At 44.2% G+C, this 144,179-nt stretch overlaps 5 protein-coding genes across 6 annotated transcripts; 2 read left to right on the top strand and 3 right to left on the bottom strand.

Annotated features, from left to right (window-relative positions):
* Window positions 1-45,546: 45,546 nt before the first annotated feature.
* Window positions 45,547-54,521, bottom strand: LOC308154117 (protein sel-1 homolog 3; the record flags this gene model as incomplete). Its single annotated transcript, XM_080527294.1, has 22 exons — window positions 45,547-45,639; window positions 45,875-45,977; window positions 46,090-46,217; window positions 46,429-46,538; window positions 46,641-46,728; window positions 46,857-46,947; window positions 47,726-47,809; window positions 47,965-48,092; window positions 48,330-48,503; window positions 48,633-48,695; window positions 49,746-49,886; window positions 50,191-50,310; window positions 50,662-50,841; window positions 51,028-51,206; window positions 51,951-52,086; window positions 52,180-52,312; window positions 52,392-52,453; window positions 52,761-52,876; window positions 53,117-53,238; window positions 53,586-53,712; window positions 53,861-54,341; window positions 54,468-54,521. 22 exons carry the CDS (start codon window positions 54,519-54,521, stop codon window positions 45,547-45,549), a joined length of 2,913 nt encoding a protein of 970 aa, XP_080383420.1.
* Window positions 54,522-58,148: 3,627 nt separating this feature from the next.
* stim1a (stromal interaction molecule 1a) lies at window positions 58,149-96,034 on the bottom strand. Of its 2 annotated transcripts, none has more exons than XM_080525396.1 (13): window positions 95,918-96,034; window positions 94,391-94,523; window positions 87,228-87,358; window positions 83,759-83,873; window positions 80,515-80,626; window positions 80,169-80,284; window positions 73,523-73,700; window positions 67,785-67,962; window positions 62,868-63,035; window positions 62,578-62,678; window positions 62,100-62,332; window positions 59,471-59,534; window positions 58,149-58,700 (listed from the first exon to the last, which is right to left on the bottom strand). In XM_080525396.1, exons 2-13 carry the CDS (start codon window positions 94,509-94,511, stop codon window positions 58,172-58,174), a joined length of 2,046 nt encoding a protein of 681 aa, XP_080381522.1. In that variant the 5' UTR covers window positions 94,512-94,523; window positions 95,918-96,034; the 3' UTR covers window positions 58,149-58,171. The 2 variants fall into 2 exon arrangements, with proteins under 2 accessions (XP_080381522.1, XP_080381523.1); XM_080525397.1 differs by lacking the exon at window positions 95,918-96,034 and adding an exon at window positions 95,255-95,397.
* A 2,432-nt stretch (window positions 96,035-98,466) lies between these two features.
* On the top strand, window positions 98,467-99,042 carry LOC308153665 (rho-related GTP-binding protein RhoG-like; the record flags this gene model as incomplete). Its single annotated transcript, XM_080526860.1, has 1 exon — window positions 98,467-99,042. The coding sequence occupies one exon, from the start codon at window positions 98,467-98,469 to the stop codon at window positions 99,040-99,042; it is 576 nt and encodes a 191-aa protein (XP_080382986.1).
* A 2,192-nt stretch (window positions 99,043-101,234) lies between these two features.
* On the bottom strand, window positions 101,235-104,739 carry LOC308153675 (post-GPI attachment to proteins factor 2-like; the record flags this gene model as incomplete). Its single annotated transcript, XM_080526871.1, has 5 exons — window positions 101,235-101,365; window positions 101,606-101,714; window positions 103,552-103,658; window positions 104,177-104,426; window positions 104,575-104,739. 5 exons carry the CDS (start codon window positions 104,737-104,739, stop codon window positions 101,235-101,237), a joined length of 762 nt encoding a protein of 253 aa, XP_080382997.1.
* Window positions 104,740-108,132: 3,393 nt separating this feature from the next.
* Window positions 108,133-110,750, top strand: chrna10a (cholinergic receptor, nicotinic, alpha 10a; the record flags this gene model as incomplete). The annotated part of the gene is made up of 4 exons (XM_080527293.1): window positions 108,133-108,327; window positions 108,469-108,623; window positions 109,316-109,848; window positions 110,056-110,750. 4 exons carry the CDS (start codon window positions 108,133-108,135, stop codon window positions 110,748-110,750), a joined length of 1,578 nt encoding a protein of 525 aa, XP_080383419.1.
* Window positions 110,751-144,179: the final 33,429 nt, after the last annotated feature.

The following is a 144,179-nucleotide window of genomic DNA, read 5'->3' as shown; positions in this document are numbered from 1 at the left end:
CTTTGGTACGGCCTGGGATAGAACCCCTAACCCTCCGATCTCAGGCATGTAAACGTTTATATGTGGAAGGTTAACACACCTCTAAATGCTGTTTACATTCACCTTTTATGGTGAATAGCATTTACTTTTGACAAAACATTTCCTGATTTTATCTGGTTTCCAGTGGCTTACCCAGATTATTTGCTACCATTACATCCCTGGTGTTCAGGGAGTATGGGCTGATGGATTCTTGCCATGTTTTAACAGCAGTGTCAGGCCCTCAGTCAGCTCAGTTATGGGCCCTCTTGTGGGCTAGGAACTCTTTCTCTCTCCGATTTATGACAAGAGCAGATCTCGTAACCAGCTCCTCCGACCGGCAGGGATCTCACAGCACAGACCCAACTTTGCGATCTTTCTTGGGACAGCAGTTTTCAGTTTGTATTCACGATGTTGGTTTGTGGCTACATCCTTGTACCAGGACATAGATTTGATTTCCTCAGTGTGCTGGGCCTGTGTCATGCTGTACTCCTGGAGATGGCAAAGCCTTGTGGGAGATGTCCATCTTGCGATTAGACAAGATTGTAGTTGACTTCAGATATAGGACAGAAAAACGGAAGAAAAAAACAGAAAAAGAACACAACCAAAACCTCTTAATTACAAACAATGCTCAAAGAACATCTGTCAGTTGATCAAAAATTATACTAGCTATCATTGGCAAAATGGAGACACTTGTTGTTTTCAATGCATCTTTTGCTGAACAGGCAAGAATTTATGTTCATGTTGGTTTAACATGACACATGGTAAGCCCCAAGTGTTGCTCCAGATTAATTTCTATTTTGTCCAAAAATAAATGCCTGTGTTGCATAGCACCTTACAGACACCTTCTCTGTAATTACTATGAGGATGGATCACATTTATGTGCCTCATTTGTCTCCTGCAAGAGCTTCTCATCAACAAATAGTGGTTCATACAACATTTGTGTGTGTGTGTGTGTGTGTGTGTGTGTGTGTGTGTGTGTGTGTGTGGTGTGAGAGAGAGAGAGAGAAAGAGAGAGAGAGAGAGAATTTTGAGGATGATGCTCCTCCTGGCCTGTTGTCCCTTGAAGCTTTGACATCCACCACCGATTGCACGCATGCACACACACACACACACACACACACTACTGTCTACCATGGAGCACTGAGGTTCATCACTAACTAGCCCTTACTCACCATTGTACTTTGTATTCTCGGGTTGGATGGTCGGCCTTGTCTGCCCGCAGACTCAACCACTGGCAGATCCGTACTGAACCGGGAAAAAGGGCTTTCAGGTATGCTGCCTAGAATCGGCTGCAAAACTACCTGAACCTTTGGGACCTGGTTTCTCTGGCTGCTTTTAAAATGCTCTTCAGTGACATGGATTCAAGCACATCCGGCTGCAAATGTTTTGAATGATGATGGTTCTGTAATTTGTCCTCGTATTTATTTTAAACTGCTTCATGTTTCGTTTTATCTATGTAACCCTGTAGTGTAGTAGTTGTCCAGGACGCTCTTGTAAAATCGTTTTTTAATCTCAATTAGCTTTTTATTCCTGGTTAACACTAGAACAGCCGTGCCTTTTTTACCTACTAAAAGAGCCTCTTTACAATGCTAATCTGATGCTAATCTAATTTACACAAAGACCACTAGTTGGCCGCTAGTAAATTAGCCTGCTTCCCACAGAAAAAACAGAAAAATAGCTTTATATTAGCTTATCCTGATGTGATTTAGAAAATGTAAGGATACTGGGTGGTAGAACACACATATCTAGGAAAGGTCATGAAAGGAGGGTCCTGAAATTTGATTGAGTGCAAAGATATAACTTTCTTTTTTACTCACTTGACTTTTTTTACTCCCCCTCATGGGTGATTAAGTGTTAAAAAAAAGGTTAAATACATCTTTAAAATAAAATACACACACACCTTTTCACCTCAGTCAAAGGCAGAAGAATATCAATCTCTCCGATACTAAGCAAATTTAGGGGTGTCATCTAGGAGTGACGATGATCGGCGAGCGACACTGGGTTTCCAATAACCTACCCCCTCATGTGTTTGAACCTGCTGGCCCCTGTGTGACATGCGGAGGCGAGTGAGGCTGCTCCAGCATGATGCATGAGTGGTTAGGTGTCATTCCTCACAGCGTTGGGACAGCTACATGCATGTTGCTGTTGGGTTTCCTGAAGCTATGGCAGCGGAAGGATGTCACAATATTGACTCTCCCTCCCTCAACCCCTCCATCTCGTTTTGGCCTCCATCAAGTTTTGCCAAGCATGTCATGTTTCCACCAAACAGAGATAGTACTGTATACTGTAGAGTCAGCCACACAAATACAGAGGGTTGTGGGTGTCTCATAAAATGAGGAGACGAACTGTGATGAAGATGGAATCAGAACCCAACAGCTATAGCTACAGAACACACGGCCTGCTCACAGTGGTCTTTACATCGGAATTTAGATGTGACACTCCCCAATTTCTCAATTTTCTTGGCGTGGACCGCCAGGAAAGGAGAGCAGGAGAAGCTCTCAAGGCTTACAAACTGCTGCCGCGCAAACGGCTCCATAATCAATAGCTTCCCGAGCCACTTGTTAAAAATGCTATTTCCATCTCGGCATCGCTGAGAGGGTCCCTTCACGGCAGAGAGTCACAGATCATTCTCTCCACGCGACCGGCTGCATGACGAATAGAGGGCCACTGTCACAGAGCCATATTGATTAGGAGTGAAAATGTGATCATTTTGTATTAACTCGGCCCTCTGAGCCCTGTTCTGTCAGGTCTGCACGATGAAATTAATGCTCTCATATCACGCTGAAGAAAAAGATGGGCCCTCGCTCATTTCTGCTGCCGGCCCCCCTCACCCCCACCCCACCCAGATGTGGAGGTATATGCCAATCACAGGAACGTAATGGCTTTCAGAAGAGAACATGATCCTGGGAATTAGATTAAAGTCATTATTTAACAACGATCTTTCCCCCCCTCCTTTTAGGATATTTATTATTGCCGCTGACACCACTTTAATGAAGGCCCCGGAACTTGGCATTTCAAATATCAATTTCTGGCAATTAGAGTTGTCATTATTAAAAAGAGAAAGAATGTGAGTGGGGAGGGGCTACATTAGTGTCCAATTGAAATCGTGTGCTTTCATGAAACGTCTGAATCATTGTAATGGTGAACCCATCAGGCGAGGGGAGAAACATCAAAATGGACATCCTGAAAGGCCACTGAAAGCTTAAAAGCTTGAAAAGCTTTCAAGCTTTTGTACATGAGCCTTCGCAAAAACATGCCCTCGCTATAGCACACAGGCATGCCAACACACACACACACACAAAGTAAGTGCACACACTCTAGCACAGACACAAAAAATAGAATTACTCACACACACAGACACAAACAGACTCGATGAGAAGCATATTTGTGTCACTTGTTTTTTGTTTCAGTTCAGCATTTTCCCCAAACAGCAGTTCAGTGTAAATTACATTGAGATAAAGTAGCCAAATACTTTTGGGAATACTGCGGCGTCAGCATGACGGCAAGATAAAAGGAGAAGCAGAGTGGTAATTTTGCAGCATGACCATCCCCCTCCACAGGGCCGTGTGGGGTGGATAATTATAGCCTACAGACAGAAGCACAAACCTGGGCCACTCAGCGCTTATTGAGGCCTCCTTTTCCACAAGAGGCAAACATAATGAATACTGCCCTGTGGGAAAATAACCTATGGTGTTATATTAAGAAGCAGGGTTTTTCTTTTCCTCTTGTAGATTCAATAAATCTGCGACAATCCCGCAGCACTCTCACAGTCAAATTGCCTGCCTCAGCCAGCCAATACCCCCTTGAAGGCATTTGGTCCCTGTCTCAGGCTCAGTGGCCCAGAATGGAGAGGACAGTAGCAGTGATATTACACTCACAGTCTCACGCCCGAAAGGTGTTATCTGGACTCATAAACCACTTCCATTCAAACTTCAATAAATAATACATGAAAAAAAGACGGGGACAATATCCTCTGTTTGTATCTAAATAGATTCCATTTATGAGAAATGTAATATATTTCTCACACATGGCACTGATGGTGGAATTGGGGTCATCTACGAAATAAGAAAGGAGCTGCGATTTTTTTCGATAACTTTTGACATTAGCCACCTATAGCTTACTAAAGGAGTGGCACATTTGCTCATTGAATTAGTAGCTGTTGTGGAATAGCCCTGTAGAAACAACTTGAAACAAAGAAACCGAAATCAATAGATCCTAGTTGGCAAGGCTTGGAAAAGAAAAAGAGAGTTTTTATTTTTTTTATTTTTTTTTATACAATTATATTTCTCTTTCCACCTGTGAAGGCTTGGTGATATTGCATTTGAGGGTGTATGTCTGTGTATGTGTATGTGTATGTGTATGTGTGTGTGTGTGTGTGTGTGTGTGTGTGTGTGTGTGTGTGTGTGTGTGTGTGTGTGTGTGTGTGTGTGTGTGCATGTTTGTGGGTGGGTGCGTTGGTGCCAGTTCTGACAACAGTCAGGTATATCAACAGCCATAATCCCTCTCGTACTGCTGGGTAGCTCCAGCAGCCGTCAGGGCAACAATACGCTCCATACAAATGGACTAGATTTACCCAGAGTTCCTGGCAGTGACAAACACATGTCACAGAACACCTACGCTGTCAATTTCCCTGAGACAGACAGGTGGGAATTGCTCTCCGATCTGCAGTAAATCAGGTGTAGAGAGCGAATTACATTGAGACAAGCCTACAGGGAAGACACCGCTGCTTTCGGTATTGTCAAGCTCATTGGTGACAGTCATCTTATAATTAAATACCCAGAAGCATGGCCATTGTGATTTCACTCCTCACATGTTTTAATCGATTCCATCCTTCAATTTCACCGAAAAGCACCTACTGTGGTGTAACACAGCCCTGAAGCTCAATACAGAGAGCCCAGCTCTGTCTATGGGCAGTTCAGAAGTAGAGGAGAGATAAATTCAACTTGAGGTTCTTCGACTTGTCCCTGTGGTGTTGGAGAACCGATTAAAGAACCTTATTTGGTTAAGTGTACAGTAGAACCCTTTCCCGCAGAGAAACTAAAAAAAAAAAATTCTCTGTGGCATAAAAAAGGGCTGTTCAAAGGGTTCTCCACCAGGGACAAGACTGTGTGGTTCAGGTAGGTCCTGGCTGGCAGTACAGAAGCACTGAGATCTAAGACCTGTGGGCCTTTGCTGGGGCCTGGGGGTAGGGGTGAGGGTGTTAGGATACGACAGAAGGTGACAGTGCTGACTAGTTGAAGTGCCAGAGCAGGCTTGCTAAACAGCAATGTGGCATACCTCACTACCAACCGCAGCCAGTCCCTCAAAAACAAATAAAAACATTAACTATGCTCACCATTATCAGAGTCTTGGCTTCTAGTGGAAGAGGAATCTCTACAATGATAATGACACTATTAACAACTCTGCCAGGATCTCGTAAGCCATCGCAAGCTGGGCGACTGAGCTCTGGCCAAGAGTGGGTGGATGTTTTCTTTTCTGTTTTTTTTCCCCTGATTTTTTTTTTTTGCCTCCTGGTTTGGCTCTGCTGGCGTTTCACGGAGGAAAGGCTAATTAAACAATCATTGTACAGCAGGCCCATGGAGCCTCGATCCCCCTGTCCTATTGACTTTGTCACGGCGCTCATCCTCTTTCCACTAGAATACCATCGTCTGAAGCCAGGCTGGGAGAAGGGCCTATTTTGTCACCCGCTGTTTGTCCTCGCATCTCTCTCTCTCTTTGTGGTAAAGAGGAGAGAGACGACATCAAGGCAGCAAGCGAGTGCAGAGAGAGACCGAACTGGAGTTTGTTTGCCATTTAGACTTCAGAGGTCCACCACATGCTGAGCATAAATGGGTGTGTTTCTTATTGTGAACATCACCTCCAAGACAGGAAGTTAGAGACAGGAAGTTAGCCCAAATGCAAGATGGATTTAATATAATATATGCCATTTAGCTGATGCTTTTATCCAAAGCAAGTGCATATATTTTTTCAGTATATATGGTCCCAGTGGGAATCAAATCCACACCCTTAGCGTTGCTAACACCATGTTCTACCAACTGTGCCACAGAGAACTAGGTGTTCATTTCGAACCTGTTAAAAACAACCATGAGGGATTTGCTGAATTGTGTACTTGAGCTTGATACAAATGCACAGAATCATATCCCATATATTCATAACAGAATAAAAATCAAAGATTTGAATAGACTCTTAGAAAAAAAAGGTTATACCTAGAACCACAAAGCATTCTTTGGCATGTTCTTGTAGATCAGAGAACCCTTTTTGTGTAGAACTCTTGGTGGCATGTCCTGTAGTGTTTCCTGTAGTGTTTCTAAATATAAATCTCTTCATGTCTTGTTTCCCCTCATGCCCATTCCTACTGAGGCCATGCATGGCTTTATCCTCCAACAGTAGGACCACAGTATAACCACACACTGGTTCATGTCACTCTAGTTCCCCCTGGAACCGTATTGGTGACCGTACTGCGACCGACCACACCCCAGTTTGTTGCTGCTGCTGTGATATGGAGCACATTGAGAGACCACACCCTGTCTTTTTCCTCTCCCCGCTTAGCAGTGGTAGCGTGCGCATGTGCCAGGGCTGGGCGTCGGTAGAGGTCGGGGGGGGTTGGTGGGACAGGGGAGCGCACTCAGTCGCACCACTCAGGATGGATGTTTTCCATCATGCAGCTCAATCAGCCGCCCAATGATTCATTTCACAGACACTTGGGTAATTATAGGAGTCTGCTCCTCACCTCCGGGATGAGACTGTATGTGAAAAAGAGAGGAGGGAGGGGAGAGAGGTAGGGAGAGAAGAGAGTAGAGAGTGTGAACTGATTGAGTGACTGAAGAAGAGAGTGATGGAAGGAAAGCAGAGAGAGGAAAGTAAGAAGAGAGAAGATGGATTAAGCGATGTTGTGGAATGCATAAATGTACCTGCTATCCACTGCCTTGTTAGGAGAAAAGCAGAACCATCGGCGACTCAGAAAGAAAGTGAAGCGATAGTTGGTGTGACCTCACTGTAACACAGTTTACAGTTTTGTGACAAAATAAACAAAAGAAAGAAAATGAGCCACAGAGAAACCCTGAGGGATTGAGATTAGGACTTAGAGTATGAAAGGAATTATGAGGGAGAAATGTGCAGGAGAAAAGAAAACAAGAAGGGAGGGAGATGGAGAGAGACAGAGAGATGAGAGAGGCTTTCTGGGAGGCTGAAGTCATGGCAAGTGTACAAGCTCCCCCTGTTGGCGGAACCACCACAAATGACAAGGCCATGTTCCAAGACGGATAAAGTCAACTGTACAGCACCGTAAAGTCAAACGTAAAGCAACGTTACAGGTAAAATCACACTACAGGTAAACGACACAACATAGGTATAGGATCAGGTCCTCGCAATTGGATTGAGCCTAAACTAAATTGAAAAAACTAAATGGTGTAATAGTAGTAGTAGTAGTAATAGACATTTTCTCAAACTCTGTAGTTTTCTCAGTTTGTTCAATGAATCCTAAGTGCGAGTAAACGTAATATCGATTAGGATGACAAAAAAATAATTGCTTTACTATCGCTGCTCTCATTCAGTGAGCAGGGGGGCGACGAATCTAAAGAGCGCCCATTGATTTTGTTGTGTTTTCTGCCATGCTGTTGGAGTATTCATAGTGGAGGCTTGTTAAAGCGTATCAGATCGAGCCGGCTGGCTAATTCAGTTCACTCGACTGTTTAGCCATTGATTGCACTGCCGTGAGAAAGAAACAGAGAGCCGTTATATCTTTCACAGTCTGACCGAGCGGCAGAGAGACTAACACTTACATCACACTCAACAGCTGTACAATGTGACCAGCTAAGCTAATCGAGATCGTAGAGAAACATCTACTGTACCACATGTTACAGAGCAGGTGCAGTGTTCACTGTAAGCCAGAAACATTTGCAGAATAGGAGGCAAAATGGAGGCACATGACGGTTGGGTAGGCAGGAATTTGGGTACATGTGAATCAAGAGGGCTATTAAAACACTTAAGATGAAGTCCAATTAAGCCTCTCTCTCCCACTCCACTCCTCTCTCTCCTTCAACCTCCGTCCCTTCCCCCCCCCTTCCCATCTCTCCCCAGCGCTGTCTCTGGTGTGTCTCTATTTTTCTGGCCCCCGAGTGCTGTGTGCAGAAATGCTACGCTTTGTTAGAGATTCCAAGGCTACGGTGAGCAGGTGCAGGGCCATTGTGACAAGCGCAATTTATCGGCCTGCTACCGAGCAGGAGAACGCATTCAATAATGTGGCTGGAAGATTAATCCATCCCCCCCACCCACTACCCACCCCCCCCCCAGCACACCACCCCCACCCAGGGCCGGGCTCACGGGGCACAGGGATAGTCTGAGAGGTAATTTACGCATGCAGGTAGCCTAACTCAGCAGTTACAGCCTTCAGAGCTGTAAAAAGGGCTGTGTATTAGTAGTTCCAATCCATTTAATTACAGTTTAAACTTTCCAATCTGACACAGACATAAATTCAAAGTGAGGTGGGGGTGGGGGTGCGGGTGGGGGTGGGGGGGGGCACTTTGGCTGGCTTTTAATTTCACCCTGGGATCACAAACAGAGACTGTTGGAGCGAAACAGAGACAAGTCATGTTCTGTACTGCATGCTGGGGATAGGCTCAGTGGCTTTTGGTTTTGTGATCTTCGGTTAGTTCGCACATATTGTTCTTGGCATCGCCCAAACAATGTCGTGCTCCACCAGAAATAACTGCTCATCTGGTTTCCTATGTTGAATCATTGCATGCCACGAACAACACACACAGCCGATAACGAAACCGTGGGAGTAAAATATAATTTACGCGATCGGCATTAAACGTGCCCTTCTTCAAAATCCAACTCAACCTGTTCCCACTCACCACGTTCGCACCCATAAAGTGGATCTTATCATCCCTCAGCATCAGGGATGTAGTGATAGAAGAAAAGCATGCCGGTAATGTACACACACGGACACCAGAGAAAACAACACGCATAATCACAAACGTTAAAATCAATAAATTGTTTGGAAAAGGTAGGTCAACACGATTCATCATGAAAAACGGTGTGGACAGGTATGTAATCTACGTGCTTTTACCATCCACCACATGACTGCTTAGCACAGCAGATCCCTTGCGTGTCCCTCTTCCTCCTTGGTGAGTGGTTCAGTGGTGTGAGGTGTGAGTCGTATGGAGCAGCAGAGTGCTGGGCCGTGGGGAAGGTGGAGAGTATTGACATTGTGAGCAGCCGGAGGAGCAGTTCAGACAGACATGATGTACCATCCTGCATAATCACCCTCCAGACCCATCCATCTACTGTATGGCTCACAGCAACACCTGATGAGACTGTGATGCATCTGGGGGGGAAAGTTTCTCTCTCTGAAATGTCACCCTGAAGCGGAACACTCTCACCGCTACTGCAAGAGCCCAGATGCCCAGCCACACCATACAGAACACACACACACACACACACACACACACACACACGCACACACACAACATTGTTTGACAACAACAGCCCATAGCTTGATAAATCTTAGATGAGAGAAACAACACAGCCTCAAAGCCCCACTCACACCATTCCATTCAGAGGACATTTAAATGTTTGGTTACCCCCACAGTCATATTAATGATCATGAACCAGCACAAACCAATATGTGTATACTGACTCAGTACCTCTGGTAGCTGGGGACTCATTTCTAACAGACACATCTCATCTCCCTAAGGGTTGTGTGTCTATATGGGGAAAGGGGGTGGTCGGCAGAGTGGCATTGTTCCAGAGGCCACCACCATAGATGCAGCCCTCCACCTCGGAGAGAGAGAAGCTGGTCAGGCTCTCAGGGGAGGGGGGGTCACACAGGGGTCACACAGGGATACACAATGCAGGGGTCAAAGGGCACGCCGGAGCTTTTCTTGTGTAATTGTAGCATTTCCCTCAGGGCAGGTCAAGTCACAGCAACATGTTCCATCATAGCTTTGTGTGTTTATTTTGAAAGGGAAACGTGATCTTCAATTGCAGCCATGGCATAAGAATTCACCTAGGTTTTAGTGTCTTAAATCCTTGTTCATGCGGAAAATAACTGGAATAAGGATCACAAAGTACATACATTGGATTCATAACAACCAGCAGGCATCGGAAACCTGAAAATACAAAGTGAAATACAAAATCTGACATTTGGCTGCAAAATGACTAAAACACAATTTAGTCAACAACCAAAAAAAGGCTATTTTGAAACAAAGAATTATATTAAAATCAAATGCCCCTGTCTATGCAACCGTGATCTGTATAACAACATTATCATCTGTTCTCTCCAGTCCATCAGGAAAAACACATTTCAAAGGACACAACCTCCTCGTATTCACTTACGAGACACTGGAAGACACATCTCTGTTTCCTCATTTAAATGGAAATAAAGATCATCATGATTCCTATTAAAGAAGAGGCATTGCGAGTGGGAGTGTGAAGCTACAGGGTGAGAGTTAATGGGGCTTGCTGTGTGGCGGAGAGTGTGGGGTTGAGGGCCGCGTCGTGGTCCATGGAGCGCCTCTCCCCTTTGTCTGTGCTGCTGGGGTGTGTAAGAGTCATGGTCTTTATGGCAGCCCATAATGTTTCATGAGCCTATCTACGGACAGCGATCAGGGAGGGAGAGAGGGACATGTAGGCAGAGCAGAGGAACCATGATGGGTCCACCGGAACGAACGCAAACCACAGAAGTCTTCTCAGAGTCATAATATGTTCTAGTCGCATGTCTCAATGACAACAAGGTTGTGTAAATGAGAAAATGCAACCAGGCATCCTAAATGAACTGCCTAAAGAGTGGTTCAGCGTAAAAGCCGATGTGAAGTTATTTGTGGTTGAGCAGCACCACTCCCTGCTGTGTTGTGGCCTTATTGCGTTTGACAACAACAGCCCATGTTCTGGCTTGCTAAATTTTAGATGACCACTCTGCTCTCACACAGGGAAAGAGAGAAACAACACAGCCTCATAAAGCCCCACAGGACTAGACGCAGACACACACAAACACACAAGCAAGAGGTACAAACAAACAGCCCCACCCTGCCAAGAGGGCAGCTGCTACCCAATGATGTAAGGGAAGTAATCTGACAAACGTCAACTCGAATGTTAAAACCAGATTTTTTTTCGTAAAGGGTGGGTCAATGTGCATGAATCAATTTGGGTGACGAGTTTGGGTAGGTGTTTGGGTAGGGTTAGGTTTAGGTGTTTGGGTAGGTGTTTGGGTAGGGTTAGGGTTAGGTGTTTGGGTAGGGTTAGGGTTAGGTGTTTGGTTAGGTTTAGGTGTTTGGGTAGGTGTTTGGGTAGGGTTAGGGTTGGGTGTTTGGGTAGGTGTTTGGGTAGGGTTAGGGTTAGGTGTTTGGGTAGGGTTAGGGTTAGGTGTTTGGTTAGGTTTAGGTGTTTGGGTAGGTGTTTGGGTAGGGTTAGGGTTAGGTGTTTGGGTAGGGTTAGGGTTAGGTGTTTGGTTAGGTTTAGGTGTTTGGGTAGGTGTTTGGGTAGGGTTAGGGTTGGGTGTTTGGGTAGGTGTTTGGGTAGGGTTAGGGTTAGGTGTTTGGGTAGGGTTAGGGTTAGGTGTTTGGTTAGGTTTAGGTGTTTGGGTAGGTGTTTGGGTAGGGTTAGGTTTAGGTGTTTGGGTAGGTGTTTGGGTAGGTGTTTGGGTAGGTGTTTGGGTAGGGTTAGGGTTAGGTGTTTGGTTAGGTTTAGGTGTTTGGGTAGGTGTTTGGGTAGGGTTAGGGTTGGGTGGGGTTCAGAATGAAATGGAAGAATCAGAGGAGGACGCTCAGAGGAATAATGATTATTTCCTGCATGTTAACGTCCCACTCGTTCTGTCTATAGGACATGGACTCAAAATGTTAATTTGTGCGAGGCGACATGACTGATTTGGGAGGCTTACAGATGTAAACAGCATCTACGCTCCACTCCATCCCTGCTACATTTTTCTTTATATACATACAGTATATCAAAGTTAGTCCATGCAGTTAGTCAATGGTGCATCATATCAGTACTGATTTGCCGAGTTATGTGAACATACTGTTTTGCGGGAATATTTTGTTGTCTCACACAGGTAAACATGACCTGATGATCACACCATAACAGTCATTCCATAACACTCCATTTCCTGTAGGCCTACTTCAAGAATGACTCACAAGGATTTCAAAGAAGGCTTTCTTACTGATAAAGTCCTACACAATGCAATAGTGCCATCTAGTGCAAAACTGGGGTATTGCTCCTCCTCCTCCTTACAGATACTCACACTCTACTGTGGATTCATTATAATAAACCACTTCCATTCATGAAAAAACACTGGAACTGTGGGATGTGAACATTGCCTCCACAGACCGTGCATCCGTCAGATATACAAAAGGGGGACATATACAGGAATACACCATCAGGGATGGGCAGGCGGGGGGGACAGGGGGGGGGATGTCAACATAAAATAGATAAACGACAAAACGCCAGCTCCTAAGAAATGTCAGGACACTGTAGAAAACCAGACAACCTCTTATCTTATGCTGCCACTGAGATACATTGGATATTGCCTCTGAACTGGTCAATAGGACACAGCATAAGAGGGCATTCTGTATACTGTAATGGATTTTTTCATCTTATAAATGTTTTAACATTATATGTATTGTATGTATTCCTGTGGTATTCATTTTCACACAGAATGTGACAGTATGTTTCCATGAGGAGTGTTCCTGTGGGATTGTTGTGAGTCTGACTGTCCTGTTTGTGAACACAGAGCTGTTTGGGCCTTGTGTTCATAAACAGTTCGTTTAGGACTCGCTGTCTGTCCCACGGGAATTTACTCCCTGTTCTCAGACTCGTTATCAATGTTATGACTATGTTAACAATATCAATTGTACTATGTGAGAGTTTTGTGTCAGTCTCTTAAGCTTCCCATTGAGAAGTTGACTGTCCGCTCGAGCTGTAAAGATCATTTTCTTCAATAAATACTATACCTAGATTTAAAGCAAGTTCCTATCTTAAGTCTCATTAATTAATCCACATTCTGTATACACACTAACTAGCTTGTAGCATGTACAGTACGTAGTACCAAGCAGTATGTTTAGACTAACGTGATGAGTAGTCATCTTTTGTTAGGTGCCTCATTGCTGAGCTCTCTGATTGTCCAATCACGACAGGTTTTTGTGGAGTGAGATGTTTTAGCAACGCAATCCCACTAGGGGGCCTCAGTCCAACACTTTCTCCTGTCAAACTCACACAGGTACTGTAAGTTTAATACACAATAATGAGTTTCCTGTCTCTAATGGTCTCATAAAACACAAGCCTACGGTTTGGTATGGGAGGTGAGAAATACTCTGAGTTAGAGAAAAGGAAATACACAAAACCGAAGTACAATAGGTGAGAAAATGGGGAGATTATAAAACAATGGTCAGAGTGTCCAATGTGTCCATTGACAACACCATGACTCTCTCAATGCTGGAGGTAATGTGCTTTGACACCCTCCATTGAGTGAATGTAAAACCACTACACCTAATAGAATCAGCTTGGGACGTCAAACTGCACTTTCCAACACTAGGCTTGAGGAATTACTGTCTTCATTGCCAGGCTGCTCCGTTACTCCCATTTATTCCTGGTAATAAAAAAATCTATCTGCATGGGGGTTGGCAGGCATCCATAGCAACTGATCAGGTGGGCCTGGCTCCTGGCCTAGTTACGGGGGTTAGATGTGTGCATATGACTTGAGGTTCCAGCCTGTGTGTCCATAACTGGAACTCAGAACTCATCAAACCCCAGTCACCTGGTGGAGGTGAACCAGTAAGGGTGTACAAACCAGCACAAAACTGGGAGAGGACTAAACAGTACTGGGAGAAGACTACTTCATCAACCCAGCACCAAACTGGGAGAAGACTACTCCATCAACCCAGTGGAGACTGTGCAGCCAGAGGCTCAGTAATGTCTGGATGTCTCACGAGAATTCATCATCCACTATTGAGTTAATATGACCCATGGATCAAAGAGAGAGAGAGAGAGAGAGAGAGAGAGAGAGAGAGAGAGAGAGAGAGAGAGAGAGAGAGAGAGAGAGAGAGAGAGAGAAGAGAGAGAGAGAGAGAGAAAAACAGAGAAAAAGAGAAAAAATGAGAAAAAAAGAGAGAGGGGGTGGGGTGGTAATTGTGCCATTTGTCGTGATAACTAGGACTGACCACCCCCCCCCTGCCCCCCACATTCACTGAAAGAGAATAAATATATAAGGTTATAAGGTTAGATGTATGGGGTTATATGAAGCCATCTAGGACAAAAGAAAAACCTTTGAGAAATGTCATTCTGACATTAATATCTGGAAAGCACTGCTCTTTACAAATTGACCTGTGCCATCTATTCGATGTCGGCCCCCTGCGTTTTCACTGTGCTTGTTTTGAAATGCCATTGCTCAACAGTTCCACTCTCTAATATCCATCAGCCTTCCATTTATTTCATGGAGAGGCAAAAAAAACAAACTAATGGCCAATCCTGAACAATTTCCATGATGAATTCTTGTAAATCATCAGCAGATGAGTTACTGCAGGGATAGACGGAGGCCAGATCTGGCAGATAACAATACCGAGCAGGGGAGTAACATACATCCACTCACAGAGAAGTTTCCTCTCAGAAGCCTCTCAGAGCCATTAGGGGGTCCCAGTTTCAACCCTCTCCAGGCTAGACATTACCGTGAAGCCCAGTAGCCCACAAATTATTGCTTTTCTTATTCAATGTTATGAACTAAGCTTAACAACAAAGGTTTGTGTTCATAAAGACAGTACAGGTCTATAATGTATGACTCTGGAACAGGTTATTCATCTGACACTCTGTCCACTCATAACCCACAACTACTGTATATAACCACAGTAATATGAAAACAAGTACTGTACTTCTAAAACCCATTTGACAGGCCAACACTCCAGAGCATCACACCTGGGTCCAAACTGTATTTAGTATCTGTGCTTCTCTGAGTTTGACTGGAACAATGGAACCAATGGAATAGTGCCAAACATGCAAAACCTGTACCCCACCTGGCTCCCCAGGCAGGCTCAAGCTAACACTCAAACTATTTGAATGTATTTCAAATACTTTCCAAAGTAGTTCTGCAGAGCAGATCATCATTCTCCTCTGGTCTGGCACACTGAATGAATGAATGAATGAATGAATGAATGAATGGTCTTTATTGTCATTAATACAGTACAGGTACCATACAACGAAATTTAGGAGGGGGGGCTCCCCTGGTGCTTGGAAAAAAGACTAAAAACAAGAGAGCCAAGGGTAAAATAAAAAAGAGAAAAGAGCTGGTTGACATAAATAAAGGCTATGTACACTATCGACTATACTATACAATAAAACACTGTGCTGTACACTATGCTATGCTATAAATATCCTAACTTTTCCTATATATGTACCTTATGTACACATGGGTTGTCATATTGCACATAATATTTGTTGCACATTCATTAAAGTGTCGCAGTTAGCAGGTTTAGAATGTTCACAGTTGTATTACAATATTGCACTTATGTTTACAATCTAGTAGCTGCCATCAATTGTCTAGATTGTCCAGGGCCTAGAACCTCGGTCTTTGCTGTGTTCAGGGCCTGAATGGCCCTAGGGTAGAAGCTGAGCTTCAGTCTGTTTGTCCGTGCGAACATGGTCCTGAACCGCCTGCCTGAGCGCAGCCGAACAAAGTGTTCGTTCCCAGGGTGGGATGGGTCCCTGGAGATCTTGGAGGCCTTCCTGAGGCAGCGTGTGTTGTACAGCTCTTCCAGAGAGGGGAGGGGGGCGCCGATGATCTTCTGGGCCGATCTCACGACTCTCTGTAGCGCTTTCCTCTCTGCGGCTGTGCAGCTGGAGAACCACACGCAAATGCAGTAGGTGAGGATGCTCTCCACAGTGCAGCGGTAGAAGGTCACAAGCAGCTCCTGTCTGAGGTGGTATTTCCTGAGGACTCTCAGGAAGTAGAGCCGCTGTTGTGCCTTCTTGATGGTGGCTGCTGTTTTGGTCCTCCAGGACAGGTCCTCCTGTATGTGCACCCCCAGGAATCGGAGAGTTGAGACTCTCTCCACGCTCCCTCCATCGATGAGCAGGGGCTCAGATATTTTCCTCCTGAAGTCCACGATGATTTCCTGGGTCTTCAGCTGGTTCAGCAGCAGGTTGTTAACCTTGCACAGCTTGCCCAGCTGCTCCACCTCATCCCTGTACGCCGTCTCGTCCCCCCCCGAGATGCAGCCCACCACGGTGGTGTCGTCTGCAAACTTTATGATGGAGTTGCTGGGGTGGACGGGGGTGAAGTCGTGGGTGTAGAGGTTGTAGAGGATGGGGCTCAGCACGCAGCCCTGGGGGGACCCAGTGCTGAGTCTGAGGGTTGTGGAGGTGTGGGAGCCCACCCGCACCCTCTGGGGGCGGTCAGACAGGAAGTCCTTGATCCATGCGCAGATGGAGTGTGATAGTCCCAGGTCTAGTAGTTTGGTCACTAGCCTGTCTGGAAGGATGGTGTTAAAAGCAGAGCTGAAGTCCACAAAGAGCAGTCACGCGTAGCTGTTCCCCCCCTCCAGGTGGGATAGAGTGGAGTGGAGAGTCGTCGCGATGGCATCCTCTGTGGACCTGTGGGCTCTGTAGGCGAACTGGTATGGATCCAGGCTGGGCGGGAGGAATGTGACTATGTGGGCCCGGACCAGTTTCTCGAAGCACTTCATGATGATTGGTGTGAGTGCCACCGGGCGGTAGTCGTTTAGGCAGCTCACCATGCTTTTCTTCGGGACTGGGATGATTGTTGAGGTTTTCAGGCAGGGTGGGATGGTGGCCTGGGACAGGGACTGGTTGAAGATGTTGGTGAAAACCCCGGCCAGCTGGTCGGCGCAGTCCCTCAGCACCCGTCCCAGGACGCCGTCCGGCCCCGAGGCTTTTCTGGGGTCCACCGCCTTCAGCACGCGTCTCACTTCATGCTCTGTGAGGGTGAGGCTGCTGAGAGCTGGAGAGAGTGGTGTTTGTGTTGTGGTTACCTCCGTTTGCCCCTCGTCGAACCGGGCGTAGAAGGAGTTCAGCTCTTCCGCCAGCAGGGGGTCGCCCTCAGCGGCTGAGACTGAGAGCCTGTTGGCTCTGAAGTTTGTCATGTGCTGAACCCCCTGCCACACCCGCCTGGAGTCTTTGCTCAGGAAGCATTCCTCAATCTTCTCTCTGTGGTCTGCCTTGGCCTCCCGGATGCCACGGTTTAGGTTAGCCCTGGTGGTGTTATACAGCAGTTTGTCCTTCACTGAGAAGGCGTTGTTCCTCTCCTTGAGCAGTTGTCGGACCTTCTCAGTCATCCATGGCTTCGGGTTGGGGTAGACCCGGACACGTTTGTCCACGGTGGCTGAGTTGGTGCAGTTCACTATGTGGTTCAGAACCGACGACGTGAACTGTTCCAGGTCCTCATGCTCATATTCCTGCCATGAGGTGTCATTCAGGCAGATCTGCAGTCAGGTTCTGACAGTCTTAGTGGTGATGGGAGCACTTTTCCTCATGGGAGTGTAGGCTGGGATCAGGAGGATGGACACGTGGTCAGACATGCCTAGATGAGCTAGCGGTCTAGCTTTGTAGGCAAGCTTGATGTTGGTGTATACCTTGTCCAGTGAGTTATCTCCTCTTGTTGCACATTTAACATGCTGATAAAACTTGGGTAGTACTACCTTCAGGTCAGCATGATTAAAATCCCCCGCGATGATGTGCACTGCCTGAGGATCTGTGCTCTGTCCACTACTGATGACGTCATGTAGCCGGGCTAATGCTAAGCTAGCTCCGCGCTTGGTGCAATGTAAACAGCTGTTATGTACACTGCGTTGAATTCCCTCGGGAGGTATATGGGTCGGCATTTAACAGTCAAGTATTCCAGGTCTGGGGAGCAGTGGCTACTCACAGTTTTTGTGTTTAAGCACCAGCTGTCCTTCGTAGATATAACCAGGCCGCCCCCGCGCGATTTCTCGCTAAGCTTCGTCCTGTCCGCTCGGTGTAGCGAGCGGCCTTGAAGCGCGACCGCAGAGTCGACAATGGAAGCGCTGAGCCAGGTTTCTGTGAGAATAATCACACAGCTATCCCCCACGGTGTTGTTGGTAGCTACCTGCAGTCTCAGTTCGTCCATCTTGTTAGGGATCTTATGTTAGAGAGGAATATACTCGGCAAAGCTGGCTTGTCCGGGCTCCTCCTCAGCCTCGCTAGCAGGCCTCCCCTGCGGCCCCGGCGTTGCTTGCTATTACTATTTGCACAACAGTTCCCTATAAGTACTGAAATAAAAATGTACATACAAATGTACATAAAAACCCTATAAAGCACCGATGGTAAGAGCGCCCCGAGCCTCGCGTGTGAACGCGCCGCCATCTGATGTTCAATCTGTCAGTATAAGGAAGGGACAACCTCACGCTCTGTCTCTGCAGCAGCTAGTTCACCTTGACAGTAGTGCACCACATCCCGGGCGGTAGACACAGAGGTTTAGAGGAAGTGGAGGAACATAATGAACAGATGGCAGACAGTGATCGTATAGGAGCCCCACTGTCCTCACATCAATAATGACCTCTCACACTCACCGTGCATATCGTAGCATAGAACTAAGTAGCATACAGCAGAACATACTGTAGGAGACTACAACAGAACAAAGAACAAAGCAATACATGTGACTAGACCTCATGAATGAAAAAAAGGACACAGGTGACAATGGGCAAGGTGGATTGAGGGGAAGAAAGATTATTTGCTGACCTCTGGTGGTGGAAACATGTCATAACATGTCAGTTATCATGATGACAGATGAGTGAACACTTACTGTACAGGATGGAGAGCTTACATACGATATCCAGGTATGACATCCTAAAGTCATCTGTCCAAACGCCCTTAGCCTCATACTTCCATTTCTCAAACTTACTTCACTGACTGAGGGTTTGTCTTCATCCCCAAGTCTCATTACCCATGCTCTATTGAACAGAATATCGACAGTAGCCTTCTTTTCAACCTAGGCATCTTACAGTACAATGAAACTGAAAGCTAGTACTGGGCTGGTGCAGTACTGTTGTTGATACGGACCTCCCAACACGTTGCCTGAAATTGGCAAGTTCTGACTGTCATCAGGGACCCAGCTCACTCAGGCGGTGAAAACAGGTTGACAGCTGATGCAGATGTCATGGTGAAATATATAACCAAGCCTGCCTGCCTCTCAAGGTGTCATAAATAAGAGGCAGCTGTTGCTTGAGATACCATAGTGTGTGTGTGTGTGTGTGTGTGTGTGTGTGTGTGTGTGTGTGTGTGTGTGTGTGTGTGTGTGTGTGTGTCATCCAAGGGCTGGGGGAGAGAGCACATCTGCCAGGGCAGCTGTCTGTGGTGCAGAGAGTTGCCTGATAGTGTGGCAGAGAGATAAATCATAGGACCTGCGGAGTGTAGAGACCCACATTTAACACACAACACACAGATAGACATTACAACATCCTTACAATAAACGTATGGGATGGACACTGTAAAGGGTGTATAATAGTGGTAAGAGAGATGGCACTGTGGTACAGTAACACCCCCATGTACTCTAGCTTTGTTTCAAGTCAACGTTTGAATAATATATGACTGCTCCTGGTGTTTCTGGACACCTCTCGGAAATGAGAAAGACGTCAAATTCGTCTTTAAAGTTTTTTTTTTTTTTTTTCAAATTTTCGTTTTTTTAGCTAACATTCAACTCGAAGATGTGAAGTACCCACTCATTATTTTTCCGAACAGTTTTACGTTAATTAAATAAGTGTAATCTATAACACAATGACTTCGTTTCTTGTTGTTTGATGGGGATTCATTATCTTTGATGGGGATTTTCTGTGCTTAGTGATTTCCGGTGTAGCAACTTTCAAATACTCATGTCGTCTTCAATTTGTTTCCGATTTCAATGTATGATGCATCATTTGAAAGCTTACAATCTGTAGTTTAAGCACATGTAAACAACTGAAAAATGATTTCGCCTACAGGTAGCCCTTTTCATTGGGCTGTGTCACATATGGTTGAACCATTTCCCTACTGAGTGATGAGAGGTTGTCTGTAGCCTAAGTTCTACTTCAAAGGGTTCTTGATTGGTAGTCTTAATTAGTTTTATAATTCAATTGCAAATCCATCCCACCCCCTTTCACGAGAACCTGTTCACAGAGGCTGGTCCTCTGAAATCTTTTACTGTATCACACGGAATAGTACGGCTGTTGCTAGGCAGGATACACCAACCCACTGAGGGCATCGGTAAGCAGTCAAAATGGTGTTCTTGTCCCAGTAGATAGAATGAGTAATGTGATTAAATGGAGGGTGAGAAAGAAGCATTTTGAGTCTATAGCACTCGCCTTCTTTGTAGAAAGAGTGAAGCCTTTATCGCTTATCAAATTAATGTATGTTTGAGGGTGTTTTAATCCCTAAAAGCATTGGAATGTACCAAAGTATTCTTGTGGCCAGGGAGATAATGATAGGACTATGGGAGGGTAGCCTCATGGTTTATCCTAACACAGGCGAGCTATACTGTAGATACTGTAATAAAGACACAGGTTGGTGTCACCATCTCTGGCCAGTAAGGGGCGTGACAATCCTTTAACCTTGTTGCCAAAGAGCAGGGGGTTAAATCGGGCTCCACTGGAGCCAAACAAACCTAAGTAACGAAGATGGATCTGCAGTAATACGGTTAGCCCACCAGCTGCCCCTACCCACTGCTGTGGTACGATCCCTCCATCCATACAACGGTCTCATTAGCAAATCAAGCCATCCTTAAATACAAAACAGAGACATAGATACATTCTTTAACATAACATCATGTGTCTTTATCATACAGTGTCTTCAGATAGGACAATGTGTATGCCATGTATGACATCCACAAAGGTCAGAGCAACATTTAAGAGAATCTGGCATGGATGACCATACATCACAGGAGGAACAAGCCCTTTTACATTGAGTGGCTTTAGCCCTCCCGCCTCCAACCTTTCTCAATACAATTTACTGTCCTTGTAAAAGACTAACTTTAGAGGCGCTTCACCAAGGTTTTATGGTCTTGTCTCTGTCGCCCAGACTCAAGACTAGCGTAGCAATGAATCTTAGTCTATAGACGCAGCCAAGCCAAAAAAAAGATGTAAAAATCTCCTCGCTGAAGGTGGTTCAGATTATGTTGGGATCTTTAACACAAATCTGGTAAATACAGTACTGTGTAGAGTTCTTGTTATGTTCCAATGTACACATGCTTTTGTCATCAGAAATAACCAAAACAAGAGAAGTTATACCCTCATTGACAGAATGTATGTATGTATCCCTTTGGTGTCCTATTGTATGATCCTCTGTGTTTAAGGTATGAGTTAGCAATAGCCAGGATGTGTGTGTGTGTGTGTGTGTGTGTCTCACCCTGTCTTGCTCCCTATCCTCACCCGTCCTCCTCCTCCGGCTGGTGTATTCCACCCTGCCATGTGTCACAGTTGAGACCCATTAATCAAAGCTCATTGTATGAGGATGGAATGTTAAAACGCTCCTCCACTCCTCCACATTAACCTTGTAGCAGCTTCAATTCCATCCCAACCCCCCCCCCCCCCCCCCCACCTGCCCCCCTGCCAACCCCACCCCGAAACTTGGCAATTGTTCGTAGCAAGAGTGAGCGTTGGTGTGTGTGTGTGTGTGTGTGTGTGTGTGTGTGTGTGTGTGTGTGTGTGTGTGTGTGTGTGTGTGTGTGTGTCAGTCAGAATGAGTGTTTGTTTCAAAGCCCTCACCAGTTAGTGTGGCAGTTCCGGCCATGCTATAAATAAGATTGGCCACAGGGAAGGGAGAGGGGGGAGTCAGACAGGGAAGGGAGAGGGGGGGGAGTCAGTTGAGGTACTCAGACAGCAGAGGGCACAGTGGCCTTGACTCCCTGGGAGATGCAGATTAAATCTGGACCCAAAATCAGAAACCAGTCCACCTTGCACCTAGGTAGACACACACACCCAATACATTATGCTAAATCACTCAGCCCATGGAACACCTTTGTGTGATGAATGAACAAAGTTTCAGGACTGAAAAGTCCAATTAGATTTCTGAGATGTTATTGTGCCTACATAGGAAAACGATATTCCAATGACGAGTGCCTGAGAATACACACACACACACACACACACACACACACACACACACACACACACACACACACAATTGCTTAAGGGAACAAAATGCACAGAGAAACGGCCATTATCATGGTTTGTGGTGGTTCAAAGAGATGTGTGTCAGTGAAAAGCCAAACCCCACATCCACAAGGCGTCATGGAGGGGTAGTAAAAACCCATCAGTCTTACCTTGACCCTGGGCATCCAGAGGGTGGGCACAGAGGAGGAGGAGGAAGAGGAGGAGGAGCGGGAGGACGGCGAGACGTACCCCAGCTGGAGAAGCTCTACATCCCACACTGCCCTGTCTGGTCCTGGAGGCCATCGCACCATTGGATGCTACAGAGAAAAGGTTGAGCAGCAATTTTAGGTGCATAACCAGGCTGGAACAGTACAGCTTAGGCCGGCTTGCTTCGGCCCATAAGTGTGAACATGGTTCGTGAGCTTGATGGTTTTGCACCATTTGTTGCGCCGCTCGTTTCTGGAAGGTGTGTTGAGGAATCATACAAGCCAATGCAAGGCCATAGGTCACAATACACCTCGTTATATCTAGACATCCATGGAATGACAAAACAGGTAAGCGAGCAGCCCTGCATGACTCATTCACAGAGGAACTACCTGACAGTAACAATATAAGATGATTAGATTCTAACAGCAGAAATGTTCCAGTGGAGGCTGGTGGACAGGCTTCTTGTAACGGATGTAACGGAATGAAGAAGTGTACACATATTAAACACGTGTTTGATACCATTCCTTATTCCGTTCCATCCATCACAATGGACCCATCCTCCCCTTGTCTCCAGCCACCAGCCTACACATACATGCATATACACAGACACATAATGTACAGTAGTCTTTTCATACTACTAAATTGCTCCGACAAATTGAGCAGACAGTCTGTCATGTGAGCAGATATCGAGCTAAGCCTGTTTTAATTCACTGACCTACTAAATATTAGTCTTTGGCAGAAAATCATTCACTTACCACAAAGCTTTTATGAACCAACTATTCATCAAACCTTAACGATACATTTATAACTGCGCGTTCCGGGGTGAAATTTATAGTGTTACCATTGTACTCAATTAAGAATTATTTCTCTGTGATCAGAGGGAATAAAATATCCCATCAGATAGGTTGCGGAACAAGTAAAAGGCTTGGCAGAATTTGCTGCTTAGAAATGAACTGCAGTGTGTGACCGCGAGGGGTTACGAAACAGATCTCAGGCAACATTATTCAACTACCCATACAAAAGATATGTTGGAGCATAAATCAGGTTCATCTCATTAGCAGCTGATCTTTCCCAGGCTGGTGTAACACCCACCAAGCTGCCACTCGTTTCCCTGTTAATGAGAAATAAGATAGTCATCTACCATCTGAGAAACTGTCAAAGGACCGCCCCCCCACAGACACCAAAATCCATTCTCATTTTGAACCATGTCATTGTTGGACGTTGAAGTAGAGAAATTTAACAACCTGACATTTACAAAAAGGAAGGTGCCATATTTCCTCAAGACTTTTTCAAAGGTCTCTGTCCGAGTCCGGCTAGGTGAAAGAGCTTTCTTTCCATTAATCTATTTAAAGACCAGGTTTACAGGTGTGAGATACTGTTCTTCATTTCTATTGTATCCCTGTGAATGAATATGTTCAATGGGGAGCGTGACAGAGAGAGAGAGATTTTACAGGACAGGCCAAGCGCATCCAATTGTGCTGGAAGAGATGAGCTTCATCTAGCTGGAGAATGAGGGGTGGAATAGCTGTACTATCAGTTTACCTCAGAACAGGGCGAGATGAAAATTTACAGAACTTCATGCAAAGACTGCTGAGGTGATAAGTAGTGGATTACTACACCAGCAAGGGCTATACACTATCAGGACTCCAATACTGTAGTGTCTTAGCTTCTATAATATACTGTAGAATAAAGACAGAGAGGTGCTACGTTTGATTTACAGCTTTAGTGGTTAGGACTCGGTATAACAAGAGTGCGACCGGGCGCACACAATGACGTAGGCTCTTAAAGGAGCCTAGAACATAACACTCCTCCCTTCTACAATTTAAGTTGTATCTAGACAAATAACACAATACATTCTGCACATTCTCTTTAACATAACTAGGTTGACCTAACTAGTCCAGGGCCTCTTTACTTGAACATAACTAGTCGAGGGCCTCTTTATTTAGGGCTTTATAAGTCCAGTCTTTCTGGTGGGTTGCGTACTCTCTCTGGATATCGCTTGTAGGCCGCTGGTGGCTCCTGTGGTGGCTGTACCACAGTCTCTGAACCGTCTCTTATCCTTGTCTCATGCCCTGAATCTCCATCGCCTACATCCATATCTTCTTGGATGCCCATCGGCTGTGCTGTGTCTGCCTTCTCTGTAGTTCTGCAGTGTCCCTGCTCCATTGTTGGCTGTACAGGTGTTTTTGTCGGTGCTGTTTGTTCTCCAGTCGAATGCATCTGATCAATGTGCCGTCGCCACACCATGCTTGGTCCCACCTGTACTTCATAGCTTCGGGGGCCTGTCTGTGCTTGCACTATCCCACATGCCCACTTCCCACCCCGCCGATAGTCTCTCACCATGACTTCCTGTCCTGTAGCGATTTGACGCTCCTGTCCGCCATGCAGCATCCTTGCCTGTTTGTTCAAGACTTCATCGCGTCTGTTTGGCTTCATGAGATCTAGGCGTGTGCGCAGAGTGCGCCCAAACATCAAGACCGCTGGGCTTTCACTTGTGGCATGTGGCGTGTTCCGGTATGCTGACAAGAACCGGGCCAGTCTAGTCTGCAGCGTTCCTCCATCCTGTCTGGATGCTCTGAGTCCCGGTTTGAGGGTCTGTACAAACCTCTCTGCTAACCCATTTGTGGCTGGGTGGAATGGAGCTGAGGTTGTGTGTTTGATCCCGTTTACCGCCATGAATTGTGCAAATTCTTCACTGGCAAACGTTTGTGCGTTGTCACTGACTAACTGAAGGGGAAGCCCAAAACGAGCGAATGTTGTTCTCAAACACTCAATGGTCTGGGTTGAAGTCTGAGTTCCCGTGCAAAAAACCTCTGGCCATTTGGAGTGTGCATCAACGATAACCAAGAACATGTGTTTCTCAAAAGGTCCCGCATAATCCACATGTATTCTCTGCCAGGGCTCTGTAGGCCACTCCCATGGATGGACAGGGACTGGTGCTGGCATGTGGCGGTTCTCTAAGCACCCAGTACAGTTCTTTGTCATCGTTTCTAGTTGTTCATCCACTCCGGGCCACCAGAAGTGGCTACGGGCCAGCATTTTCATTTTTACTGTCCCTACGTGGCCTTCATGAATTTGCTGCAAAACCTGGCTCTGGCATTTACTGGGTACAATCACTCTCATGCCCCACAACAAGCATCCCTGGTGTGTAGTTATCTCATCTTTTCTCTGCAGGTATGGTGCAAGGTCCTTGTGGCCTGTGGCAGGCCATCCGGACATGGCATATTGGTACACCTCAGATAAGATTGAGTATCGTCTTGTCTCCCGTTTCACCACTGAGCTGGTCAGCGGCAAGGCTTCCAGCTGTGAGGCATGAAAAACCTCCACTGCGTCCATCCTGGACTCGTCTTCTCCAGTGGCCAAAGGCAGTCTCGATAGTCCATCAGCATTGGTGTGCTGGGTTGTCTGTTTATACTCAATGTCATACCTATGCCCAGATAGGAAGAGTGCATAACGCTGCAGTCTGGCTGCAGTCATTGCTGGAATACCTTTCTGTGGGCTAAATATGGACAATAATGGCTGGTGGTCTGTCACTAGAGTAAAATGTCTGCCATACAGGTATGTGTGGAATTTCTTTACTCCCCAGACAAGTGCCAATGCCTCCTTGTCAATCTGTGAATAGTTCTTCTCTGCACTATTCAATGCCCTTGAAGCAAAGGCCACTGGCCTCTCTGATCCATCCTGTAGAACATGTGACAGCACTGCCCCCTAGACCAAAGGGAGAGGCATCACATGCCAGTTTCACTGGGAGTTCCGGGTCATAGTGTGTCAGTACCAGTTCAGATGTGATGAGCTGTTTTGCTTCTCTGAAGGCCTTCTCACATTGTTCTGTCCACATCCACTTTCTGTTCTTCTCCAGCAGCTGGTTGAGGGGCTGCAGTACTGAGGAGAGGTTGGGAAGAAAGCGCCGATAATAGTTTATCAGCCCTGTGAATGATCTTAGCTGTGTCACATTCTGTGGCTGCGGTGCCCCAACCACAGCGTCTACCTTGTCTTGTGTTTTGTGCAGTCCACTGCTGTCGATTTCATGTCCACAGAAAACGATTCTCTCCTTGAAGAACTCACACTTTTGCGAATTAGCCTGTAGTCCATACTCCTCTAGCCGTCTGAGGACATTCTCCAAGTTGGTCAGATGCTCCTCATCTGTTTGTCCAGTGATGATCATGTCATCCAACAGGCATTGGGTCCCTGGGATACCCTGAAGGATCTGATCCATAGTGCGTTGCCAAATGGCCGGGGCTGATGCAATACCAAATACAAGCCTGTTATATCTATACAAGCCCTTGTGCGTGTTTATGGTCAAGTACGGTCTGGATGTCTCCTCAACAGATAGCTGTAGGTAAGCTTGTTTCAAGTCTATTTTGCTAAAATGTTTCCCCCCAGCCATAGCTGCAAATATGTCATCTATACGGGGCAGGGGATACTGATCTACCTGCAGCTTGGGATTCACAGAGACCTTAAAGTCACCACACAGCCTGACAGAGCCATCTTTCTTTATGATAGGCACCACAGGGGTGGCCCAATCACTTCTGTCAACCTTTGACAGGATACCTGCATCCAGCAAGCGATCTATTTCCGCTCCAACCTTTGGGCGTAGGGAGAACGGTACCTGTCTGGCCTTACAGAACGTGGGCGTTGTGTCTTTAAGAACCAGTTTGGCCTCAAAATCCTTCACGGCCCCCCCCCTGACTATGGAACACTGCCTCGTATTTCTTCAATAAGTGCTCTAGCCTTTTGTGAGTGTCCGTGTTTTTTGTTGTTTCCAGCATCTTCAACTCAGCCCAGTTCATCTTAATCTGAGTCAGCCAGTCCCTGCCAAATAGAGGGGGGCCTGTTCCTTGTACTACATATAGTTGCAATTTCTGGGTTTTCTCCCCATATCGGACCTGCACATCTAACATCCCCTTTGGGCTCAGTTTCTCTCCGGAATATGTCTTGAGTAACACATTTGTCTTTCTCATCTTCACATACCTGAAATGTCGCTTGTATGTTGTTGTGGAGATAATGGACACTGCTGACCCGGTATCCAGTTCCATTTTCAGTGGGATGTTTTCTATCTCTGGCGTCACCCATATGATGTTGGTGCTTTCTGTAGACACTGTGTTTATCTCCATGGTTCCAATGAACTTCTCATCAGAATCACTGTCAATTCTCTCCGTCATTGCGTCCCTTCTCTCGGTCATTGCGTGAACAGATCCCTTTGTTTTGTCTGCTTTGTTGTACTTATCTTTGCATGCTGCTTTTATGTGGCCTCTGCGCCTGCATTTGTGACATATCTCTTCTCTGAATCGACACTCATCAGCTCTGTGACCCTCTCTATTACATCTGTAGCACCTTTCCGCCACACGGGGGCGCTGTCGGGCCTGATTCATTTTGTGAATTTGGGGAACAGTGTCAGTCACGTGGCTTCTGCTGCTCTGCAATTCCAACGTGTCTCTAGCGACTATTTCCATGCTTACGGCAATCTCTATGGCTTTCACGTAAGTTAACTCTGTTTCCGTTAGCAACCGTTTCTGTATGTTGGCACGTCGTAATCCACAGACAAACCGGTCTCTGAGTGAATCATTCAAATTATTTCCAAATGCACAATGTTCAGAGTCTCCTTAACTCTGCTGCATAAGCATTCACACTTTCTCCCTCTTTCTGGTCCCGCTTATGGAACCGAAAACGTTCTGCTATAACAAGCGGTTTGGGAGACAGATGAGTCTGCAATACCCCCACGAGTTCTGTAAACGTTTTACTGGATGGTTTCTCCGGAGCAGTCAAATCACGGAGCAAGCCATAGGTCTTTGGACCAATCAGACTCAACAAAGCAGGCACTTTCTTATTATCTTCTATATCGTTGACAATAAAGTATTGCTCCAGGCGTTCTGTGTAAATTGCCCAACTTTCCTGAGTTTCATCAAACACGTCAATTTGACCGATCCGTGCCATCTTGCCTGCGAGTCTCCGGGCCTCGTTAACTTCGGGCTCTACCGTTTCAGTCGACGCCTCTTCAAACCCTTCACCATCGGAATCAGACATATAGTAGTAGCCTAACTGTCTCGCACACAGTGAGCAAGTATTCTCGTCGCCATTTGTAGTGTCTTAGCTTCTATAATATACTGTAGAATAAAGACAGAGAGGTGCTACGTTTGGTTTACAGCTTTAGTGGTTAGGACTCGGTATAACAAGAGTGCGACCGGGCGCACACAATGACGTAGGCTCTTAAAGGAGCCTAGAACATAACAAATACTATAGTACAGGGGTCGGCAATTAGGTTTGGCCTCGGGCCAAATTTTTTTTGAGCCACTAGATGGCGGGCCCGAACATAATCAAAGGCTGATTTAAGTAATTGATTGTTTAAAAATGTGACACGTTCTAATGCTTTGACTTTTCTTTCGACTGTACACATCGCTAGTCAACTAACACAGCTTGTTTTGTGAACCTGCTAACAATGTAAAGTAGTGTTCTAGTTAACTAGGTAGCTGTCCAATCCATTATGTTGCAGTATTTTGGCTTGACTAGCGAGTTTGTGTTGTGATTCTCAACAACGTTGAAACGTAGTTTCACACTTTTCCATATTTTTGAATAATAAATGTGTGGACTGACGATGTAGCGTAGCCTAACTTATTCTAATAATTATGTAACATAGTTTCATTCTGATAATTATTCCCCCCTCCTCCCAGACAAAGTCACATTATTATTATTGGATTGGTTGTTTGTGTAACGATGGTCAAACAGCCAAACTTCTTTCATTTAATTCGTTTATTTGACCTGCAGAGAAGACATATAGAACACAATTCTTCTCTGGTCTGCTTGTGAATCCATTAAGGTGGCGGCCATGTTCTGACGCACCACCGCAAGTACGGCAACAAGAGAAGCACAAAGAACGTGCAGACCTGCAGTACACCCAAACTCCAAAGGGGGGGCTCCAACAACAACCAGGGCTGCTCAAAGCACGGCGAAACTCATCTACATTCACCACAACTAAACATACATTCCCAACTCTGTTACACCCACCTCCCCTGAATTTCGCCAACCTTGAGCAGCAACTATACATTTAAATACTACTTTTTACTTTTTACACTATTACATAGGGCCGCCAAAGGACAGGACAGCCAACTTGAAAAGTATCCTATAAGGATGAAGTGGAAAGAGAGGTAAACTACCTCTCCAACCAACTACTGGCGGTAGGATGCGTTCTACACCCCACAAGACCCTATTTTCACTGTGTATTACTAGCCTTCAAGAGGCCACAACCTCTTATGAAACAATCAGAATAACGAACAAACCTATATGTCATAGGATGTCAGTGTGCACAGTGTATACATGCACTGAACTGAGCTTCGGCTTATCTAACTGTGGGAAGCCTGGAACACTGACCTGCAAACAGCTCGAATGTTTGACTTAGTGTCTTGAATAATGTCTTGTCCTGACATAGTATAAATCAATCTGTCAACTGGTTTGATAAGGCGACCAAACTTGGACTTGACCTGTGTGACTGTACTAGGATGTTCACACTGTGTGACAGAAGCTAAAGTGTCAGTACGCTGTGTGTCACTAGCATCATCTGTCTGATTTGTGTTACCAGAAACATCAGTACAATCATCAGCGCTAACCACAAATCTAGAATCAGAGTTAATGGACTGATCTACCATTTGCTCCTCAGCCATCTGCTCGGGAACCCTCTGAGGGGCAAACGAGACTGAAGACACTACAGTGTTAGTAGCCTCTGTCCGTGAGTGGTCAGGGAATGGTAACTGGGTGACCCACTCCAGGGTTCTTCCCTTGGGATCCTTGGGCTCTGGAACAGTCAAGGGAACATCCCTCTCCCGAACAGCTCTTCCCCCATACTCCATGTCTTCAACCTCCCCTCCCTCACTCCCAGGACAGGAATCCACTCTCTCCGACTCGAACGCGGTTCCTCTACTCACTTCCCCAGGCAAGGAATCCTGTTCCACTTCCGACACGGACATGTCACTTGGCTCATTTGATGTATGAACAGCAGACAGGGATGAAACTGGGTCAGAGATCACACTCGTATCATACACCGGCAGAAAGTTCACCAACAACAATAGATTACGGTGGACTACCTTCTCTCGTCCAGTGACAGTGTCTTGTATCCTATATGTGTGAGTCTCAGAGTTCCTATCCACCACAGTGTATACAGTAGACTCCCAACGATCAGCCACCTTTCTCTTTCCTCTCTCTCTCTTGTTCGCCAACAGCACACGGTCTCCGACGTCAATGGTGGGCCCTTTTACTCGTCTGTTGTAGAGCTCTGTGTGACGGTGCTGTTCTTTTATGACATGTTCCTGGGCTATGACCATAGCTTCTCTCAGATCCTTCGTGAGAGACATCACATACTTGTCGTAGCTGACCACAGCTGGATCATTCAGGACTGTCCGGAAGAGTATATCGACAGGGAGACGAGGAGTACGCCCAAACATCAGATAGAAAGGTGCATAGCCAGTTGACTCATGCGCTGTGCTATTGTACATGAACGTCAGAGTTTGCAAACGCCTCGGCCAGTTGATTTTTGCCTCTGGTTCAAGCGCTCGGATCATGTTACCGAGAGTTCTATTGAAACGTTCCACACTACCGTTACCCATCGGGTGATACGGGGTTGTGTGCGACTTTCTGACACCGGAGACTCTGAGCAGCTCACTCACTAGTTGACTCTCGAAGCTAGCTCCCTGGTCGCTGTGGATACGTTCTGGGAACCCAAAGACGCAGAAGAACTTGTCCCATAGAACTCTCGCCACCTGTTTGGCTGACTGATCTTTGCAGGGGAATGCCTGGGCCATTCTTGTAAAATGGTCAGTAACAACTAACACATCAACTGACTTGTTCCTTGAGTCCTCCGCTGACCAGAAATCAATGCAAACCAGCTGAAGTGGCCTGGTTGATGTGATACTCTGCAAAGGCGCTCTCGCAGCAGGTTCAACAGTCTTACTGACAATACACCACTGGCAGTTACGGACGTAGTCTCTTACGTCTCTGTCGAGGTTGAGCCAGAAGAACCTCTGTCTGGCCAAGCCAAGACTCCTGAACTGACCTTGATGGCCGGCATGGTCATGAACACCTCTCAGAACTTCAACTTTCTTAGACTCAGGAACCACATACTGGCGGCGTTTTGACTTCACGACTTGATCCCTCGAGACTCTGTAGAGTATCCCATTGCTCACAACAAGTTTCTCCCAGTGCTTCAGGTACCTCATGACTGTGACTGATTCCTTATCTCTCTCTCTCCTGGAGGGTCTCCGATGTCTCTCCACATAGTACAAGACTCGAGAGAGAGTTCTGTCTCTGAGCTGTTCATCCCGGAGTTCCTTCTCACTGTAAGCAGGAAGTGAATCCTGACCACCTGGGACTAACTGAGGCAAATGGTGCAAGACTGCTACAGCACGCGTTCTTGCTCCGACCTCCCACAGATCGTCATATGACTGTAGAACAACAGACACTTCATCCATCTCCATAGACTGAGCGTGGACATGCAGAGGTGATGGGACACTTTGAGCGTAACTCTCTGCCTGGCGTGGAGTGTCACCACTATCATTGGACGACCGGAAGGCGTCCTGTACAGAAGCACTCGACACATCCTGGACTTCGGAGAGGAGATTCTTGTAGGGCTCTTCAAGTAATCTGTGACTGACTCTCTGCTTGACGAAAGGCACACGACTCAAGGCATCAGCGACAACATTCTGTGGGCCTGGCACGTACTTGATGTCGAAGTTATAGCTCGCTAACTTAGCCACCCATCGTTGCTCGCAGCAGTCCAGCTTGGGCTTCGTCATGATATGAGTCAATGGATTATTGTCCGTCCAAACAGTGAAATCATGCCCCTTCAACCAATGGCTAAACTTGTCACAGACACTCCACTTCAAGGCTAGGAATTCCAACCGATGGGCTGGGTAGTTTCTCTGAGACTGAGAGAGGGACTTGCTGGCGAATGCGATTGGCCTCGCTCGGTCTTCACCCTCTTGGATCTGCGACAGGACAGCACCGATGCCATCAAGGGACGCGTCCGTTGACAGCATGAAGGGACGGCTGAAATCAGGGTGAGCCAGGACAGCCGTCTCAACCAGCGCCGTTTTCAGCTTCTGGAAAGCCTGCTCCGTTTCGGGGGTCCAGTCAGTAACCTTCAACTTCCTGCTTTGTGACCTTTGTTTGGACTGTTTCACCTTCCCTTTTCTCTTCTGGCCCGTCAACAGAGAGAAGAGAGGCTTTGCAATAGCGGAGAAGCTAGGCACAAAGTGCTGGTAATAATTGATCATCCCCAAGAAAGATCTGATTCGTTTCTGTGAGGGGGTTACACCGTCCGCTTCCATCAGGTCAGCACTTGTCATCTTTGCGATGCTCTCAACTTTGCTGGGATCAGTCAACACACCGTTGTCATTAATTATGTGGCCGAGGAATTTGACGGATTTCCGGAGAAAAAAACACTTCTTGGGGGCCAATTTCAGGTTATGACCACGCAGTCTACTGAACACCATCTCCAAGCGTTCCAGAGCTGTCCTCTCATCAGGGGCGTACACCAATAAATCATCCAGATAAACCAGTAAGCTCAGATAGTTCTGGTCTCCGAAAATGCTAGTCATCATACGCATGAAGCTCCCAGGACTATTACAGAGGCCCTGCGGGAGGCGATTATACTCATACAAGCCCATAGGTGTTGTAAAGGCAGAGTACTTTCTGTCATCCTCGTGTAGTGGCATGTTATAAAACCCTGAGGTTAGATCCATAGTACTAAACAAGGAGTTACCTCCAAGTGCAGCTAAGCAGTCGGCCTGGTGAGGGAGAGGGTGAGCATCCTTCAGGGTCCTCTTGTTCAGCCAGCGAAAGTCTGTACAGATACGGAGATCTCCGTTCTTTTTCCATACAAGAACCAACGGAGATGCATATTCACTGGTTGACTTCCTGATTATATCTTTCTCCTCCATCTCACTCAGTACTTGGCGCAACTTCTGATACTGACTGGGGGGCACTCGTCTGAATGGGAGCCGGAATGGCCTGTGATCTGAGAGGTGAATGCGATGTATGAAGCCCTTTGCCTCTCCACAATCCAGGTGATGGCGTGAGAAGATGTCCTTGTAGCGTACAACCAGGTCAGCCATCTTGCTTCTACACTGTTCAGACACGTCACAGGAGTGTATGTCGAGCCCACTCAATCCCATGTACTTCAGTTCCTCATCAACAGTGCGGGCCGCATTTTCACTGGACGGGGTTACTTGACAGCAACTGAGTAGTGGGACCTCAGCAGGTCCGGTCTCATCCATGTCCTCGAGCGCAATGCAGGAGAAGACGTCGGCCAATTTAGCATTGCGTCTTACCAAGACGGGCCTGTCGGACGAGTTGATCAGCTTCAATGGAACCCATCCGTCTCCCCACAAAGGAGTAACAACTCTGGCCACCAGAACCCCTCTTGGAGCTGAGCGACACGATGTGGGCTCTGTCATCACAGCGCTACCAGGAGACACAATAGTGGACTTGGGTAGCTTGCCCCACATCAGGTACTCCCGACCAGGCTCAAGACACACGGCTGAGTTGCACCTGACTGTGCCTATCTTGTCAGGTATGACGTCACCTCGCCAACGGTTCAGACCAGCGAGCATCGAGAGAAACTGTTCAGATTCTGGATCGCCAGCAGGACAGGGCGTAGACACAGCCTTCCAGTAGCCATCACATTGCTTATACTGCCGGAGGATATATTTAATAACATTGGTGCCTAGTATCAACTCATCATGCTGGCCTTCAACTACCAGAGTGGGAACCATAATCCTACAGCCATACACCTCCATTTCCACGTTGAAAGCTGACTCAGGCTTGACACGGCGACCACCACAGCCAACAAGCACCACATTTGAACTGAACTGGTTATGCTCTGTAGCAACTCCAACCTCTCTAAGCTTTCCCTCTGCCGTCTTACTCATTGTACAAGCCATAGACCCACTGTCTAGCATAGCATTTAGAGTCACTGTATTACCAACTGTCACAGGTGTGTAGAAAAGGCTGTCACTACCACTAATTGTATGCGTATTCTGATAAACAATATCTTCAGAGTTATCACTTGAGCTTTTGAGAGCTATATACACTGTCTCAGCACTAGATTCGTCCTCACAATGGGAGTTTACTTGGCGACCTATACTTTCTCCCTCTGAATACAGGCCACCTAGTTTCCCTGAGGCTGAGGTGCTCGGGACGACCTGGTGGGACACTCAACTTTTGTGTGACCTGGGGCTAAACAGACAAAGCACAGCCTCTCTGACATGCAGTGTGAGATGGTAGTGTGTCTACTGTCATCACAGACTCGGCAGGCCTTCTCACGGGCGCCACCCTGGTATCTTCCACCACGAGGAGCACTGTCACGCTGCTGCACTTTCCCCATCATCTGCTCCAGCCTCTCCATAATGCGAGCAAGAATCCTGTCTTCAGATTGCTGAGTGTTCTGGGCCACAGCAGTCGCGGAGGAGGGGCACGGAAGCTGGCCTAAAGCATGGTCCTGGGAAGGAATGAGGGTAGAAGGCAGACACTGTGTGTGGTACACTGGACTATGGGCAGGAGCAGGGGGGTACTGGGTGGAACACTGCTCAGACACAGACTGAATCGAAGGCTCTGGATGAGACTGCACAGTGTGGAGGGCGGTGGCATGGCTCTTCAATGGCACAAAACTACCGGTCCTGCCAGAGGCTCTCAGCTCTCTCTGATAATTATCAATCTTCAACTGTATGTCTCGTGAGCTCCACTCCTCAATAGCCTTGCATTCCAGAATACGGGATAGTCCAGAGTCCGGGCAATGCCTGACAAACATCCGTGCTACCTCTTCACCCACGTTCTCCATCCTCCTACCTTGTCTGCGAAGGCCCTCACCAGCTACATCAGCTGCTTTGTTGATCCTCAACCAGTAGTCTACAGGGTTCTCATTGGGTCTGGGTAGAGTGGCATAGAAATCTGACAACGGGAGGCATGATGACACATCACTGAAGTACTTGAGAAGGATATCATAGATGAGATCAGGGTTCTGCTTCACATCAAGTGTCTGATCGCTTCGCAAACCAACCCTCACAACATCCTTTGCCTTACCCATCAGCCTTGCCAGTATCTCCTCAGCCTGTTCATGCATTGGACATTTCTGCTTTCTCAGATAAGCTTTAGACATGTCAATCCAGTCCTGGACTGAACACTTATCAGAACTATCACCTCGGAACATTGGTGGTTCCCTGTCTGATGTTACATTCACAGTAACGCACGGAACCTCCTGTCTAACAACATTAGGATCAGTTACAGGATCTGGAGGCGATGTGCAGTTGAGGTGTGCACTGCTCATACTACTTGAGTGAACTACACCAGCTGAAATTAACTTGGTTACAATGGACTCGCCAATCTGAGCACCTAGCTGACCCATCATGTCTGAAAGGTGATGAAGAGCTTCAGTGTCATTAACACTGGGTGTGGATGTGGGAGGAGCCTCCCCTGTAAACTGTCCGACAGCAGCACAACCTGGGTCCTGACCTGACCCTGTGCCTCTACCACTGTCAGTAAACAACTGGGAACACCCCACCTCCCTACTATTGACAGCACTGTCAATGTCTATGACAGCACTGTCTGCTCTGCTCTGACATGCCCCCCATGCACCCCTCCCCATAGGCAACACTGGACTGGCAAAAATCTCATCATTAAAACCTGGCCTCTGAGCCATAGTGGTACAGACTTGCGTTGTGTAATATTACTGAATGAAAAAAATAATAATAATAATAATGTTTAAAAAAAAATATAAAGTTACAGCAGGACATAAAAACCAAAACAATCAAAGCACTTTTTAAACTGATATAATCACAGACCTCAGACTGAATGACCATTTACTATAATACTCTGACCACACTTGATCTATCACACTAAGACCTGGCATCCACGCAGCATCCACGGAGATCGGCGTTCAGCTGATCTTGAGATCGACGTGTCACGGCACCAGTGTAACGATGGTCAAACAGCCAAACTTCTTTCATTTAATTCGTTTATTTGACCTGCAGAGAAGACATATAGAACACAATTCTTCTCTGGTCTGCTTGTGAATCCATTAAGGTGGCGGCCATGTTCTGACGCACCACCGCAAGTACGGCAACAAGAGAAGCACAAAGAACGTGCAGACCTGCAGTACACCCAAACTCCAAAGGGGGGGCTCCAACAACAACCAGGGCTGCTCAAAGCACGGCGAAACTCATCTACATTCACCACAACTAAACATACATTCCCAACTCTGTTACATTTGCGTGCCGGGTGAAGTTAGCCAAACATTTAACCTGCTAGCAAGTGAAACATAATGTCACTCTTCAAAGGTCTAAAGAGGAAAGTTGACGGTGGAAACAGGGCATTTAAAGAGGAATGGACAGCGAACTATACGTTCATCCTACCTGGTTTCATCAATGCAAAGCCGTTGTGAGAGACATTTTCCGTGCTCACAATGTTCCCTTTCTATACATGCGAGTCGTCCTTTTCGTCAATGAATGCGAAGACGCACGAGAGGAATCGATGGATGCATAAAAACCTTGAGAACTGCCTGTGGATTAAAGTGACGTCAATATCACCAGATATCAAGCAAATACTGACCGATGGGAGATGCTTTTTGTTTGCGCCGATTTTGTTTTCAATGTTTTTCAGAAAATTAAACAGAATTTGCGTTGTTACTGTTCATATGTGTGTTGCAGTCACATATACGTAAACATTACGTTTGAATGGCTTACTGAGCTCGTGTTATTTTGTTCAAACCACACACGGTATGTCGGCTATTTCAGCACCGTGACGCGTTGTCCACCTGCTTATGATTCACTCTGAGGGGTTCAGCGTCAGTGCGCTTCGGTGCACCTTGCTGCCTGATTGTCTGTCCCTGTGTCATTCACTCTCAACATGGATAAAAGTACAATAAGCATTATTCAGGTGGAGTTCGATTCTCTATTCGGACATTATAGGCGCTATATGTGGGACTGTCGGTCCGATATTATTATAAATAAAAAAAATAAAAAAAGTGGATTCTCAAAATAATCTGCTGGGCCAAATATTATTGGTGACGGGCCAGCAATGGCCCACGGGCCGCCTATTGCCGACCCCTGCTATAGTAGATCAACTCTAATGGACCAACTTCAATAAGGTAACTCAAATGTAATGCCCACAGCAAACTTGCTATACAAGCTATCTTGATAGAACTGAACGGATTTGTCTTTTTACATTTGATACAGGGTAAATGTGTGAACCATTGAGCACAAAGCCTAAGGTCATGTCCCTCTCCATGTCGGTGTGACTTCTGCACAACTCTGCCTTGAGAAAGATAAGATGCATTCCTAAAAGTTAGGCATGAAGCTCTGTCCAGTCAGGCAATGTACACCATGTGACGCAGTCGGCTAAGTGCTATCACTCACTCTGACGTTTCACAACAGGCCTCCAAAGTATGGGGAAATCAATAGGCCTACAATTACAACACACCCATTTATTTTAACATCTAGACACTTCTGAGAGAGATTAATTATGTTTGAGATTGTGCAGTTTGTCTATGCAGCGCATACTGTTGACACACCCGACCTTTAATCTGAGTTCGACAGTAGGTGATTCTCTTTGAGTTTGAATTCGTTGTATTGCAAAATTAAAATGTTGCTCGTTAGAAATGCCTGCGACATTTGGTGAACAATTAGAATAATCGTTACATTTGTATAAGAGCCCTCAGTCATGCAACCAGTTATAAGTAGAAACAACGCTACACACAACCTGCCATAGTACTTGTGAATAGTCATAAGCTACAATCAATACAAATAAAACGTTGATTTGATTTGAAAGAGTGAGTACTGTGAATCACTTTTGCTTCTGAATTTTTGTGATTCTGTGAATCACTTTCACTTCTGAATACGGTTACACTGTTAGTGATTCTGTGAATCACTTTTGCTTCTGAATAAGGTTACACTGTTAGTGATTCTATGAATCAGTTTCGCTTCTGAATAAGGTTACACTGTTAGTGATTCTGTGAATCACCTTTGCTTCTGAATACGGTTACACTGTTAGTGATTCTGTGGATCACGTTCGCTTAAGAACAAGGTTACACTGTTCGAAAATCCGACACGGTCATATTCACAGCGTCACCTCCAGGCCTGAGCATGACGACAGAGAAAGTGGTGGGTGGTCAGTGGTTCTGAGCTGGACAGAGGCCCAGGTGAGACAGATTGGAGAGACGTGAGCAGCAGCAGCCAGGTGGCTATATTAAGCTACTTTCTCTCATCTGTTTCCTAAAAAAGGAAATGGCTAAAAGTGGAGCTGTCCAAGGGCTTGAATTCACCCCCCATTACCTCCTGTGGCCGTTGGTTACCCACAGTCGTGCTGTCGGACATGCTGTCAAAATGCAATTAGGCAAGCTCCCTCCTGTGCCACCAAGCAAACAGCAGAATGAGTGACTGTCTGCACAAAGAATAATACACACTCTATTCAAACAATCCAGCAATCTGTCTCATACTGCTATCTTGTGCTGGAGCACAGACTGCAATTATCATACTTATACAGCAGGGGGCCTGAGAAAAAAAAGAGCCTTTAGAGAGCAATATTGTCACGAACCAATTATGACAGCCTCAACGGAGGCCAGGTGATTGAAAAGTGTTTTGTGCTGTGTCTTTAAAAGGATTCCAGATTCCCTCCATGGCTTTAATGCTGTACATAATGGTTCACAATTAAATAAAGTGAGTCATTTCTTCAGCTCCTAATTCAACCAAGATGTTTTACAATAAACATCAATGGGCATTCATAAACTAAATTATATAGCAAGGGCATAGAGAAAACACTGCTTCTCCGCTGTATCTCTCTGTACCAATGTAAATGTACAAATCTATTGTAAGATTGGACAATAAAAGGAAGTCAAAAGTTACTTGACTGAGAAAAAGGCAGGGGTTGAGATATGCAAAACACAAACATATCATAAGGAATTACAACAAGCATATTAACCTGAAACACTAAAAGGTTTTCCAAATGAATCCAAATTCAGTGTGAAGAAGGAAGCACTGGTGTTCCAGGACTGACAGTGTGAGGATCACGGTCAGTCCTGTCGAGTCCTCCAGCACTCCTGCTCATGCACACCTGTCCAGTGGAGGACTGTTGAGACAGGCAGACAGACACACACACACACACACACACACACACACACACACACAGTCTTACCTTTATCTGTGGGCTCGGTCGCACCACAGTACTCTGCCAGGGCTATATATCCCACCAGCTGGAGAGAGCCAGGCTTTTCATTCAGCCTGGCTGGGTTTGGAGTTCCTTCTCACGCTTCTACTGCACACACACACACACAACTGGCAGAGCGCTCTCCCCACGACCCAAGTACAGCCCATATGCAACGGGAGAGGGAGGGAGAAAGACAAGGAGTGAGGGGAAGAGAGAGAGAAGGACAGGGAGGGTGGGAGAGAGAAAGAAAGAGAGATTGCGTTGATAATGCAGATTGTCGTAGGAAGGTTGCATTCCTGGTAATCCAATAGACATGGAGTAAAAGCCTCTGTCATCTCAGCAGCCTTAATTAAACTGATTTAATTCTACACTCCCTCTCTCCCTCCTTCCCTCTCTCCCTCCCTCACTCGGCTTCTTCCTTGTGATTAATTTATTCACATTTGTGCTCCCCAGTTCGTGGTCACAGATAAACCTGTGCCGTGCACTAAATGGAAGTTCAAGATGGCATCCGTAAGTCGCTTATCAACCGATTGGGTGGTCCACCACTTGTTTGGTATGAGGATGAAAGATGGGGCTGGGAAAATCATAAATGTGACCACTGTCAAATTCATAGACAGGGCTCTGGATGCAAGGACTAAGTCCATGAAAATGAAATGATCATTTAAAACCATATTTTAAAGCTTGCATGGTTTGTTTACAAATATATTATTTACTAACAATGAAGTGAAAGTGAAATGAAGTAACCTTGGTTCATGATAAGGAGTGATAGTCGTTAGGGTTATGGTTAGGTCTAAGCTGACTCGTGTCATGAGTCATATTCTTTGAGAATCAATGGGTATAAATAAATTAAACGGCCATTTAACAGATGCACGCATCACAGATTGTGCCTTTGAAGCCAAAATAGCTCTGTTAAAGCATTATATAATGTATTGCTCTCAAAGATGGTTGATACCTTGTCATAATAATGGATGGATACAAAATAGAATGAATAAGACAGACAGACAGACAGACAATAAATCATTCCGAGATTGTCATAATAAACCACTACCACTTACTGAGTAGGCTAGCCTACTTAACAAGGTAGGTAAACATGTCATTGCATTCGGTGAGGCAAAAATAACCTGTTGCTTTTGCTTGTACAATAAATCTATTGCCATGACTTAGCAACATCATTCTACCTAAGCATTCAATTAAACACACAGAACACAAGCAGTGCATTGCTACAAGCACATGTTCTTGTTTTTTCTATTATTGTACATTATCAGTAGATTTATACAGTGAATAAAATGTATACCCGTCAAAGGTTGATGTATTGTCTAATTTGAATTGCAAAGGTATGTCGTGAGTGCACAGCCGGCGTCCCAGCTTCCTCCGAGAGCTCAGGAGGTCCACCAGAGTCCATCAGTGTAATTAATACGCAGCCCTCCGGATGAAACGAACGTACTTCTCCAAATGAGGCAGAAAGAAAATCGTCAGAAGGTCATGGTCAATTGATCAACGTGTCATCTTAAGGGAATACATGTTGCTTCCTGTTTCATCAGCCAGGCTACTTGTTAGGAGGTGTCATAGTAACATGAGGGCATTATAGGTTTTCTCCCACTTTGTGTGTGTGTGTGTGTGTGTGTGTGTCCTTATTCCATATTCATATAATGTTCCACAGCCCCAGTACCTGAGTCTAGACTCTAGAGGAGCTGTGTCAGGACTTTGCAGTAGAGCTTTTGGGACGGAACCAGAGTGAGGTCACCACCATTCTCAACAACTGTGACGTGGATGATGAAGATGAGCTGGACCAGCAAACCTTCAAGGAGGGGATCTCAAGTCTGTCACGCCATGTCAAGCCATCACTTACAATCAGAAACAGGTCAACAGTACATTTGGTGTCTTGTATTGTATGTGGATAACCACAACCACCCTTGTGTCTTGTACTGTATGCACTATTTCTACAAATGAAGTTCCCTCACAGGAAAATAAAGTTAGTGTTAATTGAATTGCATTACCATCCTCTATTGATTTTCCTCACATTCTCCTAAACAAAATTGTCTTCAAACAAACTATACAACACAAACATACTGGAACGATCTTGTTGTGTGAAGTGTAGTTTTCACTCATTTTTTCACCTTTTTTTCCACCTCATGTTTGTGACTCATCCCATCTGCCAGCAAGTGCTGTCCTCCATTTGGTGTGTGAATTTGCATCCCGTGAGCAAAATATCATCCATAACTCCTTCCATATGATCTGGGTGACTGGTAGGTCAATGTTATACTCAGTGCTTAAGTTTCAGGCTTCACATAAGAGTTTAGCCACAAGGGGCAGTTTCCTGGACATGTTAAGCCAAATCCTTGACTCAATTCTACTTTTAAGAAGGTTCAGTGCTTAACCTAGATCTGGGAAACTAGGTTTCTACGTGTCTTTTAGGAATTCTAGAGGATGTCATGATGCCCGTCCCCCCGTCCCCCTCCAGGTTACTTCTGGGGTGAATGCAAGGTGAGGGTAGAGGGTTTGCATCCTGGACATGATGGTGCTCAGCATGTACTGTACATTGCCTCCTTCGCTCAGCATGGCTGATCATACTCAGGAGCCACTTCCTATGTCAGGACCAGAACTTCGCTGAGGAGTGTGCCTACTTCACCCAAACATGTGAGATGTCCTTCAATCTTTGTCAGTCACACATAAACATCTGGTACCAACTCACACCATCCAGTGTTCTCACATGTGGCCCAAGCCAACAAAATATGTGTCATCTGCTATGTCAGGCAGCGGGACAGTTGCCTCTAAAATCTAATTTCTATGAGTAGCCACATGCCTTTACCAGAGTCGATACACCAAAGCACTTTCCAAGTCCTTACCCTGATAATTTAGCAACATATTTATCAACGCGTCTGCTGTAAGTTGCTAAATAAACAGGATAAGGACATGTAAAGTGCATTGGTTATTGACTGGAGTGAAGGTACTGTATATACAGTATGGTTAATCACAGATATCGACTAGATAGAGTGAACTATCCCTACCTGAATAGTATCTTATAGCTACAGTAAGGCTAGCCATTGTGGTGATTGCAGAGCAAGATCAGTGGTGGCAGGATCCACCTGATCTCTGAGGTGCTGTTTGCTGTGACCAGCATGTTGAGTTTCACCCGCCTTGCCTCCATTCTGCCTGAACACGAGTCCCTGGGCACCCTGCAGATCTTAGGCAGGGTGCCCAGGTTAGGCAATGAAACACAGGCTAGCCAAGATGCTTCCAGAAATGCTTAGAAATTATATTTCTTATAGTAGCCTAATGTGCAATTTATGTCAACCGAAGTACAAACCAAAGACACATTGGTATAGTAGGAAAGGCTTCTGATCTACTGTCTCACATTCATAATTTTAACAACACAGTTCATACCAGTGGATCCGGCAGTATTTTCTCTATTGATAGTATAAATTCCTACTGTAAAAACAAGAAGGTAGCCTCTCTGTCCAGACCTGCTGCAGCCAATATGAATAATTTAGTTTTTGATCTTAGTGCAGCCTTTGATACAATCGATCATACCATTTTAATAAACCACCTTAGATATTGTGTAGGGATTACAGACACTGCCTTGAAATAAATGGTTCCTACCTCTCAGGCAGACAGTTCTGTTGGTCTAGGAAAGTTTGTCTCTTTCTCAGCCCAAGTGAAATACAAGGCTCCATTTTAGAACCCTTTATACATGCTTCCACTAGGCCAGATTATCCATAAATACAATATTTCCTTTCACTGTTATGCAGACAACAAAATGATCTGTTCTGACAACAATCGCTCTATTTTGTTCTGTCAAGATGATGCTGAAGTGGAATGGAAGTTTGGTCATTCAAAGCTCTACTTGACTTACTTCAGAGAGGGCTCCACTATTATGTGCCACACTTACAATCCGTTTTAAACATGGCTCTGCTGTAAACAAATAAATACAAAATGCACAATGTAAATAAAGATAATTCATTCATTCGTTCATTCATTAAGCCGACTGGGAAATACACATCCACCGGTTTTGCCATCTGTTGGCTATTTACAACACGATCTGATGCAGAGTGTAAAGCTGCTGTATCTCTCCTTAATCACTGAACAAAAAACACTGGTGGCTCCGAGACACAATAGATTTGCAGAAGGTTGGTTTCACACTACGAAACTTGTTTTGATGTTATTAGAATGTTATTAGATGTTATTAGAATCAAACATTTATATAATAAAGCAAAGTGGCACACAGCAGTGCTGAGCCACTCACACTTAATTGCACTTTCTACGAATCACGTACATTGTAGCCTACTTACTATTTTTCATATATGCAGCATTAGCGCTCATCTTGTTTGTGGTGATGGAGACAAGTAAAACCATAATGGCCTTTGGGGAAACTGGACATTCAAAACTACACTTGTGCACAGTCCATTAAAATGCCTTCTGTTTCAATGAAAAATCCACCAATAAATTGTGTGTGGAGATTGATGAATACAAATTACGTTTACAATCCCAGAACATGCCAACCCTGGGTTAGAGTAACAGTGTGTTCAATGTCATTCACCTTTATATGAGGTCATTTACATGTAGCCTACTATACCACTCTAGAGAATATTAGGGCACCTACTGTATGTAGAACATACTCTAGTATCATCCCTTCTCACTTTCACACACAATGAGTGCAGTCGTGCACCCCTGGACAGACAGAAGTTGAGGTTGAGTGTCAGTGTCATACTGTGAGTGTAGCTTTGAGTTGGTTATATACTATACCTTTTTTATAATGGGCTGTGTAGGAATGGATGGTGAGATTAGAGTGTGTGTGTGTGTGTGTGTGTGTGTGTGTGTGTGTGTGTGTCCAGAGCCCGCGCAAACCCTCCTCCATCAGGTATTAAAACCACTGACTTAACAAGACAACGATCTCTCTTAAATTTCTGGTTTCTGTGATTTACTTTCCATATACACTTGTGCTTACACAGAGTCACACACAGGCCCACGACTATGCACACCCAACCCCCACATACATTGGTGGCAGCATAGTGGAGACCGCGGGAAATATGTTTATTTTGGCTCAGGCGTACGTGAGCGTATGTGTGTGTGTACACAGGTTGCAGCTTGCTATACACCTGCTGTTTGTGCCAGCTCAGGGGTCTCAGCACATGGTCATTACCTGCAGTGCCACTCTCGACCTCACATGAACCCAGTCTGCCATGGGAGGGGGGACCATGTCCAGGGACAACATGCTGTTTCACCCCTCTCTGTTATCATCTGTCCCAAAACAGAGCATCAGGCAATAGAAAAGGTCCACCCGTTTAAAAAATGACATGATACACAGTTGTTTAAAACATTGTACATTTTAATGACTTGCACAATACAATAATAAACTATGGTCATGGGTGTCAGAATGGAGTATTTAACGGAGTGTTTAAAACATGCTGTTACTTATTCCATAAACGGTTGGAATGATCCACGTTCCATTTTTAAAGCAGCTATATTCTCAAGGCACAAGAGACAGTTTGTTGTCATGACATCACTTAATTTAAACACCAGTTGCAGTAGTTGGTCTATATAAAATCTATTACCATTATACCATTCAAGGTAGACATTTAAAACAAATAAATATGTCACTTTAAATCACTTTTTCTTTTAAACATCCAAAAATAATGTTACAGCTATAGGAATACAAGAACATTTTAAAATGTACAGCAGTCTACAGACTGAGCCAAAAGATTGGAAGCCATTTCCACAGAACCATCGCTAATGCCTGCAGGGGCAAAAATGTATACCGTATCTGTCTCGAGAAGAGTGTGGTCTACACTCCCACCCTATAATGTGTATTTGTGTTACTTTAGCATTCACATAGCCAGCTAGTTAAGCTAGCCAGCAAGCTCTGACCATACCATTTCTAAATAAGAGCTTAAACCAAAGAAGTTGCCTATTTACTTCAGGTGTGCATTCAAGTGAATTAATTTCCCTGTATTACCAACGTTTCTATAGCCTTTATGTATACAAGCAACAGTTCACACATCATTGATGACCCTAACTTGACTTTGTCTATTGTGCTGCTGGCCTGATCTGATCCCTGGGCCTAGCGATGAGACAAGCCACGCCCCCTGAACACCCCCAGGATAAGGAAGAGAATGGGTGGAGTCGCGACGGCCACGCCCACGGCACCAGAGAACTGAAGGGGATTGAGAGAGCAGCCCCACATCACCACCCAGGAATGATACACCAAATACTGTACAGTAATCAATCCATCAATTAATATTCCAACCAGGGCATTTAAAGGGGTCTTAGGTCAGGCCAGGTTGTTTTTTCTAAGCACTAGGCAAAGAAAATGCGATTGATGAATTAATGTTGAATGCAACAAACATATTCAAGTACTGTGTCTGTACACATTCAGACATCATACAGACCTTGAGAGCAGCACTGTAGTCCTTCTGGAAAGATTGTACATAGGCGTTGAACAGCGCAAGGCTGCAGGGCAAGTAGGACTCTGTGCTGTCCGAGTCTCTGCACCTGTAAAATATAACAGTACCGTATATGCAATCAGAGTTAATCTCAAAATCTCTCAACAATGTACAGTATGTATAGAAATCCCATGTTTTGTGTTGTGGGGTTGTGTACTCACCTGCGAAACAGTGTAGTCAGCCGTTCAGTGTGATCTGCCGTATAAAGCTCTGGTAGACCCAGTTCAACCAGCACAGGTAATGGTAACCTCTGTTCCTCTTGAACAAGTACGCCAAGACTGTACCATCCCTTTAGGAAAAGAGAGACAAAAAATATACACATGCAAGCACACACGCACGTACGCAAACACACACGCACGCACACGCGCACACACACACACACACACACACACACACACACACACACACACACACACACACACACACACACGCACACACCAGCTATAACATTTCCTTAATGATGTAGCAGGTTTAGGCTGTGTGACTTGTATGAGCCATACCTGTGGGTCATTCCTGAGTGCTGCCTGTTTGTACATCTCTGCTGCTGAAACCACGTCTCTTTGTCTTCGCCCGTCGCCTTCGTAATATAGGTCACCCATTCTGATCAGAGCTGGAGAGGACGGACGGAATAAAACAGTGTTCACCTTACAAAAATACCATCAACGAATCAATGTACAGTATGTACTGATGATGACGAAGACAGTTAGTTCACCATAGGTATTAGGATCTTGACTCTGAGTGGTGAGGTGGTAGTATCTCCTCATACACTGCACTGCAAAAGTATGATTCAGGAAACCTCCCTATTGAAAAACAGTCAGTATGACTTGCAAAACAAAAACAAAAAAAACTGTATAAGCAGTGCTTAATGGCTTAATAATGTGCTGCTGATAATTGAGATTGTCCTCATCACTTCACCAATTCAACTCACATGGTTATATTCACATAGGTATGCCACGTTGAACTGGGCAGCTGCAAACCCTGCCTCAGCCGCCATCAGATAGTATACGAGAGCCAATAACCTGATAAAAGCAAGACAAAATGTCAGAGCAGTTGTTGAAAATCAGTAACACACTCACTCGTCAACTAACACAGCTTGTTTTGTGAGCCTGCTAACAATGTAAAGTAGTCGTGAGCTTAGAATTATAAGGTTCTATCTCCGTTTAGGGTAGTTCAGAGATATTGAGCGTCAACGTTTTTACATTCCATTATGTTTTGTGAGATGGAACCTTTGTATTTTATGAATTACTAACTCAAAAATGTAAACATTTTAAAAATAACACCACACAGGCATTAATAAACACCTAATGGATCAGATTATGTAAAAAACTCAATTTTGACAAAGATTTTTGATAGAACCTTATCATTCTAACGTCACGTAGTGTTATAGTTAGGTAGTACTGGGGATTACTCACCGAATCCATTGCATAGCAATATTTTGACTTGACTAGCGAGTGTGTCATTGATTTTCAACAACATTTATTTAATTTTTTCAGAATAAAAGTGTGATCAATTTGATTGGTTGGTGACTTGTTCCTGGTTTCACCAGCTGCCGTCACAAATAGTCCCATGCAATAACACACATTACACATTAGCATCAGGGGAGGCGGATCGAGGTGGAATGGAGGAATGAGGAATAGTATCATACTCATTCCATTCCATGCATTACAAGGAGCCATCCCCTGATTTGTATTGTCTAGCCTGGTCGCTCTAGCTAGCCAACCCCACAGCACAGACATATCTGGGGTGATCAGGCATCAAAGTATCATCATAGGATGTTCTAACGGAAGCGAAGGTTACCTGTCCCCTTTGAAATACGATTCTAAGGCTTTCCTCAAGACTATTCCTAGGTATCCATTGTGTTCAGCCGCCCACTTAGCCCATCTGTGGTCAAAACAAAGAGAGGTTGGTGAACCGTCACAAACGGATATTGAACACAACACAGAATAATGGCAATATTGTGAATATTGTATTTATACGTTTAAAAGTTATTTAAAAGTACATTACTAAAAGTATTAAAAGTATTTTAAGTGGCTAACAATGTGGCGTCTGAAGGCCTTCTCCTGACGTGGCCAGGGATCCCTGTGGTCCACACAGCAGCCAGCTGAATAGCCCCGTCCATGTTTCCTCTCTGGGCAGAAATCAGGTAGTACTTATAGGCCATGACCTGGGGAAAGAGGAAGCACCACGGGTGTATCACACACACACATTGATTGGATTAAGGTCAGTGTGTATGGTAAGCATCACTGTATCTCATCTTCTGCGATTCTGCATGTGTGCGCGCACACACACACACACACACACACACACACACACACACACACACGCACACACACACAAACGCATGAAACACCCTCGTTAGAGACCACACACAGACTCCATTCAGGGTGGCCCCTTACTGTACCTTGTCTGCAGCTTTCCCAGGGTAGAGGCCTTGAGAGTGCATGACACCCAGATTCATGGCAGCATCTGGGCTCCCTTGGTTGTCAGCCTGTTCCCACAGCTCTACCGCCCGCTCATAGTCCTGCTCAAACTGCTCATAGTACCAGCCAAGGGCATTGATCGCCGGCGCAAAACCCTGTGGGACAGAATGTCATGACTATGCTCCAGGGGCGTTGATGGCGTCACTGTACTACAACTAATGATGCATCAGGTACATATTTTTAAATGTACAGTGGCATGGTGTTTATGTTCACACATGCATTACCTTCTCCGCTGCCTTCTTCAAGAAAGAGACGGCCTTTGGGATGTCTTTCTTGACTCCTTGTCCCTTAAAATAAGTTTGGGGTATTGTCATGTCATTGTCTGGGGTAGTGGTGGCCTAGCGGATAGTGAGTTGGACTGATGATCAAAAGGTCACGAGTAGAGATTGACACTTAGGGCCCTATTATGCACTTCATAAGTCTTAAGCAATAAGACGAGGCGGTAGATCTAAACTTAAGACGTGGAGGCGTGGTCAAGGCCACTTTGCTATTATGCGTGCGGTAGTGGGCGCCTAAAACCCGGCGCTAAGCAAAGAAATTAGTCATGGGTGTGTTTTGGGCGTCTTCTCAATCAACCCAATCAGCGTGCCAGGTGCCATTTCCTTTAAGAACCGGCTGCGTTGAGTCATTAGCGCTATGCTATTATGGAAGTCCTAAGAAGGAGGTCAGCGCGCTTCTCTGCCTCTCCCTTCTGAAATAAAGCATTTATACTGTGACCGTAATTGACGTCTTGCCGTGGAGCCACGTGCGTGTTCATGTGTGCCCACATGCATGCGCAAACCGCGGAGGCGCGCTCGTGTTTCAAAACGTGCATGAAGTCTAAACTTAAGAACTTTTCAAACCACTTCTTAGCGCTAGGAGCAAAGTCAGATCGCATAATAGCAGGGGCGCCTAGTGCACTTCATTAACATATGAACACTCCCACAATGAGTAATATATGCACGGGAGTATTACGTCTTATGTGTGGGCGCCTATCGACACCGGCATAATAGCAGTAGCGCGTATGAAGCGCATAATAAGGGTGGCGGTAGGTCTTAACCTGGCGGTGCGTCTTAATTAAGACTTAAGACGGCAAGTTAAGAACTGCATAATAGGGCCCTTAATGTCATGAGAGGCTCAAGAGACATTCACTATCACAGAATGATTTAGCACTTATACCTCTCTAAATGGGCCGGATCTGGATCGAAGCCGATTTTGAAATACGTTTGCTTGAGCTATTCCACTGTGCCGGACAAACGTAATAAAGCACAGCTAGGAATTTAAAATAATTGTAACTGCTATTTGAACACAGGTCTACAATCGACCCTTTCCTCAAACTCAGTGTTGTGAACTCTGACCTGGAGCAGGACTATAGCATAGTCGTACATAGACACTGGATCCTCCAGTCGGACAGCCCCCCTCTCGTAGTGTCTCACAGCAGTCTGGATGTCTGGAGAAACGCCCTGCTGGCCCCAGAACAGCATCCGGCCTACAGCGTGCTGCAAGAGAGCAGTCAAACTATCACCAAGACTAAACACACACCCACAACAACAACAACAACAAGCCTATATGGCTATATGGCTATATGGCACATTATTACTGCCATATTTTGGCATTCACAACCTTTTTCAAGTTAATGATATATATTTAATTATTATAAGTTTAGAACATTAAAAAGTTGTTGAAGTTGCAAGAAAACAAACTCTGAGATGCTTGATCTTGACATGCTTGATGCTTAATAGTGACATATTGATGCTTGATAGTGACAAGCCAGCGATGGTTGACAGGTGTACTGTACAGTACCTCTGCATCTGCAGCTCCATTGCGAGCCTGGAGTTTTAACCAGTAGAAGAGATCATCCTTCTCATTGGTCTGGAGACTTAGCACCTCTTCGTTGTTCAGGTATACAGACTCCACAAACGTCTACAACACAGAGATAGAAGACAACTCTGAGAAGGGGTTTATAAACTATACTATACTCTACATATGTGATAATTCGCCTTTTAAGAATGGTTGATTTTATAGTAAAAAAACATATTTATTTTGTACAGTATATGTTGTACTGTATTTTGTATTTGTACACAAATAGAGCTAAGAGAGATGACTATCATAAATGTACATACATGTACAGTGGCATCATCATGAAGTAATGAATGAATAAATTATTTAATTAAAGTGTGCAGGGGAGGATAAGAAACCCTGAGAGGCTAGTGAATGAACGTCACCCTAAAAATACAGTAATCAGAAGTCAATGGACTTGAATTGTGCGCTTACCTGCTGGGTGGAGGGGTTATGCTTGTCAATGGACGTCTGCTTGGCTATGTTGGAGTAGTAGGCATAGGCCAGGTCAGGGTCTGGGGCCAAGCCATGATCACCCAGGTGGTGCAGGTGCCCAAGACGCAGCAGCCCCAGTCTACTGTCTTTCTGGGCGGCCACCAGGGACAACAACCAGGCCTAGAGGACATAAGGCATAATACGGTTACAGACTTGCCAAGATATGCTACGAGGACCACAATGGAAATAAGTCTGTGGACTGCCTTGTGTTCTTAACCTCAAGGATTTTAAATGTGGGTATTGTTGATTTCACCTGGTTAAAGCAACTACGTATTTTCTCCTTTTTATTCAATAATTCAGCCTCACCTTGTTGGGCTGCATCTGGACCCCCAGCCCACTGCTGTAGAGTACTGATGCCAGGTGTAGAGCTCTGTTGTCCCCCAGGCAGCCAGCTTGCAGCAGGAGGGGCATCACTCTGGGGACTCCCCCAGGACTGTTAATCCGACCCATTTTACCAAGAGACCGGAGGTACAGGGCTCTGCCAACTGATGCCACACCAACATGTCTGCCACCTATGCAGATATACAAAAAACATAGTTTGTAGTGAAGATATACAAGTATATTTATATTTATAGTTCACTCACAAAGGTCACTTTAAGAGGTTAAACTAGTTGCTGAGCACATAAGTGACACGGTCTGGTGAAACGGGGAACAAGTCGGCAACCAAACAAAATGTTCTGACTTTTATTTTGAAACACAGAAATACATTTCAACGTTGTTGAAAATCCCAACACACACACACACGCTAGTCAAGCCAAAATATTGCAATGCAATGGATTCGGTGCCCACTGCTACCTAGTTAACTATAACACAAATGTACATTGTTAGCAGGCTCATAAAACAAGTTGTTAGTTGACTAGCGAGTGTGTCATTGATCAACAACGCTGAAATGTATTTACATTTTTTAAAATATGAGTCCGAACATTAAATCGGCTGCCGACTTGTTACCCCTTTCACCAGACCGTGTCACATAAGGTTGACCATCTATTACCATTGTTGAAGGCCAATATTTCTGCCAGTCGTACAGCTTGTTTTCTTCGAGGGCAACTTGTTGCTTCCCAGGGTTCACACTGTGGAATTGTAGGCAGGGACTCCTTTAAGATCCACTTATGATATACATCCATACAGCTCTCTGGAAAACAATAATGTCAATTCCCCTCCAGCTGTACTGCAGCACTGCAATAGAGTCAATCCTTTCACACCATCTAGTGGACATTACAAGTTATTACCAGACTCTTCTTTCACTCTGGCCCTCCGTAAATATCCAGTCATTTTGGCTTGAAGCTCCAACTGAAAATCCTGACAGGATTGTAACCATCCAGTCAAATTAAGCATCCTTATATAGTCTGGAAGAAGGACTTCAGACTGTAGAAAACAAAGTGGTTACAGGTGTAATAGGCTGTGTTCATTCATCTGTAAATAGAGTGAGGTATGCATATTGATTGTAATGTATCTTACCGTGCTGATAGAAGGTATTCGGTTGCGATAGTACACCAAAGGCCCATAGTAACCTTCAATTCCCCCCACAAATTCACCACCACCAACCACAAAATATCCATCCGTATCATCCAACTCTACAGAATGTCTGTACCTGTAAAACATCAGTTCCACATTAATAAGTGGTGAGATGCTCTACTTTCATTATGTTTGTAATCCTGTCATGGCCTTACATGTGTTCTGCTGAGTGAACTGTACGTGTTTGCCCATCCAGGCACACCATGGTGACAGCAACCTGAAATGTATTCAAAGACAGTGATTATTACTACTGCACTAACAACAAGATTCCTTTGCAGTCGAGGAATTATATTCTGCATCGAGAATTACTTCACGTGAGACAGACACCTGAAAACTATGTGTTGCAAAATTTGCAAGGTGAGTGTTTCGAGGGGTGGCAGGAGCATTTCACATTTAAAAAACAATGCATCCCTACCTACAATAGCTGAAATATTGTTATGTATTATCAATAATGTCGACAAGAAAGACCTATTCACTTGCAACATGGATTGGCCATATAGTGGAGAGCCTCTGTGGTTACTGACCGTTCTGCCACGTAGCACCAAGTGGATGTGGCACCACTGACCCAACGGCACCTGGAACGGGCTGAGGAAAGCCGAGGACACCCCAAGTTCTCCATGCATCTGGACATGGAGCTGGCCTTGGGAGAGGGAGGGCAACTAAGCATTTGGTCTGACAAGCTGTATCTCATTGTAGACGCTAAGTGTGATCTTCAGGTTGACCCTGCCCTTAACCCTACCATTAACCCTTGCCTAACCACAACGCGACATCAGGGTAGGGCAGTTCCAGAGATCCCAGTTAGCCTTTACACATATCCAATAGATTAGTGAAACAATGTGTCTGAGGTGAAAATAAGAGGAAACATTTGAAGTGACAGTACCTGAATGTGCCATGAGTAATGTGGGAGAGGCATAGGCATTATGGGAATCTATATGGTGGAAGACTCCACACATCCCTTTCTGACAGGGCCGGGTCAGGAATACCCACGTGGAAAACATACACCTGGCAACAAAGAAAAGTGGATCAAATCTAACCCCTCCATTATTTTATTGACTTCTCAGGCTCACATATACACGAATCACACTACAGAGCTGGACTGAGCAGAGCAGGGTTATGTATGGAGCAGAACGAGGAATGGTATTTAATGATATATGATATACAATGGTCAAGCACACATGTTCTGCCTCCATCAGAGTCCACTGAAGCAGAATCAAGCGTACTATGTTGTGCTGGCCTGGTTACACATCCACCATAGTTACTTTAATAGTACTGCAATGGACAATGGGAAAATCATATTTCCGGGTTTGGGTGGGCCCTGTAGTGTGTAAAGCCCCCTACAGATGTCTCACCAGGGGTAGGAGAGGGCATCAAGTCGTAGGTACTCCAGGATCTCACTGCCATAGCCATTCAGCACCTTGGTGATGCCAAAGTTCTCTCCAGTTGAGGCGTACATCAAGGAGAGCAAATGCACCGTCTCTGAATGAGAAATGTCATGGAAATAACTGCAGGGTTTTGTATAAAGTTTGTAACAGACAGGAGTATACGGTAAGACCGGCATACATACCACCTAACTGTAGATCATTTTCAGCTGAAAATGAATCAGTGACATAATGATCCAAGTTACCTTTCTCCACTGGACATTGTGTGGTAGCAGTTCTGTGGGATAGCCAGTGGATGCGTGTTCCCCAGCCAGGGCAGACTTGGTGCTGCTTCAGGGGGCGACTGAGAGGGGGTGTGGGCTGCAGGGTGACCACGTCTTGAGCCAGGGCAGACCTGTGTCTGTGATCAGATCCATCCGCCTCCCTGACCATAACATGCAGTATGCCACTCAGCACCCAGTGAGAGTCAGTCACTGTCCAATCAGGCTGGTATACCAGCCAGTCAGGGAGGCTCAGTATGAGAGTCCTCACCCGGGGGGAGCCCGGGTCACAGCTCCAATGTCTTTGGAAAACAGTGGAGCTCAATCCAGTGTCAAAGGACACTATGCACTCCAGATGCACCAGTGCAGGTTTAACACAAGAGTACATCACTTTCAGGGAGTAGCCAGACACAGGCGCATCTGGAGGGTTCAGAAATGTCACCTTGTTGTCTAAGCCTGAAACCATCTGCTTGATGGGAGAAGAAACGTCAGTAAAAATGTGTGCTCACTGCTCACTGTAGTGATAGTACATATATTGTGTTTTAAATCTAAATCAAAAAGTGTTTGCGTGTGACAGATAATGCCTACGTACCTGTAAACTGAGGTGAAACAGCAAGAGACACGTTTCCAATCTATGTTTGTTCATGGTCCAAGTGGGTTCTTTCATTTGTTTAACTTGTTTAATAAAAATGTACCCATGTCATCCTGATGAAAATAAAAAATGGTTGAAATTAAATAAAGGACAATAATAAAATCGATAGCGATTATGTTCAAGTGCGTCGCATTCTCTCGCACGTCCTTTTCCCCATGCTGAACACGAGATAATGTTTCAATGACATGAACCCGGACGAATATCCTGCTTTGTCCACAAGTAAGTAAGAGCAAAGGTAAATATTGAAAGGGAAAAAAGCCCCACCTGTTCACACAATAGTTTTTATTTTGTATGAAGACAAACAATGCATATGTGTATTGAACCTGTAGCCTTTTTTGCAGTGTTTTACGGTTAAAATCCACCTAATGGTTTAGGCGATTAGAATACACGTAGACATCATTATTATGTGTTGGCATGGCCCACAATCAAGTTGTTGGCGTCGGATAAACAATGCCTAGTAGTCGTTCATTCAAAATAGTTTATTGCTATCATGCAGGAGTGCCATAAAAGTCTAACGTCACAGAAGATGCAAAATTGTTATTTGTTTTTTCTCTGTACAAATATATGTGTTCATAAATAGAAGCTCAAAAGGAGTAGGGAGGGAAAAGTGGGGTGGAAAGAGTCCAGATGGTCCAGTAGATTCCACCCCCTGCCCGATAGAGGTGTTACAGCAGTTGACATGCAACAACACAACGCAGTGCACTATACTGGGAGCGGAGAGACGGACACATACTCACATAAACGCACACACACACTTACTTACATAACTAGCACAATCCATGTACAGCTTTATCGTGCAAAATGACAGTTCTTTAAAAGGTACCAATAGGAAGTTTGTTTTGAACTGATCGATTAAATAATATATATATATTTTTTAAACATTTAAATACATTGTTTTCACCCACACCCTCTCTCACACTGTGAGGCATATCATGGTGGTGGTGGTGTATTTTTACAGCACTGCTTTGGTTGTTCCACAGATTCAGGAACATACTGTAATTGGGGGGAAAAGGTCTTCTTTGACTGTCCTTCAGTTGAACTCTTTTTCTGCTGAGTATACCAAAATGCATAGAGCCATCCTGTTCTAGCCCATTTGTGCCCTCACAAAACCATTAATACAGACAAGAGAGTTTGTTATGGTGGCCTGTATTGACCTGGGCCCTATTCCATGAAGCTCGATAAAGGTCTAAGCCTCGATAAAGTTTTAAGCCTCGAAAATGTTAGCTTGCGTTCGGTGCCATCAATGTGGCTCAAATAATTCGCTGCTTGGTTGAGCTCCTTCTGAGTCAGATATAATTAGCCTGGTCCCGACCAGGCTAAAACACAGGCTATAGTCATCCGTGCGTCAAAAAAGGCTCACAGGCGGAAACTAAACCCTGAACGAAAGTTCCTCATGTGTCTTTTAGGAAATATTAGTTCCCACTTCACATGAGATAGATAGATTAGATAGTTTGACTGTGTGATAGATAGATAATTTGATATTTTGAAAGTGTGATCGATCGATAGATAGTTTGATTGTGTGATAGATAACTTGATATTTTGAAAGTGTGATAGATAGATAAAGAAAAGAGTGTAAAAAAAAAAAGAAGTAATTGTCTCAACTTGCATTGCCGTCATGACAGCGGTCTAGCTAGCGTAGTGGTTAAGGCTGTGGACTCGAGTTCCAAAGGTTGAGAGTTCGAGACTTGACTAAGTCATTCATTTTTTTTTTTTTTACATTTAACCGAAGATTTCATGCAAAGGTTTCAAACACCATTGTAATCGTGTCAGTTCTTGTAAATTAGCCTGCACCATAATTTTATAGCCTACAATACTTTTTTAGATGAGATTTTAGATTAGATTCAGACAACGAAATGCAGTAAAAAGTGCGCCTGAAGAGGGATTCGAACCACTGATATAAAATGTCTAATAAATCCTATGGCAGCAGTCAATACCACTACGCCATTGTGGCGATATGATGGTTTGTAGCCTGCTGCGGATATCACCACAGTAGCAATATTCATTTATTAAAATATGAACATATAACAATAACTGGGGCTAGTATGACCTACGCATTTAATCGGTCAGCAATTTCTTGCCAAACCATTTCCCTCGCCTTGTTAATTGCGGCAGTATTGCACTATTTTACATCTTATTTTTCCGTCTTCATAAAAATCAATAATTCGGAATGCTGCGCAAATGTAGTACCCCTGCAGAGTGGAGTATCTTCATTTCGACAGATCGACACTTCAGGGCTTTTTATGTCTGCGTGCACGCGCCCATATCGAAGATTTGTAAGCCTGTCTTCTGTGAACACTGATGACACAAGGCTGATCCTCATTCGAGGAATCACCTGAGGCTTGAATACCAATCTCGAGGTCCCTGAGCGCCGCATTTAATTATAGCGCCGCTATATTAAGCCACCGTTAGTGAAACGGACCCCTGGACGCTTGTTCATGGTAATGTGTGTTTGTCATTGTATCTGGGTAATGTGGGTGCGTTGTGTCTAGAAACACCATAACACCAAAATGCTTTGCAGAAGTCTACACCACCTCTGAAATTCCTAGTTGAATTTCAGGGAAGTCCAACATGTCATATTGTTAAACTTTTTGTTGGAAGTATCCAGATACAAAGTTAAGGCAACACAGTGCCGTTGTCATGCTAAAGCTGCCTCAAAGGTACAATATACAGTACATACACTGTAATACTGACCTGCATCTTTGGTTTGGCACTTAAATGATTAGCATGGCCTCCCAAATCACTTATACTTATGTACTCTAATTTCTATCAATATACATGGCTGTTTAGAATGTAACATTTTTGTAATAAAGGACATTTCCATCAATCAGGGACAATCATAATATACCAATATATACGCAATAAAATACCTTTTTCTTCTCAGCACAGGCTATCTATTTTGTGGTAAGTGTTCACTCCAACCAAGAAGACTCACCATCCCAGGAGAATGTTTGCCTTCTTGTGTGTGCACTGTATGTGTTTACAGTATTTGTGTTGGTGGGTGTTGCGATGCCTGCAGGTGTACTGGAAGAGTCCTGCCAATGTGACAAGATTTTGTAGAAGCACAATTGGCCCAGGTAGGTTTTACTAGTATTGTTCAGCCCTTTTCAGCATCCCCCCCCCCCTCCACCACCACACTGACTACCACAAGGTCTCAATGTCCACCTGGCTCCATAACCTTATCTATAAACATTAGACAAGGAGGTGGTTGGACGGGTTTTGAAAAGAAAAGGTAGAGTTTTACGTGTTTGTTGTATAAGCTGAATAGGGACAAGAACCAAGCAAACATCTAAGAGCATTCAAATATCAGTCAAACAAAGGTGAAGACATGCAAACTGATACAGATTGAAGTAAAACAAAGAGATCCACCCAGGAGACATTATTTCCCTTTGAGAGACTGGCACCTTTTCCTGCAGAATAAATAGTACTTTACATTCCAACATATTCATAATTTAACCCCCCCCCCCCCCCCGACCAAAAAAAGATATATTATATAATAGAATAGCTGGTTGCTCCCACAGTTTTTTCTGAGAAAGTACCTACAAAACCATGTAAAGGCAACAACTTGTTTTTTTCTTCCAAAAAACAAAAACAAAAAAAAGATACTGTCTAACAGGTTTGACAACTCTAGTAGTTCATAGCCCTTATTATTTCTTCTGTTTTTTGAAGATCTTGAAGGTGTGTTTCTTGCGACTTGCCACAGAGTCAGTGTCTTCACCTGTGGATCCGCTGTCTTCCTCCAGGGGGCTTTTCTTGGAGGAGAGCTGGGGAATGCGGTTGCTGACCTTGGCCACCCCTGCAGCCCCCGGCTGGCCCCCCGTGGGTGAGGGTGTGTCGGGGTCAGTGGAGTTGGGGCTGAGGGAGCGGGAGGACTCAGACATGGACAGGCTGATAGGGCCACTGTTGATCTCTCCCAGGCTGGCTGACTTCTCTATACCATATACCTTCTTCATCAGTATGGGGCTTTCAGGGGTCGCATCCGCCCCGGCCTCTTGGATGCGGTTTCCTCCATTGGGGGTGAGGGCGTGCAGGGCAGCGGGGTCGTCTGCCCGGGCTGGAGGGCCATGCAGGAGGGAGGTGGGCTTGACTGGGTGGATCTTGGAGCTGTAGGCGGAAAGGCGATCACCAACCTGGGAGAGGGACAGGGAGGAGTCTGAGTCGGAGCGATTCAGGTCCCTGTGGCGGAAGAAAAAAAGAGTCAGTGGAGGAAGAGTGGGAGGAGGAAGACTGAATAAGTGATCAAAGCTGAAAGATGGCATGCTGGGAGTTATCTATCCTATTCCTGCACAGCCAAGGACAGTTTCGCACAGCCTGGACACTTCCACGCTGGTTAGTAGTACTGCAGGCAGAAGGGGGGCTGGGGCAGAGGCAGGGATTTAAGGGGGTTGGGAGTGGAGCATAAATATGAAATGTAATGAGGCAAACAAAATATATATGATAAAATGATAGATGATGACAGAAAAATGGGTGTGTGATAGTCCAATGGAACAAAACGATAATGAAAAATATTTGTGGATGAAAGCACTACAACCATCAACAAAACCCAAAAAACAAGGGGGTGGGGGGAAAAAACAAAAGGCCCACACACACATGCGTTGCGTGTGGAGAGGAGAGAGTGGGAGGGGTACCCGATGCTGCCGCTACGCCAGGAGTGTGCTTTGGTGACATCTGAAGGAGAGGGGAAGTCTGGGATGGTATCCATGGGCTGGAAAGAAGAGGAGTGATAGAAATGGGAGGAATGAGGGGCAGAGGAGGAAGACGAGGAGCCGTGGGAGGACGCGCAAATAATAGAGGGGTGAGAGACAGCCGAGGAGAGTGGAGGCAGATGGATAGTGTCCAACTGTCCAAAGGATTGGCTGCGGGACTGTCTCAGGGTGGCCCTAGGCCTGGACTGGTAGGAGGGGCCCTCTCCCTGCTGCTCAGCAAATACACAGCTCTCTACCAACCTCTGAGAGCCCATCGCCAGCTGGGGGTCAATATGGCGTTGGCGCAGGGACATCATACTGGGAGCTGTGGGTACAGATACAAAATAACATCAGTCAACTGACCAAAGGAAATAGTGAATACAAAGGGTCATGGGGAAAGACTACAGGAATTAGACTGGGAAGGCACTAGCAGAAGGCTCAGGTGTGGATTTGTCAGTAGTAGGAAAGTGGGCAAACACAGTGGACGCTGGAGACAAACATAAAACCACTGAAATCTACAGCATGTCATAAAAGGTGGGTAAACACTATTCATCATCATGGGAAGGTGCATACAGTGTGTTTACCAGAATGATTCCAGTCTGAGCACCTGAGCAGCTATGCCATAACATTAAAGGACAAATCAATAAAACAAGAGGAGAGAACAAGAGGGGTGGCACTGCCTTCGTTAAACACTGTAGGCCACATTTGACTTGTGTCTGGAGAGACCTTCTGCAGGGAGGAACAAAGGAAAACACTTGACATCTTCAGTCTACACCTACACTTCCCGTCATTGTGAAATAACAATAACCTATTTCTTTTAAATCAGGCTATGACTATACACTGAGAGATTGGAATGGTAAAACTACTTAGTCACGTGTGACAGAGTGCTGAGTCGATGGGGAAAAGGGGATCAGTCTGAGGAGCAAGCAGCCATCTAACAGCTAGAAACTGGGAGAACAGGAGAGCTACGTGGATGTAGCCTGGAGAGATAGCTTCTCCTTCCAGCTGCGTCATCTCCAGGCCCCTGTCCCATTCCACAGTGTTATGTGCTTTGTGAGGCTTTGACAGCGTGTGACATAAGGAGATCAAGGTCCTGTCCAGAACCAACCCTTACCACTACCCAGTAGACACTTGTGTAGACCTGAGAGGATTGGATAGGCATACTGTGATCTAGATGGCCGCTTCACTTTAGCCTCTGATTCGCTTGCCATCTTGCTTAGTTTATACTTATCGAATCCTTTCAGATCTTATCAAGTGTCTAGGGAGTAGGGTCTAGGGGATTCTGGACACAGCCAAAGAGATGACCGTGATGTCGGGTTCAGGACGGGGGTGGGGGGGGGGGCATAAGTTATAGGCCAACCGGAGTATTTCCGCAGGGACTGGCAGTCCGAACCAAGGGACCAGAGATCACTCGCTCGACGGTCCAAAAGCCAGGTTGCATCTGAAGTTGGCCCGTGACACGTATGGCAGCGGGGGTGAAAGACCAAAGAGGTGATGGAGAAAGAGGGGGAGTGAGGGAGAGGGTGCATTAACATGGATTAAATAGGAGGACTTACTCAAGACATTGCAGAGGCAGACGTTCTGCAGCACTAGTGTTCCCTGAGGATAGTCAAGCCTTTCTTTGTGGGCTCTATTTTGCTTGAGCAAAACAGTGCTGAACAGTGCAAAAAAAATAACTAACAACTCCTAAAAATAGGTATGCGCTACCAAAGGTTTTTGTGGGAATGGGGTGCTGGTCTTGTGCTGCAGGAACTGAGCCTTCCAACAAAGGGAAGAAAAAAATAGTCTCAGTTCATGGTGCTACGGGTCTTCCCTTTTTTTGGAAGGCTCAGTACTTACATTTTCATTGTACCTTGTCTTTAACAATGTTTTTTAGAAAACAGTGAGTATTAAAGTGGTGTACTCACTTCTTGGGACTGTTTTGATCAAGTAACATAGGTAACTGTGACTCATCAAATTCACCTGCATAGAATGTTTTACTTGTTAACAATGATGCTCTCCCCAATATTTTGTAATGAAAATAACCAATCTAGGCAAGACAAGACTAAAAACACATTACAAGGTCTACAGGGGACACATCTGTGTGTCTCTACCTAATATTAATTCAAAATTGATATTCAAAATTGCCATTACAGTACTATTATTATTGATTCATGTTCAGTCCTACCGTATCTTCCAGCTCTTTGACCTATAGTATCAGTAAATGTCAATAGCCATAGCAAGAGACAACTGCTAATAATACATCCGCACAACGTTTTGGTGTTATTCAAGTATGTATTTCTTCAAAAGTTCCATTTCCACAGCATGGGATATCAACATTGTGCACAAGTTTCTCCATCCCCAAGGGAAACCTTGTAATGAAGCACGACCAATATTCAAAATGGTACAAATAAATACCCAAATTAACTGAAACACATACAAAAAAGAAACATGTATAATTTCAATTAATATAATACAGATTTGAAACACACAACATTCATCCTCAATCACAGACAAAAAAAAAAACTGAATTCCTTCACCAACAGGGCTTAACTGAGAATAATACATATCTTTAGGCCGATTTATACCCCAAAACAGCATCCTGTTAAGAAGCGGACTGTCCACTTTCAGGTTTGCATTTATAGTTGTTTATGCTTGTGCAGACATCTACGTATGTGCAGACATGTATGTACTGTATGTGCAGGCGTAGCCGCACAGAGATTGCTTTTTCAGAGATTTCACAGACTAGCCTCAGCAGACCTTATTATGCGATAGCAGAGGCACAGAAAGTATAAATTGACGTTCAATGAAACTCATGTGAGCTGATTTTTGGATTTTCCCAGGAGGAGGCCCTTGTGTTGTCTTTTGATAGACCCCACTGTGTGGCCGACAGATTCAGACAAGCCCTTACATTGCAGAGTTCCGGGCGACATGATGTCTTCGTCCATATCATCCATGTCGTCAGACATGATGAAGTGCTGGGGGGTGGCGCGGCCACCCATTAAGCTGGGGTCAAGGTTCAGGGATGAGGTTAGCGAGGGCAGGCCAGGGTTGTGGACAATAGTGAAGCCTGTCAGGATCTCTATCTGCTGCCAGCGATGCAGCCTCTCCCTCAGGGCAGCCGTCACCTCACCCAGGGCTTGTCTGGATGGAGGAGAAGAACATTAGAGATACTGAACATTAGAGATAATTAGAGATGTTTTACTTTCTTTAACCTTTATTTGACCAGATTAGTCATCTTGAGACCCTGGTTAAAATAGCAGCCAAGGGGAAATATGTTAATATACAGTATACATAGATATACTGTAGAATGACACACATTCATTTTTAGAGCACTTTACCGTACCTAGATCCCAACAACATATGAATAAAAATAAAAAAAAGCTCACTTGGCGGTCAAGATTTTATGATCCACATCATCCAGAGAGGAGCTGTGCGCAACGTGGAAGGTGCCAAATAGGGTATTCCTCTTCTTCTTTATCTTCTCTGCCTATGGTTACAAGACACAACATTAGTCTCAGTTTCTGCCACGCAGCTATCCTGCCATACTGTGGTTTCTCTGACCTTCACACGGATGTAAAAGCATGGGATTGGCTGGAGAGTTTCCACGCTCTTCCTTATGCATACTTCAAGAAAGGTGGAGAAATGTCTGTGTTCCTGCAGTGAAGGGCCTACGTACCCCTTCTTTGGCCACCAGGAGCTGGCGCTCCGCGTTCTGCTTCTTGATGTTGTAGTACTGCACCTCCACCTCATGGGTGAGCTGTAGCCACTTCTGGAGGGATTCTGGGGGCGACCAACTGCACCGAGATTCCAGCTCCTTCTCTGCCTTCCTCAGAGCCATACGCACCTGCAGAGCAGACAGGATCAAGAAGATACCAAAGGACACAAGTCAAGATAAAAAACACAAAAAGTCCTATTTCTATGGAAGACAGTGAAACGACAGACTGAAGTCTATTTATCAAGGGACAAACTCCCAACGCAATGTTTCACAAGTGTGTCATTCCCACACTCACTACTCTCAGGACAATAAGTAGAGGAGGATTGGGAGACCGGTAAACATGTGATCTCAGTGGCTTGTGTAAGCTAAGGCACTCGTTGTCCACCTATAAAGAGCTGTGATCTCATTGGCTTGTTTAAGACAAAGCATTCTGTCCACCGAGACAACCAGGATTTGTCAGGATTGGCCCTGTGTACCCAAACTAACTGACCCAAACTATCTTTCCTAACTGATCCAGCTTCGACTCTACTGGGAACTGAGAACAGGAAAACTGGCTTCCGCTGAAACCCTTTAAAGTAGGGATGTCCCGATCCCATTTTTTCACTACCGATACCGATACCTGGGCTTCAGGTATCTGCGATACCGATATCAATCCGATATTTGTATTTATTGTTTTACTCCTGAATAATAACAAATACTTCCCCAGTATAGTCCACAACAACAGTTGGCTATTAAAGACTGCCAGCCTTTATTCAAGCAACAAAAACAGTACTCTGCAGTACTCAGTGACCAACTGGTTTAAAGTTAAAACAATTTAAACTGCAGCATTCATCATTGTAAAAAAAAAAGAGTTACTGTCTGATTTCTAGTTTTAGTGCCTTCATGTTTTTATTCTATTTATCTTCTCTTACAAATGGCAAATCAATTATAGCACCCTTTTTAAAAGTGTAGCCTAGTGACGCTGCTGGTGAGACCAGAAACCAGTCGCAGAATCAATGGGGTGTCAACAATATCTGCTTATAACAGGCAACTTGAAGTTTTAAAGTACCACTCGATATAATATACAACAGTTTAACGATCACTAAATACTTGTAATCTGTGGGTTGGATTCACTGTTGCCAGAGGCTACCGGTAAGTGATACCTGGCTTGTAAACATACTTTCGTTTTAGAACGAAACGTTAGCCGCTAGCTGTTAGCAGCGTTTTTAGCAGTCACCATTCTTGAGCAAAACATTGATACAAACAAACATTCAAATACTCGTGTCGCCTTGACATTTTTTCAGATTTCAATGTATGACGCATCATTTGAAAGCTTACCATCTGTAGTTTCAGACTATGTAAACAACCGAAAAATTACGTAAGCAAATGGTTTATGATTTCACCAGCTAGCATCATGACATTGTCAGACTCATTACACACAGGTAGCTACTAGCCAACTCTCATGCCCGTGACCACTGACTACTACTGTTGTCGTCACGTGAGTGACACGCCGGATCGCGAGCCCCAGATCGCTGCCTATTTTTTTTCTGGTGCGATCTGCGATCCAGCATTCAGGACCAATATCGCGGCGATATGCGATATCAATATCGGATCGAGACATCCCAGCTTTAAAGTGTTCTAAATTCTCCAAAGACCTAGGTCACAGTTTGAGTAGTGCAAGGGACCGTGAAGTTAAGACCTATGAATGTAATTGTTATGTCATATACAGTGCCCTGCAAAAGTACTGGGACAGTGAAGCATTTTTTCTTCTTTTGGCTCTACACTCCAAAAGTTTGGATTTCAAAGCAAACAAACAATTAAACAAGTACTATGAGGTTAAAGTCGACATTCTCAGCTTTTATTTGATGGTATGGTGTGTACATATTGGATTCACCATTCAGAAATTACAACACTTCTTTGAGAGTCCCCTTATTTTAGGCCACCAAAAGTGATGGGACAGATTTATCCAATGTCCAAAATAAGTGTTCAGTATTTGGCCCTCAATCATTTGCAGGGAATAAGTCTGTGACCCATTGACACCACCAGATGGTGGATATATTCTCTGGCGATGCTCTGCATGGCCTGTACTGCAGCAATCTTCACTGGTTGTTTGTTTTGAGGTATTTTTGTCTAAAATCCTATCAGGAAATGAAATGCATTGGATTTAAATCTGAAGATTGGCCAGGCATGACCTTTCCACTTTTTGGCTCTGAAAAATTCCCTTGTTGCTATGGCAGTATGTTTGTGGTCATTGTCTTAGTGTATTATGCGCCATCCAATGAATTTTGAGGCATATTTGCTCACACTCAAGCAGACAAGACGTTTCTGTACACTGCAGATTACATTCTGCTGCCGCCATCAGCTGTTAAAATCATCAATTAATACAAATTAGCAAGTTTTTGTGGCAGCCAAACATGCCCAACCCTAACACCCCCTGCACCATGAACAGAATTTCCATTACTAATGATTAGGGGTGTAACGGATCACCTAACTCACGGATCGGATCGTGTCACGGTTTTTGAGTCACGGATCGGATCGTTTTTCGGATCAACACAAAACAGTTTTATTTTTATAAAAACAGATTTTTTTCTTGAATTCTGTAAAAACATAAATTTTTATTATGTGAAAAAAACCAACAACATTCAAGATGTCAAAACTGGTAATATATATACATATTACCAGTTTTATAATATATAACATATTCTACACTCAAACATCACAAATACTGAAATACACATTCAACTTAAATGATATGAGAGAGGGAGGCGCCTGGTTGCAGCAGTGAACACTGGGCTCTTTAAAGCAGACGAATAAACATGTGTTATGCCACTTTTAACCAGTGGTGTAGTCTAGTTTTTTCTAGTGGGTATACTGTGATTTTCCCCTCCCAGCCTCATATCGTTCATTTAGGAACGCCATAAAAATAAATATGCGCTCCCTGTCTAACATTATATATATCTAACATTACATGTTATACCATGATCTGTGCATGATAGTGCTGCATTTTGACATATTTCATGTCGCATCTCCCCCCGTTGATGGTATATGACGCTATAGTCAGTCCCAATGGTCCAAAAGTCAAGTGCTTCGTAACACAGACGGGGGCTGAATTTTATGAATGAAAGTGAAAGTTCTGTCACAAAACGCTGTTATGTATCCTCACACATTTTTAAGTGGGTATATGGAAATCCTTGGCCTTTCCTAGTGGGTATACGGCCTAGTCCTGCGTAACACGTAGACTACACCACTGCTTTTAACTAAGTAATAAAGTGAACCCTTCCTTTGAACATGAAAAAAATGCCTACATTATCAGAAGTTGTCGAGGTACCTTTTTCGTGCCTCCCGTCATAATTGACAGAGAAGCCAAAGTGCTCCCATACATGGGATTTAAATGACGAGGGAGGCATTTCGAGTTCTTCTCCGCCGAACAACGTAACGAGCTTGCCATGATGCACTTGGGCCGCGTTCGTAAATTCCCTTTGAGAGCGCCGGAGCGCACACTGGGTCCGACGTCATAAAGGGACCAAGAAATTTGATTGGACAAGAGGCGTTCCTTGAACGCTGATGAGATTCCAGAGCAAATTTACGAACGCAGCCTTGTTGTTGTGGATTTCCAGTTTCACGTGTAGTGCGTAAACAACGGATTCTTTTTTTTTCGCATTATCAACCTATCATTGCGCTTTAGAGTAAAACAAAGCACGCAACTGTCGCGTCTATCTTTTCATGGCAACTCTACATTGTGATTTACAAGGGATATTAAGTAATATATTATGTAATATTATAACTTGTTAAAATGTTGCAATTGATCCGCGGTACACATGCGTGCCGTACCGTGGAGGGCGATCCGTACGGATCACGGATTATCCGTGATCCGTTACACCCCTACTAATGATCTCTTGGGTCCTTCCGTGTTAAAATGGAACAAGAATGTTCATATAGTCTTAGATGTTCCCAAATTAACACAAACAATTCCCTTTGGGGAAATGTTTTTTTATTATTTTATTTGATTTATATTACTGAGGCAATTGTATCCTGAATGGACAAAATCACATTTTCTGGGGGATATTCCTTGTGGGTTTGAAGAGAAATGTGGTCTTTAATTAAACACCTTACTTGCATCACAGGGTGATAGGAAGGACCCATCTTATGTCTACAGTACATAGATTTACATAGATTTCCACCACAGTCTCTGTGGTCACGTCTTCATCTTAAGGGGGGAAACGGTAGCTTAGAGGTTAGAGAGGCCGGCTAGCAATCGGAAAGTCGCTGCTTCAATCCCTGCCTCAGGTGGGAGTCGCATGTGCCCTTGAGCAAGGTACTTAATCCCTAATTGCTCCAGGGGCGACGACTATGGCTGACCCTGTACCTAGAGCAAAAAATACCAAATTCCAACAATTGACTGACAAGTTGATTGCATGGCAAACAAGACATTCTTCTTCTCATGTCGACAGTACATAGTTTCCAACAGTCTCATCTCATGTCTACAGTACATAGGTTTCCACCAGTCTCTCTGTGGTCACGTCTTCAGTATTGAAAGTCTGCTGAACAGAATGTCTCTTGCTTCCCCCAGCAGACTGAGTGTTCTCAGGAGATCCTGGTGATAGTTGTTGAATGATAAGGGAGAACAGTACGTGCCCCTGCTTGTCTGTGTGGGCCGACCCCTGCTTCTCTTCCTTTCAACTCCCAAATGGGCAAAGAGCTGAGTGGGAGTATTCATACTGATACCATTCTGAATATGACAAATCTGTAGCACTGCTTCTGCATACTGTAGTGGTAAAGGCTGCTTCGGCAATGTGTCATTACTATGCTACAGGTGCCGCTGACTATCATGGCACCAGCACCTCCCTCCCCTTCCCTCCCTCCCTCCCTCCCCTGGATGACTCCATACAAATGCTTTACCTGATCCAGCTCTTCCTCTGCGTATTTCTGCCGGCTCAGCTCGTTCTCGGTGCCCTCGCGCAGCCCCTTGAGCCGCTGGGCCTCCTGCTTGGCACAGTTGATTTCATCCCTCAACTTCTGCTCCAGATTCACCTTCTCCACCTCCACCGTGCGATGCTCTTCCTGTGCTATCTGCAACCTGAGGAGGGAGTGAGGGGAGGAGGGAGAGGGAAGGAGAGAGACAGAGAAAGATACAGAAAGGTATGGATGTAACATTAAATTGTAACGAGAGGCCAAACAATAGAAGTGGCGGTATTTTTTACGAGACACCAGGGACTGGCATGGTGACATGTCATCCAACTATCTGTCCTTGGTGCTCCAGGCTATAAAGACCCTGACCACTACTAAAAGCCAAAAAGGGAGTCCACCACAGGAGAAGTATGTCCCTCACCAACCCTCTGATTTACGTGGTTGTTTTTACAAGCAGGGTCCAGTTTCATAAGCTATACGTTCAGTTCTTTTGTCTTGTAACCTTCTAAATGAAGACATTTACTATTGATTTCTGAGTGGGCTAGCCTATATCATGCACATTTCAGGTATTGCCATGCGTTGACATCCCAGAACACGTGGAAGGCGAAACTGACCCATTAACAGAAAAAGGCTTTCACACTTAAATTAGATTAGATACAACTGTATGCAGCATTAAGCAGAATAAAAGCCCCAGAGGGCACAAATAACAAACCAACAACAACACAAAACTAAATTGTGGACATTTGGCCTAAAAACCTGGCCTAAAAACCCTGCCTGTAAGCATGTGAGTAAGTCTGTGTTATAAGCTAGGGTTGTAGTGATTATGAGGAAAAATGAGGGGCTTGTATTGAAATTTTAGTGGCCGGAAACAATAGCTAATGTGTTTGGAGCGAAGGTTATTGGACAGCTGCCAGAGTGCTCAGAGTAGACTGACGTCAGGGCAGGCCAGGCTAGGAATGAGAGCATAGTGATGCAGACTCCAGAACTGTATGCCCTTTATGGAGGTGCTTTTCTGGCACGGATGTATCAGCAAAGACATTTGGGGCTGGTTTCACAGACGAGGCTTAAGCCTAGTCCTGGACTCAAAATCACACTTCCAATGTAAAAATGTCCAAGCTAGAGCTTTTTAGTCTAGGATTAAGCTTTAGCAATGTGTGTGAAACCGGCCCATTGTCTCTAGTCCCTTGTCTCAACATAATACTATCAAAATCCCAACAAGGACACCATTTGTTGGGATAGGGGCTGGGTTGGTCATCTGTGACCAGCGGATCGTCACACTACCCTGGCAGTCGGTCACAAGCGTTCAAAAACGAAAGAGAGTCCCCCCCCCTGGGGGTTAGGACTGACACTCTTGTCTAGATGCAGTCCATAGGGATACTGCTAAGGCCTACAGTCAGCCAGGGTTGCCATTTTGTTAGATCTATTTCAGATTTGTTATATTTGTTGAGAACTGCACTCACGTCATATGTGTGATCGTGTGGAAAGCTTGGAATCGTTCCATATATATAAAACATGAACGAATGACGTATCTTCAGGGAAGAAGGAACTCCCAAAGGAAGAATCAGACAGGTTTCTGGGAGTGAGAGAGCTGCGGTAGAGTAAACAAGAAGGAGCAGGAGTAATGTCGTTTTCAGCCACCAGGGAGCAGCCTAATCCTCACCGAGGCCATGAAGACACGGTAAAGCTAGTGGAGGTGGCAGAGCTGAGTGCGGGCAGACAGAGGCCCAGTGAAAGGTGATCCTGGAGGGGGCTGCGTGTGGAAAATGTGGGCAGTGGACCCTCCAGCTAATGCTCCCCCCCCCCTGACTTCTGTCATTCACTAGCCAGGGCTTCCAACAGCACCGGATTGCAGTTAGAGACAGGCCTAATGCAGACTGACTCTGTCCTACTGCACTGCAGGGTCCAACAAAGGACTTATCTACAGGAGAATGAAGTCAATGCCTCTGTGTAGCTCAGCTCTTGCAGCAGAGGCTCAGTATCCGCATTCTACAGCCTAATACGGGTTATGCAGACTTACATGAATTGAATAGTATGAGCCTTTTTTTATTCCATAACTTTTTGTCTTTTAATTATATACATTAAAGCAATGAGTATGAATAGCAATAACATGGATAGCGCACGTTTGCAGGTAATGATTGATTTTGATGTTTAGTATGGAGTTTGTAAGTCTTTCCTCCGCATGAGTGTGCAGTCAGTGTGTCTGTGGGCCACACCTCCGTCCACAGGTGTGTATTAGAGCTGGTCGGTGAAGTGCTAAGCGGCAAACTCTGGGTTGTAAAAGTCGACCAGGAAGCGCTACTATGAAATACAGCTCGAGAGAGAGAGCCCTGAACCTCCACCAGGCCATTTGATCTGGCCATGGGATACTGCTTAAAGGTCTGGGCAGACAGCAGCTGGCAGCAGGGATCAGGGGGAAGGCATGGCTAAAGACACAGAGGACATGCTGCCCTCTCTCCCTCAGCTCCCTGGACTCACATAGAAGAGACGCCAGCCAGCGTCTGCCAGTCCTGCACAGTGACCCTGCATGTTCGCTGCACCAACCTCCGCCACATGGCTGTCCACAGCAGAGCTAGGTTCAAATAGTATTTCAAATCATTTTGAAATGTTTAGCTGTACTTGAATGTGTTCGGTTGGCTCACTGGCTCCAATGGAATAAACAAACACTCAAAGTAGACTTATTTCTAATATCTTTCTCATCACGCCAAACACCCAGGGGACTCAACAAGTGGGCGACAATGTCATGAAGGAAGCAGAATTGCTGGTGGTTAGAGAAAACTGTGCTCACAAATTAGTATACATGAGTTGTTCCCATTCTTCAGTAAAAAAAAATCAAAAATCAATTGGTACTTTACATTATTGTGCTTTATAAGAAATAGTCAATACATGCAAAATGAGGAGCGTCAATAGATGTCCCGCAAGGTTGCAGGTTGCAAAGTGGTTTTATATTTCCTTATCTGAATAACCACATCAGTGTTGAGATTTAAACCCAGTAGACACATCATAGCATGAGGAATGGCAGAGGGCGTTTTACTATCAGAGTAACTGGACAGAGGAAAACATTACTAAGCGCTGTAACAACTGACAAGATATGATGTATGTCAGTGGCTGTCTGGGGGTGAAGGACGTCATAACAGGAACCTGTTCCACGGCTGCTCTCAGGAATGGACACCGTCAGTAAACCCCGGGCCCCGGTAAGCTTTCTCAGCTACCAAGGCAATGGAATGCATAAGCTGCCCATTCAAAATCATTGACCTCCAGGTAGCAACACCCCATCGAATGACTGACGTCTCTGATGGCCGAAATGGGAGAGTGGAAACATATTCCTATAGCCTATATCAAGATAGCAAATGAGTTGGTGAGGAACAGGATAGCCTACATGTATGAGTCAGGTTAGCAAATGAGTTGGCGAAGACGGTACGTATAGCGTGTGTATAGCAAGTCAGTATTGAGCCATAGATGGGCGGGAGGAAGTGAAAGAAAAACCACCTATTCAAGATGACATCAGAAAGCACAGATGTATTGAGCAGTAATAAGTGCAGTAAAAACAAGGCCACAATGGCACACAGCCTGCACAGGAGTTTGACTCTCATGGCTTGTCCCCATGGAATTGTGCCTTTAACAGCAGAATACACTGGGCTCGTGCTGCGAGACATTTTCCGATGCCCTGCTGTGCCACTCACCAACAGGCGGAAACATATGCACACAGGCGCACGCAAGCACATGCACGCACACACAGCTGTGAGGGAGGTGAAAGGCACGTTCACCATGGTGTGCAGACAGCCTAGAAGGCTGCGCGAGGCAGAGCTGGATGGAGAAATTTGACTTCAACCCGATGAGAGAAAACAAACAGCATCTACCTATTCGCCTCTGAAACAGCACTGGAGTCATCACAGGTTTCATGGTTTTTGCAAATCAATCTGAAGACGCATCTGCCTTTAGCCTAGTGTGAATGAGTGGTTGATGACATGCAAACTCACTTCACAACTTTGCTGTTGTTCCAGACAGATTACATGTAAACCGTGAGGATGGGCTGGGATCTTTGTCTATTAAAACAACTACAGGAATCTCTAGAATGCAGTGTGAATGAGGAACCATGATCCATTATTATAGGAATGAGGAACCTCATCCATCATGAATATAATACATGCCATTTAGCTGACACTTTTATCTAAAGCCACTTGCATTGCAGTGACAAAGTACATAAAGCAGCGTTTCCTTCCCCCTAATGTGTGTGTATAACGTAAAGCATAATAATGGGAGTGACTACTGTTAATATTATATACATTATAGTATTAATATACTGTTAATAACTTAATAGCCAAACGTTGGTAGTATGTACGTGGCCTATGAGCACCTGCTCTTGGCTAAAGTTTGTTGGCCTAACACCTGGTTTAAAGAGTCAATAAACTGATTGCTATGATAACTAGTCAACACACAATTATAAAACAAATAATAAAAACAACTTCCTTAGTCAGTGATGTAATGCAGGGTAAATGCAGACGATTGCAACCTGCATCCAGTTACGTATATGAAATAAAACAAATATCCAAACAGTACCAAGTTGATCTAATAAAGAAAAGATGTATAATGTTTTGGTTTTTTACCTTTAAGCTTGAAGAACAGGCCATTTCTGTCTCAATTTTACAAACATTTGCAAGTATTAGTATTTTCTTTAATTTCAGCTTTGCTTTGATGTTTGCAAAGATGTTTGCCCTTAATAAATTAGTAACTAGATAACTAGAAAATGTGAGCCCATCTGTCCAGAAATTGAAGCTGAAGCGGATGTGGACCATGCAACATAACAATGACCCAAAACGTTCTAGTAAATCCAAACAAGGAATGGCTCAAAATAAATAAATTCCGGAATAGGAAATAGATATTTTTTGAAAGAAAATGTAAAAAAAGATTGAAATGTCCATATTTCTTTAAAAAAAACGAAATATTTCATGGGCTATTAATTAATAATAAAAAATTCACATTGTGTAGCTACGTTACTGCCAGTGCTGAAAGTCCTCTGCATAAACCCAGAACAAGACCAATGTGAACGTACGACACAACTGGGCCACTGCTGACAGAGAAAACCAGAGTGAAGCAAGACAATTCACTCACCATCCGTCTTGTCACATGGCTATCACAGGGAATTGTCATGCTAGTACCATTGAGCTTGTGTACTGACAAAATCATGAATGAGTGAAACATCTTCTTTGGGTGTTAAAACATCTCTTAAGTATACATATAACATATCACTGAGTCTGCCTTTGTTAAGACTTGAATTCAACAAGTTATCAAAGACAAGAGCCTTACTGTGATCGAGAAACAATATTTGCAAGACTTGTACCTATGAAACAAGTAGGCTACAAAAAAATCATGATTCATGAGAAGTCCAACCTTCCAATCACAGTCCTGAAGGATTCTCACCCCAGCTTACACTTCCAGTTTCTCAGTCACTGGTGTCCAAAAGATCAGATTACACAGTATGCCTATGCTACAAAGCAAAACATATCTATCAAAATTGATGAGTGAGTAAATTAGCTATATTGTCTTAATTCAGGGTTAGGCCAACGCTTAATGTGTACAACCAAACTATGAAGTGGTACGGCTAATAGTAATCTAGCCTAGAATTTGCGATGCTACAGTATCAGCATTCAAGCTCATCTTTAACACACTAGCGGACATGGGCTCCTAAGACTTAGGCTAATGGTGTGGTGGGTGTTGAGAAAGACACTAACTTCTGCTGCAGGTCATGCAGACTCTGTTCAGCCCTCTGCAGGCCCTCCAGGTCCTTCATCATCTTCTTCATGTGGTCCTTGGAGTAGCGGTTCTGGATGAAGGCAAACCAGCAGCCGCCCATGCCGATGACGATGGACACCACCAGCATGAAGTCCTTAAGGTGGTTGTGCCTGTTCACTGGGAGACAGAGGAAGAGCAGTGAGGCTATGTTTAAGAAAGGGTTCTAATATAGTTGGGGGCCTTAGGGCTATGTTCGTGCAAATTTGTGCAAAAGCACCGAATTTGGCCCAGATGTAGCTCAGAGTATGCTCTAATGATTTAGCCAGGGCGCCCGAGCCAGCGACCACTGGGGTCACCATGGCGGCCAGATCAATATGATGACAGTTACAATTTGAATTTGAATTTTAAAAAGCTGTTTACAGTAGTGTGACTTCATGCTTGTGTGCAAGTCATAAAGATGGACAGTAACGTGTACAACTACTATTTTCTTCCTAAGTTATAATTCATCATCAGTAATTTTCATAATATTCCAGGATCCCGCTCTCTGCACCTCACAACATTAGCTAGCTAGTTAGCTGGCTAGCTAACGCCCAGGCTCCACTATGGCCATCGAGCGTTGCGTCTGCGTTGCGTCCGGAATTGCTGTCAGCCAGGGAACGTTTCTTTTGTAATCAATGAAATATGCTCCGTTGCGGCCTCGTTGCATTGCGGCCGATGGCTGCATCCAAAGTAAAAATTCTGCAAAGTTTGATTTCTGATGGCGAACGCAAACGTATATTTACAATTGTATATTGGTTGTTGGTTATAATAGTATATTGGTTGTTTTCTAGTGTTGTTTTCTTGTTTTGCTCTGTTTGTAGTCTACTTGATGTCTTTTTATCATCAGTTAAATCACCACAGCGGTTAATCCACTAATAGAGAAGATACCAGATTGAAAATGCATGTAGCCAACTACTCTATAGCTTGTGCCTGGTCGCAGCTATTGCGAATTGTGAATCACCACAGGTGCTTGAAGCTTGTTGCAGAAATGGATGACGAACGGCTGATACTTGAGGTGGAAAAATCTATATTTTTATATGCGACAAATGACGGTGGAGCAGGTACAACGTCAAGTTAATGCAACGCCGATGGTGAGGTGACGCAACGCTGGTAGTGGAGCCAGCCTGTAATATTCTACAGTAGCTAGCTATCAAGATAACAATGACTGATGCCTTCTTCTGTTTACACGAACACAGCCCATTGTCATATATATGCATTCTTATCATTTCAATTGATAGGAGACATGCTGAAAATAAGGTATTGTCTTGTTTTACTTCTGTCTACAAAGACTATTTCCTGCAACGACAACATGTAGGCTACAATTTCCTCAATCTCACGTAAGTCATGTATTATGTCATCACAATATGGCCTCTACCTCTACCTCTAGTAGTGGCACCATTAATTGGGACCTATGCTGGCTCTGCCAATGAGATGCTGATCTTACAATTAGGACATGTTCACTATGGGGTGTACTCACTTTTGTTGCCAGCTGTTTAGACATTAACAGCTGTGTACTGAGTAATTTTCAAAGGACAATAAATCTATACTGTTATTCAAGCAGCACACTGACTACTTTAAGTTATATCAAAGTTTCAGTAGGATAATGTTATCCCCTGAAAGGATATAACAGAATATTTGCAAAAATCTAAAGGGTGTACTCACTTTTGAGATATAATGTATGTGCACGCAGCAGGTGTGTACTACATGCCAAATGTTATCTCATGTTGCGATATGCAGCAAAACGGCAAGCATCTCATGACACTGCCAGGCCAGGGTGTCAGAAGGGGAAGCATCTACCAGTGAGTGGGGGACAACCTTTGACCATCTAACTATTGCACAAATTGTTGCTCTGGTTGAGGATTCAGATCCTCCTTCACAATCTCCTATTACGGCAACTCTACAGGAACCTTATGAAAGAACGCAGGTGTTTGTGTCTGATAATGAACCCCACACAACAACATTCAAGCAACATCTCCTCAGCTATCTGCCTGAATAAAGTGAACACCAGAAGGGGAGGGAAACCTACATCGCAAACAAGGAACAAGTGGCTAAGAGGAACAATTGGCTCAGGATGAGGCAATTCTGTTGATGAGGGCTGCCTTGGTTTTACAAGTACTGCTTACAACGAGGCCACACATTTGACCTCTCCTTCCTGTCCAACTGTCTCACAACATCTGTTGCTGAACCCTTACGAGTGTTCAATGATATCGTCCTCCATGGTCCAGAGTTCCTCAAACCCTGTGCAGCTAATACAGAAGATGCCAACCTGCAACCGAGAATGTCAATGTCAGAAGTACAATGCATTTGGCGGCACCCATCACACCTGCAAGACCGACGCAATACGTTATCGACCTGACCCAAAAGCCAAACAAAACAAAAAAACGGCATTATGCAAATTAGGGGGCCAGACACACCCAATCATGAATATAAGCATTCTAATGTGTTTCTAATAGTCAAAAAACATAAGACACCAGGCTTGCATTTCTAGTTCATTTGGTTCAAAAGTTATAGCCGAAACCTTTTTCAGAGGGCGGCCACAAATGGCCGCCATGGCGACCCCGGTGGTCGTTGGCCCTGGCTAAATCATTAGAGCATACTCTGAGCTACAAATGGGCCAAATTTGGTGATTTTGCAGAAACATATCCCTAAGGCCCCCCAACTAATAGGCCTGTATTGAGATTGGCCCTTCGTTACGATTTATGGCCATTTTCAGCAACTCACCCAACACTTGACATGACGGTGCATGACACAGGGTGTATTGTAACCAACCAGGAGGCCTTTTGTTGGTCCTTCCAATAGGGGGGCTTGATGAAATGGTGAGGTGTGTTGACCAAGCCAAGACCAAGATAAAGCCAGATTAACACCATCTATTTCAGTCTGGTAACTGATGCTAATGATCCAACACGTAGAGAACATGGGGACATGGGAGTTGTGACATTTACATAAGGGGTGACAGATCAAATCACAGATCTCCTTTCCTGCCTGCACTATGAGAAGCTAGGGGAGTGAGGGGGGGGGACGTCCTAATAATGTTCTTCAGCAAGCAACTAAGCCTCGATATAAAATTAGCCACAAGGCCTTGTGGCTGTCCTGAAGTATGCACTTGTGCTCTTTCCTACATGGGTTTAAATGGGAAGGGATTGGTATAGGTGCCCATGCTTAGACCAATCCTTCTCCCTCAGAGAAAGAGTGGAGAAATGGGACACAGCATTCAATTCCACCATCCTGCAAGCATGGAGAGAACCGCAATGCCTGGTCTTTAAGGGACCTCTTTAAGACCTCTATAAGGTCTGTGAGGTTGCAGGATCTGCAAAGAAAGCCAGCTAAGACCTGGGCACACACAGCCCTCACATCCAGGAGGGAGAAGAAGAAAGAAGGCAGTCCCAGCCGTCCCATGCCTGGGACTGGCATCTCTGTATACATAGAGGGCATGCCAACTCACAAACACGCCTTACACACTAATCCCTGTTAGCTGTTATTTACATGGAACAAAGACCTTCCTCGCTCCTGCCTGTTCCCCTCGCAGACAAACAACTTCCCCTGACATGGGGCCCTCCTTTCATGTCTCCAATGTAGGGTAATAAGCATTAGGCCTGTAGTGTTTTGTCCATAGTCATCAGTCAAGAGCTCTCTCTGTATGCACTCTTGTACCGTAGCCTTGTCCACATGCCAGTACAAACACAGGCTGTCCATCACCGGCAACGGCACATGGACTGATAGTGATGAACGGTTATGATTAGACCATGCTGAAGCCACAGCCTAGTAAAGCCGTAAGACGAAGGGGGGCTAGCTTTGCTATAAAACCCTGGAACTCTGTCTAGGGCCTAGAGCAGCTGTGGGTCTCTAGACAGTCTCCTCTCCACCCTTCAGACCAGTGTAGTAGAGATAACTGGGTCTCAGTGGTGCAAAGTGACGTATAAGTAGAATAGACATTTAGAGACACTATAGAGACATGATAGAAAAATAGTCTACTATCCAGGACAGGAGAAGATCATTTTCCTTCCCATTTGAGCACTTTGACAAACAACAACTTTTCACAAACAACAACAACAAAAATAAGGAAATAAATGTCTGTCTGCTTTGCATTTTTAATAAACTTACTTAGAATTAAAACCAGACACTTTTTGACTTTTACTAGTAACATTTGAATGGATGACTTTCACTTTTACTTGGGTAATGTTTTTTCAAGGTATTTACAGTACAATATACTTTCACTTAAATATGACTTTCTGGTAGCCTACTTTTTACACCACTGCTGGGTTCATGTTTACTAATGGAGCGTACATCATATGCCAATCATCTATTCTCTCCCCCAGAAACACTACAGCTCCTACTTGCATTAATTCATGGCATTTTATTTAGTCTTAATGCTCAATTCGACTCAGGTCTGCGTTAGAAACCCACACAACTTCCGTGGCAGACAGACACTGCAGAGGAATACATGAGCCTTGGGTCATAAAACAACATAATTTAATTATCCATTTCTCCCGATAAAAGTTGAATTACCAGTACAACACAAGGCAACATCGACACACTTGCGCTTACACGCACACACAGACAGACACACACAGACAGACACACACACAGACAGACACACACAGACAGACAGCTTTTTCTCTCTCTTACAACACTGCATCACCAAGTTGGAGGAATGTTGGACAAGTCCAAAGTGACATGTTAAACCATTAAGACTGGGAATGACTTGGCACAAACGTGACCTCTCTGTTATGCATCAGGTGAACACTCACTCACACACAGTTTTATGCAAAATGAGTCATAAACAGGGCAGTTAAATGAATCCACTTTGGCAAATGTGTTATCCATTAAAAAAGGCACCCATTCCTAAACGCAATGAGGCCATTGTGATGGGTGTCTTAAAATGATGCTGCTGTACACAGCCAGCTCTTATGACTATCAGCAGGGCCTCTCTGGCTTCCTCAGCGCAGCTGTCATGTCCAGACCGCCTCCCCTCTCTTCCTCCAGATGGACCTCTTCACCACACACACACACACACACACACACACACACACACACACACACACACACACACACACACACACACACACACACACACACACACACACACACACACACAATGACAAAGACAATGACACACACACACACACACACAATGACAATGACAAAGACAATGACACATGCCAGAGACAGACCACTAGTATCCCCCCCACATCCACTACCCTCAGCAAAAACTCATGCCCCAATTTTTCTTCTACCCTTCCCCCTAATGGTGTTTATACTTCTTGACTTTCATCTCTGCTCATCCAAATGCACTTGTATCCCCTGCCTCTTACCCACATCTAGCCCTCTCCCTTCTCCAGTATGGAGAGCACAGAGAACATCAAGGAATGAGACAGCCTGCGGGCACATTAATATTCTTGCATGGTTACATAATACCCGATCACAGATTCTGTTGAGAATTAGCTAAGATTCTCCTGTTGCGAAGTACAGACTGCAGTGTCATATATTTCCATGTAAAAGCAAGGAGGTAGGCCTCCACTGTGCTAAGAGGGCAGCTTGTCATAACAGATAACAGAACACTGCCGGTTCTAAGTAGTCATGTTCAGTCATTCCCATCAACCCTGGTTAAGCAGGAAATACATAGCACAGAACAGGAAATCTGGGCCAGAAATACACGGAACTAGGCGGGAGGAGGCTAACATTGACAGCGGCATGTTAGAACATGAATCAAGTCAAGGTAGCAGCGTAACTGGCTGTGGTAATTGGTGAACCTCTCCAGTTTCTCCATGGCATCCCTGTTGTGCCTGCATGCACGACTGACTGACTGACTGCCGGACACACCCCCGTCATACTGGGTAACATACTGAAAACCAGCATTCTGGAGCTGCAACAGAGAGATGGTGATGGAGGAGGTGGAGGGGGAAGGGGAAGAGGAGATGGGGGGGGGGTTTATTTGTCTCAGTGCGCCAGAGACGTGTGCCTAGAATACAGATCAGCTCAGTCTCACCTACAGTTCTTCACTTCCTCCATACCTCTCTAATCAGGGTGGAACAGCAGGGCTTTGTTCAAATAGTTGTGAAATCCAATCCTTCCCCCTACTCCCTCCTCCCCATCCTTGGAGCCATCGCTGATCGAACATGATTGAAAAATCATCAAAGCAAGTCTAACGCTGCTCGCTTTCACCAATCACCTCATCTCAGGTCATTGATTTCCTTCAAGGAAAAGGAGGGAGGGAAGGGAGAATGCATTTGAAGGCCCCGGCCCTGTTTTTTTTTGGCAGGACACACAGCAGCAAAGAATGAGCGTTTGTTCACTTTTGCTCTGGGACAGCATAGTGGACGCTTTTGTTGTTTAGCAAGTGCATTGCAGCTGAACTGAAATGGATTTGAATCGCAACAATTGTGAACTGCAGCCTCCTCTAGTATAGACTCCTAGAAAATTCAGAGCAGAAAAAATACCCAGGGATTTAGTCTAACAGAATCCAGTAATGTTACCGAGCTGACACTGTAGTTCTTTCCGCTCTTATTGTTATTCCAATCAAAACACACTAGACTACGGCGGAAATACTTCACAGGAAAATTATGGTGATTGAGAAAAAAATAAAAAAATAAAAGAAGCTGTGCTTACTTAGTGGAGCTCCGAACAAGACTGTGTCCAGGGCTTTGAGGTGTAACTTCTGGACATGGCTGCGGTCCAGAATCTTCAGAACCGACACTGTCAGAGTGGCGTTCTTCAGCGCCAGCCTGAGAGAACAGAAAAACAGCAACATGGTGATTAGAACGAGTAGACCCCTAGAAAGAAAAAGGTTATCTGGTTGTCACTGTTGTGGAACAGTGAGAATTGTTATAGTACATGGCACCAAAAAAGTGTTCTTCAAAGGATTCCCCTACAGAGACAACCAAAGAACCCTTTTTTGGTTCTATGTACTGTAGACCCTTTTCTCCAAAGATTGTAGGGCCATACGGTGACATACCTAGGCATGGCACTGCCGTTGAAGTGCATCTTACGGAAAGCGTCGACATACTGAGGCAGTTCCACATAGGTGATGAGCCACTCCACCACCTCGTCCACTGTCCAGTTGTACACTGTCAAATACACAGGAACACAGCATCAAATCCCTTATCATTCATTGGTTCTCAATCAGGGAAGTGGGAATAAAAGAAAAGGTAGGAACACCCAAAACAATTGTGAACACCGGAGACATCGGCTAACTAAATCTCTAAAACCCTTGGTTGAGATTCTGGGATCAAAGAAAGTCAGACCGAGTTAAGTAAGTAAGTTGTCTGCAAAGTCTCCGCCCCCTGTCAAGTTTTTGCTGTAGTCCTAACTCAAGCTCCTCACAAACGAGGGCATGGAGTTAGCTGTAGATTGTGTGGCGTTGCGTTGACATAGTTAGCACTTCCTGTTCTATAGGCACTTCATGTTCTATATACACAGATAAGTTCATCTCCACCACAGCTTGTGTGCTAATGACACATACAGACATATGGGATTCTCCTCAATATATTTTTAGTGTATGTGTCTGTGTGTGTGTGTGTGTGTGTGTGTGTGTGTGTGTGTGTGTATCCAAATACACTTAAGAAAGTATCCTCTGTCATAACAGACGTTTAAGCGTGTGTACGTACGCTGGCTGACAAATCAAAACAGTGTAAGGGAGATGGGCTACAGACGGCCCCCTGGCAGGGAGTCAACCGAGTGGGCCGCCTGTGTTAATATGCTGCATGCTGCTGGCCTGAGCCGAGAGCAGCAGAGACCCAGATTCCTGGCTCTCCACCTCCTCTGAGCCCTGCCTGATGAGGAGCTGCAATGCAGGCTGAATCAGACACAACCACTAGTGAGGAGAGATAGGGGGTGGGTGGGGGTTTGTGTGTGTGTGCGGGGGGGGGCTAGAGAGGAGAGAGGGAGAGATGGAGGATGGGGAAGAGGGGGGAAGAGGAGAGAAAGGGAGAGATGGGGGGGTTGGGGAAAGATTAGAGAGGGAGAGATGGAGGATAGGGGGTAAGAGAGAGATATGGAGGGGTAGGGGAAAGAGGAGAGAAAGAGAATGATGGATGATCAGTGTTTCCTCCAGGATTTGTCACATTCGCGCGCGCGATTTATTTTTCGCGTGCACGCGAAAACAAATATAATTTCTTAAATAGTGGTTAAGTCATTAAAGCCGAGCAGGTGATTTTATATAGAAGGTGATCAAATACCAATATTGTTATGTACGACAGTATGTCATTGCAGCACTTTGTTGCACTTTACGACGTCACGTTCTGTACGTCCGTAGAGCTTTACGACGGTGTGTGTGTTGTCAGAATGAATGTCACTTGACAGTAAACGGAGCTCAGTTTGTATACCTGTGTGGATCTACATTTATTAGCATAACACAAACATAATAAATTAGATAGAACAACCCTGTTCATTAATGCTTGAGTTCATGTTCATGTTCGCACTGTTACTGTGTTGTGTGCCAAATGCACCCCTGTGATTGGTGGAGGTCACGGGGGGGGGCGGGTGCTGTGTGTGTTATTGAGACCGTTGGGAGAGAGAGCTCCGGTCACGGGTGAACTAAGAAAGTTGTGTATGAGATAGTTTACAATTAAACGCACAGATTACATGAGAGAAGCTATCTGTCATTATTTCAACCACTGTCCAAGTGGGGACGTTACAATACTTTCGTTTTAGAACGAAACGTAGCGTTTAGCAGTCACCATTCTTGAGCAAAACACTGATACAAACAAACATTCAAATACTCGTGTCGTCTTATATTTTTTTCCGATGTCAATGTATGACGCATCATTTGAAAGCTTACCATCTGTAGTTTCAGACTATGTAAACAAACGAAAAATTACGTAAGCAAATGGTTATTATTTATCTGGTATAGATACCACTTCTGCGCCGAATGTACCGCCACCTGCACAAATCCGCACCCGACATTGTAATTACCGTAATTTCTAAACGGTTTGTGCTATCGAAAAAAATCCAACTGTCCCTGAAAGCTGAGATGTTGCACTTCAACCAACATATAGGGTATTACGGTAAAATGTGACGTGAGGACATTCTCAGAGTCAGTTTACTCACAGTGATTGGCGGAGCGTTCAGGGACACATGCTTTTTTTTCAGTTCTCCGGTGATAATAACTCGCTGCCTTTCTGCGCAGCCTGAATCAAAGTGGACTGTCTGAATCATTTGGTGGCGGAGCAAATTCATTCGTGGCGGCCCGCGAACCAATAAATGCATATAGAGGAAACACTGATGATAGGGGAAGAGGAGATGGAGGGAGAGATGGGGTAAGGGGAAAGAGGGGTAAGGGGAAAGAGGAGAGAGAGTGAGAGATGGGGGAGTAGGGGAAGCGGAGAAAATTGTATGAATGGGGGGGTGGGGGAAAGAGGAGAGAGAGATGAGTGGTAGAGGAAAGAGAGGGAGAGATGTGGGTAGGGGAGAGAGAGGGAGAGATGTGGGTAGGGGAGAGAGAGGGAGAGATGTGGGTAGGGGAGAGAGGAGAGAGGGGTATGGGAGAGTGGGACATGGGGAAGTTGGGAAAAGCCATGAGTGCTGTATGATAAGGAGACATTAGGGATAGAGAGTGCGGTGGCAAGCAGGACAAAGAGAGGGAGAAGGAGGTGAAGTGTGTGTGTGTGTGTGTGTGTGTGTGTGTCACTGTTGGTGGTGTTGACAGATCCACTGATGCTCCTCAGCCAGGAGGCGTGTGCTGCTAAGTGGTCTACTCTGCACTGTTGACAATGCTGACATACCAGCTGATAAGTCCGAGTGCTCTGCTCAGTCAATGTTTGAGAAGCAGAATCTAACCTCTCTGGCCTGAGTCACCTGGTAACCTCCAAGCTATTGGTGATTGAAAACCAAATATAAATTGCCAAAAAGTCAAAATCATCTATGCGGGCACGAAGCACTCGTAGGAGGATTGAGGGTACAAGCAACCATCAGAGCTGTAGTACTGATGTTAAAAATGAAATAAAACATGGTAATCAGTGAATGTTGAGACATCAAGGCGAGGAGGGAGACAGACAGAGGTACTCGGAGGATAACACAGAGTACAAAATGAAATCCATCGTCGGCTACTGAGATTATCGGAAACAGATGCATAGAGCAGTGTGCCTGGGGGCTGACTCACGCTGCGAGTCCTAGATACAGTGCAGTCAAGAGGCAGAGACTACCCCTTCAGAGCCCTACCATACCATCTAGCACTCTGAGGCAGGAAAGAAAAGTAGTACCTTCAGATCCCTTCCACGCATTCCAAAGGTCCTCAACGCTGATGAACTGGTCATCACCATGGAAACTGTTGTGCTTGGCCTTGGGGTCGTGGTAGTTGAGGTCCTCTCTCAGGAACTGCAGGTCCGCAGGGCGTCATAAAGGGGGAAGGAAGAGGGCCGTCAATCACATCAGGCATACGGATCATGTGGCTAGCTGCTGCACCACCTTGCTGTCAATCTAGATAGAGATCTACAGTACGAACCCTGGAACATAGCCTCCAAGTAGGCCTACATATTGTAGGCTTGGACCGGCATTAGAATGCTCAAACTGGTATACCTACCCTCCGAAATATCCCGGTATATGGTAATAACCTTCAGACGACTTTCAACATGACTCAAACTTTTAGCAGATATATGGTGAGTTGTTTCTCTCTCTGGCCACCGTTACCAGCCCAAAAGTCTGGGTATGTACTGTATGTGACGTCCTCCACCCCTGTCCCTCAGACAAGAGTTATTGATCATGTCTTGTGATGCTTGACAGAAATAAGCCGGTATACCAGCTTAAATACCTTCTACACCCGGGAACACCTTATACCCAACCCTAACCTACTGTATTGTATTAGTGAAAGTTAATGGGAGCTCTGCATTGCCTGCTCAGAGAGTAACAGAGTCATGCCCTGTGCCTACCCCCTGCAGAGTCACACAACATAGCTAGCCCTACAAACTGGCTCTCCTCCACTGTGTCCACTCCAATTTGCCTTGTTATCATGGTATTCATGCCTACTAGTAGAGACAGGGCAGTGTGCACACCCAGCTCTAGTTTGAGTCTGGAAATCCGCACTGAAAACCACACTTTATGAGAGGGTCGTTATACAATAAAATAAAAAAGAGAATACATTTAAAACAAAGGACACTGGGCTAAGCTGTTGTGACAATTAAGATCCAGACATCGTTTTAACAGGTGAATGTATTTTCGGACTCAGATTAGCACTGTTATACTATATTATGGTTTAACCGTCACATTTTCTACTGAAGGGTTATTGGGCTGAGAGCCAGTGAAAAGCACCGACAGGAGTCGTCCTTACACCATGCTAAGAGGGGCATTGTTTTGTCCTTAACGACGCTAATGCTATGAATTAATGACTGTAGAGGCCTATTTTCTGATGGTATTTAAAGTAAAGTGTGAACTTAATCTGAACCTAGATTAGATAAAAACCTGAATTTGTATTCAATTCGAAATGTGGGTGAACTATTCCTTTCACATTACAATGGGGACTGTTTAAATAGAGCCTGCAAGACTCAGCCTAGAACATCATTTGGTGATAAATGGAAATACTTCTCTGGTTCTCTTCTTAAGGTCTAAGGCACTGTCAATCATTCAATCTCATGCCCCTACTATATTACACATAGCCTTATAAGTAACTGTAGAGAAAGCATTGAGTGACTCAGCCCAGTTCTGTCTAGCAACACCATTGACAGGGCTTGGCTGACGTTCGCTCTCCATGTCCATATCAGCTCAGCCCCCATGCTGCTCTTCCTGTGAGGAAGAGAACCTTGGCTTCTGTACGACACATACACGCCCCCACACAGAACAGCTCATACTACATGGGTGGAGGACAGCTTAGTGTTGGAGGGTTTCGCTGTAGTAAACAGAAGGTCTGAGAGGAGAAACTTGGAAGCCCTCGGGTGATAAATCTCGTTCTAGCCTACATCTGTAGAAATCTGTTTTCTTCAAGGGCCTGATGTCCTTTTAACCACCATGTTTCAATCACCTCAGCTTCAAATCCTTCAAAATAATAATAATAATTTTGGAACCAAAAAGCCCCCCTGCAATGTTGCCTTTGTTTGGGAGCTCAGCTCACAGTCCTTCTCAGCCTCCCTCAGTGTTGGCTCAGAGCTCGCACTCAGCAGTGCCCCACCATTCTGCGCTTTAGTCACAGTATCAGGGACACCTGCCCGCACAGTAGTGTCTCTTGCAAAACTGCTCATCCCCTGCGTAAGGAGCTGTAGATAGCAGCATTGAAGAGACTGCTTGCAAGACCTAACCCCAGGCCCAGGCCACACCAGACTGACCATGGCTGCATTGCGCTGTTGTCGTAGTGTGGCTAGCCAAGTTAGCATGGTGCAGTGACGTCGCCTCCCTGAGACCGAGAGTAGTGTCCCCCTCGCCCCAACCAATGCCATGGTTTTGGAACGGTAAAGGATTGTTAGTACACTCACTTTTAGATTATTTTCATTGCATTGTCATGTAGCATGGGTTTGAAACGAGCCTTGACCTCTCCTGGTCTGCACGAATGCCTGCTGCCATGCACTCCCTGAAGAGGCCTAGGATACAGTTTTAAAAGGACTAACCCAGGACACTATTCAGAAAGCGCTGGCCCAGGACGCTGCCTAGAAGGCGGACGGGACATAAGCAATCCAGATACTGCCAATGAAGAAGAGGAGGTTTGGGTGATGGTCACATGATTCCCATGTGATGAACACCTCAGATCACAGTTGATTACAGTACGAGGGGTCCGTCTGACAACCAGCCAGTGGGAAAAGTTCTCAAGTGAACGAAAGTGAGCTCAGGACGTGAGCTGCAGCAGAGGCACAAAGCCTCCATTTACTTCGAAAGCGAGTAAAGGCTGTTAAAGGGCAGCCATAAACTAATCTCGTTATCCATGGCCATGTTGGGAAGGATTCCCTGGCAGATGGGATTACAGTACTGATACCTACAGGCCTCCTCTGTGTCTGGGAGAGGCAAAACAGGTGCTGCATAATACACTGAGTCCCCTTCAACACAACAACAACAACAAAAATATCGGACCTGGGTTAAATACTATTTTTTACAGTCAGTCAACCACAACCCCAGTCTGTTCGAACCGATGCCGTCCACAAGGCATAGTTTCTACCGAGCCTCAAGGTCAAAACTCAGAGACTAACCACACCTACTTCCACCAGGCGATCAGGCTCATTGAACAATCCTACTGTAGACAATTGACTATCATCCACAAGCACATACTGGACTACCATAAGCTCAGTCACTTTACTACTGTCCCTTATGTCCTGTACTATTGACACTTTTTATTGAATTATGCCTAGTGCCTTATTGTCTGAAAATTGCAAGATACTGCTAATTGTAAATAATTTTTCACTTATGACCTGTACTATTGGCACTTTTTTTATGATCTTGAATTATGCCTATTGCTTTATTGTCTTGTGCTACAATGTCAGGGGCCGAAGCCTAAGAATTGTACTCTCTTACACTTGTGTAATGTGACGTAACAATAAACTTGAAACTGAAACTTTTTTTGGCATTTCTTTTTAAAAAGACTTTCAGCATTTGATTGAGCATGCCAGGTGTGCCAGCCAGGTGGGCGGGGATTGCACTTTCGGGACTATTCTTTTGGCTCCATTGCACCAGGCAAGTCCAATCAAACACAGCTAAAGTATTTTGACAGTTAAAGTATTCTGCTCAGTATATAGTAGGGCAGCTGGAGGTACTCACCCCGTCTGTCTCTGACACATCCACATTGCCGTTTGCATCATCGTCCATCTGCTTGTGGATACTCCGGATAGCCTCGAAGCTAAGGGCAGCGTTCTCGTCCTGGCATAGTGGATGGTCGATGCGACAGAGCTCTGAGGGAGAAAAGACAAGGTCTTATTAAGAGAGCATCATAGATCATAGAGGCATAGACGTGCCACTACTGAGTAAAGGAAACCCTTCTTACAACAATTGATGCATTGAAATGTAAATCTGAGGTTAAATGTATGAATCATCAAGGAGTGGCTTAAGGACTAGGGGCAGTTGTGTAAAAGGACCCATGAGGCCCAAAATGTGAAATTCATCCAAACAATTGGTTGTCAAATGAAAGCTAAGAGTCTATATTTTGGGGGGAACGAAGTAAGAAATGCATTTCTCAACCATCTTCCATCATAAGAATGGGGGAAAAAGGCATTGGTTCTGGTCAAACACATGAAAAGCATCTAAGAAGAAGCTTAATTTAGGCCTAATAAAAGAAAAAAAGAAAAAAACATATACATATATATATATATATATATATATATATATACTGTATATACACACACCTTGAGGCCATCCCAGTTTCAGTTCCTACTGTGGCAGATGAGCTTTGGAGCTCACAGCCACACCCAAAACAACTAGCCTACGTATAAGAGAGTTTAAATATAGATAGAGCACTACTTAAAACTAGCAAGAGCCTATTTATAGACTGGCTCTGTCCAGCAGTAAACGTACTGATAGTTGAGAAGGGTGAGGAGGTTTGGAGGTAACTGACCACTACCCACACTCAGAATGACACGGGTGTTGCTGTTATGCCATCAATCTAAGTGCTACATGCGTGGGGAAGCAAGTCATAGTGTGGGGGAAGTCACAAACCAGGAGAAAATCATTGTTGCGTAGTGAATTATTCTAGAGCCCTGATGATGTTTATTGTAACAATGGTGTCCAACAACTGTTGGAGAAACCAATTAAAGCAAACTCCAGAAGATCTACTATGTGTGTCTGACAAGACCCTGTGTTCATTAACCGAACCTGAGTTGAAAAGTATTTGAAATATATTCAAATACATTGAGCATTTGCCTTAGCCTTTCTGGGAAGAGATGGGTGCATTTGCCCCTTTTGGGACTATTCCATTGGTTCGATTGTGGCAGCACAGCTAAGCATTTGAAATTATTTCAAATACTATTTGAACCCATGTTTGTTATGTTGGCACAGAGAGTACCCTATCTGATTACTGAGCACTAGGCTATCACTTACCAGTAGAAATTAATTGCAACCTTTGCAGGCCAAAAATCTAGCTACACCATGAGGCAGGTGAGTGCCGGTTCGAACCAGTTGTTCGCGTTTTTACAGCGAGAAAAACAGCTCTTGGCCAGGAAAACTGGTTCCAGAGTGGCACCAAAACTTGGCTGGTCGACAACCAAGAACCACTTCGGTCAGGGGCTGGGGCAGGATTATCCAACCAAGAAATCAGTGTATCATTAATTTATTATTTGTTTAACTGCAATGTGATTGATACCAGTGTAGTCGATGCTAGGTAGTAGGGATGGACGGTTTCCAATTATTGAAACCGAAAAACCGTCAGAGAGTAAAACCGCGGTTTTCCGGTTAACCGAAAAATACAGTAAAAAAAAAAAAAAAAAAAAAAAAAGTGCACATTTTTTTTTTTTTAAAAGAGCGCCAATTTCAAATAATTGAGCCCTACTGCTACAATACACTCATGTTGAACACCATTAAAACACCGTAAGCACAGTCGCAACACATTTAGGCTACTTAGTTTCACAAATATAAGTGGAAAGGCAGACTTTTGTAAGCTACACCATACATGAAAACACATGAACACTTAACACACCAGCTCCGCTGATCCATGGTGCACGCCTGCACGGAAGATCATCTCTTGGAACAGCGTCTTCATTGAATGAACTGCTTTCTCAATATCTTGGTTCTTAGACAAAGTTTCAGCTGCTGCTCAATGTATTTAAATATTTGAATACTGCTCAATAATCACTGAAATATTAGACTTAGAATTATGCAGTGAACATACTTAAAGCTTTTCATAAAAACCACATGCGCGAGACTGACTCGTCCTGAACTGTCGTAAGTCAATCAACAAAGAATGCCCCATCAAAATAAAAGTGCCCATGGTAGAGCTGTCAAAATAGAGCTTTCAAAATAAATGTACTAATACAGATAGAGATAAATACAGAACTACCTTTGCGTCACTAAGTGACCGCGTATCTTCTTAGACATGCGTTCTGTCATCACTTTCAGTAGCGCCTTCACACACAGTGGCGCTGTGCACAAACACTCTTGATCCGTATAGCTCTTGTTTTATTATATTGTGGTTTAGTAAATACTGCACTTGGAGTTACATTCAATGCATGATTTGTGCTATAGAACATAAATAAAGTTTGATTGATTGATTGATATCAAATCAAATCACATTTTATTTCTATAGCGCATTTCTCACAAAAGTGACCCAATGCGCTTTACAGAGAGCAGCGAAAATGATCTTATTAAATGTAAGCGAGTAATTGTAAAAAACCTTTCCTATCTACCAATAACTGAAGGCAACTATCTTTCCCATAGAGTGATTCGTTACCCTTAAATATAATCCCAATTAGATATTAATCCTCAGTTATTCTTCACAACTGACCAAACCTCTCGCTCATTGCGCGGCAGATTCAGACTATATCATTGTTATTTTCACACACGACAAACATGTGACATGTTCCAGTTTTATTCTTATTCTATTTTATTATTCCAAAAAAAAAAAAAAAAAACGGTTTCAGACGGTTTTGATAAAAAACCGTTTCTATTTTTATAAACCCCGGTTTTCGGTTTAACCGAAAAACCGTCCATCCCTACTAGGTAGCTAGCTATATCGACTAGGGAGCTAGCTTACAACAAAGGCTAACATTAACATCTTACGTTCAGTGTTAATAATAATCAAAATGTGCTATGTAATTATCTTTCTTAAGCAGCACAGATGCATAAATGTTGTTGTTGTTGTTGTTGTGCTTGAAGTTGGCGCACTGCTGGGAAAGCAGAGACCATTACAGTGACATAATGACGTGGCTTTCTAAAAGCACACCGGCCTGAGGAAAAGCAAACCGGTTCTTAGAAGGTTCTCAAGATGAGCCAACTGCGACCCGACACTAGCACTAGCACCACCCCAGAACTAGAACTAGGTTTGCGTTAGTGGAAAGGGGGGAACAGTAAAGTCTACCCCACCCATGTTCATTCACTCACTGAGTTGAGGTTTTGCTGAGGAAGGGCCTATATAACCTAGGTATGACCTATACCTCTGCAGGAGCACAGTTTTAAGCAGTCAATTTCAAAGGCTTGGATAATGAGATTAGCAATACAACTTAGGCTATTATTTATCTAATTTAAGCCTAGAACAAGCTACTAAGGATACAAGAGCATAGTGATAGTTAAAAACGAAGGCTAACATAGGCTAACATCGTCAGTAACATCCAACATAATTGGATGGACCTCAGCTAAATGACATCAGATGCCCTGGATATCTCTCAGTTTGGTCATGGTTATGAAACGGTGGTGGACCTGTGGAGCCTGTTGGTGTTGCCTGCAGTCTCTCCCCTCTTCTCTCCAGAGGGACTAGAAGAAACCCTCTGCAGTAGATCACATAAGGCTGCCAGGGCTTCTACTGAGGAAAAACTAGTTTGGACTGCGGAGCGGCACACATTCTGGACATTCTAGAGACAAGGGTGTGACAAATGCTGTCCAGACTATTAGAGACTAAACTGTCCAGACTAAACTATTGAGATTGGTGGTGTAGTGCATATTTCAGCAAGTTTGTCCATTTTAAAGTTGAGAAATTCCAGTTAAAAGAATATAGCCTGAAGATAGATAGATAGATGAAGATAATTTGAAATACAACCCATGACTCGCAAAACAAAATCCAATATATTTTCCACAACCATCAATGATCAATAGCCTAACAGATTACAGAATCACTATCAAATTAGAAGGTCGAAGCCTATTTGCTGTCAGTCAGAAAAGTAATTACTAATTCACTAAGACAAAGTGACGTAGTTCAAAGCTAAGAAAGCAGTACAAGAGACATAATTTGCTCTGGTGTGGGCTATGCTTCAGTATGTGTATGTGTTTGCTCGTATTTGCATGTATTTGTGCATGCATGCGGCGTGTGTGTGTGTGTGTGTGTGTGTGTGTGTGTGTGTGTGTGTGTGTAAGTGTGTGCAGTGCTTGGTCAACAGTCCTCTACGCAAGGCAAGGCAAACAGAGAAATGTAGGCATGAGTCAGCACAGCATAAGACATAGCAGGCTCTACCATTAACACGATTTATGAACATCAGGGTCAGATATGCCTGTTTTGATTCTGTGACACTCTTGGCTTGACTTTCTGCTCACCCACTCCAATACAAATCCACTTGGGCTAGGTTTGTAGGGTAGGCTAATGTCTCATGACTGGTGGAGTACAACCTGGTCAGAAACCCTTGCAGGCATGGAAGAGTTGCAGGAAACTGTAATTTCACATAGCGTGGTTGGTCACACAGTCTAGAAATATAACTTGTAGAGAAATATCCGCTCATGGGCTTGCAGCCACAGAGCCTGTGACAGGTGGGCAATGTGGAATCAATACCACAATATCAAAAAGAGCCACAATAGACCTACTCATTCAGAGCACTCTACCAGAGGAGGAAAGGCCTACAATAAGCTGTTACATTCAATTATTTTTAGGTTGGGTAGTCTTTGTCTGTTAACTTCCGACTTGCTGACTATCTCTGACAGGGCTATACTGTAAATCTGTCTCCTCTCTAATACACACAGAATATGACACATTATGCCACTGCACTGCAGCAGAAAGTGGGGTGGAGCATTTCTGATGAAAAAACAGTAGCCTACTTCTTCCATAACTACAGCTCCATTGAATTAAAATGTAAAAATAGTAAAACCTTAAAACAGTCTTTAGTGGCAGTTTGACGAGCCAGACCCATAACATCCCCATCTAGCCTAAGTGAGTAGGGATTAAATGGGTATCTGAGCATTGCAATGTCGTAGGCCCGAGACTCGACTTAATGTTTACCTGTGTTCCCGACAACGGAGTACGGTCCACTGCTATGTTTGTTATTGCTTTGGCCTGGTCTTAATTGTTAGCGAGAGGCTACTTAAATACTGGGTTGGGTTTGCACTTCACTGTTTTTTTCTTGTACCTGTTATGTGATGCCGTCTCAAAGAGTGCAAGTTCAATGTACAGCCAACCCGATCTCAGTTGAACAATGGTAGCTTTAGTCTGATCCACCTGTCTTTGTCCATCGTCATTGTAGGTACGGTAACTGAGAAGCTTTCCCAAACAGGAGACTTAAGGGATGGTGGAGGAACTTCAAGCTCTAGTTTTGCTAAACTACTCCTGACAATCTCTCTGTAGCATGTGTGCGCATGTGTACTGGCTGAGATTACTTCAATACACAAAAAAGTTATGCGTGTGCAGTGGGTAAAGTTGAATTTGTTTTCGGTACGAATATGTAAACCATTACACCCCTAATAGATAGATGTGTAGTGTATTGATCCCCGAGGGGAAATTCAGATACCAGGTTAACCTGTTATTTATTTCAGAAACCCCTGCACAACTATCAGACCTAAGGCCTAGGCCCTGTAGCTACTGTAATGTAGAGAGGGTGTGGTTGAAAAGTTACTTGCACATTGTATTTTGCCATTTGAAAATACCAGTCACTCTACATTCCAGCAATGTGGTGCTCATTTATCCAACACCAGATATTGAGTAAGAATCAAGCTCCCTACCTACAGCTCTGTCACGCATCCCACCCACCCTCTCTCATTTGGTTTGCAAACTTCCTGGAGCTCGAGATTACATATTTACATACTAGTCTACCTGTTTAAGAGAGTTAAGTTACGTAAGCTACTCTGTATGTGTGTGTGTGTGTGTGTGTGTGTGTGTGTGTGTGTGTGTGTGTGTGTGTGTGTGTGTGTGTGTGTGTGTGTGTGTGTGTGTGTGGATAGGAGCCTGTCTGGCAGGTCCATCATCTTTAATATTTCACCATAAAAAACAATCTTCCATGACTATTGTTGACTATGACAGACAATGTGTTGTGTCATTAGTGGGCTCTTCCCAATACAACAAAAGCCATTCTGGACTCAAAGCATGTACCGGTAATCAAATCAAAAGGCCTTGTAAGCCATTAACTTTGAGGTACAATTACTGTAAGTGGTTTAAAGGTAATAACATCAGGTCTTTAGCTACTGTTATTCAAGTTACTATTGTTCTCAAAGGCCCCTAGTACAGGAAGCTTGGCAACACATGATAAATTACAAATGCCACAACTTTAACATCAACATTGTTCATGTGCAATCACAGGCACCCTGTACAAACAGTCATTGCATAAAATAATTGGCAAGCACTTAACTTTTGCCCTCAGCTGTACAACTGCGATGTTGATGCATGACCCAGAGCACCAGAAAGGGAAACTGAGTGAGACTAGTTGGGGTGTTCCCAACTTCCCATACAGTACTTACAAAAACTATGGGCCTACAGCAGGCACTTCCATACAAGTTCAGAGTCTGGCTGACGTCAAACAATACCTTTCTCTGTTTTCTTTCCAATTCTACTGATTTCCCAAAAATTACAATAAATAGTGCGCAACTTAAGATATTGTCCACAAAGCCCACTACAATCTACACACTTAATTCAGGTGTATCTTATTCAGTTTTAACAAAAAGTATGACGGAATGGGTTGGCATTTTTTTGTGTACAGAGTAGACAGACATTATTTGGACCATAGAATAAAGTTAAACTACAAATCTAGAACTGAAACACTTCAACAAATCGATTTAGATCACATAGAAAAACATGCATTAGTACCAAGATGCACTGCTCCCCCTTATTTGACTGTGTGCCATGAGCTCATGGAGGACAGAGCTTAACAGAGAATGCATTCCCTGACTATTCTCAGCATGGCTACATTTAGAGCAGGCACAATTTCTAAATACAGAATTGGTACATGCGGTTTAAGTGCTCTAAAAAAAAGTCTACAATGAGTACATTTTTTTTATCACCTGACATATCAAGCTTTGAATGACTCGACATTCTGAATAAGGTCCATATATGAATCAAGATAAAAGCTAGATTCTAAATGATTACTTACCTGACACCCCATTATCAATGTGTTGATGGTCTGCGTTGGATTGGCCTGGTTTCTCTGTCCGACATTCCCCCAGGAGACATAAGCATACAATCCACAAGGTCACCAATTGGCTGAAATCCATACTGGACGTTTGCTAGATAGAGGTGCGCAAAGAAGTGGTTTAGTTTAGTGAGATCTCACTCAGTTCATGATTATATTCCCTGTATTATACTACTATCCACGTCTGAGTTGCATCCGCCCGGAAAGCAAGTTGAACAGGTTGACATGCAATATCCTTCCGACCAAGTGACTTTTACGAAAATAGCATCCTAAGAAGACCTTTTCTCAACACCTAGTCGGTGCCAGATGATGATAACAGAACTAGTCTCACTAGAGGATCACCTAGTTAACTCCAGCCTAGTCCTGTGTATCATGTGACATATCTTGTAAATATATCTAGTACCGGGATTTTATACATAAGCCTGTAGAGTTGACTTTGTCTAGGGTAAAAAGGTTGGCTATAGTAGCAAGACCACTTTGCAAGCCTACCAACCAAGCCTGTCTGACAGCTCCTCTCCCTCAGATGTGAAACATGATGAGCTTTCCCGGTTAGCTGGCTAGCTAGCTGGTTGTGTTCATTCACAATGCGTGCTTCATAAATATCCAATTAGAATGGCAACATGTCCTGCTAGAGTAACTCAATAATTAGGCTGACGTATGACAAATAACGAGCCACCGGACAGAGAAACTATGTTTGATGAAAAGTGACAACTGCTGGCCAGCGTTGGCCTGACTGAATCTATAGCTCCGTCGTCAGCTGTCATGTCCAGACCAGCCGTTTGAAAGCTAACAAACGCACATGCTTTTTTTAACAATAGATATTACCTCTCAAGATATTTGCATTGGAAGGTCTTCCGATTTTCACACTTGGTAACTGAACTCTGTCCTAGATCAAAGGAACGTCTTCATATCAGTCTGAAGTCCGAGCTATGAGAGACCCCCCTCTGTACTCCATGGATAAAGAGCTACCGTGCGGTTGTTGGCTGTCATACATTGGCGTATGATGACTGGCTAGCAGCAGTAGACTGCATGAAGACGATCCAAGGCGGTGTCTCTGTTATCACACTGCGGCCGCGGCAGCTGGCTGCTACATAGCTAGCCTGGTATCATCGGGCTGAGTTAGGCTATGCTAGGCTAGGCTAGGGAGGTAGCCACCTGCTTGTCTCACCTATGGCTATTCACCGGTAGTTAACTCACCCGACACCTACGGCACGCGAGTGCGACATACACTGGCTGCGTTCGTCAATTCGCTCTGGAAATCTGATCAGCACTCGTGGAATGGCTCTTGTCCAATCAAATGACTTGGTCTCTTTATGACGTTGAACCCAGTGTGCGCTCCGGCGCTCTCAGAGCGAATTTACGAACGCAGCCACTGACAAAACCAGAAAGCGACTGATTTTATGCTGGATAGATAAGACAGCTACTTAGCTAACATCAGCAGCTAGATGAAATGCACTTGAGTACGTGATAACAAAAATGTTGTTTTACCTATCATTGATCCAAAACCCAGAGCGGTTTTAATTCAGCTACGTTTCAACATGACAGCAGATGTCTGGTTCCCCCAGCAGGACACAGCGGCACTTCGATCAGACGTCTCGGTCCCTCTTCTCTGTATTTGGAAAACCGCAGAGTTCCAATACAGTGGATTCTTACATACACTGCCGCCTAATGATGTGGATGAATGATATAAGTCGAAATACGAGGAATTCAGTTCAACATTGTAAGCTCAAGTATGCCACCTTGAGGCCAAACAAATTTCTCATTCTGCATACCATCAGAGAATGGCGGTCATCAACAAAAATACACACATGGGCTGCGTTCGTAATTGCTCTGGAAATCTGATCAGCACTCATGGAATGCCTCTTGTCCAATCAAATTACTTGGTCGCTTTATGACATCGAACATAGTGTGCGCTCCGGCGCTTTCAGAGCGAATTTACGAGCGCAGCCCTCACCAAAGCCTCTATAAAGGAGGCCGGTGGTATAATAACGTTTATTAACATTATTTTAAAATATAATAGCAAAAAAAAAGAAGAGTAATAAAGTATTTTGTTTTTTTGGTTCAATATGAAAAGTTCAAGACCAGGCACGCGGGAAGGTATTTTGACTGGGGGTGCTGAGGTGCTGTCTATATACGCTACAGGGAAAAAAATTGCCAGGGAAAAAATTATAACGATTTCTCTCCCTCCCTCTCGCTGATTGCTCGTTCGCTCACACGCACACAGTGGCATAACGACGGGGCCCAATGCACGGGCAATAATAGTTAAGCACGCACGCACCCACACACTACAAAGACGTAACGTTAAATATTTGACCAACAATGTGTTGGAATTTACAGTAATTTTCACTCAGCTCACAGTGTCCCACAATGTCCACAAACATGATGTTGACCATTATTACAGACAGCACTCCATGTCGATTGTTATTGCCTCTTAACGGAAGCCCTTCGCTGCCGAATAATCGGATGGATCTGAATATCAGTTCTAATACGTTTCTGGCCGTCTGTTGCTCTTTCTCAACAACGTCCGACAGTAGAGCATTAATGGGAGTGTTGTTAAGCGAAGCAAGCAACTGCATCAGCATCTTCTTCCAACTCCACTTCAATTGTTCTGGCTGATTTAGCATTTTTGCTAAAGAACTCAGAGATTCCCTAGCAAGATATGACCATGTGATCACTAACATTAAAACTAACAAACACATTTTTACATTTATTACAAAAAACACATTTATTTTTATTCCCAAAAGCAACAATAGTTATTATATTGTTTTAAATTATTGTTTGAATAATATTTTTATTTTTTTAATTCAGGCAGGAGGAGCTCCTTCTGCCTGCCGCTAGGGGGTGCTGCAGCACCCTCAGCACCCCCCTTCCCGCGTCCCTGTTCAAGACAGTTGTATGTATCACATCAAAGTCACCCAAATGAAATGTCAGGCTGTGGCTTTACATTTCTAGCCAACAGCCAAAGTTTATGATGCAAATTCTGCTGATATGTATAATAGGCTGCTGAAGTGGATTAGACAGGGGAATGCTAGTGTGTGACTTAATGAGTGAGAGAGTTCATGCGTGACAGAGTTGCTAGTGAGTGAATCCAAAATATTAATTTATATTTTAAAATATATTATATTCATTTAAAATTATTGTACACCTATCCATCCTCTCAGACCTGCGATAGGAGTGGCTGGGAGTAGGGGTTACTACAGAGAATTGATACACAGTCATATTGCCTGTCATTGGTTAGTCAAACTTCCTCACACAGTGCTATGGTTCTTTGAGCCTCATACAGGCAATTTAAACATGTACACTTCCCTCTCAGCTAGACTTCTGCTTTGCTCTCAGTCAGTTTCAGAAGATTCTATATGATCATACAAACTAATTTGGATCAAGATACTGTAATGTCTGGTAAGTTTGATCTAATTTATATTATTTGCTGCCGAGTAGCTGATTTTAATCTGTCACAGCAATGCACCATTGTGGGCCACAACTAATCCTACAGCACCATTTTTGGCAAATTCACAAGGACATGTTTAATTGCAATGTAGACAAGCAATGTGTGTGTGTGTGTGTGTGTGTGTGTGTAAGGAGATTCATGAGTTTCATGATATACTGTATATAATAATGCATTCAGTAATTTCTTTCCAATTTTTATGATGAGCTTGTTTTATATTATTATGTTTAAAAAAAAAAAAAATGAGAACCAGATCTGAATGCTTGGGTTCATCATGCTTCAGGTCCTAGAAATCATTTTGTTTCATATGGGTCTCACACTGGAAATATTCAGTTGAGCATTCTTACTTGTTGAACTGAGGTAAAAACATACCGTACATACAGATAAGCCTTTTCACATAAATAAAAGCCACGCAAGAATGGTTGAACATAAATGTATATAAATAGACTTCGAACTCAAGAGACAGATGAGGAAGGTGTGAGTAATATCTTTGAAACCAACCGATGTAAACCACAAACCTCACTTCTGAGCTGTATGTGATACAGTTTCTCATTGTGTTTTAACAGGTGTCTGAGACAGTGAAGGGGTCAGAATGCAGAGCATTAAGTGTGTGGTGGTGGGGGATGGTGCTGTTGGAAAAACCTGCCTCCTCATCTCCTACACCACTAACGCCTTCCCTAAGGAGTACATCCCCACTGTGTTCGACAACTACAGTGCCCAGACAACAGTGGACAGCAGGACTATTAGCCTTAACCTGTGGGACACAGCCGGACAAGAGGAGTATGACCGCCTGCGCACCCTCTCCTATCCCCAGACCAACGTTTTTGTCATCTGCTTCTCCATCGCCAGCCCACCATCCTATGAGAATATCAAGCACAAGTGGCACCCAGAGGTTACACACCATTGCCCCAACGTGCCTATTCTTCTGGTGGGCACCAAGAAAGACCTGCGCAATGACCCGGAAGTCCTGAAGAAGCTGAAGGTTCAGAACCAGACAACCGTCACCCTACAGCAGGGCACAGCTCTGGCCAAACAGATCCAAGCCATCAAGTACCTTGAGTGCTCAGCCCTCACCCAGGATGGAATCACGGAGGTGTTCGCTGAGGCTGTGCGTGCCTTTCTCAACCCACGACCAACCACCCCAAAGAAACCCTGTGTTCTGCTGTAGAGTAAATAGAGACATTATTACAGGAATAAATCAAATAGAACAATATTTAGTTGTTGTGGATGTCAAAGACATTGATGTAGTTGATTTGAGAAATTGATTATGTTAGGAAGTATTGCCCATATCAAACACTTTTAGAAGAATAGGTTCTCCTTGTCCCTACAGAAGAACCCTGTTGAAGAATGTTTTTTGGTGCCACGTAGAACCCTTTTTGGTTCCACAGAGAGGGTTTTACATGAAACCAAAATAGTTCTACACTGCACCACAGCTTCAGGGACAGCCAAATAACCTTTTTTGGTTCAAGGTACAACCCTTTTCTAAGAACATCATTAAGGGGATTAAGCTGAAGAATTACTTTTTTTAAGAGTGCACCTGGGACAAGTGGATTCTATGTGATATAATCTATCATTTCAAATGTGTATCTTGATGGCCAATGTGTCATATTAAAATATTGGCTTTACAAACATAACTGAATATCACTGAATACAAGTGTTTAAGAAGAATGAGTGGACTGGACAGTACAGTGTGTGTGTGTGTGTGTGTGTGTGTGTGTGTGTGTGTGTGTGTGTGTGTGTGTGTGTGTGTGTGTGTGCGTGTGTGTGTGTGTGTGTGTGTGTGTGTGTGTGTGTGAAACATGCATTCTCTTTCAAAATAAGCTGCCAGGAAGTCAATTTAACTGTATCATCAGTTTCTTGCTGGTGCAGTGCGTCACCAACATGCCACAGAGCGAGACATTGCATGTTACACTGTTTGAGTGTGGCCAGGGTCAGAGTCATTAGTCAGAGGGAGAGAAAAAGATATAGAGAGGGGGAGGGGGAGAGAACGATTGAAAAAGGGAACTTGGCAGTAACTTCCCTCTGAAAGTCCTTGCTTGCTATACTAGTTTCGTTGGAAGTTCTGGAAGTTTTTATTAACTGTTGTGTAAGTATATTGAGAACAGCAAAGAACAGAAAATCCAACCTATGTTTTGAAAGGGAGTGGTAGCTTAGATGTTGTATAAATCAAGACTGAACATTCATTCTTAGCATGTGATATAGAAAATAAATGTGCGTCAAAAAAAGTAATTATAAGATGTATAACCTTACACTGATTTATTGAATTTCAGGTCTAAAAAGAACTTAGATCATAATAATTAGAAATAAACAAAACCAAGATACAGTACATGCATGTGATTGATTAAAAAATCCAAAGACATTTCCATGGTCAATGGGTGAGTCACTGGAATGCTAAACAATAATGCAGTCCTTGATTTGCATGAGACTCATTTGGAAGTCAAATGACCCAGCTGGCTGTTACAGAGCTGTGAACGATACATTTTCATTTACTACCCAAAGTCCCTTACCTCAGGCCACTTCACTCATTTGACAGTAAAATAAGGCATGGACAGAGCCTCTATATAGAACATATCTGGCATCGGTCCCTTTGCCTGTGGCCAGAAACACTGGGAATAACAGATCCCTCTTTGTGTGAGAACCAAGGTCCAAGATTTGAAAATATAAGAATAATATCACCTTGGTGATAAAAAAAGGATATGGGATAGATGTACAGTATACTATAACAAGTCTCATACAGAACCCCAACCCAAGGTGTCTCTCTCTCTCTCTCTCTCTCTCTCTCTCTCTCTCTCTCTCTCTCTCTCTCTTTCTCTCTCTCCCTCTCTTATAAAATAGGAAGTTGATTTGCTCTACATGTTAACTTCCTCAAATTTTGCCTATGGTTAACCCCTAACTGACTCAGCATCCGCTTGTAAAGACTCAGCATGCTGAAAATACTGTGAGAGACAAGTTTGGGAAACCAAACTGTACTACTCATGTTAAACACCATTGGCAATAGTAAGTGAAAGACACTTGAACCTTTTTTTGTTTTACATTGATGCCTAGGTTGATCAAGTTTGTAGCCCCATTGTCCCAAATGAGCACAGACCATTTAAGTTCTATTCACCATACTGCACTTTACGCCAAATAAATACATTCACTTTTATCACTTTTATCATTTATGTTGGTGACTATATGTGTGTGTGATTTTCAGGTTACTTAGCCAAGAGAAACAAAATAATGACCCTTTTAGACATGACATCATCATGTAAATATATGGAAGAAACTCTCTCCGTGCTCCTCCCCATCTCGAACAGGGTCAGCACTGTTAAGTGGTGGATGGGTGTCTGCACACCTGGCACCTGCCCTTCGATTTCCCAGTCAGAAGTCTTTATCCTCTGTTGGTGAGATGACCACTACCTCTCTGCTCTTAAAGTCCCAGAACGCTGTTAAGTGGAAAGCCATATTGGAGAACACCACCAAATACTCAAAGAGAGCAAAAAAAGTGTAGCCTGCGAAAGTTAGGAGAAAGAGAGGAGTGTATTACTGTGCATTAACACTTGGGCAGAGATGACAATTGATAACAATACATTCTTAGAAAAAAGGTTAGACCTAGAACCAAAAATAGTTCTCCAACATAGACAGCCAAATAACCCTTTTTGGTTGTAGGTAGAACATTTTTTCTTTTACTAGTGGAAAACAGAATTGAAATAGGATGGACTCAAGCACTGTTTCATTGATGCTGTACTTACTCCCTGGTTCACAGTACACATTGTGTTTCCAGTAAAAGTAACCCGCAAAGGAGCAGAAAGATATGTTGAGAATCAAAATACGGATTTTCCAATGGAAAGATTTCAGGTCCTGTGTGAGAAAAAAAAAAAGCAATAATATTATATTATATATTATATTATATACATTTTTATAGAGCCCTGGAGTGGCTAAAAAGAGAGAGAGAAATAAAACCGGGCCACGATTTACTACACCGAGCGTACAAAATGCTATTGCCTGCACACAATGTAGGAAATCGTGGCCTTGTTTTAACAATTCATTGACTCGTTTTGATTAATTTCTTCCCTTGTTTTGGTTAACTCGTTTCCACGAAATATATATATATTTAAAAATGTGTTGTTGTTGTTGTTGTTGTTCCTAGCAACACATTTTAGCAGTGTGCCTTTGTAAGAGAGGCCACACCACTGACTCCAGCCAGCTTGAGACACTCATGCCTTTATTTAGTGATAGATATGGATAGAGACTCTTTAATTAAGCTTTACTTTAGTTTGGGGATGAGTTATCAAGACCTGCTGACAACACTTGCTTTACAAGGTATTATTATTAGTAAAAGGCAATTGACTTGGATATTGAGAGCTAATGGACTTTACCGTCGGGATTACCCTGACTCTCCTCCCACTTATCTTGTGGTAACAAATTAATCAAAACGAGGGAACAAATTAATCAAAACGAGGGAATGGATGGGAGCTATGCATGGGAGAAAGAGCATGTGGTGCCCTTGAGGTAGTAAATCATGGCCTTGTTTCATTTCTTTTTTCTTTCTAAGGCCCGTAAATTATTGTATATCATACTGCAACATCATCTGTTATATTGTGAAATAACATGGTTGTATAGCATGGCTTCAATCCTTTTGTAACTTCAAAAAGTATCTAATCCAGTATGGATTGATGAGCAATGCATTATGAACAATCCACCACCAACGTGGTGTACATCTAAATCTGCAGTAAGCAGTGAGAAACCGTGAGACACTGTTACAACCAGCCAGCAATTCTGATGGGGAAGCATGCAGCAGCTGGTGTAGAAACACACCATCTAATTCAGCCACATCCTTCCACAAATTCTATTTCTACTGCTCAAAGTGACACAATTTCCCCATATCGTCTGGAATTTATATGGGTGATAATCTAGTTCGAATGTACTGCCCATCCCCAAAAACCTGTCACCTTTGAGGATAGACTTTTTTAGATTAAGACATAGTAAACACAGCCAGGGGCTTCCCTTCTTCCAGGTCTGGCACAACAGACCACAGCAATGCCCATTATGACAGATATGCTTCTGATCAAAATACTACCAGTATCTTTCTTCAAGCAAAGAATAACAGTGGTTTGAGTCACTGCAATACAGTAAGACACTGTTCGCCAAGAAACTCTGCTCAGCATTTGGAGGCCGAAATGTTTCACTTTGTACTCCAGAATGCTCTAGCATCTCTCTTTAATTTTGCAGACAACAGTTTGAAGTCACAAAACGCCCCTCTTGGACGATTTACAAGAATTTTACTCAACCACTAAGATTTGGCCTGGTCTACAATATATAACATTTTTTAAAGTTATTTTTTCTGAGTGGGGCAGTCCCACTCATATTTCTCATTTTTAATGACAGTTACAGTGAAGATTTAGACAGGAAGGATGGGTGAGAGAGAGAGGAGGGATGACATGCAGGATATGTCCCCGGCCGGAATCGAACCGGGTTACTGCGGTTACATGGTCAGCGCTTAACCCGCTACGCCACCTAAGCGCCCCCTGGTCCGCAATATTAAAATGACTTCAAAAAGATGAAGTTTCTTCCTGTATTTTTTATTAAGTCTTTCGTGCACTTTCAACATAATATTAACAATGTAGATCTTTGGCATAAGATTTTAAGAGAATTTGCCTGAACATTTGCAGATGAAGTGCAGAGGATGTCACCTTACCTCAGGACTTATTGAGTACTTCTTTATAACCTGCCATAGCCGACAGGTGATCAACATGTGGATTAGAGAACTAGCTATAAACAGGACAAAACCTTCCTTATGGACAACTAAGGGGAAAAGAGAGAAAAGGAAGAAAGGCTTTATTTGTCAGTTAAAAAAACTATATTGAACAGGTTTGATATTCTATTACAACAATAGAATGTCACAAGTGAACTGAATTATGATCCCTAAAAAAATAGTTCTATCAAATAATGTGGTCCTCTGTTGCTCAGTTGGTAGAGCATGGCACTAGTAACGCTTAGATTGTGTATTTGATTCCTGCTGGTACCATATATACAGAAAACATTATAATGATGCACTTACTGCAATGTAAGTCGCTTTGGATAAAAGCGTCAGCTAAAATGGCATATCAAAATAAGAAGGGACCCTGGGACTGGACAGATTTATAGATTCACTTAGCTTAGCAAAATGTTTATTCTGATCCCAGGCTGTAAAGCCTACTAGGCTTATACTATTACCGGTATATAATCAAATACCTGTAAGCCAAATGCTCAAATCATAAGGTTACTAAACACCTTTTAATCCAAATGCCATAGTGATAAAATGACAATCTAAGGTCACTCACGGTATGTCTCGTTGGATGAAACGTAGGTGAGGAGCAGGAGACCAAAGTTTTCAGTGATTGCACAAACCAGGTTGAGACAGCTTAGCAACCTCTCCAGGCCCTTTGAGGAGAAGCGGCCCTTATAGAAGTTGAAGTAGGCCACTGCAACCAGGAAGCGAGGAGCAGAGTGTAAACCAATGCAGAAGCGCCAGATGTGGCTCTCAGGGCTCAGGCTTATGGACGCACTAACAGACGGCAGATAATTGGGCACCTACAGCAGCAACAAAACCAAATAGATGAAAATCAGGACAATTGAAAATACATGTGTGTGTGTGTGTGTGTGTGTGTGTGTGTGTGTGTGTGTGTGTGTCTGTCTGTGTGTGTGTGTGTGTGTGTGTGTGTGTCTGTGTGTGTATTACCTTGCAATGAGTTTCAGTGGAGTCTTCGAAATGGAAAACAGAGGATATGAAGATGCAAGTTGTTAAACCCAGCAGTGGCAGACTGACGGTGCCCACAACACAGGTGGTGAATGACAGTCTGATCAGAGGCTTGTCATGTCCCAGGATATTAGGTCCCTGCATCATCCTAGACTGGAAAATGAACATATTTATGTACAGAAATAGTCTTGCATATTGTCATATTGACATATTGTATATATACTGTGTGGTAATACTTTAGTGTGTGACATTTTCCAATGCATTATCATATATAAATAGACAGATCTATACACACAACAGACTGTGTGGTTGGCCCATATCTATAATATTATTATATAATATTATTTGAATTATTGGCAGGAAAGGTTAATTGTTCATAGAAAGGTAGACACTTGCATTGTCACAGAACAGAAATGCTCTCCATAGCATTTAATTGGACAGGCTCATTACATCTCGATGCATTTTCACTGTATTCTGTTAATGCTGAGACTTAAATTGATACAGTTATTCTCGCGATTGTAATATCTTCTCCCCCCCCAAAAGGGAGCTCAGTTCAGAGCACCAATAAGATGCGAACGCGTCCTACTGTAACTGGATCATCATCAGCATCATACTGCTGCCCTATATCATTCTAATAATTCCAATATAATGTAAATATGGTTTTAAAGAAATAGGCCTACTGTAGCCAAGCTTTGTGAGTAGCGGTTAAAAGAAGATGATATCTCTGTACGGGTTCGCAGCAGGATTTCTTGTGATAACCGGAAGAGAAATGCTGCGGCACAGCAGCGGAATGGCAGCCTATCAAAAAGTGGAGATTAAGAACCAGTCATATGACATGATATGACTATAACATTACATATAAAATCTCTCTATATAAATATCTCTAGGTGTAACAAGCACAAGAGACAATTGTTTCCATGAGGTGAGAGAGGACATCTTCATAGCCTTGCCTGAGGTCATACACTATAAACTGTCTCAAAGACTTTGAAAGAGACCCACGGGAGCTATCCTTGGTTCTGAATGTGTGCCGCATTGAAATGAGCTAATAGCCTACGCAATTAGCAATCAGTTCACAGATGTGTTTTATATTGTATACATTGTATATATAAATATTGCATTTATGTGACTTTATGGCTATAAGCAATTTTATATCGTGGCTTTTTTGACGATGACTATGCGTTCGTAAATTCGCTCTGAGAGCGCCGGAGCGCACACTGGGTTTGACGTCATAAAGGGAGGGACCAAGTAATTTGATTGGACAAGAGGCATTCCATGAGTGCTGATTAGATTTCCAGGGCGTATTTACGAACGCAGGGTATGTCACAGTCCCCATGCTGTCCGTCATGAGCGTTGGCCACGCAAGTGATTAAAGCGTGTGTCGTCTGTCAATCACCCACCTCGCGAGTCGCGCCTCCCCTGTTTCATCTCAACTGTCCTCTTGGAAAAACGACTGGTGCATCTGATCTGCAATTGCGGCGCTAAAATTATCAACTGGAATTATTTGTGGATCGAGATAACCAGTTACAGATAGTACAGCAAGATGAAACTCTGTGGAATTCGAGAATTAATCCGTTTCATTCTCTGTATGCATATTGTTCCAGGTATGGCTAGGTTTCTCTCTTTTGCTGGAATTTGAAAATAGAATGCAATTATATCTTTTTAAAAAGTAGCCGTAACTGCCTATGAAAAAGTGCGACTTTTTAAGTTATTTGGGAATTGTTCATTATGGTACTGAAAAACAAGGCATTACAGGTATTTTTGGACTGTAGTACTAATTGCAAAAAAAATTCTCAATACCTTATTTCCCATTTGAACTCACTACTGACTGAGGTGACCATAGATAGAGAGAGAGAGAGAGAGAGAGATACATACATACATACATACATACATACATACATACATACATACATACATACATACATACATACATACATACATACATACATACATACATACATACATACATACATACATAGACAGACAGGATGCTATTAGATTTCTTTAGATCTTATTATAATATGTAAAGTACACTGTTACGTTTATTTATAAAATAGTCTGATATATAACCTAGTACAGTGCTTGTGTATCAACCCTGTCCCATGTTGGATTTTTTAATTTCCCTAGATCCTGAAGCTAAGCTAGTTGTTTAGGGACTGTCTTATGGACTGTAATCATGTGACCCTTCTCTGCATCCCTCTCAAAAGGCTTTATTGCAACAGCAAAGCACTGTAAACATCTGGCGTACACCTAAATCCCACTGACGGCACAGTAAACATTGCCTCTGGCAGTGTTCTTAACTCAAGTATGTTTGTCAGTCTAAAGCTTAAACTAAAAATGTGCACTCATGCTCTTTAAGTTAAACAATGATTGGATTCTGAGGAATGAAGATACATTTAAATTCCCTTAGACAGAGATGCTGATTTACAAGTTTAGCTTTGCAAACTCATATATTGTAAAATAAAGTATTAGGTATGCTGTTATTGCTGAGAATGTAGTCTACTGTACAATACAATCATCCAATAACATTTTGTAAGACTTGAGATCCAAAATGTTTTTTTCTTCATGATTTTACATGTTGACCATATACATTTAATGAAATATCCAATCAAAGTAAACATTCTTAGGCTTTGGTTCCTTGACAGTGCATCACAAAGACAAACAAGGCAATATAAAACAAGATAAATAAAGTGACAATAGTTACAAGACATAAGTGAGACAATTGGACACACAATTGGAATAAGGCAGGACACAATTTAGCAGTACAAAAAGTAAAATAAAAAAAATAGTATAGAGTAGAAATGTCATGAGTATTGGACTCAGGGGCAGTGGGTGTAAGAGGTAGTATTGAGTAAAGTGACTGTGTGCTTAAGGCTAGGTAGTCCGTATACATGGGATGTGCTTTGGGATAATAGTCATTTGTCTTCAGTAGGCTTGGGGGTTTGCCGATGATGGATTTATAAGTTAACTGACACACAGTGGATCTGTCGCCTGGAGTGGAGTGATGGTCAGTTGACTTGGGAATACAGGTCGCAGTGATGAGTGTTGAAAGGGGCACCAGTGACAAAGCGGATGGCAGATGACGTCCAGTTTATTGAGAAGGTTTTTGGGGGCAATCCTGTAAATTAGTTCGCCATAGTCCAGAATTGGAAGAATGGTCATTTTAACCAAGATGTGTTTTGCAGAGTGGGTGAAAGATGCTTTATTGGGGTACAGGAAACCAATTCTTGTTCTGACTTTGGTTAGCAGGGTATTGATGTGGGTTTGAAAGGAGAGTGAAAACAGTCATACATATCATCCATAATGTGTATTTGTCAGAGTGGTTTTATGTGGTGTGCCACAGTATTAGAGTGGAAATCAACACAACATCCTCAGGGTCAACAGGCTCCCATAACTGTATCTGCTGGCTCATAATGGCAGATTTACTTGATCTCCTTCTTTAGCTTCAGCAGGGTAATCTACCCTGAAATCCTCTTCGTCCCAGTATTCTGAACCATCTGTCATGTGTTCACATATTCTCTCTTACACTTCTACTTGTGCCCAATGTCTCTTTCACTACCCCATCAACACGGCTGTGGGTGTCCTGCACCAGCCTGCTGGAGTGCCCATGGGAAATATGCCCAGAAGCTGATGAATGATTTGTTCGGTAACTACACAAGTGCACTGAGACCTGTGGAGGACACAGAGAACATTCTGAATGTCACCCTGCAGATCACCTTGTCACAAATCATTGACATGGTAAAATGGCATCATCTGACACTGTTTTCTTGTTTGGACATTTTGTATTTGTGCACTTTGACATTTAATTTTCACGCACATAAACACGTCTTATTCCATATGGTAACTTGACCATTGATGACCATTTCCCTTCTGTTTCAGGATGAACGTAACCAGATTTTGACCGCATATTTATGGATAAGACAGGTGTGGATAGATGCGCACCTCACCTGGAATAAAGATGATTATGATGGACTTGATATCATCCGTATACCTAGTAGTTATGTATGGAGACCTGATATAGTCCTATATAACAAGTAGGTCGGATTGATATTGGGTTAATCACAGGGAGCTCTACACTCTTAGAAAAATGGTTTCTACATACTGTACCACCAAAAGGAGTTCTTCTGCTGTCCCTGTAGGAGAACCCTTTGATGAACCTGTTTTGTTGCCATGTAGAACCCTCTCTGTGGAAAGGGTTCTGCATGGAACCAACAAGGGTTCTAAACAACGGCAACCTTTTTTTTTCTAAGAGTCAATTGCTCCTACTGTCTATCCTATGCCTGTTCTTTTTTGTTATGTTCACAAGCTGAACATTCTGTGAAGCCATTTGTTCATTGAGGGTTCATGTCTCCTTCTGCTTTATACCAATGTATGAATATTTAGCCGTTGTGGCAAACTGCATAGTTTAACCATTACCGGCAACTTAAGAAGAGGCGTTAACTCTTCAATTACTTTTCTTGTGCCTTTGCATTTTCCCTCCTTTTCATAGAAAAAAATATTTTCTAAATATCAAATTCCATGTGTTTTTGCCTATTCAGACTGCAGCAAAAAAATCTGTTTTGAATCGGATATGTGAAAAAATTATTTACTGTACCAGTGTGAATGGCCTTAATGTGAATTGTGAATTGTTGTCCTTTCAAAAACACTAAACGATGCTGCCAACCAAAAGCATTTCTGAAATCAAAACTTATTTCTTATTTGTAGCAATGACCTCATTGTATTTCAGTGCTGATGACCATTTCACAGGGTCCATGAACACAAACGTGGTGATCCGTAATGACGGGCAGATCATGTGGGATTCCCCTGCCATCACCAAGAGCTCCTGTAAGGTGGATGTATCTTTCTTCCCATACGACTCCCAGCAGTGTGGCTTCACCTACGGCTCCTGGACATATAATGGCAACCTTGTGGACATCCATAACGCCATGGAAAGCGCAGACCTGGCGGACATGGTTGCGAATGTAGAATGGGAGGTGCTGGGTATGCCCGCTCAGAGGAACATCATTTTGTATGGCTGCTGTGCTGACCCCTACACAGATGTGACCTACACTCTCAAACTCAAGAGGAGGGCTTCCTTCTATGTGTTCAACCTTCTGGTCCCCTGTGTGATGATCTCCTTCCTGGCTCCGCTGGGCTTTTACCTGCCTGCTGACTCAGGGGAGAAGGTGTCTCTGGGCGTCACGGTGATGCTGGCACTCACTGTCTTTCAGTTGCTGGTGGCAGAGATCATGCCACCCTCAGAGAACGTGCCACTCATTGGTAAGGACAATCGGCGAGTATGTAGTGAAGAGATTATGTGTAACATTGTAATACTGTATAATTTTACTCCATTACATGTTTTTTAATATCCTGCAAGAATCTCATAGAAAACTATGTGAAATACAGCACTACAATTTTATCAATGTGAGAATGAGGGGCAGCAGCAGTAGGTCTTCTGTAACCTCTTTCCCTTTCTTCTTCCTACAGGAAAGTACTACATAGCCACCATGACCATGATAACTGCCTCCACTGCCCTGACCATCTTCATCATGAACATCCACCACTGTGGTCCAGATGCCAAACCTGTACCCAAATGGGCTAAGATATTCATCCTGCAGTACATGGCCAGGGTGTGCTTCGTGTATGAAGTAGGGGAAAACTGCATGTCAGCGCCAGAAAAAGAGCCTCCTACTCCTCAGAGAAGCACCGACTGTACTATGAATGGACAAGCTGGCAGAGAGGACTTTACGTCCAAGGAGGAGAGAGGTCAGGAGGTCCCCAAGATGTCAGAGGAGAGTGAGGACATGGGGCAGATGAGGAGTCCCACATGCTCGATCGGGAGAAACCCTAACAACCACTACAGCCCCTGGAGGGATGGCACGTTCATGAGCCAAGACTGTGGGGACACGCTGGGGTCGACAAGGAGATGCAGGAAGGGGGGTGTGAGTGACAGACTGGGTAATGGGAGAGAGGTTGCCTACAAGACCCAGTGGACAAGCCAACAGCAGCAGCTCCTGAGGAATATAGAGTACATTACCAACTTCTATAGAGATCAGAGGGCAACACAGAAAAGGACTGGGGAGTGGAAGAAGGTGGCCCAGGTCTTAGACCGATTCTTCATGTGGATCTTTTTCATCATGGTGTTTTTCATGAGCCTACTCATTATGGGGAAAGTCATCTGAGTTCAGACTAGTCTAGACTAGAGGGAATCAAACTGTGCAATGTACTCTCATATGGATGATTATTCCCCACTTTTTTTTTCTTTCATGCTTTGCTTTTTGTATACTCTTAGATTAAGGTTTGATGTAGAACCAATAATTGTTAATCAATTGTTCTTGTAGATATGAGAAAAACCTATCAATTATATACAAGTAATTTTTAATTGTGAGCCCACAGTCTTTATTACTGTTTGCTTTAGTCTTTACTTATCAGGTTACGTGTGTTTTTTATTGTGCACTAAGCCCCCCGAGGCTTGGGGTAACAGTTTACGATGGTGCTGATGTACTCCTGGATTATGGGCAGAGATATGTGCCACTAGAAACTGAATTTGAATTACTGACATTTGAATTTGAATTGCTCAATTTGAATACTTGAATTTAAAAAATGAATTTGAATCACAATTTGAATTTGTATTGTTTAACTTGAATAACTGAATTGAAAAACTGAATCTGAGTAGCATAATTTGAAACTGAATTTATTTGCTTTGAAACCATTCAGTTTCCACAATTCAAATGCGCTTACATTTCTCCCATTTCAAAAAAATCTCTCACACAAATCTAAATCCTCTCACACAAATCCAAATCCTAAAATTGTCAGACATCCGGGCCATTTTGAATTTTAGACCAAAAACCATAATAAGGTAAATGGTTAAAAAACAAAAACCATTATGCCACGCGTTCATAAACAGAAGACAGAGAGGGCTTCAGTCTCTCTTGTGGATTTGGAGAGAGCAGCGAGTGAGGTGCAGCAGGGGAAGAGCATCCGTCAGATGGCAAGGGAGATGAAGATCTGCAGGATGACTTATATGAGATATATATGGAGAAGAAAACATAGGAGACAGAGCTTTCAGACCACATAAAACGGCTAGCTGCAATGTTTCATGGTACAAGTGCAATGAAATGCTGTGAACTAGCATTTGAGTTAGCGCGAAGAAATGACATTTATGTCCCTGCAAGCTGGATCAGAGATTAAAAAGGTTAGAGAAAAGAAATGATGAATATTCATAATTATTTACCCAGGAAATGCCCACCATCACTATGCAGATAGGATGATGGTGATGACAAGGGTATGTCTGCTGGTGAATTTGTCATTGTGAACTTTGCTGGTAAAACCAAATCCTATAATTACATAGGATTGGTGCAGAAGGTTGCTGGCGCTGACATCAGTGCAGGGTTTCTAAGGCCAAGTCATAAGAATTTGGTGGATGGAAAGCCCATCTTCACATTCAAAGAGAATGATGAAGGACTCATTCCTAGAGGTCATGTGCTCAAGAAACTACCCACACCGCAAAAACTTGGTGGGACAGCCAGAAGGGAGCAGAAGTTCATATTCCCCTGCAGCATTGACAAGTGGGATGTTGAGTAGTAGCCCGGATCCGTGAAGAGTTATAAGAGGTTTCAGAACGCGAACGGGAATGGTAAAGGTTCTTTGTCGGTGTGAAAGCTCTATGAGTTAGTTCCCAGAGTATTAGAGCTGTTTAACTTACTATACAATAGGCGAGGCCTTGTTTAAGAAAACTGGCCTTTAAAGTTGGAAACATCATCTTTAAAAAAATAAAAAAATAAAAAAATGTAATTTGGTATTGAATTTGTCTTGCTTTGATATAGCATTATATGAGATGAAAATGTTCAGTTTTACTTTAACATAATCAGTGGCACAATTTACCCCAATGTATTTTCTCCCATGACACAACTCATCCTCCTTGGGGGCAAGTTGTGCCAAGAGACCACTTTTTTGGAGAAAGTCATAAGTTATTTTAGATCCAAAGTGATTATTCCCAGGGATGCACCACATCCTGAAATATGTGTACGGTACCTATTTGTCAGCCTGTAACTCGTCTCTTACATTCACAGATGTCTGCTAATGAGAAACTGTACAAATGTCAAATTAAAACATTCTCATCACAGGTCTTTTCCTGCCATGTTTGCCTCAGAGGGCCTTCCAACCACTGCACACCAGTCAGAGTTGCAGCTCACATTTGATCTCTTACCCAAGCTTGTTGAGTGTAATCCAAGGTACTGAAGAAGTCCTTCATCACCAAGCTGGTTTGGGACACAGGTCCACACAGATTCCTGAGAACTACACTCATGATGAGGTGCCACAGTTGTAAGTCATTTGCAGTCTTCTGATAACTTGTTTTAGTCCACAACCAATGTTCTTATTTTATTAATTTGATGTTATGTTTTATATTACTCCTGAAGATATTTTCAGCACTGCAAGGTCTTCATCCAAGATTGGATAGTGTGTCTGGGGGCTGGTTGATTTACAAACCTGCAGGTGGGTTACATAGAACCGATAGCAATCCAATATTTTGATCAACAGCTAATTGCAATGAGTACTGTCACATTTCATTTGAATTCAACTATTTAAACTAAAATGTCTTGTTAGGGTGATGGGGTGCTCGGAAACTAAGGCCTTGTCCACACGACACCGTTTTTTTTTTTTAAACCGGGGTTTTCCCTCAATTCGTTTAAAAAAACACCATCCACACAAAACCACAAAAAGAAATAAAGCGCGCCGAAAATAACCAATAGCGTCTGGCTGCGCCCCTTGGCGAATCAGAAGTCTGGAAAACACCTACCATTTCCGGTCAGGTAACAACAATGGCGCAGCGAGGACGAGGGGAGTCGTTTATCTGGACTGATAGAGAAGTGGAGCTATTCCTCAATATCAATCTTGAATATAAGGTTAGCAGAACTCAGGAAAACGTGGACTGGGAGTCTTGCCAGTCCAAGTACGCCGACATCCTAGCTCTCTTCCTAGAGCAGTACCCTTCCGAGACGTCCTCAGACTTTCCTCATCGCAAGGAGGATATAATTAGACCCATAATCACGAACACCGAGGACGCCGAGCCTGGTTTCCAGAGACTGCTGGAGTTGCTGATTAGTGAAGCTGGCAATATAAATGAAAGGATCAGACAAGACCCGGTGGTGCAGGCTTACCTCCGGAGGTCCTTCAGCTACTCTGTGTTTGGGAGGGTGATGACCACGGTGGTCTGGATGTGGGACCACCAGCAGCAGATCGCTCTGGTCTGTGAGCTGACCAGCCGGCTGCTGGGCGTGGAGCTGACCAGGAGCAGCGTGATGGGCTACGCCGCGCGCTACCTGCAGGAGCACCACCCTACCTGGGCAAACATGTTTGGCTGAAATGCAACCTGCACTCAGCAGCAGAGGCAGCAGCTCCCAGGATGCACCTCTGCAGGGTTCAGGGTCCATTTGGTTTTAATTCAGGGGGTGATTTAATTTGTAATTAAGCATTTGAAAACGTTTGTTGTTTTGTGGTCCTTAATTAAAGTGTGATAGCATAGCCCTCTGTTGAACATTCATTCATCTGACACACACATCTTCTACAGTGACTCGTTTACTAGTAAGCTGTCATGTATTGTGGCTGGACGACACTGACCAGAGAAGCAACGACAGCACAGAGACAATAACACAATTTATTAATTATTTATTAAATTAATTTATTAATTTATTAATTTCCTGGAAGAACAACACAGCAGCCACCATCAAGAAGGCACAACAGCGGCTCTACTTCCTGAGAGTCCTCAGGAAGGAACACAACAAGCAGGAGATACTGGTGGCCTTCTACCGCGGCGCAGTGGAGAGCATCTTCACCTACGGCATCTGCAACTGGTTCTCCAGCTGCACAACCGCGGAGAGAAATGCGCTACAGAGAGTCATGAGAACAGCCCAGAAGATCACCGGCGCCCCCCTCCCCTCTCTGGAAGAGCTGTACAACACACGCTGTCTCAGGAAGGCCTCCAAGATCTCTAGAGACCCAACCCACCCTGGGTACGAACACTTTGCCCGGCTGCCCTCGAAAAGGCGGTACAGGACCATGGCCGCAAGGACAAACAGACTGAAGCTCAGCTTCTACCCCAGGGCCATCCAGGCCCTGAACACAGCAAAGACCTAGGTTCTGGGCCCTGGACAGTCTGGACGGATTGATGGCAGCTGCTGGATTGAAAAAATCAGGTGTAGTGCTGAGGCACAAAGGTGTACATTTCAAGCCTGCAAACTGCGACACTTTAAATGAATGTGCAATAACACTATGTACAATATGACAACCATAGTTGTCTTATCTGTACAGTATAATATAGTGGATAGTGTACATAGCCTTTATTTATGTAAACCAGCTCCTTTTCCTTCTTCTTTTTTTATTTTTTTTTTATTGTGGGAGCGAGTCCTATCGAATAGCAGAATTCATCGATTTTTTATTTAAATCCATTATCCCAAATTCATGAAAGTTTCATTAAAGATACATATGAATTTGTGGAAAAACTTAAAAACATCCAGGTTCCTATTTTGCTTTTCTCGGTCGATATTGACTCCCTGTATACAAATATAGAGACCCCATTGGGGCTCAAAGCGGTGCGGGACCTATTTAACGACCATCCAGACCCTTTTAGACCAGATGAGGCTCTTCTCCATCTTTTAGAGTTAGGGTTAACTAGAAACGATTTTATCTTTGATTCCAGATGTTTCCTTCAGGTACATGGGACGGCCATGGGGAAGAAGTTCGCTCCTGCATATGCCAACATATATATGGCTGATTGGGAGCGGACTGTCTTCCCCAAATGCCCGAAACTCCCAGCACTGTATGTCCGTTATTTGGACGATATTTTTGGCATCTGGAGCCACACAAGGGAGGACTTCCAGGTTTTTATCAATCTACTGAACACGCATCATCAGGCAATCACTGTAAAATTCAATCTTCAACCTGAGAAAATCGAGTTTTTGGACACAGAGGTGTTTATTAAGAGAGGAGAGGGGGGTTATAGTCTGGGCACAAGAGTATATTTTAAACCCACAGATAGCTAGACTTGTGCAACAGCGCATGGGTATCACCCCAAACATACCTTTAGGGGAATAGTGAAATCGCAGCTTATCAGATTTAAGCGAATTTGCACAGCAGAGGAGGACGCGGAGTCAGCCACGAGGACCCTCTTCAAGGTCCTCAGATCCAGGGGTTATGGGAGAACTTTTCTCCGGAACATCAGGACTGAGGCAAGAGGGAGTCCTAGGCAGGAATTTAGACCGGCGAGGAAGGATGGCCCACAACATCTGGTCCCTTTCGTCTCCACCTTCTCCCCCGCCTCTCGTAGACTAAACAGCAACATCAAAAACAGTTTTTTTAAGGGTACAGGAGGTTATGGAACCCTTGAACAATTTGAAAGTTTTAGCAGCATATAGAAGAAAGAAAAATCTGAAGGATCTCCTTGTACATGCCTCCTTAAGTCGGAGTGTTAAAGATAAATATAAATCACATTTCAAACAGTTGTTTCTCAAAAATCAATATACTGACCTGGGCGCACCGGTGTGGCAGACCGTGGGGCCTGAGTCTTCTAATCTGGTTTACAGTATCCAGTGTGGAACATGTGGGAGACTGTATATTGGACAGAACAATAATAGCCTCTTACAGAGACTCAAACAACACCTGTATACAATTGAGAAAACGGATAAACAGACTGTACTGTACACGCACTTTAGGAGACATGGGAGCACCAACTTGCTCATAGCGGGATTGGAGTCGGGTACGAGGTGGTCCAGAGCACAAAGGCTCGCCAGAGAGAGACAGTGGATTAGAACATTAGGTACTGTCGATCCTGGGGGGCTGAACGAATTGGATCATTAAAATGATGAGAGGAGAAGTGGGGAACTTGAACGGGAGGGAGACTGAAAGAGGGAGAACGCCCTTATTTATTTATTTATATTTTATATTGTATGTGTATGTGTGATGTTTTATGTTACCAGCACTTATTTTTAGCACTTTTATTATTGGCGGGATCTTCCTCATTCAAAATATCCAGGCCCCCCGGCCCCCATCTTCCCTCTATGGATCCGAATTTTGTGACCTCTGTACCTACCTCCATCTTGCAGTTAGGGCATGTTGGTACCCACCGGAGACCCTCAGTTGTGGATGGTGTTGGTCACCAGTAGTTTTTTCCTGAAAACCAGAGGAAGTTTTAGTTTATAAGAGTGAAAAGTTACAGTTAATATTTTCCTGTATATCGGATATGAAATAAAGAGGATTGTAGAATACTTACCTACTACTTACCTGGAACCGGAATGCTTACCTGTATCACAGACCTAATAGAGGAAAAGTAGAACATTTATCTATCACCTCACCTGGAACCGAATTTTGAAAAAGAAAGGAATTGAAAAATTAAACAATAACAATAGGAAATGAGGATGACAGAACCCATATCTACCTTTTAAATTAATTATTCCTGTCAGTAGTTTGCACAAATAATTTTGTACAAACAAATTGCCTTTGCACATGGTTGGGGGAGGGGAAATTAAGTCTCTCCAAATGTTGAGACTCTCTTACACATTGAGTGTGGTGTGTGTGGAGTGAGTTTTGCACTTTAAAAGCACCTTGTGTGTTTCTTCAAATCACAGAGGTTGGGACAGAACCCATACCTTTTAAATTTATTATTCCTGTCAGTAGTTTGTACAAACAAATTGCCTTTGCACATGGTTGGGGGAGGGGAAATTAAGTCTCTCCAAATGTTGAGACTCTCTTACACATTGAGTGTGTGGTGTGTGTGGAGTGAGTTTTGCACTTTAAAAGCACCTTGTGTGTTTCTTCAAATCACAGTTGAGTGTGGAGTGAGTTTTGCACTTTAAAAGCACCGTGTGTGTTTCTTCAAATCACAGTTGAGTGTGGTCCTTGGTTTGAGAGGGACGTTCTTTCCACCCCTGCTTCAAGGCAAACAAACAAACAAACAAAAATTCATTTCCAAAGGAACCCCAGACTTTATATTAAGCTGTTGGAATCAGAGGTCTGGAGTATCCTGGAAAAGCTACACTATTTTGGGGATAGTATAGGAGTCTAGTAAAAAAAAAAAATAGTTTATGGATCTGGGACCCCTTAACATCATTATTTGATTTTTTCAAATTATCATTTCATTTCCCCACTCTATTAGACAAAATCACGCTATAATTAGTTGCTACTTGGTTTTCAGGTGTGGATTCCCCCCCCCCCTTTTTTTTTGAACTCCTCCCTTTCCTTTTTCTATTTAAACTTCCTCTTCCTGGTTCATTCTTCAATTCTCCCTGATGAAGGCACAGTGTGCTGTAAACGTTGGAGCTTTTTCTTTCTTTTAAGCCTTTTATGATATCAGTCTTGCTTGACTTTTAAAAAACATTCTTGATAAGTTGGGACAGAACCCATATGTACCTTTTAAATTAATTATTCCTGTCAGTAGTTTGCACAAATAATTGTGTACAAACAAATTGCCTTTGCACATGGTTGGGGGAGGGGAAATTAAGTCTCTCCAAATGTTGAGACTCTCTTACACAATGAGTGTGGTGTGTGTGGAGTGAGTTTTGCACTTTAAAAGCACCTTGTGTGTTTCTTCAAATCACAGAGGTTGGGACAGAACCCATACCTTTTAAATTAATTATTCCTGTCAGAGTAGTTTGTACAAACAAATTGCCTTTGCACATGGTTGGGGGAGGGGAAATTAAGTCTCCAAATGTTGAGACTCTCTTCCACATTGAGTGTGTGGTGTGTGTGGAGTGAGTTTTGCACTTTAAAAGCACCTTGTGTGTTTCTTCAAATCACAGAGGTTGGGACAGAACCCATATCTACCTTTTAAATTAATTATTCCTGTCAGTAGTTTGTACAAACAAATTGCCTTTGCACATGGTTGGGGGAGGGGAAATTAAGTCTCTCCAAATGTTGAGACTCTCTTCCACATTGAGTGTGTGGTGTGTGTGGAGTGAGTTTTGGACTTTAAAAGCACCTTGTGTGTTTCTTCAAATCACAGTTGAGTGTGGAGTGAGTTTTGCACTTTAAAAGCACCTTGTGTGTTTCTTCAAATCACAGTTGAGTGTGGAGTGAGTTTTGCACTTTAAAAGCACCTTGGTGTGTTTCTTCAAATGTGAATTTGGTGTACTTTTACAGTCCTTGGTTTGAGAGGGACGTTCTTTCCACCCCTGGTTCAAGGCAAACAAAATAAAAAAATGTTTCATTTCCAAAGGAACCCCAGACTTTATATTAAGCTGTTGGAATCAGAGGTCTGGAGTATCCTGGAAAAGCTACACTATTTTGGGGATAGTATAGGAGTGTAGTAAAAAAATGTGGTTTATGGATCTGGGACCCCTTAACATCATTATTTGATTTTTTTTCAAATTATCATTTCATTTCCCCACTCTATTAGACAAAATCACGCTATAATTAGTCGCTACTTGGTTTTCAGGTGTGGATCCCCCCCCCCTTTTTTTAACTCCTCCCCTTCCTTTTTCTATTTAAACTTCCTCTTCCTGGTTCAATCTTCAATTCTCCCTGATGAAGGCACAGTGTGCTGTAAATGTTGGGGCTTTTTCTTTCTTTTAAGCCTTTTATGATATCAGTCTTGCTTGACTTTTTTTTAAAAAACATTCTTGATAGATTGGGACAGAACCCATATCTACCTTTTAAATTAATTATTCCTGTCAGTAGTTTGCACAAATAATTTTGTACAAACAAATTGCCTTTGCACATGGTTGGGGGAGGGGAAATTAAGTCTCTCCAAATGTTGAGACTCTCTTACACATTGAGTGTGGTGTGTGTGGAGTGAGTTTTGCACTTTAAAAGCACCTTGTGTGTTTCTTCAAATCACAGAGGTTGGGACAGAACCCATACCTTTTAAATTTATTATTCCTGTCAGTAGTTTGTACAAACAAATTGCCTTTGCACATGGTTGGGGGAGGGGAAATTAAGTCTCTCCAAATGTTGAGACTCTCTTACACATTGAGTGTGTGGTGTGTGTGGAGTGAGTTTTGCACTTTAAAAGCACCTTGTGTGTTTCTTCAAATCACAGTTGAGTGTGGAGTGAGTTTTGCACTTTAAAAGCACCGTGTGTGTTTCTTCAAATCACAGTTGAGTGTGGAGTGAGTTTTGCACTTTAAAAGCACCTTGGTGTGTTTCTTCAAATGTGAATTTGGTGTACTTTTACAGTCCTTGGTTTGAGAGGGACGTTCTTTCCACCCCTGCTTCAAGGCAAACAAACAAACAAACAAAAATTCATTTCCAAAGGAACCCCAGACTTTATATTAAGCTGTTGGAATCAGAGGTCTGGAGTATCCTGGAAAAGCGACACTATTTTGGGGATAGTATAGGAGTGTAGTAAAAAAAAATTAGTTTATGGATCTGGGACCCCTTAACATCATTATTTGATTTCGTCAAATTATCATTTCATTTCCCCACTCTATTAGACAAAATCACGCTATAATTAGTCGCTACTTGGTTTTCAGGTGTGGATTCCCCCCCCCCCCTTTTTTTAACTCCTCCCTTTCCCTTTTCTATTTAAACTTCCTCTTCCTGGTTCATTCTTCAATTCTCCCTGATGAAGGCACAGTGTGCTGTAAACGTTGGAGCTTTTTCTTTCTTTTAAGCCTTTTATGATATCAGTCTTGCTTGACTTTTTTTTTTTTAAAAAAACATTCTTGATAGGTTGGGACAGAACCCATATCTACCTTTTAAATTAATTATTCCTGTCAGTAGTTTGCACAAATAATTGTGTACAAACAAATTGCCTTTGCACATGGTTGGGGGAGGGGAAATTAAGTCTCTCCAAATGTTGAGACTCTTACACATTGAGTGTGGTGTGTGTGGAGTGAGTTTTGCACTTTAAAAGCACCTTGTGTGTTTCTTCAAATCACAGAGGTTGGGACAGAACCCATACCTTTTAAATTAATTATTCCTGTCAGAGTAGTTTGTACAAACAAATTGCCTTTGCACATGGTTGGGGGAGGGGAAATTAAGTCTCCAAATGTTGAGACTCTCTTCCACATTGAGTGTGTGGTGTGTGTGGAGTGAGTTTTGCACTTTAAAAGCACCTTGTGTGTTTCTTCAAATCACAGAGGTTGGGACAGAACCCATATCTACCTTTTAAATTAATTATTCCTGTCAGTAGTTTGTACAAACAAATTGCCTTTGCACATGGTTGGGGGAGGGGAAATTAAGTATCTCCAAATGTTGAGACTCTCTTCCACATTGAGTGTGTGGTGTGTGTGGAGTGAGTTTTGGACTTTTGAAGAAACACACAAGGTGCTTTTAATCACAGTTGAGTGTGGAGTGAGTTTTGCACTTTAAAAGCACCTTGTGTGTTTCTTCAAATCACAGTTGAGTGTGGAGTGAGTTTTGCACTTTAAAAGCACCTTGGTGTGTTTCTTCAAATGTGAATTTGGTGTACTTTTACAGTCCTTGGTTTGAGAGGGACGTTCTTTCCACCCCTGCTTCAAGGCAAACAAAAAAAAATGTTTCATTTCCAAAGGAACCCCAGACTTTATATTAAGCTGTTGGAATCAGAGGTCTGGAGTATCCTGGAAAAGCGACACTATTTTGGGGATAGTATAGGAGTGTAGTAAAAAAAAAATAGTTTATGGATCTGGGACCCCTTAACATCATTATTTGATTTTGTCAAATTATCATTTCATTTCCCCACTCTATTAGACAAAAATCACGCTATAATTAGTCGCTACATGGTTTTCAGGTGTGGATTCCCCCCCCCCCTTTTTTTTTGAACTCCTCCCTTTCCTTTTTCTATTTAAACTTCCTCTTCCTGGTTCATTCTTCAATTCTCCCTGATAGGCACAGTGTGCCGTAAACATTGGAGCTTTTTCTTTCTTTTAAGCCTTTTATGATATCAGTCTTGCTTGACTTTTTTTTTTTTTTTTTTACATTCTTGATAGGTTGGGACAGAACCCATATCTACCTTTTAAATTAATTATTCCTGTCAGTAGTTTGCACAATTAATTTTGTACAAACAAATTGCCTTTGCACATGGTTTGGGGAGGGGAAATTAAGTCTCTCCAAATGTTGAGACTCTCTTACACATTGAGTGTGGTGTGTGTGGAGTGAGTTTTGCACTTTAAAAGCACCTTGTGTGTTTCTTCGAATCACAGAGGTTGGGACAGAACCCATACCTTTTAAATTAATTATTCCTGTCAGAGTAGTTTGTACAAACAAATTGCCTTTGCACATGGTTGGGGGAGGGGAAATTAAGTCTCTCCAAATGTTGAGACTCTCTTCCACATTGAGTGTGTGGTGTGTGTGGAGTGAGTTTTGCACTTTAAAAGCACCTTGTGTGTTTCTTCAAATCACAGTTGTGTGTGGAGTGAGTTTTGCACTTTAAAAGCACCTTGGTGTGTTTCTTCAAATGTGAATTTGGTGTACTTTTACAGTCCTTGGTTTGAGAGGGACGTTCTTTCCACCCCTGCTTTAAGGCAAAAAAAACGTTTTTCTAAAAACAAATACAAATAGATATGACAGGAATAACAGGAATAATAGTCAGCAGGCCTTGAATTTAGGCCTATATTTCTCTTTTATCTTCTTAAAGTCTTTTAGTTTAGCTAGCATCCATTGAACACTTACCATGAGCGACGAGTGGACCGCGGTCCATCGACGGAGACGGGCTTCTCGGCAGGGGCATCTGTCTGGGGGAGGGTCCGGAGGGCCTCAAGCGCAGTATCTACTAAAAAATCAACAACATCAACCTCCCAGAGTTGAAAAACAACTTTTCAAATTACTCCAGGCTACTCATGCTAGATCCATAACTACACAGCATTACTCCTAGTTATGGATCTGGGACCCCTTAACATCCCCACAAAAAAACGCTATAATTAGTCGCTACTTGGTTTTCAGGTGAAAAAAGTGTGGTGTGGGAACTTGAGATTAGAAAACCAGTTCTAGGTTCTAGGCCCTGGACAATCTAGACAAATTGATGGCAGCTACTAGATTGAAATCAAGTGTAATACTGAAACACAACTGTGTACATTTCAAACCTGCAAACTGCGACACTTTAAATGAATGTGCAATAACACTATGTGCAATATGACAACCCTAGGGTACATAAGGTTCAGAGAATAGGAAATGTTAGAATAGGTATAGCATAGCATAGAGTACAGCACAGTGTTTTATTTGTATAGTATAGTATAGTGGATAGTGTACATAGCCTTTATTTATGTAAACCAGCTCTTTTCCCTTGTTTTTAGTTTTTTTTTCCTAGCACCAGGGGAGCCCCCCCTCCCAAATGTCGTTGTTTGGTACCTGTACTATATCAATGACAATAAAGACCATTCATTCATACTTGGTTTTCAGGTCAAAAAAGTGTGGTGTGGGAATTTGAATATAGAATCCCCCCTGAATATAGAATCCCCCTTCAACTATCCACTGGTACAAATTGACAGTTTCCCGGGGGCCAACATTTTCCATATATTTGGATTTTGAGGATAGTATAGGAGTGTAGTTATGGAACTGGGACCCCTTAACATCCCCACTCTATTAAAAAACGCTATTAGACAAAAAAACAATATCATTAGTCGCTACTGTAAGGCGATCAACTTCTCCAGAATCGATTTAATTGAGTCGTCACTTACAAGCAGTGTTGGGCAATATTACTTAGTAGAGTAATATATTAGTTATTACATATTACTCCTTAGGAAAGTAATATCCTTATATTACTTATTACTTGGAATCAAGAGTAATAATATTACTTTACTTTTATATTACATATTACTTTCCCCCTTTCCACCCGCAAAAATATGTACAACAACACAACGGTTTAGCCAGCTCCTTTTCTTGAACTGAATCCAATTTATTGGAATAATAAACTGAATAAGTGCAAACGGAATAAGTGCAAACAAAATACAAAATAAAGCAGCAGTCTCTCTGACTTTTCAAACGTTAGGATTTTCACAGTGTGGCAGTCTGTACTGTAGCCTATATAAAATACACTCTGATGTTTTAAACTTTAGGATTCACAGTGTGGCCTACTGTAGCCTTTACAAAATAAAGCATCAGTCTCTCTGACGTTTTAAACTTTAGGATTCACAGTGTGACCAACAAAACCTGACAAACTGTATATATTGTATACTGTAGCATATATATATAAAAACAAAATACAAAATAAAGTGGCAGTCTCTCTGACTTTTTAAACTTTGTGATTTTCACAATGCAACCTAATGCTTATGTAACCAACAAAACCTGGGCCTTTAGATATCTAGTATAAAAATAAAAAATCTCTCTGACCTTTTAAACTTAATGATTTTTTTCACAGTGCAAACAACCATTCCTGTCATATACAGGTACATGACTTATCTTAAACAATAACATTAAATTAAATTAAATGGCTCCCAACATTTAAGCACATATGTATATGTCAGACTCCAGCTTGTTATAGCCTAGTTATCAAGGTCCTAAAGATGACTCAAGTAGTGAAGGAGTGGTTGTATCTCATTAGCACCAGCCTTTCAAACCGCTTATCAGACAATCTGTTTCTTTTAGGGGTGAGCACCAAACCTCCTAAGCTAAAAAGGCGCTCCACAGGCGCGCTAGATGGGGTTGGGGTGTTGTACTTCAAGAAAATCTTTCTGATGTTGGAGAACCTTTTCACAGTCTCAACCTCGTATCCTGACCTCAAATAATCCATGACTTCTTGTTCTATCGAGTAGCTGTAGTTCTCCTGATTCGTCTCAAATGCAAAAAAGTCAGTTTCAACAATGCTGTGTGACGTGGGGGCATCCTCAGAAGCGATTTTACGACACTCGGCTGTCAGAAGATCCTTCACTTTCTCTCTCCTACCCTCATTCAGCCATCTGAGTTTGAACTTCGGACAACTGTCGCGCAAGACAGTAGTTTTCTTCCCGCACAAAGTTTGCAACGGAGATTAATATTTGTCATCCTTGACAGACACAAAGTCAAAATAGTGTCGATACTTCCAGCCGTGGAAAGTAAATGTACGCTGTTCATCATCATCCGCCATGGTTTGATTTGTTTTGAGAAACGCCGCCACGCTGTGAATAACGCCATGTGTAAAAGTCATGACAAACTAACCATCTCATCTCCTGCTTCAGAGGGCACCATGCAGACAGGCGGGTCAGCAGACTGGGACCGGCTGCTATGGTCATAAACAGAGGAGAGGGACAGATAAATAAAAGCAACTTCACCTTTTACAATCTCATTCTAGGGGCTTCAACATGTGCAAAAATGGGTCCAATAAATGAAACATTTTAGGGGCACACAAAGAAATTTAGGAGCACAGTGAAACATTTTATAATAACACATTTTTATTAGTGATTTTGCAATTTTTGCACCAAAATCACACATTGGCCCATGCCTACAGCCCTACTAGACGCAGAGGATATCAGTTGTCCATATGCTTTTGTATGTTGGCCGTCTGGCACGCTTAGAGGTCAGCCAGCGGTCCACGGCAGGAGTGGGATCGAAGTCCTCGACAGAAGGCCCCTCCAGGCTGATTCTCATCAGGTCTTCGGTGGTGGAGACTCCAAGGCTGCTTCTTCTTGAATTCTTAATGCGGTTCTGCGCAGAGAAGCCTCGCTCACACTTGTCGGCTGAAATGGGCAGCACCAGCATAAGCTGCACCAACTCCAGTATGTTCTAGGGAAAATATGATATCTTTCAATTTCATTTAACTCTTACCATTAACTTATTAAAACCAACAACAGATGGATACCATACATAACCACTCAGTACTGTTGGTCTACCTTGTAATCCTGCCTGTAGGGGTCCTTTGTCAACATGGTCTCCCACAGGCCACTGTAGGACTTGTTCTTGAAATTGTGGCTGACCAGGATTTTCAGTCCCTGCCACTCGTCCTGGACCGCAGCCAGGTCACACCCCGATCTGCAGGATTGAACAGAGTAAGTGAGTTTGCAAATATGCAAACATAACATTGTCTCATATGGCAATGCAGTGTCAAATAAATTCTTACCTCTCTAGAGGCTCCTTGAAATGCCTCACCAGGTATGCCACATCATCATCACCAAAGGTGAGAAGGCTGGTCTGGTCTTCTGGCCATGTGTCGGGGTTTAGCACTCTGAAAGACACCACTGGCGTCTGGACATCCTCATCCTTCAGCAAACCACCAAACCTGGCTTTGAGATCATTCACTCCGATGTTGATGGCCGTCTCCATGTGCTTCTTCAGCTGGGGATTGGTGAGGTCCGTGAAGCCTGTCAGATTCCCCTTCAGTGTTATTCCCTTTAACATAAATAGCACACACACACACACACACACACACACACACAATTAAATGTATGTTGACTTCTCCACTGCAATTGTTCTATTGTGCAACGCATAGGCCTACATTGATTCTCACACTAACTCTTAATCATAATGGTTTCTCTTGCATCCTAACAAACTCTAATCCTAACACACCTGGGGCCCTATTATGCACTTCTTAACTTGCCGTCTTAAGTGTTAATTAAGACGCACCGCCAGGTTAAGACCTACCGGCACCCTTATTATGCGCTTCATACGCGCTACTGCTATTATGCAGGTGTCGATAGGCGCCCACACATAAGACGTAAAACTCCCGTGCATATATTGCTCATTGTGGGAGTGTTCATATGTTAATGAAGTGCACTAGGCGCCCCTGCTATTATGCGATCTGACTTTGCTCCTATCGCTAAGAAGTGGTTTGAAAAGTTCTTAAGTTTAGACTTCATGCACGTTTTGAAACACGAGCGCGCCTCCGCGGTTTGCGCATGCATGTGGGCACACATGAACACGCACGTGGCTCCACGGCAAGACGTCAATTACGGTCACAGTATAAATGCTTTATTTCAGAAGGGAGAGGCAGAGAAGCGCGCTGACCTCCTTCTTAGGACTTCCATAATAGCATAGTGCTAATGACTCAACGCAGCCGGTTCTTAAAGGGAATGGCACCTGGCACGCTGATTGGGTTGATTGAGAAGACGCCCAAAACACACCCATGACTAATTTCTTTGCTTAGCGCCGGGTTTTAGGCGCCCACTACAGCACGCATAATAGCAAAGTGGCCTTGACCACGCCTCCACGTCTTAAGTTTAGATCTACCGCCTCGTCTTATTGATGAAGTGCATAATAGGGCCCCTGGAATCTCCTCTCATCATCATCCTGCTGCTGAGCAAGCATGGTCTGAATCTTCTCCAGCATGCCTCCTGCCTTTGCCCTAGACTTTAGTGCTTCAAGTCTGGTCACTGTCTTCCTCAACTCTGACGTGGCTTGGGGGAGGATCAGGTCATTCTTTTGCAGGGTGAGGCTAAGTGAGGATAGCTCCTCAAACATGTCTGAGAGAAAATGGCAGAATACACAAAATAGTGCATTCTCCATTTCCCTCTATCTGTTAAGTAGTGAGTAGATACACAATAAGTGTTAGTTAAAATTGTTTATAGCCACCTCACCTGTCAATTACTTGATTCTGAAAGTTAATTTGAGTCTTGAACTCAACCCTAACCCTATTTTTTTAAATGTACTGCGTAAAACTGACCTTCTTTGCCCGCCCCTGAACCTCCGCTGTTGTTGATGCTACGGCCAGGTGCTCCATGTGCTGCAGAACAACGGAGTACTGGCCTTCGTCAGTGGCGAGGTCCTTGTCTTGTCCATGCCGCAGGAACACTTTGAGGGCTCTGTGGACATGGGGGATCCAGCGAGTTCCCTTGACGCTAGACGGTTTGCATATATCCACACCGAGCTCTTGCCCGATATGATATAGCTCTCTTTTGGATTTTCCGCTGAAGTGATACGTCTTCCATATCAGATGCAGAAGATCATACACCAGACACACCATTGGCTCTTTCTTTTGGATGGTCAGTATTGCCAGCTCTAGCCTGTGAAAGTCAGAACAGAATCTTACAAACAACTCACCATCTCTTCTCTCCCTCTATCTTGTGCCAACAGAAAACAATAATTCTGTTAGGTATTCCATTCCAGCACTTAAGAGCGTGTGCGCACACACACACACACACACACACAGTATTGTTTAACATTCTCTGCTAGCAAATAAAACAATATTTAAAACTTGTTTCAGTTACAAACCTATGTGGCATACAGTGGATCGGGATTATATGCCCCCCTGCCTCTCTTTGCAGGTGGGCAATCACTCCCCCACGATGGCCCATATTCACAGAGGCGCCATCTGCCCCGAAGGAGATGCACTTCTTCATCCATGACCCTCCATCCTCCTCTGGGCAAACAGTGTGAAATGCAGCCTTGGTTGCATCCAAAACACCTCGAATGACAACACAAAAAACTATTAAACAAAAAGGCTTTTTGCCAAACTAAATTATATCTCCATTATGAATAAATGATTAAACTACACAAGTATAAAGCCTATAAAGAGAAACGACTTACCAATGGCATGGGAGTGTTCAAGAGTCTGTTGTCCGACCAGGAGATTGACTGGCTTCCCACCCTCCAACAAGCGCACGTAGACAATCTCGCATTCGGTGTTGGATATGTCTGTGTCTCCGTCTATTAGAACGGCTAGATACTTAGCGGCTTTCAGCTTCGCTGACAGGTTCTCTCTAATGAGGTCAGCAATTTGACCGATCATCTCAGCACATCTTACATCATTGTCGTATGTGGGATTAATGTCAATTCCGTTTTTTTTGTGGAGACGGATAAGTGGCCCAAATTTGACGAACGGTTCTTCTTCTTTTGCAATGAAGTATTCAATGTTAATCTTTATTTTCAGCTGCCTCCTCTTCTCCTCCTCAGACAGCAGCACTTGTCTCCTCAAGGCTGCTGTCACCGTTCCCGATGGTTTGTCCTGTCTCAACAGGTACAGATCTCTGCACTTGATATGCCGCTTCGAGATGTTATGTTTCGTTACGCTATCCCTTTTCAGATGCGGGTTTCCTGATAGGAACGTCGACTTGCCAGCCTGTTTCTACCCTCTACAATATTTGCAGAACATGACGTTGTCTTTAAACTCTAGCCATGGGAAGATTTTCAGCCACTTCGGATTAAATCTATATGTTTTCCCTCCGCCGGCTGCAATGGACGCTGAGGTGTCATCTTCGCTAGTAACGTTAGGCCTACTAACGTTGTTCTCAGCCTCACTGTCGCTACTAGCCGTCTCATCCCCATCTCTCTCGTTAGTTGAACCAGCTTGCGAATTACTTGGGCCCTCACCGGATTCCTCTTTTTCTTTGTTTCTTTGACTCGCAAAATACAAATGAATGGGCTTCATTTTCTTCATTTTGAGTCAAACTTTCGATAGCGCAGCTGTTATGAAGGCCCACAATTTAGAGCCAGTTTAGTTTCCCCGAATCAGCCCTATTTTGCCCCTGTTATTTCCTTTATTATTTTCCATACTATTCATGTACGTTTCTCATGAAGGTGTATGTATTGTTATTGTAATTGTATAAGTTCTGTCTTAGATTTGTTTAGTATTGTGTAAGCGCCAGTTTAGTGGGCGTGGTTTTGAGTGGCGTACGTGACCGGATGTATGGTTGGCGTACGTGACCGGATGTATGTTCGGTTGGTGTATATATAGCGACGGAAGTGGTCTGTGCGTCAGAGTGATGAGAGTAACGAGAGTGAGAAGAAGCAGAGAAAACGAGAAGTCGATCTAAGATGGCGGAGTCAGTAAAACGCACACCGTGCTGAAGCTGAAGACCTGAAGAGTGATTATTGAGTTTACCACTGTGTCAGAGGGCAAACCTTACAGCAGCAATTCAACATCTCTCAACAGTCCACAAGGAGAACGGGAGACTCTGAGTGTCGGAGGAGACCTGCCTTTGGCATTGACTGTTAGTAGTGAATCACGGGCTACCCGCAGCACCGCGGGAGTTCGGAGTTCGTTGAGTTGGCAGCGCTAGCCCAGTTTAGCTGTGTCCCCGTTAGCCAGCCTTGCCAGCCGCCGGCTGCTAACGTTGGACCAAGCGAGACCCAAGCTGGACAAAGCCGTCGCCTTCACGAGGTGGATTGCGACCGACCGTGGACCACCGGACCTGAGCCATTCACACCTCGTCGTGGACTACGAAGAAGCCCCTTTCCCTTCGAGTTGCTACGTCACCCCCCCCCTTTGTCTGCTGCCTTCCTCGAAGCACATGCGAGCTCCAACCAGGCCTCAACGCGCTCCTTTCAGTCCGGGACTCTAAGCCCTTCTCAGGCCAGGCCCTGCGTGTGAGTGAGTGATTGAGTGTGTGTGTGGCCGGCTGGGAGGGAGTATATACGGGGATGTATATATCATTTGTCTAAATAAATGTGTTTGTTCATCTTTGCTACATTACTGTGTGTTTAGTTGTATGCTAATGCTAATGCTAATTCTAATGCTAATGCTAATGCTAGTACTGCTAGTCTAAAGGGTTGCTGGCGCCCCCTGCCTGTATCCTCCTACACTGCCGATTTAGCTCCGAGTTAGTTAGATAACCAGCCCTTCCTAAATTCTACAGTCCTTTAGCTACTCCCTGGTTACAGCAGCTGTGTTCTTCTCAGGGAAAGTTGACACCACACGTTATCACAGAGAGCTGTACTGTGGTTGGCGGATTGTGGCTTGTGGAATGTGGGACTTGTAGTTAAAAAAAAAAAATATATTGTAGGCTGAAATCTTTCACTCGTGAATTATTTTCCCGGTTCGCACAGATTTATTTTTAGTCGCAAATGCGAGTGAAATGGTTGAAATCTGTACTCGCACAGTGTGCTCGTGAATTATTTTTCTAGTCGCACAGATTTATTTTTAGTCGCAATTGCGAGTGAAATGGTCGCACTGTCGAGCCCTGGTCCAATAGACTAAATGACACATAATCCAATGGGATTTTTGAATACTGCAACTAGCTTTTCCATGATATGCAAATGTACTTCCACACTTTTGACTATAACTGTAAAATAACTCTTCTTTTAGACTGTTGCTACAGCTCAGAGAGGTGAGAACTCATAGCTCAATACGAGAAGCTAGCCAAAGTATTTTGAGAAGGATGCACAGAAATACTTAGGAGACACACTTACCAGCGTGGTTCTGTTAGGTGGCCATGCACTGAGTCCTGAATAATCATATATAGCCTTATAATAGGACTTCCAGGATCAGGCACAGAGGAGTGGGGTGAGGAGGGCTCTTGTGCTTTCAAGACCTCTTCACCCCCACAGCTCACTGTGTCTGTCTCCACCATACTAGTGGCACCACCTTCACCAGCTGTGACACTGCAGGTCTGACCAGCCCAAGACTCTCCGGAGGTGATTGTCTCCAGCGTGGCGTCAACCTCTCTCCTCATCTCCTCAGGGGTCTGGGAGTGCGAGGAGTCTTCCTCTCCTGAAGACGTCACTGGGGAGGGCTCAGGTGAGGATCCAGAGGGCAGTCTGGCTCTGTCAGAACGGAGTTTGACCTGGAAGACGCCGACCAAAGGCCTGTGGTCTGAGGTCTTAATCGCTGTACAACTCTTGTACTTGATGACCTTGATGTCACCTGCCTGTCTGCTCCTGTACAGTATTCTGTCCTAGAATACACAGAGACAGATGTACAGTAGGTTAAGACTCCTACATCAACAATGTTTCTTGCCCAAAGCCATGAGGGATGACGATGAATGGGTTTCTTACTGTGTAGGAAGGAGTTCTCTGCTTGGAGGAGGTGTCGTACACGTCACAACCGGTGTCAAACTTGTATGTGGGGCGGAAGTGAATCGGTGCCTCCTGGAAGCCTTTAAAGATAGTGCCTAGAGCAAAAATAGATCATAGAAGACTTCCTTTTGTGTACACAATACACAATGCCGGTCGAGAGAGGACACTGGCGTTTCGCCGCTTCTCCGCACGAAATCTAGATATACTTGCCGTATACAGAGTACATTGTCCTACAAAGACACTTAGATTTAGATTTAGTCATCTAAAAATTAATTAGACCCCTATACTTTCTTTTATTTATTTATTTATTTTTATTTTACTACTCTTTTCAGTTTGTAAAGCGTCTTTGAGTGTCTAGAAAAGCGCTATGTAAGTCTAATGTATTATTATTATTATTATTATAATGCATTTTAAGTTATCATTCTCCATCTAATATCTTGAACCTTAAAACACATTTGGGTCCTTTTCGAGTGTTAGCATGTTGCAAGTTGTAGCTGTAGTGTAGCTGTATATAAACATACCATCCTTCATCTCCTGAGAGAGTTGGTCGTGCTGGAGCAGTGCAGACATGTCTGGGCCTTCAGTCTTGTCCAGAATGTTCATCACCCCTACACTGTCTTTACTGAGGCGGAAATTGAAGTCCCCGAACCAGAAGACCTTATCAAAGTGGGTGGTCACATCAGCTGAGAGACATAGAACACAGTCGGACATTAACACTGATGTTTCCACGCAAATACCTTGTTGTTAATGGTTGTTCAGAGAACAAACAGAGCAGTCCCCCTGACTTAATTAGCCATGGACTATGACATTGCAGTAAGAGGAATACATTAGCACTCCCTTTCCCTGTAAAGAAACACCAGAACACAGTTTAGTCTGTTTATTTATTTTGTGTTGTTTCAATATTAAGAATGGAAAATGATTAGTACTGTGGATACTGTAATTTATGTATTAATTCATGGATTATATAATTTAAGTATTATTGTTCTCACTTGGAAGTGAGGGATAGGGGTAGGACAGGATAAGCTGAGGCTTCATCCTACTCCCTTTCCAACAGTGATACCTGTACTTTTCCTTATTAGTTTTTTTTATTTTTAAACCATTGTTCGAAATAAAGATTCATTCATTCATTCAGTCTGGTCTACTTACAGGCTGTGGAGAGGTCAGGGTGTGTGTCAGGGAGGCATTTGGGAAGAGCAAGTGTTTTAATGATCTTCTTGTAGTCCCGGATCCTCTTAGACACTTTGGATTTTCCGGCTGGAACACATGGACATGAAAACAAAAAAAAAGCTCAACAATGCTACATCATCTAAAGACAAATCACTTAATCAGTACAATCATACTGAAAAATATAGATATAAAACTTGACTGGTGGATAGTCCAAATCACTGTGGGTAGTCCAGTTAGAACTATGATGTCCCTTTATGCGTAGATACAATAACCAGGCCAGGTTACTATCAAAGGTTTTAATGAATGCGTGAACTTGTGGTTCTGCAAAGACAACAGAATACAACTGTAAGAACATTACACAGACTCCACTGAACATACATATATACACATATACTTATGCCACATGCTACCTACCCTATAACACATATATACAGCACATCAAACATACACCTAGCATACGTACAGCATATGGGCAGTAGTGCGCACGCGCCAGTCATAACATCATGCAATCTCCCCAACCGACAAACATTCAACATCTAATACACATGAACTACTCTCAATGCTGAGGAAACACGGAGGATTACTCACTTTATCGTGGACGCACAACTCACGATACATAACAATCTTAACTAAACTCTACTTAACTCTACTAAACTTAACTAAACGCAACTTTCTCCGCTCGTGGTGTTGCTCAACCTGCCAGTATTCCTTTTCCGCTCGTACTTCCTGGTCCCGCCCTCTGCTGGCCAGTGATTGGCGGCTTTGACCACTCAGTCCTCCAAAGCCTTTTTAATAGCCGCCCCCAAATTCAGAGCGAATTTGAACATCCGAAAAGGCTAGAGGGTCCAGATAAGCAGCGACGATCACTCTTCTTCAGGAAGGGCAGGGAGGCTGATGATTTCCATTTCTGACGGGCCTGGAGTCCTGGAAGGTAGTGCCTGAGAAAGTGTTTCCAAAAGTGGTCAGCCAATGTCTGGCTATATCGCCATCTTCTGCGACCTAGGGTCTTGGGACCCTCATAAACGACCTGAGGTAGGGATGCATCCCGCCGCCCCATGCGGAGACAGTTGGGGGTGATGGGATCAGGGTCCGCTACGTCTGATGCGAGGTCGCTGCTGCGGCGGAGACGTCCACCCACTCTGATGAGTACTGTAGCCTCGTCAAGCTCTGGGGCAAGTGCCATGAGGCGGCTGGATTTTGCCACCGGTTTACTGGCCTTCAGCTGGGCTACCTCATCCGCAAAGGAGTCTCTCTGTGCCTGTTGCAGGGCTTCCAGTTCGGCAACAGCGTAGGTGTCAGCTGTCAGGGAAGTTGACGGGTCCGCCGCCCCATGAAGCTGGCGGGCAATGACTTCCAGGTAGTCACGCAGGGTCTGTTGTTGCTGTAGATCTGGCAGCGATGAAACTGAGATTGTCAGCACAGCAACAGCAGGTCTCATCTCGTGGTCGAGCTCGTTGCCGGGTGAACCCGGCTTCTCAGGCCACGCTGTTGGTGGCAGTTTCAGGAATACTGGGCCATGGGTCCGCCTGCAGCCATCACTCAGGTCTTTGAGGGCGAGTCTTCGCGTGAGGTCGTCAGCTGGGTTGACTCTTGATGGCACGTATCGCCATGTGGCAGACCCTGTTAGTCCTTGAATCTCCGCCACTCGAGTGTCCACAAAAACTTTGTAGCGACACGATTCTGACAGCACAGCCAGAAGTGAGTGGCCTAAGACAGGGCCTGGAAGTAGGAGCTCGTTGAGGTTGTGGCCTTGGTATGGAAAGGAGCAATTATACACCACCCGGTTCTCTCCATTGTGTTGGACTATATGGTGTGGTATATACCATGCCTCTTCTGTCTTCTCCACCTGATGTGGCTCCAATTTCACAGCGTAGCCTGCTTCTTCTAGTTTGTGAATCTCTGCCGGGTAAGTAGCGGTTTGTTCCGGATCCTTAGCCAACTGTTTCTCAATTCCCCTCAGCTGCGGGAGCACAGCTTCCGGTGAGGCATGTAGCTGTGGCATGGGTTTGACTCGAAGTAGGGGTGTGGCGTGGCGCCATGACGTTCACTCTCACCGTCTGCTCTTGAAGGAGGTGCACGGCCTCCTGGTCTTGACGCGATCTCACGGCCAACTTCTCACTACGATACGGCAGCACGTCCATCGGCCGCAACTTCTCCACGTGAGGGGACGGGTCTGTCGGGGATGCTGTGGATGTGAAGAGACACTGTGGCTGGTCACGATCAAGCTTGATGTCTTGAGCTGGGCCTTGCAGAGTCCATCCCAGCCGTGTTTTCACCGCAGCTGGTCCACCAGGCGGGCCCAATCTAACAGGCGCTATGGGGGTGATGAGGTGTGTGTAGTCAGAGCCGATCAGCAACACTGGATGAACTTTATTCAGTGGCTGGAGAGGTAACCAGGCTAGATGTTTGTACTTCTGCTGTAGTGCACCGACAGGATGGGTGTGCTCTGCCAGACCCAGCTGCTCGGCGGAGAATGCACTCTGGATCTTGTACCTCTTCTTTGGCTCAGCAACGGGGGATATGGTGAAGGATACGGCCGCCCCGTGAAGCACCTGCAGCTCCTGTCTGACTGTGCGGAGGACCAAATCTTCTGGCTTGCCTTTCAGGCCTAACTTCTGTGCTGCGGCCTGGAGAAGGATGGTCCTCTCTGATCCGTCGTCTAAGATAGCATATGCTTCCAATGACCTGTTTCCATTTCTTATGATGACCTTACTGATCTTCAGGAGCACTTTACAGTTGGATACTGGGCGGTCGACATACAGGACTTGGCTAGGTGTGTTCACGAGACAGATATCCGTTGCTGGCACTTCATCCTCTGCTCTCTCGTTCACTTCATGCAGTACAATCAGGTGTCTTCTGTTGCAAGTCTTGCATGGGGTCTTCAGTGTGCACTTAGCGGCGTGATGACCGCGGCCACAGCGCCAGCATCGGTTGTTACCTTTGATCCATGCCACCTTCTGCTCTTTGTTCAGCTGCTTGAAGTTGGTACAATTGTTCAGAAAGTGGCTGGTGTTGTCGCAGTATGGACAATAGGCTTTCCCTTTCTCCACGTTGCTTTGGTGGCTGGCTGAAGGCTCCGATGCAGGCGCTGTGGGGGGACTTGTCGCTGCAGTCTCATTTGTACCCAGGAGAATGGTGGTGGTCTTGCTGTATTGTGTTGAGTCCCTCTGGTTCTCCCTCCTCCGGTTGGATGACTCGTCCCTCTCGTAGCTGACACACTGAACGATTTCTTCCTGCACTTCGAGTTCATACTCTAGCCACTCAGCAAAGTCAATGAGGGTGGGGATGGTTACTCTCAGGGGGTGGATGAACCTCTTGAAGCTGGCAGTGAGGTCATGAGGTAGTTTACCCAGCAATCTGTGGACGTGGGAACCACAATGCAGCTCTACACGGCCTCTCTCCCCCAGCTGTTCTAACATGCCCACCAGTGAGCGTACACGGAGGGCAAACATGCGAAAGGCTTTCGCATCTCCACTGCGGACATCTGGACCATCCATCACCTCTGCGATGCGTTGCACAGCCAGCTTGTGAGGCTGCCCATACATCTTGGTGAGGGCTAACATGGTGTCTGTGTAAGGCTGTCTGGAGTAACTATAAGAATCTGCCACGAGCAAGGCCTCCTCGCATCTCAGGTGGTCTGTGAGGATCTGGAACTTGTACCGCTCCGTGGCATCATCCGGGAGGATATTCTCCAGTGCAATCCTCATCCTTGAGAACTCTCTTGGATCTGGTGATGTCAGTTGTGGAATCGATGGCTTGGGTCCTCTATATGTACGCTCTCTGGGGGGTGGGGGTTCTGCATAGTAAGGATGATGCAGGGTGTACCCTCTCTCTGTTCCATCTGGATACCTATCCCATGGGCCACGCGGTGTGTAGCCTGACCGTGACTGTGTTCTCTGGCCATACTGGTCTGCACAGGGGTAGCTTGTGTGGGGAGAGGCAGAATAGTATGGTGTGTGAGAGGGGTCTTCTTCCACCTGGTGTGAAACTCTAAGGTGGGAGAGATCCTCTGCTAGCTTTTCAACATGGTTAGGAGGGGGGAGGTACTACTCTCCATGGCCAGCAGGATACCCAGTTGGTTGCATCCGAGCTGGTGTTGGGTGCCACCTCTCTTGCCGATCATATGGGCTTGGTGGCAGGCGGGAACGTGGAGGTATCTGTGGGGTTGCAGACCTGGATGGGGCTCTCACACCTGCCTCCAGGCTCTGGCACTGTTGCTAGAGCTCTTTGTTCTGTTGCTTCAGTTCTTTCAGTGCAGTAACAAGGCCCCATACCTGTCTAGTCTGGTCCCAATCCTTTGTCAGCTGGTCCCACTCCTTGGCCATTTCTCTCTGGTCTGGTGCACCGCCATGGCTGATCGGCGATGCGGCCCTGGAGGGGAGGGGCCCTACCTCTGTAGTATGGAGCCGCCTCTGGGACCCTGGTCCGCTTTGGTCGTAGTCCGACAGGTGGGAGGGAACTATTCCCCGTCTTCTGGGTCGGGTGACCATCTCCTCTGGCTTAGGGTGTTGCATCTTCCACAGCAATTTGCCTATCCGGCTCGAAGGACCATTGAAAAATATAGATATAAAACTTGACTAGTTATAAAACTTGATAGTCCAAATCACTGTGGGTAGTCCAGTTAGAACTATGATGTCCCTTTATGCGTAGATACAATAACCAGGCCAGGTTACTATCAAAGGTTTTAATGAATGCGTGAACTTGTGGTTCTGCAAAGACAACAGAATACAACTGTAAGAACATTACACAGACTCCACTGAACATACATATATACACATATACTTATGCCACATGCTACCTACCCTATAACACATATATACAGCACATCAAACATACACCTAGCATACGTACAGCATATGGGCAGTAGTGCGCACGCGCCAGTCATAACATCATGCAATCTCCCCAACCGACAAACATTCAACATCTAATACACATGAACTACTCTCAATGCTGAGGAAACACGGAGGATTACTCACTTTATCGTGGACGCACAACTCACGATACATAACAATCTTAACTAAACGCAACTTTCTCCGCTCGTGGTGTTGCTCAACCTGCCAGTATTCCTTTTCCGCTCGTACTTCCTGGTCCCGCCCTCTGCTGGCCAGTGATTGGCCGCTTTGACCACTCAGTCCTCCAAAGCCTTTTTAACACATACTTAGGGCAGCACTCATCATGGCTGGATGACACATACTGGCTCCAGAACAGCTTCTTTCACAGCTTCTTTCAGCACCCCACCCCCACACCCCATGGGGTAAACTGACTATCAGTACCCCCCCCCCCCCCCCCCCCCCTCCACACACACACACATTTGAATACTTTATTTGGTTCCACAAATTATATTATACAAACAGGGAATCAAATATTTCGGGGCTAAGCAGCACTGAACACTTAAGGGTACACATAACACCTCCTTCTCCACACAGCCAAGCTGCCAATAATAGCTGAGACAGAGCAAAATTTGGCAACCTGTTTGGCCTTTCTTTTAGACATTGCAGCAATTCTCAGACCCCTCATGGTGCATTTATATACATGGCCCAGACTTCCAAATACAAGTATGCTGAATTTGCACTTGTACCCAAAGCTGGTTATCGTACCAAGCAGTGGTTGGTATTTGATATACTTGTCCTGGAAAGTCTGGTCCATGTACAGGTCAAAGGGGCAGCCTACTTCTACAATCAGCACCTCCTTGTGGCTGGTGTCAACAAAGACAACATCAGGTGTATTTGGGATGTTGGAAAAAACATCATTGGCAAAACCAAACCACTCTGGTAACACTCTGGCATGCTTGTACATAGCTGCGCTAGATGGTAAGATGTTTTGTACTGTATCAGACACAATGTCCACAATACGGTCATGACGAGCTATGTACAGGTGTTTGTATGCATTACATCCATTTGTTATGTGTGCAATGGACTCTAGGTGTTGTGAATCCTGATGGTTTAAACAGAATGGACTGTGAGTGTGGGGATACCAGGTGGACAGATTGTACTTGGTCGGTAATACCTGCAGTCTTGCTTTGATGGTGAATTTCAGAACATCCTCACCAACAGCGATGTTCTTATACACTGAGTGTGAGACTGAGTGGTCAGCGAACTGCAAACAGGCTAGCTTTCCCTGTAGTCTGAGTCCACACCAGTGCTGCCTGATCTCAGACTGCTTCAGGCTGAGCAGAACCCTCCTTGCAGAGTCTCTGTGCAGTCCGACAGTCTCTTCCTGCGGTGTTGTGATGTCGGCCTTCACAATCACACAGGGGTCTGTGATCACCTCATCAGAGACAGGGACTTCAGTCTGTGTGTTAAGTTCTGTCCATCTTAGCTGAACTCCAGTCTGGTTGCAGAGGTCATTGAGATCCGGCCAGTCAGACCAGACCCCGAAGCCCTTGGCCTGGGAATCCAGTTTCCCAGAGTCTTTCCTCCTGAAGCCGAGGAAGTCGTTCTGGTGTGCGCTGGCCAGGGGGATCTTCCTTCTGCGTAGATCCAGTAGGAGAGAGGCCCTGGCCATTTCTCTAACGGTGGCATCGTCATTGTTAAGCATGTGGAGCAGGTGGGCTAGCCTGGTGGCTATGTAGGCCCACTCGACATTGGGGACTCCCAGCCCTCCCTCTCCACATGGGAGAAAGATCATGCCCCGTGTGGAGTGTGTGTTGAGGCCCACCCACTTTCTGACCAGCTGGACAGTTCTGTTCGTCATCTCTCTCAGTGCCTTGAGAGGGATGTGCACATTGGCGAAGAGGTGTTGGATTTTGGCCAGAGCCACCTCTCTCACAGCCTGGAGCTTCATGAGGATGGGGAGGGGGGACAAGTCAATCAGGTGGAGACGATGGAGAAACTCTGTAGTGAGCTCCTCGACCTGCTCGCTCCACTCGCCAGCGATGTTAAACCTGTGGCCAAGGTATGGGTAGGTCTCATTGCGGGAATACACCCTGATGGGTTGGCCCATTACAAGAAAGGTGGGGGGCTTGTCGTTCTTGGCCTTATACCAGCGGTTGCCTCCACTGCGGCGCTCATGGAGTACGGCACACTTGGCTTGCTTCACCTCCAGCCCTGACCATTGGAGGAACTCATCAGTGCGTGCCAGCATGTTGGTGATGACATCCTCCTGTCGTGATGACACCTGCACGTCGTCCGCGTATCCCTGCACAGGATTTGGGGATCGGACATGCAGAGGAGCGCACTGGTAAATCCACTTCATCCATTGGTTGAGTGCTAAGATGAAGTTCACGGCACTCCAGGGACAGCCAGTTTTTATTCCCACCTTCAGTGCAATCGGCTCTGTGAGCTGCTGCCCACAGATAACTTGGAGAAATGAGCCTTGGTACACGCTGGATACAATATTCACAAAAGGCTGAGGCAGGTGTATTTCCTCTAATGCTTTTAGCATCACCTCATGGGGGAGTGTACCAAACGCATCTCTGAAGTCCAAAAACACTGTGTAGAATCTAGATGATTCATGTTTGAAGTCATCTATTCCGGTTTTTAAGCAAAACACATGTTCGTTCATTCCCTGTCTGTTGATGTATGCTTTCTGATGGGGGGAGAGAATCCCTGTGTCCACCAGCCAGGGTAAGATGCGGGTGAGTAAGCATTTCATAAAGACTTTATATATAGTGGGCAATAGTGAAATGTCACGCCAAGTGGAGGGATCATCTGGGACATTTTCCTTTTTTGGTATCCTATGGATGAGGGCCCCTTTCCACGAATCAGGTACCTTCTCATTGATCAGGCAGGCATTGAAGATATGTGTGAGTGTCTGTGTTGACGTGGGCCTGGTAGCTCTCAGCGTCTCATAGATGACCCTGTCAGATCCACTAGCCTTGTTATTGGGAAGAGAAGCTAGAACTGCATCTACCTCTTCTGTTGTGAAATCATGGGTATCTGGGAAATAGCCTGGCTCTATTTTGTCAATGAAGTTGTACCAAGGGGGAGTGGCCAGGGGAGTGGCAGCGCTTGGTACAGTTTGACACTTAGATTTATAATAGTTATACACATTGGCTGTATCACTAACAGTGGGCGGGGTTTCAGGAAAACAGCTGCTATTCAAAATGATATTGATTGCCTTTGATTTGCGGTGTTGCCAGAGGTATGCCAGCTTGTTCCTGGATACTTGCCGTTGTTGTCGATGTGTCTCTGTCCCGGAGGCCCGCAGCGCTGGTTGTATTCTCTCACGGATGAAGCAAAGCTGCGTTTCTATCCAAGCTGTCAGCGAGTCAGGTGTAAGGTCCACCGGGAAATCGACAGAGGGTGGGAATTTCTTCAGGATTCTGGCGACATATTTCAGAAGCTTGAATCCGTATGGACGCGCGTTTCCTTGCGTCGCGGAGAATATTCCTTTATGGAAAAAAGCGCTGATAAGGAATGACACCAGTCTGCCCCACTTCTCTGCGCCTCCGGGAGTAACAGCAAAGTTGGATTGGAGCAGTTTTGTGTCCAGTGTCCCCCTGTAGGCTCTTTCATCTCTCTGGAAGTTAGTCCATTCGTAGTCTGTCATTGGTCGTACATATTGCTTGAAGTCTACGGGAACATCTCCGGCCGGTGTTGGGCTTGGGTCGCAGACGTTCGGGCGTTGTTTGTAGACTCGCCCGCTGTTCAGGGCTTGTTTAAAAGCCAATCTTAGTGTGGTAACGAGGCACATTGTATCAAAAGCATCCAGTGCATCTTATTCCCACTGCAATAACGATGGCAGTTACAACGGGTGTATGTGAGCTTAGATGTTGAGCGCGTTCATCTCACCACTCACGGCAGCCATCAAGCTGTCTGTCTGTCGCGAAACACACACACACACTACTGCTGGTTGCACCACACACCTGGTCAATGTGAACACTCAATTACCCTTTGCACTACTGTTGTTTACAAATACTACCATTGCACATACCATTTTTTTTGTTGCACAGTGCACATACTCTTTTTGATATAGCCTTATACACCATACTGTACATAGCTACCATAACTGTATATAGCTTACTACTATCCTCTCCTGTATATACCTCTAACTACCGTACTGTACCTATCACTGACTATCATGTTTTATCTATTAGATGCAAATTTCGGTCGCATTTTGTTGTCTGGTACTTGCACACACACACATGCAAACACACATACACGCACACGCATTCACGCACACACCCACACACACATGCAAACACACGCAGACACACATACACACATGCACATGCACACCTCAGTTTTCACAACACTTAACCTAATTGTTATGACGTTATAACTCATGAACATAATCATGCCGTCTCATACACACCTGTTTGGACATCCCTCCTGGACTCCAATGATGTACAAGTCTTGAGACTCAGACTCAAACAAAAGATCCTCGAGGTTGTTTGGAAGTCCCTGAAAATGACACATGATTTACTGTTGGTTTGGTAAATGGACCTCATGTCTACCTAGTGCCAAAACTGTGGGACGAGTAGCCGAGTCCAATTTTGCTAGAATAATAAATAAAGAAGAAAATGTACAATACTAATAAGCGCTGCTTGCTACTGCAAGCACACTTAATAACACCCTTCACCTTCTCTCCCTGCATGTTCTACGTGGCGATGTAGACGCCCAGCCTCCTCTCTGGGAAGGGCAAGTAGCGGTCCAGCACGTCCGCCCCCAGCAGCGCACCACCGTCCTGCACACTGCGATGGGGGAAGTATAGAGAGCAGATTTGCATGACCTGTCTAGCCATACACTCAGTGAAGCTGTTTACCAACTTCAAATACTCATCAATTAATCCAAGGTTGTTGACAACTTTTATTAAGGCCTACTCCTGTTTAAGACTAATAATAATAATACATTAGACTTTTCTAGACACTCAAAGACGCTTTACAAACTGAAAAGATCGAGTAGTAAAAATAAAAATAAACAAAAAATAAATGTGATGTTTATGTTCCCTCTCAGAAGGTAAACAGAGGCGATTCTCATATGGATCAGTGCTTTATCTACAAACTCCAATTCATGACTGAATCCTACAGTATTCTGGTGAACATATTGGATGACTGAGTTTATGTGTAACCAAATGACTTAAGCGGTGTACACACATTTGCGATTTCAGCGATTTTCGGATGGCTGAAAACAACAGAAAACGCCCGGTTACCAGATGGATCAGATGGATCAAAGCTGCGGGGTATGACCCCCCGCTGGTCATCTGTGAAGTTGTCAGAGTCGGACGGCCCAAGCATAGTAAATGTTTTTCCCGAACCAGTTTGTCCATAGGCAAAGATGGTGCCATTGTAGCCGTTTATACACGACTCAACAATGTTCCTGGCCACACTGGAGAAGACTGCGTCCTGAGTGACGTCCATGTCGGCCACATGGTCGTAGGTGAAGGTCCGGGGCTCGGGCTTGGAGTGGAGGCAGATGGTGCTGGGGGAGGTGACGGTGAGACAGAGACCCTGGTCCCAGACCTCTCCACCTCCCTGTTGATGAGGAAGAACAGGTGCTCAAAGCTGTGGGGTATGACCCCCCGCTGGTCATCTGTGAAGTTGTCAGAGTCGGACGGCCCAAGCATAGTAAATGTTTTTCCCGAACCAGTTTGTCCATAGGCAAAGATGGTGCCATTGTAGCCGTTTATACACGACTCAACAATGTTCCTGGCCACACTGGAGAAGACTGCGTCCTGAACCAGTTTGTCCATAGGCAAAGATGGTGCCATTGTAGCCGTTTATACACGACTCAACAATGTTCCTGGCCACACTGGAGAAGACTGCGTCCTGAGTGACGTCCATGTCGGCCACATGGTCTTAGGTGAAGGTCCGGGGCTCGGGCTTGGAGTGGAGGCGGATGGTGCTGGGGGAGGTGACGGTGAGACAGAGACCCTGGTCCCAGACCTCTCCACCTCCCTGTTGATGAGGAAGAACAGGTGCTCAAAGCTGTGGGGTATGACCCCCCGCTGGTCATCTGTGAAGTTGTCAGAGTTGGACGTCCCAAGCATAGTAAATGTTTTTCCCGAACCAGTTTGTCCATAGGCAAAGATGGTGCCATTGTAGCCGTTTATACACGACTCAACAATGTTCCTGGCCACACTGGAGAAGACTGCGTCCTGAGCAGTGTTGGGCAATATTACTTAGTAGAGTAATATTAGTTATTACATATTACTCCTTAGGAAAGTAATATCCTTATATGACTTATTACTTGGAATCAAGAGTAATAATATTACTTTACTTTTATATTACATATTACTTTGCAAAAATATGTTTGCCCCGCACAAAGTTTGCAACGGAGATTCATATTTTTGTCATCCTTGACAGACACAAAGTCAAAATAGTGTCGATACTTCCAGCCGTGGAAAGTAAATGTACGCTGTTCATCATCATCCGCCATGGTTTGATTTGTTTTGAGAAACGCCGCCACGCTGTCAGTTGTCAACACACTAGGCTACGTCATAAATGTGTGCAGGCTGCGGCACGTTCTAAAAGGAACAGATCTATAAGCTACTATGCACCTCAGCGCAGTGTGCTGATAGCTTGTATATCTGTTCTATCTTTGCACGCAACAACCCCGGTACTATACATGAATTATACGTTTAACAGCCATTGTAACGGGTAACGAGGCCCTTATTTGGCGGAGTAACGAGGTATAATATTACTTTTTCGCAGAGTAGTCTCGTTATATTACTCGTTACTGGGTAAAGTAATAATATTACAGTAATATATTACTTAGTAACTCGTTACTGCCCAACACTGGTCCTGAGTGACGTCCATGTCGGCCACATGGTCGTAGGTGAAGGTCCGGGGCTCAGGCTTGGAGTGGAGGCGGATGGTGCTGGGGGAGGTGACGGTGAGACAGAGACCCTGGTCCCAGACCTCTCCACCTCCCTGTTGATGAGGAAGAACAGGTGCTCAAAGCTGCGGGGTATGACCCCCCGCTGGTCATCTGTGAAGTTGTCAGAGTCGG

Source organism: Nansenia antarctica (genome assembly GCF_963989245.1).
Source record: "Nansenia antarctica genome assembly, chromosome: 3".
NCBI classification, from domain to species: domain Eukaryota; kingdom Metazoa; phylum Chordata; class Actinopteri; order Argentiniformes; family Microstomatidae; genus Nansenia; species Nansenia antarctica.
The sequence above is the reverse complement of the archived record's forward strand: the minus strand, read 5'-3'. Positions and strand labels throughout refer to the sequence as shown.

Coding starts and splice junctions, on each gene's coding strand:
- stim1a (XM_080525396.1), bottom strand. CDS start 94,511: ATGGATTTCAGCCAATTGGTGACCTTGTGGATTGTATGCTTATGTCTC. Junction 80,285..80,514: donor AACGGCAGTGCCATGCCTAG/GTATGTCACCGT, acceptor CTGTTCTCTCAG/GCTGGCGCTGAAGAACGCCA. Junction 73,701..80,168: donor CTTGTTCGGAGCTCCACTAA/GTAAGCACAGCT, acceptor TCTGTCTCCCAG/TGAACAGGCACAACCACCTT.